This window comes from Salmo salar, chromosome ssa01 (genome assembly GCF_905237065.1).
Source record: "Salmo salar chromosome ssa01, Ssal_v3.1, whole genome shotgun sequence".
NCBI classification, from domain to species: domain Eukaryota; kingdom Metazoa; phylum Chordata; class Actinopteri; order Salmoniformes; family Salmonidae; genus Salmo; species Salmo salar.
In genome coordinates this window covers 134364302-134495781 of record NC_059442.1, presented here as the reverse complement: position 1 = coordinate 134495781, position 131480 = coordinate 134364302, and the positions used below count along the sequence as shown (strand labels likewise).

Genomic DNA, 131480 nt, shown 5'->3' with positions numbered 1-131480 from the left:
GAAAATACAGCATCTGTGCTGTAATGTGACACTTTCTAAGGCTCCCATTGGCTCTCTAAAGCCGCCAGAAAGTGGAATGGGGTGTCTGCTGTCTCTGGGCGAAGAACAGCAGGAGAATTTGTGAGTGGTCACCCTGGGGACAGTGACACTGGAGATGCGCGTTCATGAGAATTCTCAATTTTTCTTTCAGCCTTTGAATGAATACAACGTTGCCCGGTTGGAATATTATCACTATTTTACGAGAAAAATAGCATAAAAATTGATTTTAAACAGCGTTTGACATGCTTCGAAGTACGGTAATGGAATATTTTGAATTTTTTTGTCACGAAATGCGCTCGCACGTCACCCTTCGGATAGTGACCTGAACGCACAAACAAAACGGAGCTATTTGAATATAACTATGGATTATTTGGAACCAAAACAGCATTTGTTGTTGAAGTAGAAGTCCTGGGAGTGCATTCTGACGAAGAACAGCAAAGGTAATCCAATTTCTAATAGTCATTCTGAGTTTAGGTTGTCCCAAACTTGGTGGGTGTCAAAATAGCTAGCCGTGATGGCCGGGCTATGTACTCAGAATATTGCAAAATGTACTTTCGGCGAAAAGCTATTTTAAAATCTGACACCGCGATTGCATAAAGGAGTTCTGTATCTATAATTCTTAAAATAATTGTTATATATTTTGTGAACGTTTATCATGAGTAATTTAGTAAATTCACCGGAAGTTTGCTAGTTCTGAACATCACATGCTAATGTAAAAAGCTGTTTTTTATATAAATATGAACTTGATTTAACAAAACATGCATGTATTGTATAACATAATGTCCTAGGAGTGTCATCTGATGAAGATCAAAGGTTAGTGCTGCATTTAGCTGTGGTTTTGGTTTTTGTGACATATATGCTTGCTTTGAAAATGGCTGTGTGATTATTTTTGGCAGGGTACTCTCCTGACATAATCTAATGTTTTGCTTTCGCTGTAAAGCCTTTTTGAAATCGGGCAATGTGGTTAGATTAACGAGAGTCTTGTCTTTAAAATGGTGTAAAATAGTCATATGTTTGAGAAATTGAAGTTATAGCTGTTTTGAGGTATTTGTATTTCGCGACACGCAAGCGTCCCACCTAGCCCAGGGAAGTTAAGGGGAAAGAAATCCAAAAGTAACTGTTTGGCTAATCCAAAAGTTGCATTACTGATTACAATTTTGGACAAGTAACATGTAACTGTAATGGATTACATTTGGAAAGTAACCTACCCAACTCTGCTTATGCCTGCCAGATCTTACAACGCCTGGATAGGTATTTTACACATCAGCTAACCACACAGTGGTGAAAAGTAATACTTTAAAGTACTACTTAAGTAGTTTTTTGGGGTATGCGTACTTTAATTTACTATTTCCATTTTTGACTATTTTTACTTCACTACATTCTTAAACAAAAAGAATGTACTTTTACCTCCATACATTTTCCCTGACACCCAAAAGTACTTGTAACATTCCGAATCCTTAGCAGGAGGGAAAATTATCCAAATCACACACTTATCAAGAGAACAACCCTGGTCATCCCTACTGCCTCTGATCTGGCGGACTCACTAAACACAAATGCTTCGTTTGTAAATTATGTCTGAGTGTTGGAGTGTGCCCCTGGCTATCCGTAAATGGTTTGTTTAATATAAGGAATATTAAATTATTCACACTTTTACTTTTGATACTAAGGTATATTTTAGCAATTGCATTTACTTTTGATACTTAAGTATATTTAAAACCAAATACGTTTAGACTTTTACTCAAGTAGTATTTTACTGGGTGACTTTCACTTTTACTTGAGTCATTTTCTTTTAAGGTATCTTTACTTTTACTCAAGTATGGTACTTTTTCCACCACTGTAACCACATCATATGTTATAGCAATCTGGTGCCTGACTTGACAGCCGATGATGTGGCATGCAACCATTGATTGATGCATGCAACTTCTGAGCAGGGGAGCTCGACCTCTATCTCTCTCTTTTTCTCTCTCTTTCCTTCACCCTTTAACTATCTCTTCTTGAAAAACGTAGAAAAAAATATTTAACCTTACATTCCTACAACTAACAACTCAAATAAGAACTTCCAATAGTTTTTTTAACTTGATGTTTATTTAGAAAATTACAGAGGTCTACTGGATCAAAAGAGGGGACACATTCAGCAGTATGCAACGGTCAAATAGATGTATGTTATGTAGAACAAGCATGCCTCTTTGACATGTAGAATAAGGAATCACGGCTCTATTCATGGTATTTCTATCTGCAACGTTCAAAAAACTTTGGCAACTGAATATGGTTATGCCAGCAATGCCATATTAGAATGACAATTTGTATAGCATTTTTACTCAGCTCAACAATATTACATAAATTACTTTAGATCTGCTTGATGGCTTTTATAGCTAGGCCTAGTTAAGGATTGTTAAATGAGGACTGATGTCAAATTTGAACAAATTATGGCATTTTTTGGTGTCCAAACATAAATATTAAATTACATTGAAATTAAGGCATATTCGGGTGGTGTATATAGTTCAATGTACTTAAATTTCAAATGATCCATGTTCTTCCATCATGTTTAGACTACATTTTGACATAATGTGACAAAGTGCAGTTTTTTTTTAAACTATTATAAGCATTATTTTATAGACAATCCGTAGTCTGAATATTGATAAATTGACACCAAGGCGAATGTAGTTTAACCAATTTATATTGCATAATATAGTGTGTTGTCAACAATTCAATAAAATGTTTCACCAAAATAAGTATTTTTAATAAAACATTTATTTACCATATTCTTAGTCCATAGTAGCCTACCTTTTAGTGTCACGTTCATCGTAGGAAGGAGACCAAGGCGCAGCGTGCGTATCGTTCCACATCTTTTATTTTAATGTGAAACTTAGCAAAACAAACAAACCACAAACCGTGACGACAGAGGTGCAACATGCACTAACTCAAAATAATCTCCCACAAACACCAGTGGGAAAAACAACTACTTAAATATGATCCCCCAATTAGAGACAACGATGACCAGCTGCCTCTAATTGGGGATCATACAAAAATCCCAACATAGAAAAAAGAAACTAGAACCAAAACAACATAGAAAATTTAAACTAGACAAAACCCCCCCAGTCACGCCCTGACCTACTCTACCATAGAAAAATACGAGCTCTCTATGGTCAGGACGTGACATTTACGGACATATCAAATGCCTGGTTGAGCACAGTTTTTCCAAAGTCTAGTTTTTTTTAACCTTTTTACATTTGAACTGTTTATTTACATATTCTTTCTCTTCAAGGTCTCTACTAAGAGGATTGGTGCAATATTCATCCCCCACCAACTGAATTCTTGCCTTTTATCCTGATTTTGAGTTTTCTTACAGCCCTCCGAGCGAGTGCTACAAGTCCAAACTGCCGCTACCCAAAAGAATACAAATTATTGATGCAGGAGGGCTGGGAGGGTTGACTAATCAAGTTCTAGTGACGTTTTTTTCCCTTTTAAATCTACTTTTAAATCCACTGTCAAAACATGTTCTACCAGCCGATTGAGAAAACAGTTCAAATTCAAGCTAATTGTTTGTTTCTGTATACAGTTTCAGTTCTCTAAATATTTTGTCATCAATTATATTATTTTTGTATGCGACAGGTGTTTGATTGTGGTTATATTTTGATTCTGTGACTCTCCCTCAGAGTTGCGTGAGGCTTCATCGCTGAAAACACCTGGGCAACTAACTGTATGAGAACCATTGGCTACATACCTACCACAGGAGGCTGCTGAGGGGAGAACGGCTGATAATAGTGGACGGAAAGGAACAAATGGAATGGCATCAAACACCTGGAAACCATGTGTTGGATGTAATTGATACCATTGCACTGATTCTGCTCCAGTCATTATCAGGAGCCCGTCCTCCCCAATTAAGGTGCCACCAACCTCCTGTGATGCTTAAGCTAGAGCTGATGGAGATGAGCCAGCAGATCAACATGAACTGTGAGTAGGCCTAACCATATGTGTGGTATGTGTGTTTAAAGGGAACCTTTTGTGAGTGTCTTTTTTCTGTGATACCGCTCCTGCCTTTTCTCTATCATTTTCTCTATTATTACTCTGTCTTAAAACTTATTTGGGATAGATGGGACATTAGCGTCCCACCGGGCCAACAGCCGGTGAAATTGCAGAGCGCGAAATTCTAATTAAATTACTATAAATATTAAACTTTCATGAAATCACAAGTGCAATATATCAAAATACAGCTTAACTTGTTGTTAATCCAGCCAAGGTGTCAGGTTTCAAAAAGGCTTTACGGCGAAAGCAAACCATGCGATTATCTGAGGACAGCGTCCAGCACACAAATGCATAACAAATCATATTCAACCAGGGAGTTGTGACACGAAAGTCAGAAATAGCGATATAATATATGCCTTACCTTTGAAGATCTTCTTCTGTTGGCACTCAAATGTCCCAGTTACATTACAAATGATCCATTACAATTCAAGACGGTTTTCCGGTCACAACTTGCAGACTTGTTTACGCTGCTGTGTGTTTTGTTGCCGATCTTACTTTGCTACCTGACGGTTTTTTACTTTTTCATTACCGTATATTTTTACTTTTTCCCTCACTCAACTTTTTCATTCAACTTTTTCACCCCGGAGGTTTTATCTGGACATGGTTCGTCAGGACTTCAAACAGCCGAAGCTAAGTAACATTAACATGATGCCTTCTAATTGCAGTCGTTGTACTTATAATATACAGGAGAACGATCGCCTTACGGCAAGGATAGCTGTGCTGCAAGCCCAGCTTCAAATGCGATCGTTAGGCAAGGGTAATTTCAGTGTAGGAAAGGATGAAACAGCGTCTGTGCCACCAGTAAGTACAGATAGTAACGTTAGTATAAACCCCCTCGCACGGTCCCCGCAGCCGGACATCTTTCTCATGGCTTCTGGAGGGAAACGCTGTAGGAATGCTCAACCGGTGTCGCTTATTCAGCCGACAGAAACTTTCAACCGGTTCTCCCCATTAAGCGAGTCGGAGTCGGAGGCCGAGACTTCTCTGGTCTCTACTCCTCCCGTTGTGGGGTCTGAGACGCCGACGGCTCCCACCATTAGCTCTGACAAATTTAAAACCCTAGTCATTGGCGACTCCATTACCCGCAGTATTAGACTTAAAACTAATCATCCAGCGATCATACACTGTTTACCAGGGGGGAGGGCTACCGACGTTAAGGCTAATCTAAAGACGGTGCTGGCTAAAGCTAAACTGGCGAGTGTAGAGAGTATAGAGATATTGTTATCCACGTCGGCACCAACGATATTAGGATGAAACAGTCAGAGGTCACCAAGCGCAACATAGCTTCAGCGTGTAAATCAGCTAGAAAGATGTGTCGGCATCGATTAATTGTCTCTGGCCCCCTCCCAGTTAGGGGGAGTGATGAGCTCTACAGCAGAGTCTCACAACTCAATCGCTGGTTGAAAACTGTTTTCTGCCCCTCCCAAAAGATAGAATTTGTAGATAATTGGCCCTCTTTCTGGGACTCACCCACAAACAGGACCAAGCCTGGCCTGTTGAGAGTGACGGACTCCATCCTAGCTGGAGGGGTGCTCTCATCTTATCTACGAACATAGACAGGGCTCTAACTCCTCTAGCTCCACAATGAAATAGGGTGCAGGCCAGGCAGCAGGCTGTTAGCCAGCCTGCCAGCTTAGTGGAGTCTGCCACTAGCACAGTCAGCGTAGTCAGCTCAGCTTTCCCCATTGAGACCGTGTCTGTGCCTCGATCTAGGTTGGGCAAAATTAAAAATGGCGGTGTTCGCTTTAGCAATCTCACTAGTATAAAGACCTCCTCCATTCCTGCCATTATTGAAAGAGATTGTGATACCTCACATCTCAAAATTGGGTTACTTAATGTTAGATCTCTCACTTCCAAGGCAGTTATAGTCAATGAACTAATCACTGATAATAATCTTGATGTGATTGGCCTGACTGAAACATGGCTTAAGCCTGATGAATTTACTGTGTTAAATGAGGCCTCACCCCCTGGTTACACTAGTGACCATACCCCCCGTGCATCCGGCAAAGGCGGAGGTGTTGCTAACATTTACGATAGCAAATTTCAATTTACAAAAAAAAACAATGACGTTTTCGTCTTTTGAGCTTCTAGTCATGAAATCTATGCAGCCTACTCACTCACTTTTTATAGCTACTGTTTACAGGCCTCCTGGGCCATATGCAGTGTTCCTCACTGAGTTCCCTGAATTCCTATCGGATCTTGTAGTCATAGCAGATAATATTCTAATTTTTGGTGACTTTAACATTCACATGGAAAAGTCCACAGACCCACTCCAAAAGGCTTTCGGAGCCATCATCGACTCAGTGGGTTTTGTCCAACATGTCTCTGGACCTACTCACTGCCACAGTCATACTCTGGACCTAGTTTTGTCCCATGGAATAAATGTTGTGGATCTTAATGTTTTTCCTCATAATCCTGGACTATCGGACCACCATTTTATTACGTTTGCAATTGCAACAAATAATCTGCTCAGACCCCAACCAAGGAGCATTAAAAGTCGTGCTATAAATTCTCAGACAACCCAAAGATTCCTTGATGCCCTTCCAGACTGCCTCTGCCTACCCAAGGACGTCAGAGGACAAAAATCAGTTAACCACCTAACCGAGGAACTCAATTTAACCTTGCGCAATACCCTAGATGCAGTTGCACCCCTAAAAATTAAAAACATCTGTCATAAGAAACTAGCTCCCTGGTATACAGAAAATACACGAGCTCTGAAGCAAGCTTCCAGAAAATTGGAACGGAAATGGCGCCACACCAAACTGGAAGTCTTCCGACTAGCTTGGAAAGACAGTACCGTGCAGTATCGAAGAGCCCTCACTGCTGCTCGATCATCCTATTTTTCCAACTTAATTGAGGAAAATAAGAACAATCCGAAATTTATTTTTGATACTGTCGCAAAGCTAACTAAAAAGCAGTCTTGGCAAATGGAGGATGGCTTTCACTTCAGCAGTAATAAATTTATGAACTTCTTTGAGGAAAAGATCATGATCATTAGAAAGCAAATTACAGACTCCTCTTTAAATCTGGGTATTCCTCCAAAGCTCCATTGTCCTGAGTCTACACAACTCTGCCAGGACCTAGGATCAAGGGAGATATCCTGCCTGTTTGGCCCTGTCCGGGGGTATCATCGGATGGGGCCACAGTGTCTTCTGATCCCTCCTGTCTCAGCCTCCAGTATTTATGCTGCAGTAGTTTATGTGTCGGGGGGCTAGGGTCAGTCTGTTACATCTGGAGTATTTCTCTTGTCTTATCCGGTGTCCTGTGTGTATTTAAATATGCTCTCTCTAATTCTCTCTTTCTCTCTTTCTGTCTTTCTCTCGGAGGACCTGAGCCCTAGGACCATGCCTCAGGACTACCTGGTATGATGACTCCTTGCTGTCCCCAGTCCACCTGGCCGTGCTGCTGCTCCAGTTTCAACTGTTCTGCCTGCGGCTATGGAACCCTGACCTGTTCACCGGACGTGCTTGTTGCACCCTCGACAACTACTATGATTATTATTATTTGACCATGCTGGTCATTTATGAACATTTTAACATTTTAACATTTTGACCATGTTCTGTTATAATATCCACCCTGCACAGCCAGAAGAGGACTGGCCACCCCTCATAGCCTGGTTCCTCTCTAGGTTTCTTCCTAGGTTTTTGGCCTTTCTAGGGAGTTTTTCCTAGGGAGTTTTTCCTAGCCACCGTGCTTCTTTCACATGCTTTGCTTGCTGTTTGGGGTTTTAGGCTGGGTTTCTGTACAGCACTTTGAGAATATCAGCTGATGTACGAAGGGCTATATAAAAATAAATTTGATTTGATTTGAAATTTGATACTAAAGTGTTTTAGTACTATATCTCTTGACACAATGATGAAAATAATCATGGCCTCCAAACCCTCAAGCTGCATACTGGACCCTATTCCAACTAAACTACTGAAAGAGCTGCTTCCTGTGCTTGGCCCTCCTATGTTGAACATAATAAACGGCTCTCTATCCACCGGATGTGTACCAAGCTCACTAAAAGTGGCAGTAATAAAGCCTCTCTTGAAAAGGCCGAATCTTGATCCAGAAATTATAAAAAACTTTCGGCCTATATCGAATCTTCCATTCCTCTCAAAAATTTTTGAAAAAGCTGTTGCACAGCAACTCACTGACTTCCTGAAGACAAACAATGTATACGAAACGCTTCAGTCTGGTTTTAGACCCCATCATAGCACTGAGACTGCACTTGTGAAGGTGGTAAATGACCTTTTAATGACGTCAGACCGAGGCTCTGCATCTGTCCTCGTGCTCCTAGATCTTAGTGCCGCTTTTGATACCATCGATCACCACATTCTTTTGGAGAGATTGGAAACCCAAATTGGTCTACATGGACAAGTTCTGGCCTGGTTTAGATCTTATCTGTCGGAAAGATATCAGTTTGTCTCTGTGAATGGTTTGTCCTCTGACAAATCAATTGTAAATTTCAGTGTTCCTCAAGGTTCCGTTTTAGGACCACTATTGTTTTCACTATATATTTTACCTCTTGGGGATGTCATTCGAAAACATAATGTTAAATTTCACTGCTATGCGGATGACACACAGCTGTACATTTCAATGAAACATGGTGAAGCCCCAAAATTGCCCTCGCTAGAAGCCTGTGTTTCAGAAATAAAGAAGTGGATGGCTGCAAACTTTCTACTTTTAAACTCGGACAAAACAGAGATGCTTGTTCTAGGTCCCAAGAAACAAAGAGATCTTCTGTTGAATCTGACAATTAATCTGGATGGTTGTACAGTCGTCTCAAATAAAACTGTGAAGGACCTCGGCGTTACTCTGGACCCTGATCTCTCTTTTGAAGAACATATCAAGACTGTTTCAAGGACAGCTTTTTTCCATCTACGTAACATTGCAAAAATCAGAAATTTTCTGTCCAAAAATGACGCAGAAAAATTCATCCATGCTTTTGTTACTTCTAGGCTGGACTACTGCAATGCTCTACTTTCCGGCTACCCGGATAAAGCACTAAATAAACTTCAGTTAGTGCTAAATACGGCTGCTAGAATCCTGACTAGAACCAAAAAATTTGATCATATTACTCCAGTGCTAGCCTCCCTACACTGGCTTCCTGTTAAGGCAAGGGCTGATTTCAAGGTTTTACTGCTAACCTACAAAGCATTACATGGGCTTGCTCCTACCTATCTTTCCGATTTGGTCCTGCCGTACATACCTACACGTACGCTACGGTCACAAGACGCAGGCCTCCTAATTGTCCCTAGAATTTCTAAGCAAACGGCTGGAGGTAGGGCTTTCTCCTATAGAGCTCCATTTTTATGGAATGGTCTGCCTACCAATGTGAGAGACGCAGACTCAGTCTCAACCTTTAAGTCTTTACTGAAGACTTATCTCTTCAGTAGGTCCTATGATTAAGTATAGTCTGGCCCAGGAGTGTGAAGGTGAACGGAAAGGCTGGAGCAACGAACCGCCCTTGCTGTCTCTGCCTTGCCGGTTCCCCTCTTTCCACTGGGATTCTCTGCCTCTAACCCTTTTACAGGGGCTGAGTCACTGGCTTACTGGTGTTCTTCCATGCCGTCCATGGGAGGGGTGCGTCACTTGAGTGGGTTGAGTCACTGACGTGGTCTTCCTGTCTGGGTTGGCGCCCCCCCTTGGGTTGTGCCATGGCGGAGATCGTTGTGGGCTATACTCGGCCTTGTCTTAGGACGGTAAGTTGGTGGTTGGAGACATCCCTCTAGTGGTGTGGGGGCTGTGCTTTGGCAAAGTGGGTGGGGTTATATCCTGCCTGTTTGGCCCTGTCCGGGGTATCATCGGATGGGGCCACAGTGTCTTCTGATCCCTCCTGTCTCAGCCTCCAGTATTTATGCTGCAGTAGTTTATGTGTCGGGGGGCTAGGGTCAGTCTGTTACATCTGGAGTATTTCTCTTGTCTTATCCGGTGTCCTGTGTGAATTTAAATATGCTCTCTCTAATTCTCTCTTTCTCTCTTTCTGTCTTTCTCTCGGAGGACCTGAGCCCTAGGACCATGCCTCAGGACTACCTGGTATGATGACTCCTTGCTGTCCCCAGTCCACCTGGCCGTGCTGCTGCTCCAGTTTCAACTGTTCTGCCTGCGGCTATGGAACCCTGACCTGTTCACCGGACGTGCTTGTTGCACCCTCGACAACTACTATGATTATTATTATTTGACCATGCTGGTCATTTATGAACATTTTAACATCTTGACCATGTTCTGTTATAATATCCACCCTGCACAGCCAGAAGAGGACTGGCCACCCCTCATAGCCTGGTTCCTCTCTAGGTTTCTTCCTAGGTTTTTAGCCTTTCTAGGGAGTTTTTCCTAGGGAGTTTTTCCTAGCCACCGTGCTTCTTTCACATGCTTTGCTTGCTGTTTGGGGTTTTAGGCTGGGTTTCTGTACAGCACTTTGAGATATCAGCTGATGTACGAAGGGCTATATAAAAATAAATTTGATTGATCCTTTTGTTCGATAAATTCCTTCTTTATATCCATAAAAACTCAGTTTAGCTGGCGCGCTTCAGTCAATAATCCACTCAGTTTCCTTCCTTCAAAATGCATACAAAATGAATCCCAAACGTTACCAATAAACTTATCCAAACAAGTCAATCAACATTTATAATCAATCCTTAGGTACCCTAATACGCAAATAAACAATACAATTCAAGACGGAGAATTGTTATTGTTATTGTCTTTACCGAAGAACGTGCTCTCTCGGCCATGCACTTGGAAACACTACAGCCAAAATGGGAGCCACTAGAAAAACTACAACTTCTCCCTCATTTTTACAAAAACCAGCCTGAAACTCTTTCTAAAGACTGTTGACATCTAATGGAAGCCCTAGGAACTGCAATCTGGGACAATTTCGCCCTATTATAAAAGTGCCAGGCATTGAAATCAGTGGTATGCTGAATTTAAAAAAAAATGTTTATGGTTTGTCCTCGGGGTTTCACCTGCCATTTTAGTTCTGTTATACTCGCAGACATTTGTTTAACAGTTTTAGAAACTTTAGAGTGTTTTCTATCCAAATCTACCAATTATATGCATATCCTGGCTTCTTAGCCTGAGTAGCAGGCAGTTTACTTTGGGCACCCTTTTCATCCGGACGTCAAAATACAGCCTCAATTCGTCGGGGCATGGATTCTACAAGGTGTCGAAATCGTTCCACAGGGATACTGGCCCATGTTGACTCCAATGCTTCCCACAGTTCTGTTAAGTTGGCTGGATGTCCTTTGGGTGGTGGACCATTCTTGATACACACGGGAAACTGTTGCGTGTGAAAAACCCAGCAGCGTTGTAGTTCTTGACACAAACCGGTGCGCCTGGCACCTACTACTATACATCGTTCACAGGTACTTAAATCTTTTGTCTTGCCCATTCACCCTCTGAATGGCACACATAAACAATCCATGTCTCAATTGTCTCAAGGCTTGAAAATCCTGAGTCTATGTCATGGAAAGGGCAGGTGTTCATAATGTTTTGTACACTCAGTGTATATCCAACTAGCTCAGGTCCAGTCTGATTGCTCTCTGCTCTGAATGCAGATAGACAAGGTCACACACACACACAAAGTGTATAATTGCAATAAAGCTCTTTATTCTCAACTACTATGCTACACATTGTTTTAGTATTTGGCATGCATAGAATCGCACAAGACAAATTCAAGTCACAAATAAGACTGCATAAGGGAGACACACAAAAACTCACAAGTTCTACACTCAAACACAAACACACTCTCATCAGTACAGAGATACACACTGATTTCACACACATAGAGAGACACAGGTTTCAATGTTATGTCGATCACCACAATAAATTACAGTGTGTATGCTTGTCTGTGGTGCACATTGTTGATTTGTATGGAGTGACAGCGTGACAGTGTGTCTGGTTAAAACAAAAGTGGAGCTTGCAATCTCAGTATTCATGCAAAACAATGTGCACATTTTTGGGTATTGGGTTGGCCAGACGTAAACAGTTGAATTATGATTGCTACCCCATTCCCCAGTCTTCGGTTTTCATGAAAATGCTCTTTCCTTTATCAAAGCAGTTGCCCATCTATGTTCAAAGCTTGTATAATGTAACTCTATGTGTTTGATAATAATAAAATCTGAAGAAGTGCATCAGCGCTAATACATGAGATGTATTTCAAGACAGAGACAGTTGGCTAGCATTTGCCTTGGGTTTGAAACTAACTCTACAGAAGCTTAAGACATATGGAATCGTACAATATGGGAGAATTGAGGTACACACAAACATACACGAAAGCACACATGAACAATACATATTTTGACAGTAGGTACATTGAAATAATATTGCCATTAAAAAGTTTAGCTGAGCAGTACAAAGCCCCAGAGGGGAATATAGTGCTTTAGGTTAGTTATGGGAGACGCTAGCATGAGAAAATGCTAAAAATGTCAATGTGTCTCCTTTACTTTCCCACAGCCTTAACCAACCATGGTAATGATTGTAAGTAGCTCAAACATCACATTGCTCTTTAGCCCCTGTAAACACCTACAAATGTTTTCTCTAATATCGGAAATGTACAGTGTAAAATTGTGGGAGGCTGGCTGTTGTTCTGTTTTGCTCTAAAAGACAGCAGCATACAGCATCATGATCGCTGACGTTGTTCCGTCAGCTTCTGTGCTCGTCTTCGGATGTGGCAGTAGCAGGGCGGTTGTTGATATGTCGTTTTCCCCTTCTGTTGTACAGAAGTCAGAGGTAAGTGGTCCGTTGGTTAGGACTCCGGCATCTCTTCTCCTTCTCTTCCTCTCTTACCAGGAAAAGGGGCCCGTCAGAAACGTGACCTGCAGGTGCTTAACCTGTCACTCAGCGAGACATCATACGTACAAACTCTGAGGGGTGTGGAGAAAGATGAATAAAACAACAGAGATAGAGAATGAACATGATTTAGATCAAGTGTAGGGGCTGAAGAGCATGGCGCTCTGAAGAACTGTACGCGCTGCTATCAGCCAATAAAAATAAAGGTGTATTTTCATAGCAACAATTCTATTTCTAAATGAGCACTGGGGATCCTAAACCTGGATGGATTTAGTGGGTAATGACTCTCGGAAGAATAGCCGCACACTGCTATTTTTCTCCCGCCTGTCTTGAGAGAGAGAAAATGCTTTCCTTGTTCTCTTGGTCATCTATGAGGTGACATAATCCCTTGGTGTGGAGATAATCTGACAGACAGCCCTTCATCCTCCCGCCTCACTCTCAGCATGACGCTGGAGTATCCTGACTCAAACTGAGTGTGAGGATTGGCACTGAGGCAGCGTGTCTACGCATGTGAATGTGCTTGTATGTGTGTGAGAGAGATAATGTGAGTGTGAAGCTGGAGAGAGAGTGTGTGTGTGATTGAGAGAGTGTGTGTGAGCGGTAGAGAGACAGCGAGTGTTTGTGCACTGTGTTTGTATTTGAGTATGTGAGAGTGTCCGAAGGGATTAGTCTCCACAAGATTTCTAGCTTGCTTTATGTTCAATAAAGCAAGCTAGAAAATCTTGTGGAGACTTGTTATTATGAGGTAGCTCACTTTGAGCAATATCAGCAATCCCAAAGGGGCTGGTTGAATATGAACAGTGGAGAGGGATTTGTCAGGTGCTGCAATTTAATCCCACTGGGCACAGACGTCAGTTCAACATCTAGTTTGGATTTACATTTGATAGAGTTTTCAACCAACGTGAATTCAACGTGAAATCAACAACAATTTGAACCATGTCATTGGATTTAGGTTAAAAATTGGGTGAAAAAGAGACAAACATTCCAAGGAATTCCTTAACATTGATGACTTTTTCAAATCCAGGTTTGACTTTTGTTGAAATGATGTGGACACAACATTGATTCAACCAGTTCGTGCCCACTGGGATGTTTCATACAACAAAATAACAATGACGATAATACCGGTCAAATAACGTCCTATAAGGAGGCATCGTAGAACCCACTTGGACAGCTCACCTTCAAAGTCTACGTGACCATCTCCATTCAGGTCAATGTCCCGCAGGATGTCTTCTAGGTCCCTGTGACCAACCTAGCAGAACAGGGAAAGAACCGAGAAATAACACTACTCTGATGTAGGCTACAGTGACAGGATCAGACAGATAGGTGGACAAGTTGAGTGAAAGAACACACAAACAGAAAGACTGCTTTTCTTACCTGTTGACCAAGAAGTTTTTTCATTGCTTCTCTGAGTTCTGATGTGCTGATCTTGCCATCACCGTTGGTGTCAAACTGAACGAGTAATTAATAGTGAACTAGTTAATCATGCAATATTGTATTCTGCCCTTTCCAAACACCGTCATCTCTCCCAAATGACTACTGAGTTCCCCTTGTATGTAGTGCTTCTCCTCATTGAATCAACTTTCCTTTAGCTTAAACCTTTCTAGCTTTCTTTCATTGCCTTTGGATTTGGTACTTTCTTTCTCTATTATCTAATTTCTATTTTCATTATCTTCCTATTTTCATTATCTTCCTTTCCCTCTCACTGTACTTCCATCACTCTCTCTCTTATTCTTTTCTCATTCCATACCACCCCCTTTCTCTCCATCCCTTATTCTCACCTCTTTAAAAGCGTCCCTCAGCTCCTTGACCCCGATCATATCTGCTGTTTCAGCCAGAAGTTTTGGCCCCATCAGCTCCACAAAGTCCTCAAAGTCAACATGTCCTCCCACTGTGTGAGATAGAGGATATAGGAAACATTAATTTCTACAGAATACATCTACAGGGACATTTGCACAATGACAGAAACATGCAACCTTGAAAGAGGACAGAAAGACAAAGCTGGCAAGACTTATGCTATTTGTCACATCTACAGCGTCATATTCAGCCATTAATGTTCCCAAAGCTCACAGAGTATTTATTGGACGGATGTGATTTTATGTTCCTTTCAGGGATAATTGTTAAAAGGATGTACGTCAGAGGTACTGGACCTTGAATGTTCAGAGGCCTGTGTGTAATGGTGACTGAAAGTCTTTGAGTGTGTGTTAGGGGATGGAGAGGAGATAGAGAGAGGAAATAATAAAAGAGAGTTGGAAAAGGCTACAGAGACAGAGAGAGAGAGAAAGACAGAGAGAGAGAAAGACAGAGAGAGAGAAAGACAGAGAGAGAGAAAGACAGAGAGTGAGAGAAAGACAGAGAGAGAGAGAAAGACAGAGAGTGAGAGAAAGACAGAGAGAGAGAAAGACAGAGAGAGAGAAAGACAGAGAGTGAGAAAGACAGAGAGAGAGAGAAAGACAGAGAGAGAGAGAAAGACAGAGAGAGAGAGAAAGACAGAGAGAGAGAAAGACAGAGAGAGAGAGAAAGACAGAGAGAGAGAGAAAGACAGAGAGAGAGAAAGACAGAGAGAGAGAAAGACAGAGAGTGAGAAAGACAGAGAGTGAGAAAGACAGAGAGAGAGAAAGACAGAGAGAGAGAAAGACAGAGAGTGAGAAAGACAGAGAGAGAGAGAAAGACAGAGAGAGAGAGAAAGACAGAGAGAGAGAGAAAGACAGAGAGTGAGAGAAAGACAGAGAGAGAGAAAGACAGAGAGAGAGAAAGACAGAGAGTGAGAAAGACAGAGAGAGAGAGAAAGACAGAGAGAGAGAGAAAGACAGAGAGAGAGAGAAAGACAGAGAGTGAGAGAAAGACAGAGAGAGAGAAAGACAGAGAGAAAGACAGAGAGAGAGAAAGACAGAGAGGGAGAGAAAGACAGAGAGAAAGAGGGGTAATTAGAGAGTTAAAAAGGAAAGTGTTAGAGGGAGAGAGAGAGAAAGACAGAGAGAGAAAGACAGAGAGAACGACACAGAGAGAGAGAGAGAAAGACAGAGAGAGGGAGAGGAAATATCATAGAACAAAGGAACACTGGACCTTTACGCTCACGACATTCTCCCTATCTTATTAAACACACACACACACACACACACACACACACACACACACACACACACACACACACACACACACACACACACACACACACACACACACACAGTTACTCACAGTTCATATTGATCTGCTGGCTCAGTTCAATCAGCTCCATCTCAGTAGGCATGTAGCCCATGGTCCTCATGCAGTTGCCCAGGTCTTTACAGCCGATGAAGCCATCATGGTCTTTGTCAAACTCTTTAAAAGCCTCACGCAACTCTGCGAGACAGAGACACACATTGGGAAATGGGTTTTTCAACCACATTATCAAAATCATTGTTAGTTTATCGTTACTACTACAATGAGTGTAGTGGTATAATGAACATGAGAGTGAGAGGTAAGCTTGTGTAAGCTTGGAACAGTCCGCAGGCTCAATGATGATTTTGGGCAGAAAAGTTCATGGAAAGGCACTTAAAGGCACACAACATGACAATGAAAGTTTACCAAGGTCAGACCCTTTGTTGGTCTGCATCTAAACCAGTGAGGACTGCTACAGCCCGATCTGGACTATGCAATACCATGCAATACCATGCAATATGAAGGCTCTTTGTCATTTAAACTGTATGCTCCTGTATAAGGATACTTACCATCCATTTCCTCCGGCCTCAGCTCTCTATCCTGTAAAGAATTACAAGACAGGGTCAGGATCCAGCAAGTGACATTCTTCAGGTGTTGACTCATGACGCTACAAAACTCTTGTCAGATATGATCAATTCAACAATAGTATAATGAAGAAAAATATAAACGCAACATGCGACAATTTCAACGATTTTACTGAGTTACAGTTCATATAAGGAAATCAGTCAATTGAAATAAATGAATTAGGCCTTAGTCTATGGATTTCATATGAATGGGCAGGAGCGCAGCCATGGGTGGGCCTGGGAGGGCATAGACCCACCGAAGAGCCAGGCCCAGCCAATCAGAATTCGTTTTCCCCACAAAAGGGCTTTATTACAGACAGAAATACTCCTCAGTTTTATCAGCTGTCCGGGTGGCTGATCTCAGACGATCCCGCAGTTTATGAAACTGGATGTGGAGGTCCTGGGGTGGTGTGGTTAAACGTGTTCTGCGATTGTGAGGCCAGTTGGACATACAGCCAAATTCTCTGAAACGACTTTGGAGGCGGCTTATGGTAGAGAAATTAACATTCAATTCTCTGGCAACAGCTCTGGTGGACATTCCTGCAGTCAGCATGCCAATTGCACACTCCCTCAAGACTTGAGACATCTGTGGCATTGTGTTGAGGGACAAAACTGAACATTTTAGAGTGGCCTTTTATTGTCCCCAGCACAAGATGCATATATGTAATGATAATGCGGTTTAATCAGCTTCTTGATATGCCACACTTGTCAGGGATATGGATTATCTTGGTAAAGGAGAAATGCTCACTAACAGGGATGTAAACAAATTTGTGCACCAAATTTGAGAGAAATACACTTTTTGTGCATATGGAACATGTCTGGTATCTTTTATTTCAGCTCATGAAACACGGGACCAGCACTTTACATGTTGCGTTTATATTTTTGTTCAGTATAATATATCATAGAGTACCTTTGTCATGTGTGCAACCCCTTTCTTGTGATAAATCATGTAATGATGAACCCAAACGCTTGCCTGGCTACCCAGACTCCTTGCTCCGGCCAAATGCCATGCCACGCCCACTGACGTTACTCTTCTCCGCAATAAGTCTGGATCTGAGTAGCTCCCCAACCCTTCACCGAATGCGAACACATTTGGAGCCGTCTGATTGGTCCAGAAACCAATGTATTCGGCCAGGACACACGTAGTGCAAAGCTTCATTGGCTTTGATACTGATTAGTTAGAGACGATCCAATCGTTGATGTCTTTCTTTGGACAACGCCCCTCGTGCCCTTTGTCATGACAAATTACTTCAATGTTAGCAGTCTCAGACTAAAGTATGTAGCGAACCAAAAAACAGGGGAAGAATTTAGTGTGAGTTGTCAGGCTACCCAAATGCAACTTAGTCTAGAGAATTTGTCTGACGCTTGTCTGAGTAGCCCATCTACTTAGGTGAGAGGTACATGCCACCTTTGAAGGTTGGTGGTGAGTCGTGAGGGAACAAGGACTGAAGGAGTTCCTTTTTTGTTCTCTCTCAAGTTTAAAGACTAGCCTTTGAAGTAGCTCGACCCCGCCTCCACCCCTGCATCCCCAGAACAGAGCACATCGTCAGGGCAGGCTATGAACGGTGCCAGTCTACCAAGGAGAGGTCAGTGCACATCTTCCCTTAACGACAAGGCCTTGCCACTGATCACAGTGAGAGTGAGACAGCTGAAGACATCTCCCGCTGCTCCACGCAGACTTTAGTACTCAGGGTGGCATTCTGTCATGGTAATACTGGGTGTACCACAAGGACTTACAATCTATCAGCGTGACACAAATGGCAATGAGTGCCATCACACACACACCCCCACACACAGTCGCATACGCATACACTTATCTTCACACCAACTGGCAGGCATTCTATTCGTAGGTTACTGCAAATATTTGGAGTCCATTACCTTCTTCTTTGAGTCCATAAGGAGTGTATTGGTCAACGTGGGTGAAAAAGAAGCAGACAAAGACAGAATGTCTGTATGATTGTGTGGAAGCTTTTGTGAACACTGTTTTATCAGGTGCAGCTACATACTGTAAATGTGTCTCTGCATGCATCATGGGCATGTGTCTGTCTGTGTCTGGACTTACGTACAGCCTGCCGGCTCTCAGCGAAGCCCTTGCGTAGAAAGATGCAGGCAGGCCCCAGTATGTTGTGCATGTTGCCTCCGTTCTGAGCCATAGCCACTAGTGGCTCAAGATAGGCCCCCCCAGTCCCCTCCTCACAGGACTGCACTGCTCTGTAGTTCTTCTTCTGGTCCTGGGGCCACAGACATCCAGGGTGTGGGGCCAGGAGATAGAGGCGCAGGGGCAGAGACAGGGACACAGACTGTGACTCAGCTTGTGGATGGACAACATGGAGTCAGACTACAACAAGAGGCTAGCTGGCATGAGGGAGGGTGGAGGTGGAGGTGGAGGTAGAGAGGCTGAGGTCTGCTGGTCCCTGTGAGGTCAGAGGTCAGGATGGTAATGAGCTGGCCAGGGTGTCAGTCATGTGAAAGGAACACAGTCAGGGGCTGGGTTCAGTGAACGGGGCACTGAATGCCACCCATCCATCTTAAAGATGCTCTCTGTGCAGCTGGGGACACTTATTTGACTCAGCACACTGCCAGATTTCTACAATCAAAGAGACACAACAGCTAACTAAGACAATCAGACCAATCCACGGGAGAACACGCAGGAAGACGCAAACAAATATCTGCAAGCCATTGCTTTTGACAGGCACAGTTTAGTAGTGGTACAGTGTTCCATGTGACAGGTACCCCAGAAATGGTCACACTCATTACTGGTTAAAAATGTAGGGTTGTCAATACATCATTTTGTCTAATCTCCATTTAACCTTTAAATACAGGGTTAAGTTCATGACAGGAAAGCCACTTGCATATGAAAGCGATGGATGGCTTATTTGTGCTCGTTCCAATTAGCCATTGTCCCAATGATGGAAGGAATCAAATCCATCCAGCCATTACATTATAATGACCAATTAGTCTGTGGACCACGGGGCAGCAGCAGGCCACACAATGCACAGCCCCAATTACAGACAGAGCCTCAGGTTAATTAAAGAGGGGAACATCAGCCACCATTGAAACCTTTACAAATATTAATCTGCAACAAGGCAAATAAGGGCCAACCTTTCTGCAGTCGAATGACAGACAAACAGAAAAGTGGCATCAGTGGACAGAGCTGAGCTGTGTTCAGAGACCGGAACGCTGACAGGCTTATGACAAAAGGGTCACTATACAAGGAACACTGAGCTGGCAACTTAAGAAGGACATGCTTCTATTTCCCTCCATTGTTTGTTTTCCCCCAAAAAAGCCTTTCTCAGCAGCGAGACAGCTCTCTCTCTACCCCTGCCGCACTATCCTTCCTTCCCTCCCTTGGTGGGATTTTAATTAGCTTGGTGGGATATTTTGGGTGACCTTCATACTCCATCTGTTGCTATGGGATTTTTAGCGCCAGCTCCTGCCCTGCTACAGTGCACCCCATCACACTGTCCACTGGGTAATCTGAGCAAGTGATGCACGAAGCAGTGCAGATTTTCTGAAGGTCCAGCGTGTCACCAAAATCACTATTAATGCGGAGACGTATGTTAAAAATGATGACGTTGAAAAGGCAGCTAGAACAATATTGGAAGGTGAGAATCAGTCAAGAAGTAACTTCCCTATTTACCAGATGGCTTCAACTGTTGCTTGTCATATTGTACTGTACACGCTCAAGGATGTACAGCTGCCGAAGGGGATTTAAAACTCTGATGCATGGTGAACCAGCGCTCCCACTGAACATGAAATCATGTCTTTATTGTGCAGTTATCTTTGTACTAGATAGCTAAAGAACTGTGGCTGTCATTGTTGTACAAAGACTAAGCATGTAAGCGCTGGCAGATACTGTACAACTAAGTCCAATATATCCATTCTATAGATACAGTGCCTTGCGAAAGTATTCGGCCCCCTTGAACTTTTCGACCTTTTGCCACATTTCAGGCTTCAAACATAAAGATATAAAACTGTAATTTTTTGTGAAGAATCAACAACAAGTGGGACACAATTATGAAGTGGAACGAAATTTATTGGATATTTCAAACTTTTTTAACAAATAAAAAACTGAAAAATTGGCCGTGCAAAATTATTCAGCCCCTTTACTTTCAGTGCAGCAAACTCTCTCCAGAAGTTCAGTGAGGATCTCTGAATGATCCAATGTTGACCTAAATGACTAATGATGATAAATAGAATCCACCTGTGTGTAATCAAGTCTCCGTATAAATGCACCTGCTCTGTGATAGTCTCAGAGGTCCGTTTAAAGCGCAGAGAGCATCATGAAGAACAAGGAACACACCAGGTAGGTCCGAGATACTGTTGTGGAGAAGTTTAAAGCCGGATTTGGATACAAAAAGATTTCCCAAGCTTTAAACATCCAAAGGAGCACTGTGCAAGCGATAATATTGAAATGGAAGGAGTATCAGACCACTGCAAATCTACGAAGACCCGGCCGTCCCTCTAAACTTTCAGCTCATACAAGGAGAAGACTGATCAGAGATGCAGCCAAGAGGCCCATGATCACTCTGGATGAACTGCAGAGATCTACAGCTGAGGTGGGAGACTCTGTCCATAGGACAACAATCAGTCGTGTACTGCACAAATCTGGCCTTTATGGAAGAGTGGCAAGAAGAAAGCCATTTCTTAAAGATATCTATAAAAAGTGTCGTTTAAAGTTTGCCACTAGCCACCTGGGAGACACACCAAACATGTGGAAGAAGGTGCTCTGGTCAGATGAAACCAAAATTGACCTTTTTGGCAACAATGCAAAACGTTATGTTTGGCGTAAAAGCAACACAGCTCATCACCCTGAACACACCATCCCCACTGTCAAACATGGTGGTGGCAGCATCATGGTTTGGGCCTGCTTTTCTTCAGCAGGGGCAGGGAAGATGGTTAAAATTGATGGGAAGATGGATGGAGCCAAATACAGGACCATTCTGGAAGAAAACCTGATGGAGTCTGCAAAAGACCTGAGACTGGGACGGAGATTTGTCTTCCAACAAGACAATGATCCAAAACATAAAGCAAAATCTACAATGGAATGGTTCACAAATAAACATATCCAGGTGTTAGAATGGCCAAGTCAAAGTCCAGACCTGAATCCAATCGAGAATCTGTGGAAAGAACTGAAAACTGCTGTTCACAAACGCTCTCCATCCAACCTCACTGAGCTCGAGCTGTTTTGCAAGGAGGAATGGGCAAAAATGTCAGTCTCTCGATGTGCAAAACTGATAGAGACATACCCCAAGCGACTTACAGCTGTAATCGCAGCAAAAGGTGGCGCTACAAAGTATTAACTTAAGGGGGCTGAATAATTTTGCACGCCCAATTTTTCAGTTTTTTATTTGTTAAAAAAGTTTGAAATATCCAATAAATTTCGTTCCACTTCATGATTGTGTCCCACTTGTTGTTGATTCTTTACAAACAATTACAGTTTTATATCTTTATGTTTGAAGCCTGAAATGTGGCAAAAGGTTGAAAAGTTCAAGGGGGCAGAATACTTTCGCAAGGCACTGTACATGCCGCTCAGTCAAATCCAGTTTGTAGTCCACGTATGGAACAATGAACATCAGCCGGTTGCAAAAACAACCTGTGTTAACAAGGTTTCTGCTAAAATCATGTTACGGTGCATGGCGCTCCTGCAGGCAGGCTTAAACAGGATGGCGCCACCTGTTGGTTTGTCCGCGCCACTGTATCCCCTCTAAAGGGGTGAAGTGGTGGCGCTGGTTTGGGGCTAAGTCCTTTGACTCGTGTGGTCGATCTTGACATGAACCTGCTCATTGACACCACTCATCCCAGCTAGCGGGTTCCAGGACACAACTAGACACTGTCGACTACGGTTGAGTGACGGTTGAGCCTCATTGGCTACGCTGAGGACTCCAACACAGTCACTCCAGCACAACTGACATTCAGTAGGGAAAAACTGTTATATGTCCATCTGGTATATATCTATGAAATATGGAAAAGCAGACACAATACAGTCCTAGTGCGTGGTAAAGTGGTATTGTCGTCATCCAGTCCACAAATTATTTCAAGCATCACAGTCGGTATTCTAGGCTGGTCAGCGGGCTATTTTAGTTACTGTGGTTCAGTGGGGTGGATGAGACAACAGCATGACATACTAGGTTGTCCTGTCTCCTCTAATATTCACAACTAGCCTGTAAGAGCGGGAGCACTGCTCCTCAGACCAGAAGTCTGACTGAGATGCCCCACAGTCAATACAGCACTGTGCTCTAAAACCGAGTCTCTCCCAGTCAATACAGCAGTGTGCTCTAAAACCGAGTCTCTCACAGTCAATACAACAGTGTGCTCTAAAACCGAGTCTCTCACAGTCAATACAGCAGTGTGCTCTAAAACCGAGTCTCTCACAGTCAATACAGCAGTGTGCTCTAAAACCGAGTCTCTCACAGTCAATACAGCAATGTGCTCTAAAACCGAGTTTCTTTCAGTCAATACAGCAGTGTGCTCTAAAACCGAGTCTCTCTCAGTCAATACAGCAGTGTGCTCTAAAACCAAGTTTCTTTCAGTCAATACAGCTGTGTGCTCTAAAACCGAGTCTCTCACAGTCAATACAGCAGTGTGCTCTAAAACCGAGTCTCTCACGGTCAGTACAGCAGTGTGCTCTAAAACCGAGTCTCTCACAGTCAATACAGCAGTGTGCTCTAAAACCGAGTCTCTCACGGTCAATACAGCAGTGTGCTCTAAAACCGAGTCTCTCACGGTCAATACAGCAGTGTGCTCTAAAACCGAGTCTCTCACAGTCCAACACTACTGTAAACAATCCAGTAGAGTCTGCTGAGGGGAGGACGGCTCATAATAATGTCTGGAACAGAACGAATGGAATGGCATCAAACACATGGAAACCAGGATACCATTCCACTCATTCCGCTCCAGCCATTACCACGAGCCCGTCCTCCCCAATGAAGTTGCCACCAACCTCCCGTGACACAATCCCAGGGTCAAAAAGGTCCAGTGTGGTCCAATAGCCTGCAGTCAAGTTAAGGACACATAGTGTGACATGCACCACAGACAGTCAGGGGTTCAGGTGGACCACAGCCAGAACACAGTACACAAAACCTTACCTTCTTGGAGAAGTGAGATTTGACAGAGTTCCCCATGGTGAAGTCCCTCTCGCTGTGTGGTGCGTCTCTAAACGTGTCTGTGTTAGTATGCCTGTGTGGTGTGTGTGCATGCGTTTGCGTGTGTGTTTGCATGTGCATGTGTTTCTATGCATGGGATAAAGAGAAGGGGGGTCCAGTGGGTCAGAAACTAAGACGAGGGAATTTAGGGGGAGAGAGAGACGCACAGAGAAAGAGCGGGAGAGTGCGCTTGCACAGGATCAACATAGGACCTAGAGGGAAGGACACTGGGAGTCACAGGAAGAGAGGGAAGAGGGGAGGTAAACCTAAATGGAGGAAAGCAAAGAAATGCAACAAAGAATGAAAGATCAAAGTGACAAAGACATGAGAGGGAGAGGAGGCAGGCATGTCTTAGCGAGATGCATGCGCTCAAAGCAGAAAATGCAAGATTGCTTTATTCATTGGCTCACCGTCCTCTCTCTCGCTCTCTCTCCCCCAGTCTCTCCCTCTTTTCCCCCTCCCTCTCCCGTCTCTCTCTCCCTCACTCTGTTGTACTGTTTCAAACCATCTCTGCAAAGAGAAAGTGGTAAAGAAGCTCATTAACATATTACCTTCCCCCGAGCAACACACTGGAGACACTAATCCAGATACACACACATGCATACCCTGGATTAAACCCACACATGCATACCCTGGATTAAACCCACACATGCATACCCTGGATTAAACCCACACATGCATACACTGGATTAAACACACACATGCATACACTGGATTAAACACACACATGCATACACTGGATTAAACCCACACATGCATACACTGGATTAAACCCACACATGCATACACTGGATTAAACACACACATGCATACACTGGATTAAACACACACATGCAAACACTGGATTAAACACACACATGCATACACTGGATTAAACACACACATGCATACACTGGATTAAACACACACATGCAAACACTGGATTAAACACACACATGCATACACTGGATTAAAACACACACATGCATACACTGGATTAAACACACACATGCAAACACTGGATTAAACACACACATGCATACACTGGATTAAACACACACATGCAAACACTGGATTAAACACACACATGCATACACTGGATTAAAACACACACATGCATACACTGGATTAAATACACACATGCATACACTGGATTAAACACACACAGATGTGGGGCTGTGGAGCTAAAAATACAACACACGCTCTCTCTTCCCCCTCTCTTTTTCTCCCCCCTCTCTCTCCTCGCTCTCTCCCTCCCCTCTCTCTCTTCATGTACATTTTAGTCATTTGTCAGATGCTCTTTTCCAGGGCAATTTACAGGAGAAATAAGGTTAAGTGCCTTGCTACAGGGGAAAACATTGACTGATTTTTCACCTAGTTAGCTCGGGGATTCTAACCAGCGACCTTATGGTTACTGGCCCAACGCTCTTAACCAATAGACTACCTCCCCCTCTCTCGTACACACACATGTACACACACAGAGGAGCACGCTCATCACAAAGTCATGCTAAACTAGACAGGACAGTATTGAGATCAAAGTCAAAGCTCTACAGAATATGCACGGAATGAACATAAAAGGCATGTGAATGATGGACCACACACACACACACACACACATGCGTACATGTACTACACACACGCGCAAACACACACCACAAATCACTGCATATATTTGCTAGATAGCTACAGGGGTCTCAGCTTTTAGACAGCAAGCGCCACAGGGATGCTGATAGCAATCCCTGCAATCCCCTGCAGTGGAGCCACTGGTCACATAATCAACAACATCATTTCCTGTTTGACTTTGTCAATTGTTTCCCATAGTTACACACACCAAGGTCCTATCTCTCGTCTATCCTCTCTCTTCCATTCATTTATTATCTGCCTCTCGGTTTCCCCTTACGGAGGCTCATTGTGAACATCAGAACACATCAGAAATCAGACTCAGGAGCCGTCGGCTCTCATAATGTCAGTGCAAAGACACAGACACACACACACACACACACACACACACACACACACACACACACACACACACACACACACACACACACACACACACACACACACACACAGCTTACTAAACCTACGTAATGGTGCCAATTCACATAAACAATCATGCTCACTGCATTCACACACCTCCTGATATCGACTCATCCGTACAACAATCCCTCTATAATGTGTGCTAATAACAAGTCACATGAACACCCACAGTCATCACACAAAGGAAAGCATGCATTAGTATTTCAACAAGCTGCACACACGCATACAGTTTGTCACGGGAGAGACAGGCAACTAATTCCAATAGGAAATATAATGTTAATAATTGCTTTCGCAGTTGAAAGAAGATCTGAGCTGGGAGAGAAGGGAGAGGGGGTCTGGGACTGGGAGGGCTGATAACGTCATCTCTCATGATGCCGTCATGGTATGTATTTTCTCATTCCATGTATGTACTATACCCAATGTACTACACTATGGTACTGTATGTGAGTGTGGGCTCATTCTGTAACCTCTGTACAACAATGAAAATATTAGTCTCCCTGTAAAAAGGTTGTACCTCCTCCAATGACCTATAATTATTACTGTATATTATAACGCTACATTGCCTCACATAACTATTCACATTTCAGACACAGATGTTCTTCTGAGAAACTAGATGAATAATGTGCTTTATTCTTCGTATTTTCGTTTCATCTGGGGGTAAATATTGAAGAATGGATAACCCTTATCTCTGTCTCCTTATGGTGGAGAGCTGAGCCTGAGAAACCAGTTGAATTGGGACGATGACCTTGTAGCATGTTCGCAGCCTCACAGCTCTGTATGTGAAGATCACCAGAGGAGCATTCATTCAGTGACCTATAAAAGCACCCCAGGCAGAGAGAGGCTATGGTGACCTTCATGGTGACTGGTCATCTCCTGAGGTAAAATATAACAGTCGTTTTAATTCAAGTGTGAATAATTGATTAGGTTGAAATGGTTGTTATTTTATGGCAAGGAAACTATCATCTTTCATTTGAGACTAATTCATTCCGTGCTAGGGATAGTGAAGAGAGAAGCTCATGAAAAAGGAGAATGGAGGGGGAGTAGTTTGCTGTCAACATTTCAAATAGCAAAGCACATAGTATTTTATACAACCCCAGCCAATATAACACTTCTCTCTTTCTTCTCTCTCTGCCTCTCTCTCTCTCTCTCTCTCTCTCTCTCTCACTCTCACTCTCACTCACTCACTCACTCACTCACTCACTCACTCACTGGCTACAGACAGCCTCAGGTTACCATGAATATTAATAATTAATATTCACACACAAACACACGCGTGAACGCACATGCGCACGGACACACACACGTCATTACACAGTCTCTTGAATTTCACGGTCTAATCCTTCCCATTTCAATGAGGATTTAACTGAATAGTGAAAACATCTAGCTCCTTCACAACCATCCGTTAATGGACTGTATAAATACCCATCCGTGGCTATAAATAGTCTTTGGGCGATAGACATATTGAAACCTGAAATGACGTGGTTCATACGACAATACCTACATCATAGCAGCTTATCCACACCTCCTTTCCCTTCCCCTTTTCTCTCTATTTTCTATCATCCATGATCTCTCTCCATTTTCTCTGCCCCCCTCTAACCTCTTTCCCTTTCAGACCTCATCAAGGTCAGTATGACCCTGGCGGGAGAGGGGGGAGGGGGGGGGGGTAAAAAGGGAGGGATGGAAAGATGGTCAGAGAACCAATAAAAAGGGAAAGGAATGAGACTGACAAAGGAGAGAGAGAGAGGGGGAAAGAGGCGATGGTTCAGTGGAAGAGTGACAAGGGAAGGTAGGGAGGAGGGAGAGAGAGCAACAGCAGGAAAAGGGAGCAAGGGAAAAGGAAGCCTCAGCTGTGATTTTACCAGAGAGCTGTCAGATGCTGTGACAACAGGGAGCTGAAGAGGAAAAATAGAGTCCTGTGTTTTCCTTACATAACCCAGGTCTATTTGCATGCCTGTCCACCTAGCTCGGATCCCTCCTCCTATTGATCCAATTCCTTACATACCTGCTTATCTGACACACAGAGGCTTGGTTTGAGAACTGTGGATTTGCTAATGTGTGATTGTCAAAATCATTAACACACAACACAGTTTAATAATGAGCAACTTATTAGCTCAAGCTGGGTCAACTGCAGCACCAACACACCGCCTGTTATCAAACACGGATGTACACACAAATACACCACTTTGAATACATTGAAAATGCTTTGTGTTTGTATCCACGGTTTATAGTAATGCAAATCCTTGACACAAATCTTACAAACAAACGCACACTCTCTGTTTAACAAACTGCAAGCAGCCACCTCCATCTGGTGGTCTCATCTCAGAGGTGTTTTCTCATTGTTGAGAAAACTATCATCCATTTACTTCTTTTCCCAGACTTCCAATGAATATTTCCCTTTCCTCAGAACAGGTATCTTTAGGTCAAATAAAGTACTCAATACAGCAGTGAAAGCTGCGAATAGACTGAAAGAAGAGCTTGACCCAATTGTGGCTAAGAAGCAAGGCAGAAGGTCACTGGTGATAGTTCCAGGTCGGACACAGACCCACTGCTGTTCTGTCCATGAACAAGGTGCTGCTGTTACCTGGATTGGTAGCGATGGAAAATGTAGCCTATATACTGTAATTAATGTACGACTACATCGACATACAGTCTGCTAAGTACAACACAGATGAACTGAAAATATGAAAGCAGTTACGTGTGCGATAATTATGTTCCCCGTGAACTGAGAGTAGGAGTGTAATGATGTTGTTATCATGACTGACCAAAATGTGTGTTGTTTTATTTATTCATACGCCTAGACCGCGATGTCGTTCTTAGGTCAAGATGTTCCTTTACTGATAGGAATCATTCCTCCTTAAACACTCATTAGTCTCATGACCTCATAGCCCCTCTATTTCAGTCATTCCTTCTATAGAAAATGAAAACCTGCCATTTATACGGATGCTTGAGATAATTTGTTTGCTTATGCAGGAATCCCTGCTTTAGTCACCAGCTTGCAAACTGGCTTTGTCAGGTAGCGCATTAACCAAAGGATATGAATATTTTTAGTACCAAATAAAAGGCTGCTCTCCACTACTCTCTTATAATCAGGTCTTGGGAATGCTATATTTAGCTTCCACTGGCAGAGAATAAGTTCTGTAGGGATTGTATGCAGACCTTGATGGAAATATGAAATATAGAATGTCAGTGGGTATATTCTCACTCCATATCAAAACATGTATTCAAAGTATACTTGTACCAGTGCCAATGAAAAAACACGATCAGATGTGACATATAAATGTGAAAGGCAGTGTCTTCTAATAGAGTATCACAACCAAAGGTCCAAACATGCACATTTGTGCAAACACACACAGGGAAGTACACACACACACGCGCGCACACACACGCACACACACAGACGACCTTTGTACCAGACAAACAGAACATCTTGCAATGTCTAGGCACCACAACACAACTCTCAGGTGCATTGAAACTTTGCAATGACTTAATTGGACTCAACCACACTGCATATCCAGTTATAGATGTGATACTACTGAAAGAGTCTGAGAGCGTTGTGACAAGTCTCGGATTTTCAGTAACTAGCATCAAGTGACACAGTCACCTTGCACACTTTTTCTACTTGAAAACTCCTCCAGCTGAGCAACTTCACAGGGAAGCGAGTGTGAACAGATACTGTCATTAGAGGTCCTTCTGTATTGCCATTTCAAAGCATAATGATTGGATAGAGTGATAGAGGGCTACTGTCTCACTATGGAGCAGATTGAGATAGGCACTATAGAGCACAGCAGTGCTGCATAGATTGGGGTTTGCTGCCTGGAACTCCTGTGACTGATTAGAGCTCTGGCCTAGATTGAGTGAAGTTATTTCTGGCACAAATTAACACGAGGAAAGTATTGGCTCCTGAGCTTTATATCTCCTTCAGCACTGAGACGAATATTTCAAAGCGCAGAAAGAAAAACTGGATATCCTATATGAAGAGCAACAGAGGCACAGTAGGAATGAGACTATTGTATGAGGACTTTGAGGAGGGCTTCCGTATTTGTAGATGGTAGAGGAGATGGGATGCAGGAATGAAGAGATGGAGAAGCACCCTTCTTTTACCATCCACCCTCACCTCTCCATCTGTAGGTGTACAGCCCCAAAGTATAGCGTAGATTATACCTTTACCTTCCCCAATTTCTCACAGTGTTATCACTGTTCAATGTCACTTTCTTTTTTAAACACTTGATGTGAGTGTGACTTACCACAAATAGCTGGGTGTGTGTATGTGTGTGTGTGTGTGTGTGTGTGTGTGTGTGTGTGTGTGTGTGTGTGTGTGTGTGTGTGTGCGTGCATGTGTGTATGCTTGTGAATGCTTGTGTGTGCGTGTGTGCAGTCGGGTGTTCAGCACAGCTACAATTTCCACAGGATTGGAAAGTTTATCCACCTAACAGACATGATGAGAGTATCCTTATTCATACCGCTACGCATGGTAGTCTGCCAACCCCTCCATCAAACTAATTATCAGATACACGGAAGTTCAATTTGGACTCAAAATGAACATACATTTTTAATATAGTCAGCAGGGGTGAATGGGTGTCCGGTCACATTTTGGCTTGGGTTGCTGCTCTACCTGTCCCTCACCTTTGACCCTACCAGACCAACCTGACACTGTGAAGCATTGCATTTTTCTCTAGGTGTGTATATCACGCATGTCTGAGCTGTCTGAGCCATAGGCTACTATTCATATGTCTCAAACTGTCTTCTTTCAAATATATTAAGGCATTGGAATCTTGGGGGCAAGTTTGAGACATTGTGTAGTGCAGTTGGAAAAATCCAGAATACCTTCTCTGTTGTCAGGCATTCTACATTTCTGTGTCATGAATTACTGTTCAAAAAACGTTCAAAAACATGTTTTCCTGAGATGATATATATATTTCCACACTATGAGGTTGAAACAATATTGTGAAATTGTGAACATTATGATAAAGCCTTTTTAGTGTAAGAGACAAGACCACGTGAAATGTCATCCTGTTTTGGTGGGATGCAGTTTTGGCTTGCCTAGTGACAACACCAGGCGGTAAATGTGTCAACAGACCAATAAGAAGGAGAGTTCCAAACTTCTCTGCCAGTAACAGCTAGTTTTCCGTTTTCCCCTCCCAACTCAGACCACTCCCAGACAGTCCTAGTAAAATTCTTGCTTGAAAATTGCTCTTTGCTAAGAAGCTATTTTTGTTGATTTGACCATTTTTATTGAAAACAATCACAGTAAGGTACTTATTTGTTACCCATAAATGATTTGATATTGAGATTTTAAAAAAAACAGCTGCATTGGAACTTTAAACGTGTTTTTTTTCCCATTTCTTTGTTACACAACAAACACCTACGCGTTTATTCATAAGAGTGCGGTTTAAACCAATGCATTAACGGGACAACGGTGTAAATTAAGTTGAATCTTTTTGCATTTTGTTAGAGACAGTCAGTTTTACACTATAGTGATGGTGTACCCTATGAAGGTTGTCTAAAATGACAATTAGAAATTACCCGACAATTAGAATAAAAAGGGAACTTCTGTCGCGCGCCGTTTTTTGGCAATGGGCGTATGTATTGATAATGACTATTAATCCCCAGTCTAATTTACTTGTTGAATCCTTGTGCTGACTTTGAATGTTTGTTCGAGAGTAATCATGTGTTGTAGTTCTGTCTAGACGCGGGACTACTACGTACCTGCCCGAAGACTGATTTCACTATCGGGTGCAGATTGGAGTCATGTTCAGATGGAGCTGTGCTGAGTCTTTTGGAGGTGCGGCTGGTAACGGGGCCGGGAACTGGCGTGGACGTTGCGGGTGGGACCGAGTTTAAACTCGTGGACGACCCAGTATTTATTCTGTCCTTTGATTCAAAAAAGTACGCAGTATCGTCGGATTGTTTAGTATAGGATGGAGTTGGCGAGGACCTCCGCCCCGGACGTGCGTTGCCGTGGTGATGCGCTGGCGGCAGGTCACCTCTTGAGGTGTTGTGGTGGTGGTGGTGGTGGTGTGGGTGTCTAGACGACTTACTGCGGTCTTTCCCGCTCCGATCCATCCGCTCTCTAATTTCTTCCTGGCTGTAGCAGTCATTGTAGTGGCTGCTTTGCTGGTGGGAATGTCCCCGTTTATCACATCCATTCCTGTCTGTCCTGCCACCAGCATGGCTCGGTTGACAAAGGGGTCTGCGCGCGCTTGCCTCGCGCTCATCGGTCCAACACGGCTCGTCTGGTACATCTTTACCTCCGTCGGGTTGATGGATGTGACTGCAGTGGCTGCGCGACCCATGATGCTCGGAATGTTCGGACCTCCGACTCACCGGCACGGCCGAAGCTCTCAGCAGAGAGGTGGTAGATTCGCTTTTGGTAAGAGAGGAGCTCATTGTCGTATGCCGTTCCCTTAATGTATTACTGTGTGCAGATACTAGGACTAGACAGGAGGTCGTGTTAAGACAGATGCACCTGTGTGGTCGTGCTGAGCATTTAGCCAGTGTGTAGTCAGGGCAGCCTGTTGGATCACCTCTTGAGTAGCCTATTCGCGCGTCTCTAGCCTAGGCTACAATGCAAACTAGGAACACCCACCTACACTCTCACTTGTGAAATTATAAAGTTCTGAATGCTACCTGCTTGCGCAATTGTAAAGATGTCCTTACGTGTCAGGCGAAGTGAGGAATCAGTCGCTTCTATAGTAGGGTACTAGGGGGTAACTACCCCCCCCCCCAGAACAATGTCTAATTGCTGACACAAAAAAGCAAGTTTTGAAAAGAATAGGTATATGGATGAAGATCATGCTTAGGCGAATACAATATAAAGGGAACTAAATGGCTACAGTTTACACTTTTTTTTTTTTTTTCATGAAATGCTGTTTTTAGAAAGGAACGTTTCCCTGGTAGAAGAATATGGCATAGAGTTTCACACAAGTGTGTTAAAATCCATTTAATCAGTTTTATTTAGACATTCTTTAGTAAGTAACACTTAAAAGCTATGTCTAGTTGTCTTATTTTAATGATTTAAATAAAATATGGGGAGGGGGGTAATGGTGTGGCACATGTCACCATTAATATCCCCACCATGAGGAGATATAATGTAAAGTCAGGGGCGGAAATCCCGGGGGGGACGGGGGACACACGACCCCCACTCCCCCCCGTCCTGGGAAAAATATGATTTGTCCCCCCCAATATATCACTGAAACATAACTATGTAATTTAAATAATATTAATAATACGCAATGAAAGCAATTGTGCTGATTATAGACACTTAATAGCGTTTTTAAGTTTTAAAAGATTGCGACCCCCCCCACCCTTTGCCTCACAATGGTTTGATCCACTGCCAGTTCCTTAGTTGGCAAGGTAACAGAGGGGTCGTGTCTACTGTCTGAAAGGCACTCAATTAACGTAACTGACGTAAGGTTAATCCAGTTATTGGCGCACACACACTAGCTGAATATGCAGAGCTAGCGCGCAAATATTAACTATTAAGCTAGCTAGTACCTATTCCATTTATGTGGCGTCGTCAAAGATGGAATCTTTGCTATCGTCAATTTATTCCAAGATCAGCATGCAGATGATGTAAGTTAGTGCTTCAAAGTCCCTGTGATAAGGTTAGCTATAAACTGAAGTCCAAACTGAACAGAACTACACTCTCTTCTACCATTGTCTTAAATATATTTAATGGTCTCGTTGCAAAAGCTAAATTGTCGCAAGGGAACTTTTATTTATTTATTTTATTTCACCTTTATTTAACCCGGGTAGCAAAGATTATAGCAAACACCACTGAAACTGAATTGGTGCTCGCTAGCTTTGCAAATTCAGCTATTGTTGGAAGCCAGCCAATATGAAACAAACTATTAAAATTACAAAAGGTTGCAGCATATGTTGTGTAAATGGTGAACTCATACAGCTGTCAACTCTTGTCATTTTAATCCGTTTCACATTTGCTAGCTACCTTTTAGATCGAAGCCCAAATAGAATGATAAAAGATAAGATGATAGAAGCCCATCTCCTACTGTAAATAACCTACACACTGTGTGTGTGTGTGTAGCCAGCCAGCCAGCCAGGTAGAAAAATGGCAGAAAAATAAAAGACGGACATCAGAGTATTTTTCAGTACACCAAAACGCAAAGTAAGAACCCTAGTAGCCTAATATCTCAGACTAGTTGATAAAATGTTCATAAGAAAGAAATGAAATTCTAATGGAAATGTTTCACAATGATGTCATTAGGCAGAGCAGGCAACAGATGGCACACAGACAGCAGAGTTGGGGACAGCTATGCAGGGACAGACTGGCGGAGACAGGGAGTCTCAGGTAAGTTTTTGAGTCTTTGTTTGGCAACATTATGAAAGGTTCTCCATTTTTTTGACTTGTAAAATAGGAACATAATTGGAAAATGCCATGGATACCCCCACTCTCACCTTAAACTGGTGACTGAACTAAGATTTGTTAAAGGCAATGGTATTGCTGTTGTGATTAGTTGTGTAGTTTTGGGTACCGGTAGTTAGGAGTACGGCAAACACCTTATTTCTTTGGTTCCTCAATATACATTTACCATACTACAATGTAGGCTATGTGTTACAGCACTACTTTTGGTGTCCCCCTCAGGAATTGCTCTTGAGAAAATCTCATGTAATTGTCCCCTCCAAAGTTGATATCAGATTTTCGCACCTGTGTAAAGTCCCTCTTTTTAACTCACCTGTACATTCATTTTCTTTGTTCTTTCTTTGTTGTTCCTTTTCCATACAATCCGTTATGTCCAATTGCACTAAATATGATTTGAATAATGCAAGAGCAGTCTTTAAAATTACATTCAGGAGCAAAAGGTTTTGAATAATTGTTTTTAATTCATATAAAATATATAATATTGGAATGGAATAAAAATAATAACTCTGGAATATAACATTTAATTACAATAACTAATTTACTCAGTGTAACATTGATGTGGAAACTATTATGCTCTGCTATTGCACGATTCTAATTTTAAAGACAAGTGGTAAGGGTAGGTAACAACACAGCCGCCACGCTGATCCTCAACACGGGGGCCCCTCAGCGGTGTGTGCTCAGTCCCCTCCTGTACTCCCGGTTCACTCATGACTGCATGGCCAGGCACGACTTCAACACCATCATCAAGTTTGCCGCTGACACCACAGTGGTAGGCCTGATCACCGACAACGATGAGACATCCTATAGGGAGGAGGTCAGAGACCTGGCCGTGTGGTGCCAGGACAACAACCTCTCACTCAACATGATCAAGACATAGGAGATGATTGTGGACCACAGGAAAAGGAGGACCGAGCACACCCCAATTCTCATCAACGGGGCTGTAGTGGAGCAGGTTGAGAGCTTCCTTGTTGTCCACATCACCAATAAACTATCATGGACCAAACATACCAACACAATCATGAAGAGGGCACGACAAAGGCATGGGTCCTCAGATCCTCAAAAAGTTCTACAGCTGCACCATCGAGAGCATCCTGACTGGTTGCATCACTGCATGGTATGGCAACTGCTTGCCCTCTGACCGCAAGGCAATACAGAGGGTAGTGCGTATGGCCCAGTACATCAGTGGGGCCAAGCTTCCTGCCATCCAGGACCTCTATACCAGGCAGTGTCAGAAGAAGGCCCTAAAAATTGTCAAAGACTCCAGCCACCCGAGTCATAGACTGTTCTCTCTGGTACTGCACGGCAAGCGGTATCGGAGCACCAAGTCTGGGTCCAAAATTCTTCTTAACAGCTTCTACCGCCAAGCCATAACACTCCTGAACAGCTAATCAAATGGTTACCCAGACTATTTGCATTGCCCACCCCCGTTTTTACGCTGCTGATACTCTCTGTTTATTATCTGTGCATAGTCACTTTAACTATTACCTCAATTACCTCGACTAACCAGTGCCCCCGCACATTGACTCTGTATTGGTACCCCCTGTATATAGCCTCACTATTGTTATTTTACTGCTGCTCTTTAATTATTTGTTACTTTTATTTTGTATATTTTACTTATCTATTTATTACTTAACACTTATTTTTCTTAAATCTGCATTGTTGGTTAAGGGCTTGTAAGTAAGCATTTCACTGTAAGGTCTACACCTGTTGTATTCAGCACGTGACAAATAACATTTAATTTGATTTGACCTGTAGGTCACAATTAAAGCTATCCCCAGTAAAATTGGAGCTCATGCACCCACCTCCTGCACTGCTCACACCTAATCCAGTCCCCACCTGTGACTGAAAACAGGGGGAGAGATGCCAATTGAAAAGCTCTCTCTTAAAAATGTAGATAGCTATCTAGCTATATGATATAACATGCTGTGTAAAATAGCTAAAAAGCTATAAAGTTGCATTAACTGTAAAGCTATCAGTCACTAGTGGAATCATTTGCAACTGAAATTAAGTTACATTATCTTTTTTTTGTGTATTTTACCTCAGACGATTGCTAGCTAGTACTCCTAGCAGCTTATGCTAACTAGCTAGCTGGCTAGCTTTTTACTTATGCTAACTAGCTAACAAGTTAGCATAAACAAGCACTAACTGGGCTAGTCATTGTCTAAATAACAGGTAGAAACACATTCATAACCTTACGGGGGTATCTGGTCCCCAACACACTCATCCAACATATTACTACTTTACAAAACAATTCTCAAAATGTTTCTCTCTTAACTCTTAACAAGTTGATTATTTATCTTAAGGCTTTTCTACTTGTATATTTAAAAAAAATATATAGATCTAACTTCATTGGAATATTTATATCTATAACTTTTTCAAAATTGCATTTTTTTTTACCACAAAGGGTCCAAGAGATGCAGAACACCGACCAATCACTGTTCAAGTATTTTGGTCAGTTATTGATTATAGGCAACCTAAGTGGGACTGCATCTCTTGGACAAATACATAAGGCCTATTCATGTCAAAGGGAAATACACTGAACAAAAATATGAACACAACATATAAAGTGTTGGTCCCGTGTTTCATGAGCTGAAATAAAAAATCCCAGACATTTTCCATATGCACAAAAAGCTTTTTTCGCTCAAATTTTGTGCACAAATTTGTTTACATCCCTGTTAGTGAGCATTTCTCCTTTGCCAAGACATTACTATATCCCAGCTTTCCATACATCTTGTATAGCCTAGCCTACACTAAACATTTTCAAATGATTGAGCTGGTGAAAACCTAGAGGCTCAATGGCCTCAAAAAAAATCTATATATATTCATTTTCATCCACAATGTCTAAATAGGCTATTACCACTCCTGTCGGCAAATTGCTCTTCTTCCAGTGGCCTCTGTTATTCTCTGGCCTCTCCCCCTGTGTGCTCCCATTTTCTCTCTAGGGTAAACAGATGCTCTCAAGCTGAAAGTCTTATGTAACATTGTACCTTCACCTTTCAACCCAATTTCCACACTATAAAAACATATTTGTTGACTCAATTTACAAAAGTTTGTTACAAGTCCAATCAGGATTTCATGTTGAGTTAGCTTAATCTAAAGTTACTTCAACCTAGTAAAGTAAGTGGAACTGACACATTTGGATTTAATAGGTTGTTGAGTGACCATGATACTTGTAGTCAAATCAATGTGCTTCAACTGTTTGTTTTAGTTGTGCTAACAAAGTTACTTAAGTTGTTTTGGCAAATTACTTGGTGGGAAGGACAAGTATTTGCTAGTCAGAAAAACAGAACTATTAGTTGTTTCAACTTACCAAAGTTTGTCATAATGCTGCCTTACAATTTTAAGTTGTGTCAACTTCCAAAACAGTTAAAACAACAACTTTTTTTAAATTACACATTTCTGAACTGGGCTGAAATCTTTGAAATAATATAATAGTGATTTCAGTAGGGAACATTATGCTCCCATCTGTCTCTTGCTCATGTGTGAGCATTTTCACCAGTTTCAAAACTGGCAGTGCACTCAGTAATGTCAACTAACCAACACCACTTTAACTACAACATGCTAAGTAACCGTTACAGAAATGTTTTACTTGTTCGTTTTAACTTGGTTGTTTATCTACCTTCGTTGAATGTTGACATTGCTCTGGATAAAAGTGCCTGCTAAATTACCAAAATGTAAATTTTGGTAATCTGAATTTGAAATTTGTTATTTTGCTTCAGTTGATTTGACTTCTTAGTTTTCAATTTATAAGTTGAGTAAACATATTGTTTTTTGCTAACTCAACTTGAGTTCATAAATTAAGACTATTTGATGTGTTGTAGTTATCTTACCTTGACATTTTTTGTCAGCACAACTGTTATGTTTCTTCAGTTGATTTGACCTCATGGTTATGAATTTCTAAGTGGAGTAAACACATAGTTCTTTGCTAACTCAACTTGATTGAATATGTTTTGACATTTTGAGTGAGTTGAAGTCAACTCAACTTTTGGAAAAAAAGGTAAACTCAACTAATTTAGTTGACTTGGCTAGTTCAAACGAGTCGTTTTGACTGAATCCTTATATCCTTTTTTACAGTGCATCCATTTTTTTTAATGGTAAAATAAAATGTAAAATGACTTAGCACTTCATATGTTATGAAGGGTTTGTCTATCAGTGGTTGACATTGTGTGATTGTTTGTGCTTGCTGAAAATAATGGTGTTCTATGTAGCTGTTATAATTCAATCAACTTTTGCAAAGCCTTTATAAAGGCCTGCTTAATGTAAAGTGCTTTTGAACAGCACCATTTACTCATGAGTGTGTAAAAATGATGAAATTCACCATACATTCTTGACCATAAGTATTTAATGAGAGACCAGAAGATACAACAGGTGAGGGACAGTAGATCTGAAGCTCTTTATCAATAGCAGTTCTTCAGATAAGAAACTTATAACCCATTTCTGTTTATGATTGCATCATTACATAATGAAAGAAAAACAATGTTGTGTAGCCAGATAGTTGCCGTAAAACCTGACAGTCTTGCAGACCCATCTGCATGCCCATGGTCTTGACTCAGAGCAGATGTCCAGGGATTCAGGGCAGAAGTACATATCTGAAGGATTTTTATATAGAGACCCAATTAGACATACAACCTCTCCCTCCTAACTGTGTTTGAATGTGCAGTCCTAATCCAGGCTCTTGTCCTCTCCTTTCTAGACACCTACAACTCTCTGTTAGCTTGTGCCACCAAACCCTTGTAACTTATCCAGAACGCTGCAGCCCGCCTGGTGTTCAAACTTCCCAAGTTCTCCCATGTCACCCGCGCCTCCACACACTCCACTGGCTTCCAGTCGAAGCTTGCATCTACGACAAGACCATGATTCTTGCCTATAGAGCAGCAAGGGGAACTGCCCCTCCCTACCTAGGCTATGTTCAAACCCTAAACCCGAGCACTCCGTTTTGCCACCTCTGGTCTCTTGGCTGTCCTACGGGTCAGTTCCCGCTCAGCCCAGTCAAAGCTCTTCTCTGTCCTGGCACCCTAATGGTGGAACCAGCTTCCCCCTGAAGCTAGGACAGCGGAGTACCTGCCCATCTTCCCGAAAATGTCTGAAACTCTACCTCTTCAAACAGTATCTTAAATGATTCCCCCCCACAAAAAAAATATATTTTCCTACTGGCACTGACTTTGCTGATAACTACTTTGTTGAGTGGAAATGTACTTGCTATGACTTTAGTATGTGGTTGTCTCACCTAGCTATCTTAAGAGGAATAAGATCTGGATAAGAGTGTCTGCTAAATGACTAAAATGTCAATGTAAACTGTAAGTGGACTCTGCCTCCCCCATCCTCCCTCCGTCTGCCCCCTGCCTCTCTGACATCTGTTTCTCTGTCTCCCCCATCCTCTCTCCGTCTGCCCCCTGCCTCTCTGACATCTGTTTCTCTGCCTCCCCCATCCTCTCTCCGTCTGCCCCCTGCCTCTCTGACATCTGTTTCTCTGTCTCCCCCATCCTCTCTCCGTCTGCCCCCTGCCTCTCTGACATCTGTTTCTCTGTCTCCCCCATCCTCTCTCCGTCTGCCCCCTGCCTCTCTGACATCTGTTTCTCTGTCTCCCCCATCCTCTCTCCGTCTGCCCCCTGCCTCTCTGACATCTGTTTCTCTGTCTCCCCATCCTCTCTCCGTCTGCCCCCTGCCTCTCTGACATCTGTTTCTCTGTCTCCCCCATCCTCTCTCCGTCTGCCCCCTGCCTCTCTGACATCTGTTTCTCTGTCTCCCCCATCCTCTCTCCGTCTGCCCCCTGCCTCTCTGACATCTGTTTCTCTGTCTCCCCCATCCTCTCTCCGTCTGCCCCCTGCCTCTCTGACATCTGTTTCTCTGTCTCCCCCATCCTCTCTCCGTCTGCCCCCTGCCTCTCTGACATCTGTTTCTCTGTCTCCCCCATCCTCTCTCCGTCTGCCCCCTGCCTCTCTGACATCTGTTTCTCTGTCTCCCCCATCCTCTCTCCGTCTGCCCCCTGCCTCTCTGACATCTGTTTCTCTGTCTCCCCCATCCTCTCTCCGTCTGCCCCCTGCCTCTCTGACATCTGTTTCTCTGTCTCCCCCATCCTCTCTCCGTCTGCCCCCTGCCTCTCTGACATCTGTTTCTCTGTCTCCCCCATCCTCCCTCCGTCTGCCCCCTGCCTCTCTGACATCTGTTTCTCTGTCTCCCCCATCCTCTCTCCGTCTGCCCCCTGCCTCTCTGACATCTGTTTCTCTGTCTCCCCCATCCTCTCTCCGTCTGCCCCCTGCCTCTCTGACATCTGTTTCTCTGTCTCCCCCATCCTCTCTCCGTCTGCCCCCTGCCTCTCTGACATCTGTTTCTCTGTCTCCCCCATCCTCTCTCCGTCTGCCCCCTGCCTCTCTGACATCTGTTTCTCTGTCTCCCCCATCCTCTCTCCGTCTGCCCCCTGCCTCTCTGACATCTGTTTCTCTGTCTCCCCCATCCTCTCTCCGTCTGCCCCCTGCCTCTCTGACATCTGTTTCTCTGTCTCCCCCATCCTCTCTCCGTCTGCCCCCTGCCTCTCTGACATCTGTTTCTCTGTCTCCCCCATCCTCTCTCCGTCTGCCCCCTGCCTCTCTGACATCTGTTTCTCTGTCTCCCCCATCCTCTCTCCGTCTGCCCCCTGCCTCTCTGACATCTGTTTCTCTGTCTCCCCCATCCTCTCTCCGTCTGCCCCCTGCCTCTCTGACATCTGTTTCTCTGTCTCCCCCATCCTCCCTCCGTCTGCCCCCTGCCTCTCTGACATCTGTTTCTCTGTCTCCCCCATCCTCTCTCCGTCTGCCCCCTGCCTCTCTGACATCTGTTTCTCTGTCTCCCCCATCCTCCCTCCGTCTGCCCCCTACCTCTCTGACATCTGTTTCTCTGTCTCCCCTGCTCCAGGGATAGGCAGCAGAATATCTCGCTTCTCTTTTCGTCTCTTTCCCATCCCCTGTTTTCCTCGCCGCCTTCCCTGTTCTTGTTCATGCTATTTCTAATTTTGTCATCCTCTCACCCTCCCTGTCTTTCTTGTTTCTATGTGTCCTTCTTTCTGTGTAGAAAATCTACAACCCCCCCTGGAGTTCTTCATATTTTATTGTGTTGCAAAGTGGGATTAAAATCTATTTAATTGTCTTTTTTTTTCAACGATCTACACAAAATGCTCTGTAATGTCAAAGTGAAAAACAAAACACTAATATACCTTGATTAGATAAGTATTCATCCCCATGAGTCAATATGTTAGAAACACCTTTGGCAGTGATTACAGATGTGAGTCTTCTTGGGTAAGTTTCATAAGAGCTTTGCACACCTGGATTGTGCAATATTCTCCCAAGCTCTGTAAAGGTGTTGGGGATCATGGCTAGACAGCAATTTTCAAGTCTTGCCATAGATTTTCAAGCAGGTTTAAGTCAAAACTCTAACTTTACCACTCAGGAACATCCACTGTCTTCTTGGTAAGCAACTCCAGTGTAGATTTGGCTTTTGTTTGATTCCAGGCTGTATCACAACCGGACGTGATTGGGAGTCCCATAGGGCGGCGCAATTTGGCCAGTGTTGGCCGTCATTGTAAATAACAATTTGTTCTTAACTGACTTGCGTAGTTAAATAAAGGTTAAATAAAAAAACCGAAAAAAATATAGAGATATGTGTGGTGGATGGTACAGTATGTGTGGATGGTGTTCGTTGTTGTCCATGTAGCCCTCTCCCTGCTGTCTGTCTCTTATCTCTGATCACATCTTGCACCCCCATTAACCCTGTCCCCTGGCACAGTTTGGTACCCCTGAAACATTTATCAGTTGCTTTAATAATTAACCACACACAAGCTTATGGCATATACAATGAAGACAGAATGTGAATGAACGCTCTTATCTGATACTTTGCTTGTCAGGTAGAAGCAAATCTCTACGGGTTGGAAAGACACTGTCACTGAAAGTGACGTTATTACTAAGTGCCTGCATGGGCTCACAAATAATGATTACTGCAATATAATTTACTGATTAGTTTAGAGGGTTTTAGTTTCTATGATTTATAATTGAATAAACCATTCACTTTTACTTCTACGTAAAATCATTTTTAGTTCAGTCCTCCAATAGCTTGTTATTTCTTTCACACTGTTTTGTGTACTCTGTTTCTCCACTACCCCAGGTTCTAATCTTTCCCCCTCTCTCGCTCTCTCTTTCTTTCCAGGAGTGACTCAATTGGACAAATACTCTTTCGGGAACTATATTTCCGCCTCAATGGATGAAAAGCAGATTTTTGCTCACTCATCTGTTTGGCTGTTTATCTGCTTCCAAGTACACTCTAAAGTAATGCTTGTTGGCATCACATTAAAAAATATCCCAAATTCCCATAAAAACAAAAAAGCATTCTGACTACTACATTAGTAGTTAGGAAATAGTTGACATATTCTCCTCTTTTCTACCGTAGGTATATAATTCAGATGTTGTTTATTCTGTTGTTGCTAGCGATATTCATATATATAATATATGTATTTATTTATTTATCGCGGACCCCCTGCAGTGCTTCCGTCTGCAGACCCCGGGTTGAACACCCTGGTTTAAAACATGGATGATGATAAGCCTATGAAATGTATAATATGCCACATTCCCTATAATGTCATCTAATATAACATGTCTCAAGAGAATACCAGATTTACTTTAACTTCTTGAGCACTGATTTATTTCTTTTTTTACGTGTGGGGGAGGGGGATTTGGTGCATAAGTAGGAGGGCTTATTGCCAAATGTACCACGCGCTCCTGTGACGGGACTATACAATACCATTCTCCGCTGGGCAGAAAGTGTTCTTTGAAAAGTTTTACTCCTGAAAGTATGGCCAGATATAAGCCCTGGCAGTTTGGTTGCTGTCTCTGTATTGGATTATTGGGTGCTATACTATCCATTTGTCTCTGCATAGCCTTCGATGTATTTATCCACCGAGGATGCTCGGAGGACACCTTCAAGAACGCGGCGGTTTCTGCGGATTCTCAACTTTGCTCAGAGATTGGCAGGTATAGTAGAGTACGGTTGCTTTGCTTAGTTAGATACGCTCTTAGAAAAAAGGGTTCCAAAACGGTTCTAAAGCTGTCCTCATTGGAGAATCAATTTGGTTTCAAGTAGAACGCATTTTGGTTCCAGGTAGAACTCTTTTGGGTTCCATGTAGAACCCTTACTACATGGAACCGAAAAGGGTTCTTCCTGGAACCAAAATAGTTATTCAAAAGGTTATCCTATGGGGACAGCTGAAAAACCCTTTTAGGTTCGAGATAGCACCTTTTTTTCTAAGGTACAGCTTGTGAGGATTTATTTTAAACATCTTATTTGAAGTTTTCACTGTTATCAATAGGAGTGTGATCTAAACAGGTGTTTGATGGTTCTGTAAAATGGCTCAACTGGCCTCTTTAGGCTACAGGTTCAAGCCATGTGCCTTATCCTGTACTGTACAACATAAATTGAAATGTCAATATTGCAGGGATAGTCAATCTTTACTGCAGGGATTAGAATCTTTGTAGACTATTTATTTTCAACCGAGTCAAGCAAGGTGCAGTGAGATATAAAATGTAGACTAGTGAACAGTAAACGGATTAAGGGATTTGATAGGCTGTCATGGAGATTATGGGCTGAAGAACATTTCATTGTATTGCATTGAACCCAAGTGACTTGATTCAACTGTGACTGATCAGATCTATAGCTTTACTTGTATTACAAAAAAACAAATCAAGTGTGCCAGTCAACGGCAATATCTGTAAATTCAGAAAATGTTGTCCGACAATAAACATTTGTTATGTTTTTTTTATCTGACTTTTCCCAAGTTTTTAAGCACACTGACATGTTTTGTGTATTCAATGGCTTGAGCTTTACATTCCTTCGGTATAATCCCTAACTTGGCATTACCATTTTGTTAATGTGAGGGCTACCATGACCTTAAATAAGTAGCATCAAATCAAGCTTGAAGTCAGCTCCTCAAGCAACAGAAAATATTCAGTTTTGTTAGCTGAACCGGTAGTGGTAGAGCACACACCATGCTTTTCTCTGTTGAAGGTCACTATATGTCCCCTATTGGCGAGATGCATCCAGCGAGCAAATAATTACAGGAAAGAAAATTAGGAAAGGAAAGGAAGAAGGAAAGGAAGCAAGGAAAGTGTGCTAGGAGAGGTGGAAATGAGCTAGGACAGGAAAGTAGATAAGGAAAAGGAAGCTTGAAAAGAAATGAGATAAGGAAAGAGAGTTAGTGAAGGAGGAGAGGAAAGGGAGGTAGGGAAGTTGAAAAAGTTTGAGAACCCCTGCTTTAAAATGCTCTGGATAAATTATGTAAATGAGTTCTCATGTAGTGAGAACATGTAGTGATTAACCACAGCCAGTAAATGGCGATATTATAGGTTTTAGTTACAGGCTAGTTTTAGTGACAGGTTGCTGCGGGGCTGCAGCTAGATACTATTACTATCGGCTGCAAAAGTTGTCGCTCTTCAGCAATCCATTTCCTTCTTCAGTTGGGTGAAACTATCTTTATCCTTCGCAAACAATGAGACATGAAGACACTCTAGGGGTACAGATTACCCAACATGCACCACCTGACTGGAGGAGAGAGGATGTAAGGACCGTTATAGTTGGACATGCTTCTGTCTGGTGGGACATTCCCACTGAATGTACATGTACAAACCAAACAAGCTGTGTGATGACACCATGGCCTCAGATCGCCATACAGTCCCGTCTATTGTTGTTTAACAAAGAGAGGAAATGAGAAAGGACACAAGGCTTTTAATACCTGTGTCGTAATATTTTTATGACCCTATTTTAGTGACCCGGAAAAGTCCCGCCAGACATTAATAAGGGGTCATGGCTTTCATCTGGATTCACTTAGTCAGTCTTTATCTTGGAAAGAGCCAGTGTTCTTATTGTTTTGTATGCTCAGTGTAGATGTAGGATCTGATTCATCAGTGAGCCGATGCCAAAAATGATGTTCTATTAACAGGAAATGGCGAGACAACAGTAGAAACAGATGTGAATGCTTCACTTGACCCTGTGTTCTTAGAAAGTCTTAAAGTTTTGAATTTTACTCCCATAGAAAGAGGTTATATAGGCATATTTGATTATTTTACTGGGTCCTCTTTGCTTTCTTTCTGAAAGATCATGTTTTTTTTCATTCAATGAGCCCCAGGCAAATTCATCAGCTGGCAAATGTTTGTCATCCTCAGTGATTATGACCATCTTTAATGTAACCCTGATCAAACCTCTGATTTAAAATATCCATATGTAAAAAAAAAAAAAAAAATCCTCAAGCGACCAAAGTGAAAACAAGGACCCATATAAAAGTAACATGTTAGATATGATGAGTGGTATTCAGAAATAGTCAGTTTCCTCTGTTAGCTGTGCTCTGACAGGTTGAGACATGGTGCATGGCCCAAACTTGCCTCTTGGCATGGGATTTGTCATTCTGACTTTCCCTTGAACATAACATAACTTAAGTTTAATTAAAATTACTCAACTACAGGAAGCTGTGACGTGTGTGTGCATGTGCGTGCGTGTAGCCTATGCGCACACACCTGTCAAGTATTGTTTATAGTGGAGCATTGAAGTTATACTGTAATGCAGGGTTTCCCAAACTCTGTCCTCAGGACCCCAAGCGGTGCACATTTTGGTTTTTGCCCTAGCACTACACAGCTAATCAAATAATCATGAAGCTTTGATCATTTAAATCAACTGTGTAGTGTGTCGTGGAAATTCTAACCAATAAGGAGAGACTTTATTTCTTCAAACAATCATACTTTAATATCGATTAATTATTGCAATAATGAAGCTGGTCAACGAACCACCCGTAGGTGATTCGTCGAGAGCCCGATGATACAGGAAATGCTGATGTGTTATATAGTAGACCTAAAAATTCTTAGTCATGGCTCGTTCCACCCCTCTCCGGCAGATCAGGGCATCATAAGCTACCTTGTTTTCTTCTTGTGGCTGTGTGTATCGGGTGTGTGAGGTAATAGCGCACAAACAAGTGATAACGTTAGTTCTGTTACTCCTCTCTGTTCAAGCCAGCCTCTGTTCACCTCATATCTACACACAGAGTCAAAGTGGAAAAATGCCAGCTCCTTCTTACAAGACAGTGGAAATGTACTGGTTTAAGGCTCATACAGCGCATGTACATAACAAAGTTAACCATTAAGAAATATCAAATTCATTATTCATTACATTGTCTCTGCTAAACAAGCTTAAAAAGCTTATACACAATTTTTCACCTTACAAGTGTTAGGGCAAAAACCAAAACATGCACCCCTTGGGGACCTGAGGACCGAGTTTGGGAAAAGCTGCTGTAATATGTGCTGTGTTTCCAGAGACATACTGCTACAAGGAGGGTCGGCAGTAGATGGGGCCATTGCAGCTCTGTTGTGCACCTCACTGGTCAACCCACAGAGCATGGGCCTGGGAGGAGGCTCTATATTTACTGTTAGGGATACATTTGGTGAGTCTGTTCTTTACTGTTCTTTGCTTCTGTGTTACTGTACCGTGTACGGTTTAGCCAATAATGTTTGTGGTGGAATTGTGTGACCTCTACATCTCTTTATCAATCTATTCTCAGGTAAGGTGAAAACCTTCAGTTCGAGAGAGACTGTCCCACAGTTATTCAAAGCGGACCTGCTGAAGGGCTGTCCCACATCTGTCACATTTATCACAGGTAGGTAGACTTGCCAATTGATGGAGGAATGAATGAATGGATTGATGGAAGGATCAATATACAGTATGAATATGTAAACATTGCATGACAACAACAACTGATTCAAATTCAAATTACTCCAAGACCACTAAAGTAGAAATGTATTTTAGTATTTCTAACATCAAATGTGAACAAACCACAAGCCCATGTCTGTACCCCTTTAATTTTGCTCTCTGTCCTGGAGTGTGGCATCACATATCTCTTTTTGCTTGTGCTTTACACCTCTTCTGCCTCTGTGGCCCCTGGTAGGTAGTCAATGGATTGGCGTTCCTGGAGAGTTGCGTGGGTATGAGGTGGTTCACAGACAGTATGGGAAGCTGCCCTGGGCCAAGCTGTTTGAGCCCACCATTAGACTGGCCAGAGAGGGATTCCCTCTGCCGCCCTACCTGGGACGCCTCCTTAACTTCCCAATCATAGAAAACCTGGTGAAAGCAACATCACTCTGGTAGTACATCTCACACTGACACACAGGAACTCAAATGTGTTCCATTTGTTCTCATTCTAACCATACTTCTACCTAAAACAGGCATTTTCCCAAATGAAAAGTCAACAAAGTTGTTTCAAGGTGCATGTATCTCAGTCAGAGAAGTCCAGATATCCTGTCCTATTACCCTAGCATTGAAGCTAATAATAAACGTATTCTGCTGTAGTCTTTATCGGTTGGCTCAGACCAAGTTCTCATCCGTATGGTTGTGCGGTACTATACACAGACAGACTGCAGAGGCTTTCCTAAAGCCCAGCCCTGGGATTAACATCAAAGGAGGTTGTCTCCCCTCAGCTCCCCACTCTCCTCCCCTCTCTCCTCTTACAGAACAGAAGTCTAAGCAGTAGCACAAGATCTGCATAGAGAAAGTGCCCTTGGCCCCCCAGCAGATGGACAGGGGGATTCACATATACTCAGGGATCATTTGAGATGCTAATAGGTTTCCACAAGCTGCTTAGGAAGGGAGATATTTATGAAATTAGGTGGTAAACAGAGATGTAATGTTTGTTGGCGGTAGCTACTTCTCTGTCCTATCTCTGTAATCCAGTGAAGTCGCGTCACATCCAGTAATAGGCTATGGCATGGCTACATGTGCATGTTTATGTTTGTTCTCTTGTCTTTTCCCAGTTTATGGTTGCTATGGTATAATGAATGCATTCCCCTCCAGTGAGGTGTTCTGCCACAAGAACAAAACGGTGCTGGGCATGGGGGACATATTGAAGTTCCCTAAGCTGGCGGAAACCATGGAAACCATTGCAGAACAAGGAGCAGATGCCTTTTACACTGGCCAAATTGGACTTGACTTGATCCAAGATGTAAAAGCAGCAGGTGGGTGAGGTTGGTATGTGTAAATGAGAGAGAGCGAGAGAGAGAGAGAGAGAGAGAGAAGGAACAAACTATATCCCCCAAAAATGTATATGAAAACTCAAGCTTGTTATGTTTTCTTGTCTGGATTGCTCACATGGATAGACATACTTTGTTCCCCGTTATATTTTAGGTGGGACCCTAACCATGGAGGATCTGAAGTCATTCCAAGTCCGAGTGGAAGATGCCTGGACTGTTCCTCTGGGAGATTACCAGATGCACATCCCTCCACCTCCAGCAGGGGGAGCCATGCTTGCCTTTATTCTCAACATCATTAAAGGTGCATGATCAAATACTTTCTCAAGTCTTTCAACTCAAATCATCGTGGTAGCTCACAATCATTGAACAGTTCCAAAATGTCCCTTCATCGGGTAGTAGAGATTTGAATGGCTGTTTGTAACCTTTCCCAGGGTTTAATTTCACCCCCAGGTCCATGGAGGGGGACCAGAAGGTCCTGACCTATCACTACTACATTGAGGCAGCTAAATTTGCTAAAGGACAGAGGAGACGCGTCCGCGATCCTGTCTTCAACCCTAAAAAAGTAAGGATCTGAGAATAACTGCCTCTTTAAGTGTATTCTGTACTTTTCACCCACTAATATGTGAAATACTTTTTTTCATGTAGGATGCATCGTATATGGTGGACTCGGATTTTGCTGATCAGATCAGGGTATTGATCAGTAATAACCGTACCTATAACAACTCCTACTACAACATCACACCTTCCCCTGACCGCTTTGGGACCACACACGTGTCAGTCCTGGCTGAAGATGGATCTGCAGTCTCTGTCACAAGCACCATCAACCAAATGTGAACCTCTTCCCTCGCTGAGATAGAGAACATTGCAGAACAGTAGCTACGTCCCTCTAAATAGAACACTGTCTACTGTATTAGAACACAATCTCCTTCTAAATATGAATATGATGGCAGTCCTGACGGCAAACAAACCAGCTAACACTGCAGATTTTGGAGTTGTGTACTCTTCACTTGGCTAACAAAACAGTCTTTCTTTCTCTCCTTGTAGTTTTGGTGCAGCGATTTACTCTCCTAGAACAGGCATCATCCTTAACAACGAGCTGGCGGACTTCTGTTTTAGAGCAGAGAGAGTCAGTGCAGGTAGATTCAATGTTTTTAAATGAATGTATCACTTAGGCCTACCTATCTAACCTCTAACTGGTATTCATGGGGTGATATCTTATTATATAAGTCTATGGGTGATATCTGTGTATATGATTATATCTAATTTCTCACAGGTGAACAACCTCCCTCTTCAATGGCTCCAGCTATACTGAGCTCCAGCTCTGGGAAAAAGACCCTTGTAATTGGGGGATCAGGGGGCAGCATGATCACCACCGCCATGGCCCTGGTGAGTCTAGATTCAATTTCTACCAATTTCACAAGTCTGACTGTTCCTTCTCAACCCATTACCATCTGAGAAACTGAGAAAGGGATCCATAGGGCCTCATCAACTCTCTCTCGCTCTCTTGCTCTCTCTCTCTCTTGCTCTCTCTCTCTTTCTTTCTTTCTTTCTTTCTTTCTCTCTCCTTTCAGTCAATCATGAACCACCTTTGGTTGGGGATGAGTTTGAAAGAGGCCATTGCTGCTCCTGTAGTGTTTGTTGACGGCAACAACAATGTGAACTTTGAGCCTACCTTTGATAAGGTAATCCCATGTTCGTATCCTCTCAGTAAACCAATGAAAATGACAGCCAATGTCACTGCAATTGACTGCCTGAGAGCAGTGACCATTTGAGAAATGTAAGGAACTTGTATGTCGGCCCTGTATTAAAGAACATAAATGCTTAAAGAAAAGTGTGATAAATAAAAACATATACCAATTTCATTTAAGGACCAAAAAACGGACAGCTGTGCCATATAAATTGCAAAATAGTTGGGAAGAGATTTTCGATGTACCCATTCCATGGCACATGGTTTATGAATTGATACGCAAAACAACGGCGGATTCAAAACTTCGAATTTTTCTATTTAAATTACTATACAAAATTCTTGCAACCAATAGAATGTTATATATATGGGGGATACAATCTTCCCAGCTCTGCAGATTCTGCTGTGAGGAGGCAGTCATTAGATCATTTATTTTGGTATTGTCCATATGTAGCTCGTTTTTGGTCATATGGCAAATAGAAATCCAAAATGGATGATGTTGAGAGATAGATGGGAGGGGTTGAATGGAGCTGAAGGGTGGGACTAATAACAAGATAACCAATGTAAAACATATGGGGTCTGTAAAATGGATATAGGTTCAGAACTTTTGTGAAATAGCACAGTTACAAATAGAAATCAAACTGGATGGACATCAAAAATAGAGGAAGGACTAAAAACAAACAAAATATAACTATTGTAAAATAGATTGTGTCCGTAAAATGTGTATAAGATATATAAACTGAAGGTAGAAGCCTAAGTGTTTATTGGTTTACACCAATTGGGGGAAGGGTGGTAGGGTTTGCGGGGAATAATAAAGGTATATTCTAAAAAAAGTATGTATGTCTATATAGGTATGTGTATGTGTATATGTATGCATGCGTGTATGTAAAGTATATGGATATATATTTACCCAAAAATATATGGGGAATTGGAAATGATGCAGACAATTACATTGATGGAAGCAACATTTTCTCCCAATATTAAGGTGGTCCATCCCTAAAAAAATGTACACTGAGTAAGTGTTGCTTCATCGCAATCAAACCATGACGTGGAATAGGTAAGGATTGCGAGTGGTGCTTGTTTTACCCTGACTAACTGTCTGTCTGTGCTTTCAGTCTGTAATAGAGGCCCTAAAGGTAATTGGACACAGAGTGACAGACTACCCATACTTCTTCAACGTGGTCAATGCTGTGGCCAAGGAGGACAGATGCATCACAGCCGTGTCAGACGGCAGGAAGCAGGGCAAAGCTGCTGGCTACTGACCAATAGAATACCAGGACATTAAGAGGTCTTACTCAGGTCTACAGCCAAGTAGTGGGCCTCAGGACACTGCAGTAGATCCAAGGGGATCATCATTTTAGTGAGATGTATTTTTATAGTTCATTTATGTTTATATATTAACTATTTTTCTAAACCAACAGTCCAAGAGCCTTAAGAAGAATCAAATGTGCCACTTGACAAAATAGTTTGGCCTTTTTTGGGGCCTCTCACTTTGGCACTCAAATGGATGGAGTTTCACATTTTACAAAGTGCATACAGTACATGTTTGTTCTTGAGGATTTACTGTACAGTACACATACAGTATAGTGAGGTCCTGAAGGAACTGACATGGGAACAGAAGGTCAGTACAGCCTGTCAGCCTGTGGTAACACGGGGCTCTTGCTGTGACCACAAGGACCTGTCAGATTCAGGCAGAACATGTAACAACACAATCCTCCAAGTTCATTTATTAGTCCTTCTCTGGAGTGTAGTAGCAATACTCTGAGACTCACACATTCACTAAGATAAAACAGGCTTTCTGCAGCCCCCTTTCGCAGTACATTGTAATAGAATCAACATCTGAAATAGCAAGTAAATCGGTTAGAGGGGCTGAATGAATACTAGTGCAATAGTGATAGTGTGCAATCTTACAAAAGCTATAATGGCACATATTACCAAAATGTGAAAAGTAATGTGCACTGATGTTGATACTGTGAGAGTACTGTGTCAGCTTTTTATGTATTTAATTGACCTCACCAGGGCCTGTTGTCACAAATGTACAGATTTATATAAGTCCCCTCCAGGTCTATTAAAACTTCAACTAGTGTTAACTTTCAGCATGTTGTGTCTGAGATGAATACTAATTAGTTCTACTTTTTCTGTTTGCCCTAAAAGAGGTGAGAACAGCTTCCCCCGACGGAGACAAAGGCAATAGTAATGAGATGTGTTTCAATAGTGGAGCTTATGAATGAGTAATGATCTCCGAAGTGGATCCTCCCAGGCGCTAGATGTGAATTATGAAAACATGCAAATCTGCTACCCAGTGTTAGGTGCTGGTGTCTGGTGTTCATGTGGGATCATTTGGAGTAAAGGAGCTCAGTCTTTGGTATGTGGCAGAGTGTTTCATCAGGTTTAGCTGAATGATAGTAAGGCTCTCGTGAATCAGACCATCTCGAACACTCGTGGAAATGCTTGACTAAAGCGTTAGTTAATAATCAACTCTCCAATACAGCATATTCTCTGTCCAGGCCATGCCAAAGCTGTAAAATAGTTGCTGTAAAATAGTTGTTAAAAGCTTTGCCTCATAGTTTTGTCTCTGTTTTGTATCCTGCTCTCCAAACGTTTTAGTGCTTTATGTTCCTTTCCTTCCAATAATACATTGAGCGATGTGCTATGACCCTGTCAGAAGAGACAATATTATTGAGGTCATGTCATGAGCGTTTACTGAACTCTTGTTGGTGGGAAATGATTGTTAGAGTCATAAACTGTAGCTCTGCAGCACATGCTGTTCCCACTTTCACTTTTCCCGTTGGCCATAGTATGTCACATAGACTATGTCCAAAACATGACGCTAAAGAGAATAGACACAGGTTCAATATTTTCTAACAGACCTTGTCCCTTTTTGTTTGCTATATTTGGTCATAGAGTATATGGTCTATGTTATGCATTCACTATATCCCTGAGTGGCACTGAAAATAGTTTCAGGTTCGGTTTACATTAGTTTTCTTGTTATCCTCTATGCCATTATGACATAATGGTTTCATGTTTACTGTCCAAATAACATGCATCAAGTAAACACATGCAATATATAGTTTTTAAAAAAAGTGTGGAAAAAAAGTTATGTAACACTTAGCCTTACAAGATAAAAAATTATCATCAATAAATATGTTGTCATGGTATAGGCAATGTGATGCCGAAACGTTGGTGGTTTAGCCAATACATTTCTGGTAGCTTATACAGTGGTTTTGGAAAGTATTCAGACCCCTTGACTTTTTCCACATTTCTTAACGTAACAGCCTTATTCTAAAATTTATTAAATTGTTTTTTTGCCCTCATCAATCTACACACAATACCCCATAATGACGAAGCAAAAACAGGTTTTTAGAAATGTTTGCAAATGTAAAAACTCAAATATTACATTTACATAAGTATTCAGACCCTTTACTCAGTACTTTGTTGAAGCACCTTTGGCAGCGATTACAGCCTTGAGTCTTCTTGGGTATGATGCTACAGTACAAGCTTGGCACACCTGTATTTGGGGAGTTTCTCCCATTCTTCTCTCAAGCTCTGTTAGGTTGGATGGGGAGTGTCACTGTACAGCTATTTTCAGGTCTCTCCAGAGATGTTCGATCGGGTTCAAGTCCAGGCTCTGGCTGGGCCACTCAGGGACATTCAGAGACTTATTCCGAAACCGCATTGTCTTGGCTGTGTGCTTAGTGTCGTTGTCCCGTTGTAAGGTGAACATTCGCACCAGTCTGAGCACTCTGGAGCAGGTTTTCATCAAGGATCTCTGTACTTTGCTTTGTTCATCTTTCCCTCGATCCTGACGAGTCTCACAGTCCCTACCGCTGAAAAACATCCCCACAGTATGATGCTGCCACCAACATGCTTCATCATAGGGATGGTGCCAGGTTTCTTCCAGATGTGACGCTTGGTATTCAGACCAAAGAGCTCAATCTTGTTTTCATCAGACCAGAATATCTTGTTTCTCAAGGTCTGAGAGTCCTTTCAGTGACTTTTGGCAAACTCCAAGTGCTGCCATGAGCATTTTACTGAGGAGTGGCTTCCGTCTGGACACTACCATAAAGGCCTGATTGGTGGAGTGCTGCAGAGATGGTTGTCCTTCTGGAAGATTTTCCCATATCCACAGAGGAACTCTGGAGCTCTGTCAGAGTGACCATCGGGTTCTTGGTAATCTCCCTGACCAACGCCTTTCTCCCCCGATTGCTCAGTTTGTCCGGGCGGCCAGCTCTAGGAAGTCTTGGTGGTTCAAAACTTCTTCCATTTAAGAATGATGGGGGCCACTGTGTTCTTGGGAAACCTTTAATGCTGCAGAAATGTTTTGGTACCCTTCCTCAGATCTGTGCCTCATCACAATCCTGTCTCGGAGCTCTACGGACAATTCCTTCAACCTCATGGCTTGGTTTTTGCTCTGACATGCACTGTCAGCTGTGGGACCTTATATAGACAGGTGTGTGAATTTACCACAGATGGACTCCAATCAAGTTGTACAAACATCTCAAGGATGATCAATGGAAACAGGATACACCTGAACTCAATTTCGAGTCTCATAGCAAAGGGTCTGAATACTTTTGTAAATATGGTATTTCTGTTTTTTTTATGATTTATATCATCAATTTTAGAATAAGGCTGTGTGTGACTCTATTTATTAGTATAGCCTACATGGTGTATTTGACCAACATAAATTAACAAATGGCAAACATTTGCAGTCGTGTCATGAGAACAATTGAACCATGAAGTAAGCCCTCTTTTATTATTTGAAACTTTGTTTCTGTCTTCCTGTGTTTTCATTGTTGGTCAGTGCTTATAAGATTGTTGCAGTCTTTTTAACATTACATCATAAAACTGTTATATGGGTATGGCTTGTGAATTATTCATCTTAAACCAATAGCATGTCTTCTCAAAAGCAACACAAATAATATACATTTTTCTTTACAGAATATAACATTTGGTTTAAGGCTAACAGTGATTATAATCATCTATTATCTCAAAATGAAAATCCTGACTGAAAATCCATGAAAGATTGCGGTGAAAGAAAAACATTGATAAAGTGTTGGCACAGTTACTTTGAATAAGAAATATTGAGATGGTACAGATAGTACCGCATTGTAAAGCAGAGTGGAGGAGGACTGTGGAGAATGAATAGCTCTATCTCAGCATCTGGATCTCAGACTGAGGCACTGGAGGGATAGGAGACGTTGGAGGGTAGCTTCTCTCCACTTTCTTATGACACCAATGAGGGGAGAAAGGTGACCCTGGTTTACCAGAGAGGACTAAGGTCATACTGTAGGTCTTTGCTGAGGTGACAGGAATCTGAATGTTTTTCTCTTGGTGTGTAATATAGTCTATAGAGTAGGGCCAGGACGATACCAGTATCTCGAAGCGGATGAACTTCTTCAGGAAAACTGCCCTAATGTTGGAAACAAACATCATTATGTTGTCATCCAGAGTCCGATGTATATGTTTTCCATCTACAGCACACAATATTTTACATACAGTACAGCAGGTTTTTAAAGGACCAAAGAGAGATCTGCTTCATGTATTCATTTTTGCCATGGAAAGAATATTGCGATACTGGTATTGTCACACCCCTATTGTAGAGGTGGCTTTCATCTGAATCAGAAGTCCAATCAGCCAGCCTGTCTGTTGGAGCAGAGGTTTGTGGTTTGCCTCAGTTCGTGGGAGCAGGGTTCTGTGGTTGATCTCAGTACCCAGCAGCGTAGCCGCCTTTCCTGGGGTCGGATTCAGCATGGAGCCGGTCCCCCCAGCGCACCACTGCCTGAACCACAGCCCCTGTGGCTGTCAGGAACTCTGTCTCATGGTTCTTCAAAGCCAGACCTGCCATCACTTTCTGTAAGGAAAGCATACTCATTGTAACACTCCTTTTTATGCACTGTAGAGTATGTGAATTTAGTCATCTAACCCACCTCGTCAAATCCGGGCTCTCCCAGTGTGGTGTTTGGACTCAGCTGGTTGTGGATTCTGGGATCCGCCACAGCTTTCTTCAGGTCGTAGTTAAAGAACAGTGTGTTGAGAATCACCTGCAGAATGAACAGCCAACAATTCAGTCACAGACGACAACTTGGTAGAATGCAAAGAAAGTATTAGAGTACTTTCACACAGCGATGAAAGGGCATTGTAGCCTGATGTACCGTGGCAGTTGCCGTGGTGATCTTTGTTCCTCCTGAGCCCCCCACCACCATCTTGACATTGTTGCTCCTCTTGTCAAAGAGAATGGCTGGACACATAGAAGACAAGGGCCTCTTACCTGGGGAGAGATAACAAGGCAGTTAGGCCCATCCTTACTGACCATCAAGTATCAATTTCTAGCTATTAGAGCCGGGTGGTGAACTGAAAAGTGTGGCGTCTGTACAGATGTAGCCCTTACCTGGTCTGATGAAGTTGTTTGGTGAAGGAGGCACTCCAAAGCCATTGGTGATGAGAGGGGAGCTGAAGTCATCCATCTCATTGTTGAGGAGGATTCCTGTAGATCGTGACATGACTTTGGAGCCAAAACTAGGGAGGAAATGGAAAAGAATGATTATGAGGACTAGCTCCAGTTCATTTTTCTAATCAAATGTTTAACTGGGACATGATTCCTACAATTGGTTTATGGTGCTGGTGGCTGCCACTGCACTCCCGTCCTCTGCCACCACAGACAGATGTGCTGTCCCGTGGTTCTCGGGGACAAAGTACTCCGGCTCATAGTAGTTCATGTGATGGGTGGTATCATCTGTAATCTTCTGACGGAGGGCATCGGCAAAGTAATCTGAGGTCATGTTGCGGATGAGCTGAAGAGGCGAGGGGACAGGAGAATGAGTCTCAAATCAATGCCCAATAATAAAAATAAGCATTTAGAACAGTCTAGAATGATGAAGCTGTACTGGTTTGCATTTACAGAAATTTCAACATAGCAGCTGTACAAATAGTCTCTTGGCAGACAGAAGTCCATTTCAATCAATAATCCAATCAACTCTCTTATATGAGCATATTTAATAAAAGGGCTTACCAAGAAAACAGGATTGTAACATTAAGTCCATAATGTTGCTTCATCTGTGATTAGGCTATTAGCTGACAAAATGTAGCCTACATTAAAAGTGCAATACTTTTAATATAACCATGTGTTAGTCTGGGTTTTCAGTGAATTTACGTAAATCACGAAGCTCATCTGTGTTCCCTTTGGTGCAGGAATAGGGGTTAAACTATGATTTTTCATTGTCCTCGTTTCTATAATGTTGCCATGATTTTTTGTGTCTCTCTGCCGCTGTTTTCACAGACACCCAAATATCACCTTTGTTTATTTTGATATGGCCTATTAATCAACTAGACACCTGATATTTGTTACTATTATTTTGTGTTATTATTAGCCATTGACACTGTTATGTTTAATTTCACATTGTTGTGTCTCAATAGTTGGGTCAGTCACCTGTAACTGCTCATCCAATGGATTAAAGCTGAGAAAAATAAATCCCTGCCTTTTTTGTTGAGTGCTCCAACTCCTTTCTACTTCGAATTAGTCCTTTTGTAAGTTTTCCTTGGCAAGCCCTTTTGTTGGATTTTTTTTTTACATTGTTGCCAAGCATCCCTCTTACCTTTTATTTATTTGCTGTAGCTCGGAGGCCTACCTGAAATCATATCCATATTAACTGTCTCCAATGAACATGAACTTATTGACCCATGACATTGCAACACATACAGTACTATGAGCCGTTGATTGAATATGATCAGTAAGTGATTGAGAGAACTATTGAATATAAACTCTGGGGAAGATGGGGGTGAGACTTACATCAGAAATGCTGAGGAAGTTTGGATCTCCCAGCATGCTTCGCTTGGCATAAGCAAATCGGAAGGCCTCAACCATGCGGTGGTACGTGAGGATCTTCTTCTCAGTGCTGGAGACACTGTCTGAGGTGAAGTTGTATCCTGAAAACAGTAACCAGTTCAACCATGGCCACCATCTTTACATTTATTAAACAATAATACAGTACATTCAATTTGATCAGGTGAAGTTGACATTCAAAGTGTTTTACTCTCAATATAAAAGTTCTGTTCATTCTGTTTCCCAGTTCCAGACTATCAGTGTTAGAACTGTTTTAGCTCACAGCCATAGAGGAGGAGAGGATGGGAAAAAATGAAAGAGAACTGTAACCAAATGGAATTGTTTGATGAATTTCAGCTGACAGGCAGTAGCAGAAGTCATAGAGAACTGTCAGGATGAAGGGCTTGAGCGGGCCCAGGCATGCCAGTGTTATGTGATTCCCCCACCACTCGTCTGTGTCCAATTAGAGGTAAATTGGTCAGATTAGTGTTTGCGGTAGAGGCAGAGAGTCACTGTAAGTGGGGTGGCCAGGCAGAGGAGCCACAGGAAGAGACGGTTTAGTTTAATTAGGGAGTTTAAATACTCTGGAATAAAGTTTCCATCTAATCCCCTGACAGACACTGTCATATTATATAGCTACTGTACTGGGAACCAGCAGAGAGAGGGAGTCTGGAGGAAGTACTCTATTGACTAGATATCCAATAGACCCCGGGCATTAATGTGAAGCTGAAACAGAGCTGGGGATGAGAAGAAGAGATGTATTTCTACACCCCAATTACTGGTCAGTCAGCAGCACCACCACCGAACAGAAGGTGGTTATCTATCTGAATATGCATTGTCAAGAGAGAGACATGGAGCATACAGTAACAGGATGAGATAGACCAGGGCTGCTATAATGGTAATGAACAGTTCAGCATCATTTTCCGCAGTTAACAGTGCTGACGGAACACCAGGCCTGCAGAGCAGAGCGCCTCGGGTGTGATGGCTCAGAAAACAATTATCTTTGGTTCTTAATTACTCCTATCTTGAGCAGCTGCCACATCTCTAATACATTTGTACTGTGGCACGAGAGTGACAGGCTGTCCAAATGTGACTGCAATATTTTTTCCAAACCTCCTTAAATAGAACTGCCACAATTTGATGTTGAATACAACTCTGTGTCATCAGATTGAAGGCTTACCATTCAGGATGTTGAGCATGAGGGACAGGACAGGGCCACTGGCTGGGGCGTTGGGCACATACATGATGTACTCCCCCACATTAGCATTGAGAGGACTCTCATCCAAAAAAGGCTTGTAGTTCTTTAGGTCATCCAGTGTGATGATACCATCTGAAACACATACCGGTAAACAGACACTGTTTCTGTTAAGATGTTCAGCCAGCAGACCCTGAATGAAATTCAATCAAAATTGCGGTTTGTTAATATTTGGCAGATATAAGGGAGAAGCCAACCTGCTGACTGAATGTCCCTCACAAGGTTCTCTGCCAGTGGGCCTTCGTAAAAAGCATTAGGCCCCTCATTTGCTATTGTTTCATAGGTGTCAGCAAGTTTAGTAAAGGTGATGGTGTCGTTTTCCTTCAGGATGGCACCATTTTTGTCACAAAACACCTCACTTAAAGAGAGACCAAAAACAGAGATGTCAGAGACAACATATGAGACACTGAGCTCTCATGTTTGGGAATAAGGGCAACAATCATCTTAAAAGGGGAGTATCTCCTCGTGAAAACTTGACCCTCTGTACAGTAACTCAGATCATCACTCCATATTATGTCTCCCTTTTAGGCATTCTTACCATAAAGCTGTGTCACCAGTGATGGTTTTTCCGTTCTTGGAGATAGCAGTGGCCAATGCCCTGCCCAAAGGAAAGCCCTTCCGTGCCAACTGGATTGCAGGCTGGAACAGCTCTCTCCATGGCAATTTTCCATGGCGATTGTGTGCCAGCTCGTATCCACGGATCTCCCCTGGTATGGCGATGGACAACCCTCCTGCCAAACGTTACTGCCAAACATTACTGTCAAACGTTCCTGTACAACTCTTATCTCTGTATCTTTGACTCTATTGCAAGGCCATCACTCATCGTAAACGTATGCCTTTCATCCATTTTCTGGTGTTAGGTAACTGGTAAAACATTACCTTTCTTGGCTAACTGGGTGCTATTCCCAAACATGTTCTCTGTTGCGTTGGCGGGAGCCGTCTCCCTGGAATCAATGGTCTCTACCTTTCCTTTGAAGGAAGTCAAAATCATCTTTACAACGTCACACCAAGGTTTTACATTTCCTATTTTTAGTTCAGGCGTCATTGTTGGATTTGGTGACATCATTAAAGATAAATATGGTATACCAGTTTTGGCATCATAGATAGTGAAGAAGAGTCCTCCTCCAATGCCCATGCTGTGGGCGTTCATCAGCCCAACACACAGCAAGGCAGCAATAGATGCATCCACTGCAGAGCCACCTTTCTGCAATGTGTCTCTGAGATTTACAGACACACCCACGCAGAAAAAAGTTTATATTCAGTGGCCCTAGTTTGCATACAAATGCACTAGTTCATAAAGAAACAGCAGGCAGTTTACACAGACAGAATGAATTATCATGACAAAATGGGAAGGATTTGAGATGACGGATGAACATAAATAGACTCAGAAACAGGAGCATATTTGTATGTTCAGACCAAGAAAAACTTGAGCCTGGTTTCTGCTATTAGGCCTGCTTGGAACAGCATACTTTGAAACAGGTATGTTTGTGTCTGGATGTCTACAAAAACATTTACATGAGTAATTTGTTGGTGTGGAAATGTTTGAGACTGGTACTGTATATACTGTATGTGTTTGTGTGAGAGTTCTTACCTGCCGATTTCTGAGCATGGGCCAGCATCAGCTGCCACGGCAGCCCTGGAGTAGGAATGGTAATTTGAGGTCGACCTTCTCCCCAGCCCAAAGAATACACCCACAAACGTGCTCACTGCAGCCACCAGCAGCACCACCAGACCCATCACTATGGACGTATGGACCATATTTCTGTCAGGGAAACACAGGACATCATATTACAGTCAATCTCAATTGAAGGGAGTTATATAAACACATAAAAACACCCCCACACAAATGTACTCTCAAAATTGCAAAACACATGAGCAAAGGCAAAAGACAGTGCATCACAACTGTACAGTGTGAGTTGTTGATCAATTCTTACACTCTGTTCAAATATGAAACCATGCCATTACTACTCACCTCACTCCTCACTGACACAAATGACTGATGATTGGCTAAAATTCATTTATAATAATAAGATTGTGGTAGCTTTTTTTGTTGGACTTCAGTGCAGCTTTTGATATTATTGATCATAACCTATTGCTGAAAACACTTAAGTGTTATGGATTTACATCCTCTGCCTTATCATGGATTGAGAATTAACTATCTAACAGAGCACATAGGGTTTTCGTTAATGGAAGCCTCTCTAATGTAATTTCAGTTGAGTGTGGTGTACCGCATGGCAGCAGGCTTGGGCCATTATTGTTTTTCTGTTTTTACTAATGACCTTCTGCTGACCTTGAATAAAGCCAGTGTGTCTATGTACACTGACAACTTAACAGCATACATGTCGGCTACGACATTAAAATAAATAATTATTTAACTAAATATTTGATTAAATTTGATTCTGACCTTGGGCAATGCTAATAACAAGCTTTGACATAAAATAAGAAAGTTAAACATATTTATATTAAACAGTCACACAGATGTGCCATTGGTGAGAGGGTAGTCTCTACCTTTTAAAAGGAAGTTTTTTTTTTTATCTAGCTGGTTGGAAATTTAAATTCAGATAAGAGCCTTTTGATGTACTTAATGAGTATTTTCCAGAGATTTTTTTATATTTTTTAACCTTTATTTAACTAAGCAAGTCAGTTAAGAACAAATTCTTATTTACAAGAACGGCCTAGGAACAGTGGGTTAATTTCTTTGTTCAGGGACAGAACAACAGATTTTTACCTTGTCAGCTCGGGATTCGATCTAGCAACCTTTCGGTTACTGGCCCAACGCTCTAGCCACTAGGCTACCTGCCGCCACAGCTTGCACTGTACTGTATAGATATTGGACATACAGTGCATTCAGAAAGTATTCAGACCCTTCCCTTTATCCATATTTTGTTACGTTACAGCCTAATTCTAAAATGGATTAAATATTTTTTTCCCTCATCAATCTACACCCCATAAAGACAAAGCGAAACGTTTTTTATTTTATTTTTTTATTTTATACAGTAATTACATAAATATTCAGACACTGTGCTATGAGACTTGAAATTAACCTCATGTGCATCCTGTTTCCATTGGTCATCCTTGAGATGTTTCTACAACTTGATTGGAGTCCACCTGTGGAAACCAAGGTTGAACTCTTTTTCAATACTGCCAAGTGTCACATCTAGAGGAAACCTGGCACCATCCCTACGGTGAAGCATGGTGGTGGCAGCATTATGCTGTCGTGATGTTTTTCAGAGGAAGGCACTAGGAGTCTAGTCAGGATCGAGGTAAAGATAAACGAAACAAAGTACAGAGAGATCCTTGAATAAAACCTGCTCCAGAGTGCTCAGGACCTCAGACTGGGGTGAAGGTTCACCTTCCAACAGGACTACGACACTAAGCACACAGACAAGACAATGCAGGAGTGGCTTCAGGACAAGTCTCTGAATGTCCTTGAGTGACCCAGCCAGAGCCCGGACTTGAACCCGAACATCTCTGGAGAGGCCTGAAAATAGCTGTGCAGCGACGTTCCCCATGCAACCTGACAGAGCTTGAGAGGATCTGCAAAGAATAATAGGAGAAACTCCCCAAATACAGGTGTGCCAAGCTTGTAGCATCATACCCAAGAAGACTCTAGGCTGTAATCACTGCCAAAGGTGCTTCAACAAAGTACTGAGTAAAGGGTCTGAATACTTATGTAAATGTGATATTACATTATTGAATTTTTTTTACGTTTGCCACCATTTCTAAAAACCTGTTTTTTCATTTGTCATTATGGGTTATTGTGTGTAGATTGAAGAGGGAAAAAATGATTTAATCAATTTCAGAATAAGGCTGTAACGTAACAAAATGTGGAAAAAGTCAAGGGGTCTGAATACTTTTGGAATGCACTGTACAGTGCTGCATAGAGCTGCAACAATTTCTTGACGGCAGCAACTTCTTGATTTTAGGAGTCTTTACTTTAGTATCCGAAACCATCTCCAAATGAATTTCTTGGTGTTCCATACGTCAAAATCTTACAGTCCCCTCTTTGATGCTCTTTCCATGACAAAGACTGACCAGGTGAATCTAAGTGAAAGCTATGATCCCTTATTGATGTCACTTGTTAAATCCATTTCAAACACTGCAGATGAAGGGGACGAGACAGGTTAAAGAAGTATTTTCAAGCCTTGAGACAATTGAGACATGGATTGTGTATGTGTCATTCAGAGGGTGAAAAAGATGTGAGCACCTTTCAACAGGGTATGGTAATAGGTGCCAGGCACACCAGTTTGATTGTGTCAAGAACTGCAACGCTGCTGGGGTTTTCAATCTCAACACTTTCCCATGTGCATCTAGAATGGTCCACCATCCAAAGGACATCCAGGCAACTTGACACAACTGTGGGAAGTATTGGAGTCAACATAGGCCAGCATCCCTGTGGAACGCTTTTGACACCTTGAGAGTCCATGCCCCGACAAATTGAGGAAGGTGTTTTGTACACTTCGTGTAAGTAATAACAGCAGAGAGAATAAGTAGGCCAAAGTAAAATGAGAAAAAACAGGCACTCTTCAAGTGTGACTATTACAAATCCACCAGTCATAACCCACACTATACAAGACTGACCAACAAGAGACTAGATTATAAAAAATTAAGAATAGCTTTGTTCTGTGCCCATTCAGTAACACATCTATTTTTTGGTGTGGTTTATTGTGTTTCTCTTTGTGTTTGAAGAAGCACTTTCGAATTGCGAATAAAAACATTTTTATTGATTTATATTATTTGAATTAGCAGCATGTGATAAGCATTTTTCTTTATTTTAATTTTATAAGCAACATGTAATAAACAACATTTATGGGGAATATCTGTGTCTGTGTTGAATACAGAGCAGATTTGATACTTTAACAACAACAGTCGATGAAAATGATATGCTCTTTATCGCTGAATCAACACCCCAGTGTGTCAGCACCCTAGTGTGTCACATTCATCAGTAGATACTAGCACCAGGTGTAGGTGAGCTACTGTTGAATATAGAATGATAAATTCACATACAGACACATCTCAGCTTCAGTGGGCAACACTGAACAGTCACCCACGCACCAAACTGCCCATCTAGTGTTGCCAAAAGATATGACCCGTTCTAGCTGACCATAACTCTCTCACCATTGCACATGATCACAACTCACATACACAACCCCCATAGTTAAATACTGTCATCTACAATGCTTTAAATAACATAGAAACACATTATGTTTTCAAAACCTTTTTATTTTACAAATGTCATATCACAAGCTACCAATTACCCATCATTGTTAAGGAACAATATTTCCACTGAGATGTAGACTTTTTACAAGGACTGACTGACACTATTAGCTATTTAGTTAAGGACATTTGGTAAATATATTGACACTGAATAATTTATTGACTTGACTGTTTCCCAGTAACAGAGAGACCTGTTAATTGTTAGAAAAGCGCAGACGTGTTGCCTGCATCAAATCCTACCTCACTGCAGAACTGTAGCTACAATATATGTGAGCACACTGTAATGCAGCACATCCCTCTCTGTGAAGCTTGTGCTGCCTGCGGCCAACAAAATTAAACCAGCAACACAAAAGACTGGAATTTCTCAGCCAGATAATACCTCCCTTCAGTGCTATGTATTTACTGCCATGCAAATTCCTCAGCCTTCAAAGCAACAGCGTTCAATGCGTGTAACATCTCTGGACACTTCCTTTAGCTTATGCAGCACAGGTGCAGTTGATGAAAATACACAAACCAATCAGACTGAATTATTCCCTGTCCTCACTCTTTAAAGCATTTTTGTTGTTGTTGTTGTTGCAAAGATTGAGCTATCCATCACCCAAATAGTAAAAGATCAGATCCTTCTCTTACCTTGGTGTCTCTCAGGCCTCTGGAACAGACTGGTTGCCAGTGGGTTTCTCACAGTCCTCTGAGCAAGTTTGAGCAGTACATAGCACCATGTAGGCAATAGCTCTCAATGTGTAACTATTACAATGCCATTAAACATTAACCTACGCCTCCATAAAAGCACCTCATCGGTGGTACTGTGGCAAAAGCAGACAGGAACATTCAGAAAACATAAAAATAAGACCCACCTCTCTTATGAGGGAATTCATTTACAAATTAACATCAACATAAAACCATCTAAGATGTCGTTTTGTTGCCCCAGAGACTGGATGTCTGACCAATAGGACAAATTATCTCTTTAACAAATAGACTGCTCTTGTGCATAGCTACCCACATGAAAGATTAACCACATGAAGCAAAATGGTTGTTGGAGATGAATTCAAACAGGTTAACTGCCATGATTTGAATGTGTAATGTGCTTCTAGAAGCACTATCTTTTAGCACATTACCAATGCAGCATTCTACCACATGAAAAGGCATAGCAGTGTGGTACAATGCTTGTAGATCTCTTCTCTTATAGTTTTTTTCTGAGAACAACACAGCTGGATTGGTTTTAATGTTTAAGTTCAATGGGTGCAACAAAGGTTGAGATGGTATAAAAATCTTTAATAACACTCCTATATTGCTGAGTTTTATAGATTCTTCATTTTATTCATTCGAGAGTGACATGACATCACCTCATTTCACAACAGAATTGTGGTTTTATTTCTTCTTGACACGTAGAATATATTATACAGTAACTGCGCAATTGATTTTCTCTTTAGGTTTAACTCGCCTATTAAATGTGATTACCAATAGTTAGTTAAATTCATTTACTTTTACATATTGACTGCATGGGAGTCTCATTCCCAGCCTGATTCACGGCTCATAATAAACATTCATTTATATTATGTGAGTATGTAATACTCTGGAAATACCCAGATAGCTAAATAAAAACGTTGGTGAGAAAGAGAGTGAGCTAGAGAGAGAGAAAGAATCTGAAAAAAATATGCATTGTAGGTCTGCAAGACAATATATAAAAAACGGAGAACGGAGAATGGAGCGGAAGACACATTTTCGATTTGGGTTATTTGGTAACCCAGCGCTGGGTAAATTATGGACAGAACACACTCTGGTTATTTTTATGTGTTGGGGTTGCTTGGATTACCCAAACGGTTAATTTAAAACCAACAGGTTTTTTTTTTACCATCAGTTTTTTTTTACCATCAGTCGACCCAAGCAGCTAGGTCTTTTTTAATGTAATCAACGGTTATTTCAGGGGGCATGGCCTAATAGGGGCGAGGCTTTCACATTATTATTTTTGGCCACCCGTAAGAGTAAATGTCATTCCTGTTAATCATTTTGAAGGTGCTACATGTAGAATCTCTGTTAATTTCTCCCCTTTATGGAAGCTAGGTGAATTGCAACAGCACTAGGCTACTTTCAAAACAAATCTCCCCCTAGTACGCATCCCATTTCCCCGTAACATAGTGGAGACTCATGCTTGAGCCTTTTACTTTCGGTTTTGTTCCACCAGCATCAAACAGCTGTTAAAACTATATTTGTTGTTATTGAAAATATATTTCACAGCTATTTAGATGATACAATGATTCCCTACACTATTCAGTGATTGTTTTCTCACCAGGAAATTAGTGATTTCTACATTGGACACTCAACCTAATTTCCACTGGATAACACAGCCACAAAGTCAAAACAGCTTTCCCATTTTTACAACAGATGCCGTGCCGGCGGGAGAAATCAATAGGCAAATATCACAACCAATCACAACACTGGCAGGTAAGTAATACCGTGAAACACTATAATTCCACTGTTATTGCAGATATATTATGGACATTTTCTGAAAATACAATGCAAAATGTAATATATCCTATATGTAGCACCTTTAAGTTTGTACAATGCAAATTTCAATTTTCCTTTAATATTTTTGCACATAACATATTATAATATAACATTCATAACATTATTATTTACATATCCCAACATTGGGATATGCATAGGCTCCTGGGGCCCGATTCAGAATTAGGAAACGTACGCATTTCCTATTCACTTCTTTCCTAAGCACTTCTCAGTAGTTGGTATTCAGACTTACCTTAGGCAGGTGCGTAATGGGCTTTGCAGACATGGTTCCCTTGCGTGCGCTGAATAAACCCTCCCACTTGCTGGCCAACAGATTTTCTTGTGGAGTTTTTATTCAATAGGGTTTTCACAACATTTATCTAAAGCCATCCCTTTGAATTTGGTGTACCTTTAATTAGAATTTTCTCACCAGACTCACTAGAATATATGGAGAGAACGGTTCAGAATTCAAGGATCAGTGAAAGAAAGCCATCTAAATGTATGCATATTCGTCTCCGTTTCAGCATTTCAGCATTTGGGCAAATTTCAGGGTTAGGGAAGTTAGTATGAATCATAAAATAATTGTTTGGAGAGCCTTTGCTAATGACATATATTGATGAATCAAATATATTGATGAATCAAATATACAGTGGTTTGATTCATCTTGAAAGTTGCCATATTCAAGTTTAATCCATTAAATATTGTAAGGTGGAAAAAAGAGTACAATAGGGGTTTATCCATAGTCCTATAAATCTGGTGTCCTGTGTGATTTTATGTATGCTCCCTCCAATTCTCCCATCTCTCTCTCTCTCTCTCTCCCGGAGGACCTGAGCCCCAGGACCATGCTTCAGGACTACCTGAACTGACGACTCTTGGCTGTCCCCGTCCCCAGTCCACCTGGTCATGCTGCTTTCTGCTGTTCGAAACCTGCTGTTTCGACCCTCACTCTCTCTCTCTCTTCTCCCCCACACCTGCTGTCTCGACCTCTGAATGCTCAGCTATGAAAGCAAAATGGCATTTATTCCTGAGGTGCTGCCCTGTCACACCTTCTATAAGCGCTGTGATTATTATTTGACCCTGCTGGTCATCTATGAACGTTTGAACATCTAGAAGAACAATCTGGCCTTAATGGCCATGTACTCTTATACTCTCCACCCGGCACAGCCAGAAGAGGATTGTGATACACTACCGGTCAAAAGTTTTAAAACACATACTCATTCAATAATTTTTCTTTATTTTTACTATTTTCTACATTGTAGAATAATAGTGAAGACATCAAAACTATGAAATAACACATATGGAATCATGTAGTAACCAAAAAAGTGCTCAACAAATCAAAATATATTTTATATTTGAGGTTCTTGAAATATCCACCCTTTGTCTTGATGACAGCTTTGCATACTCTTGTCATTCTCTCAACCAGCTTCACCTGGAATGCTTTTCCAACAATCTTGAAGGAGTTCCCACATATGCTGAGCACATGTTGGCTGCTTTTCCTTCACTCTGCGGTTAGACTCATTCTAAACCATCTCAATTTGGTTGAGGTCAGGGAATTGTGGAGGCCAGGTCATCTGAACTCCAGGTCATCTACGCTCCATCACTCTCCTTCTTGGCAAAATAGCCCTTACACAGCCTGGAGGTGTGTTGAGTCATTGTCCTGTTGAAAAACAAATGATAGTCCCACTAAATCCAAACCAGATGGGATGGCATATGAATTCTAAATAAATCACAGACAGTGTCACCAGCAAAGCACCCCACACAATAACACCTCCTCCTCCATGCGTTACGGTGGGAAATTCACACCAACCAAAAATCTTACATTTGGACTCCAGACCAAAGGACAAATTTCCTCCGGTCTAATGTCCGTTGATCGTGTTTCTTGGCTCAAGCAAGTCTCTTCTTATTATTGGTGTCCTTTAGTAGTGTTTTCTTTGCAGAAACTCGACCATGAAGGCCTGATTCACAAGGTCTCCTCTGAACAGTTGATGTTGAGATGTGTCTGTTACTTGAACTCTTTGAAGCATTTATTTGGGCTGCAATTTCTGAGGCTGGTAACTCAAATGAAGTTTTCCTCTGCAGCAGAGGTAACTCTGGGTCTTCCATTCCTGTGGCGTTCCTCTTGAGAGACAGTTTCGTCATAGCGCTTATTGGTTTTTGCGACCTTCATGTCTTAAAGTAATGATGGACTGTCATTTCTCTTTGCTTATTTGAGCTGTTCTTGCCATAATGAAGCTGGTTGAGAGAATGCCAAGAGTGTGAAAAGCTGTCATCAAGGCAAAGGGTGAATATTTGAAGAATCTCAAATATAGCATATATTTTGATTTGTTTAACACTTTTGTGGTTACTACATGATTCCATATGTGTAATTTCATAGTTTTTATGTCTTCACTATTGTTCTACAATGTAGAAAAGAGTAAAATAAAGAAACCCTTGAATGAGTAGGTGTTCTAAAACTTTTGACCGGTAGCGTATCTAAAACCCCATAGAGCAAGAGAGCAAGCAATACAAATGTAGAAGCACGGTGGCTAGGAAAAACTCCCTAGAAAGGCAGGAACCTAGGAAGAAACCTAGAGAGGAATCAGGCTCTGAAGTCAACCCTCAGGGTTCCACTCTGTTACTTCCTAGGTTCTGTCTTTTCCAGGGAGTTTTTCCTAGCCACCATGCTTCTGCACTGCTTGCTCTCTGGGGTTTTAGGTTTTGTTTCTGTTTAAGCACTTTGTGACAACTGCTGATTTAAAAAACGGCTTTATAATACATTGGATTGATTGGTTGATTGAGGACCCCCTACCGTTGAAATAGTCATGATTCCACAAGCCTCTCGTTGTCACATCCTGACCATAGAAAGCTCGTATTTTTCTATGGTAGAGTAGGTCAGGGTGTGACTGGGAGGTTTTGTCTAGTTTCATTTTTCTATGTTGTGTTCTAGTTTCTTTTTTCTATGTTGGGGTTTTCATATGATTCCCAAATGAAGGAGACCAAGGCGCAGCGTGGGTATCGTTCCACATCTTTATTTATATGTCAAACTATGCAAGACATACAATAAACTATAAACAAAACAACAAACCGTGACGAAGAGGTGCAACATGCACAAACTCAAAATAATCTCCCACAAACACAAGTGGGAAAAACAAACTTAAATATGATCCCCAATTAGAGGCAGCTGGTCATTGTTGTCTCTAATTGGGGATCGTATTTAAGTAGTTGTTTTTCACACTTGTGTTTGTGGGAGATTATTTTGAGTTAGTGCATGTTGCACCTCTTCGTCACGGTTTGTTGTTTTGTTTTTAGTTTATTGTATGTCTTGCATAGTTTCACATATAAATAAAGATGTGGAACGATACCCACACTGCGCCTTTGTCTCCTTCATATGACGAACGTGACACTCGTTCACATGTCATTCCCCATAAAGGGCTTATTGGAACTGTCATTTGTTATTGAGACTTGTAAAAGCGTGCTTTAAACAATGTACATTTGTTGATTGCTAGGCCTACAAATATGATTATTTCTTGGTACATTTGACGAGATTGTGAACGACTCTTGGCGGAATGCATTGCATGACTGCTATGAGGGTGATAAGCACAATATCGTTGGTGAACTGCAGCACCCCAAACAATTTGTTCTCGAGTTCGAGTTTCTTGAGCAAAGGCTGTGTAGGTTTAGGTTCTAGAAAGCTGTGTCCATCATAACGTTCAATAATCAATTAATTGCATTCATTCTTGCACAATGCGATCAATTATCAACCCAGAGCTTGAAGAAGTATCATGTGTAAATATTGAACAATCCAGGTACGAATTTAGAGATTTACCCAGAAAGACTCACAGTTGTAATCGCTGCCAAAGGTGATTCTAACATGTATTATGAACTGGGTGGTTCGAGCCCTGAATGCTGATTGGCTGACAGCCGTGGCATATCAGACCGTATACCACGGTTATGACAAAACATATTTTGTTACTGCTATAATTACGTTGGTAAACAGTTTATAATAGCAATAAGTCACCTCTGTGGTTTGTGGTATATGGCCAGTATACCAGGGCTAAGGGCCGTATCCAGGCACTTCGCATTGGGTCGTGCGTAAGAACAGCCTTTAGCCGTGGTATACTGGCCTTATACCATTATTGCTTAATTGACTCAGGGGTGTGCATACTTAAGCAAATGAGATATTTCTGTATTTCCTTTTCAATACATTTGCAAAAATGTCTAAAAACATGTTTTCACTTTGTCATTATAGGGTATTGTGTGTAGATGTGTGAGAAAAAAGATTGAATACATTTTTAATTCAGGCTGTAACACAACAGAATGTGGAATAAGTCAAGGGGTATGAATACTTTCTGAAGGCACTGTATGACAAGACAGTTGACCGTCAGAGTACGTCTCCACAGAGGAGCATGTATAGACATAGACAAGTTAGCTAACATCACGAAAATGATGAGTGTGCTGCAATGGGTGTTGTTGTGATTCTGGATGGCCAGATAGCTACTGTTGCAACAATGCCAAGAATCTGCCATGCAGGGAATCGTAGGAGGCTCGTTTCAGCAAGTTTTATTTTGTCTTGATACCATGTCTTATTTTGAGGTGTTTCGTATGTGATAATATGGCAAAAATTCGCTAGCTAGCTAACCAACAACTGTAACGATGTATTTGAGACAAGTTCTCATTGTGCAAATGTATTTATGTTTTCAATAAATATTGGAGACGAAGTATAGTTTACATGTTGTCAACAATCTAAACCAATTATGTCTTTTTTGCCCCATAGTTGCGCACGCGTCGGTTTTGTTGCTAAACAACCTGTCAATTAATCCTGCTGTAGAATTCATTGCAGCCAAGCAGGTCAAACGAAGGACTGAACGAGTCCCTCAGAAAACCGAATCACGCCTCTCAGTCACTAAAAAGAGTCGTTCAAAAAGAAGAAATCGTTCTCGACCTACACATCACTACTCAATAACCCAGCATCAATAACCTAGCACCCAGCATCAATAACCCAGCACTCTTTAAAGAAAACAGCCCAACTAAGTGAGCCAAAGCCTGCAACCCAGCAGTTGGGTCAACCAAACAACCAAGCATTTTTGTGTGTACAAAATGTAAAAGCATTGAGTCAGGTCTCTCAAATCGAGTTAGTACATCGTGAGCTAAACAACAAAATTAGCCTTGGACCTGCAAGAAGAGAGAGTAATCGCGCGACTCTGATCTGGGCAGCGTGGGTTCTGATTGGACGCAAAGACCACGAGCTCCGTGTGATGTTGTATTACTGCACGAGCTCTGCTGTAGCAGTGCGTGGTTATTACTGCAAGACGATGGAAACTATTTGAAGACGAATTGCGAATAGAAAGCTATGCAATACTGACGGTGTAGAATTCATTGCAGCCAAGCAGGTCAAACGAATATAATAGATAATATAGTAATTTATCAACCTCCGCTCATATCTTCTCCCTTTGTTTTCATACTGTAAAGATAAAAGTACATGCGTGCGTTACTCAATTTCCAAGTTTAGGCTACTGTGCAACTGTTATGGCTACATTCTGCCAAACGTTAATGTTACATAGTGTCAAGGAGACGTTGTTTAAGTGAAACATTATTCTGTGAAGTAATGGGTTCTAAGTTGACCAGGCAGAGTAGTCTGGACCAAATAGAAACCACATTTTCCAAGAGGAGACGCCAGCGGCATGACAGCTCCAGAGAAACCGAGAGGAGTGGAGGCAATGGTGGCGGAGAGTTCTTGTTTACATCCCTGATTCTAAAGTCCGACAAGCTTCCAGGGATGCTGCGAAAAACCAACCACAGCCCCTACGTGAGACGGGTGGCATGGATCCGGGAAATACAGAAGCTTATCCGAGAAGAGAAACAAGAACAAGCAGTCGAAGTGCTCAAATTGCTAAGAAAGGTAAGAGAGTATGTTTAACATTGAATATTAACTTCTCAACTTCATAAGACGTGCCCTCTGTAAGTCACCTACTGCACCTGCAGAATGTGATGCTGTTTGTTCAGCAGTATCCACAGGTTGTCACTCAAGTCAGTGCCTGATAAATTATTACAAATGTACTGGTAAAAATGCTGCATCTAGTATTAGTATTAGATTATTATACTCTAGGTTTGATTTTACGTTAGGCTGGGTTCCTTCTTATTTTGGGGTTTCCCGTCTAACATTATTTACTGTACGTCTTTAAATGTTTTGGTTCATTTCATTGTCAACCTTTATTAAGTGTCTTAGCTTTATAGTTTACTTTGCTCAAGGGAACAATTATTCAGTGGCTTGGCCTTTATATAATCTCAGAGCAAAGGTGTAACTGCTTTGTCAGATTGCTAACCTCAGGCTCAGGTACAGTGCCTTCAGAAAGTATCAATTTAAAAAAAATGTGTAATTTAGTAGATGCTCTCATTCACACTGGTTGACTTTTTCCACATTTTGTTGTGTTACAGCCTGAATTTAAAATGGATTAAATTCAGATTTTTGGTCACTGGCCTAAACACAATACCCCATAATGTCAAAGTGGAATTATGTTTTTCTGAATTTTTACTAATTAAAAACGAAAAGCTGAAATGTCTTGAGTCAATGAGTGTTCAACCCCTTTGTTATGGCAAGCCTAAATCAATTCAGGAGTAAAGATTAGCTTAAGTCACATAAATTGCATGGACTCACTGAAAAACAGCTTCTATCTCAATGCCATCAGACTGCTAAATAGCCATTACCTTAGAGGCTGCTGCCCTATATACATAGACATGGAATCACTAGTCACTTTAATGTTTACATACTGATTTACTCATTTCATATGTATATACTGTATTCTATTCTACTGTATTTTAGTCAATGCCACGCCGACATTGCGCATAATATTTTATATATTTCTTAATTCCATTATTTTACTTTTAGATGTGTGTATTGTTGTGAATTGTTAGATATGACTGCACTGTTGGAGCTAGGAACACAAGCATTTCGCTACACCCGCAATAACATCTGCTAAATTAGTGTATGTGACCAATAACATTTGATTTGTGTGCAATAGTGTTTAACATGATTTCTGAATGACTACGTCATCTCTGTACCCCACACATACACATCTTGAAGCTCCCTCACTTGAGCAGTGAATTTCAAACAGATTCAACCACAAAGACCAGGGAGGTCGCAAAGGGCACCTATTGGTAGATGGGTAAAAAAAACAGACATTGAATATCCCTTTGAGCATGGTGAAGTTATTAGTTACACTTTGGATGGTGTATTAATACACGCAGTCACTAAAGATACAGGCGTCCTTCCTAACTCAGTTGCCGGAGTGGGAGTGGAAGGAAACTACTCAGCGATTTCACCATGAGCCCAATGGTGACTTTAAAACAGTTACAGAATTGAATGGCTGTGAAAGGAGAAAACTGAGGATGGAGCAAGAACATTGTAGTTACTAACCTAATTGACCGAGTGAAAAGGAGGAAGCCTGTACAGAATACAATTTTTCCAAAACATGCATCCTGTTTGCAACAAGGCACTAAAGAAATACTGCAAAAAATGTGGCAAAGCAATTCACTTTTTTGGCCTGAATACAAAGTGTTATGTTTGAGGCAAATCCAATACATTACTGAGTATCACTCAGCATACTGGTGGCTGCATCATGTTATCTGTATTCTTGTAATCATTAAGGACTGGTGAGTTGGAGGATAAAAAAGAAACGTAATGGAGCTAAGCACAGGCAAAATCCTAGAGGAAAACCTGGTTCAGTGTAATGTCGACGCAGGGAGTCAGGTGTAGTTAGTGAGTTTAATATGAATGAACATAGAACGATACAAAACAAGAGACACATCTGACAAGGAAACACAACCAATAATGCCTGATGGGAAATAAGACGGAGTGCTATTATATAGGGGGAGTACTATTATATGGGGGGAGTACTCAGGGAAGTGATAAAGTCAAGGTGTGCCTGATGAGGCGCAGGTGTGCATAATGAAGGGTTGCCAGGACCGGTGGTTTGTACCGACGCACGGCTCCAGGAGGACAGCCCTGAGGGAGAGGAGCGGGCCGGATGATGTTGGGATCTATAATGTTGTCCACGGAGCCAACACCGCTCCTCTGGACCATACCCATCCCAGTCCACCAGGTACTGGAGTCGTCCCCCACAACATCTGGAGTCCAGGAGGGATCTGACGGCATAGGCGGGACCTCCCTCGATGTCCAGCGGAGGGGTGTCTTGGGGGACGGCCTCAGCCAGGGGACCAGGAACCATCGGCCTGAGGAGAGAAACATGAAAGGAAGGTGAGATCCCATACTCAGTGGGGAGCTGTAATCTGTATGGCACCTCATTGAACCTCTGGAGGACCTTGAACAGCCCCACAAACCGGGGGCTCAGCTTCTTGCAGGGCAGGCGAAGTGGGAAGTTCCTGGTGGAGAGCCAGACGCGATCACCAGGATGGAACACGGGCGCCTCACTGCGGTGGCGATCAGCCTGCTCCTTCTGGCGGCAGACGGAGCGCTAGAGCCTCACGTGGACATCACTCCACACACCCTCTGCGCACTGGAACCATTCGTCCACCGCAGGGGCTTTGGTCTGGTGTCCATGGAGCCAGGGCTGGATAATAACCCAGGACACACCAGCTCCTGGTTCATCCTCTTCATCTGCTTGTTGGAATGAGGCCGGTACCCGGAAGTGAGGCTGACCATGACACCCAGTTTTTCCATACCCGTGATGTGAATTGGGGGCCACGGTCGGAGACGATGTCCTCCGAAAGGCCATAGTACCGGAACACCTGCTGAAACAGTGCCTCAGCTACCTGAGAGCAGTAGGGAGACTAGAAGAATGAGGATGACTTTGTGCGTGGGTGCAGTGATGAGGAAGGGAAGGCTTTCCTGGTGCCACAGTGTGGTGCTGTGATGGGTGTGACATTTCTGGATCCCAGTGCTCGACCATCCAACGCTTGAACCGGAAATTGAGAGAACAGCGGGTATGAGGGGGATGTTAAGTGAGGAGGCAAGGGCCTGGTCAATGAAATTCTCTGTGGCACTGGAGTCCACTAGAGCAGTAGATACAACATATGAGGGACAGCCAGCTAGTGATATTGATACTAGAAAGGGGTTGGCGGAAAGTGAGGATGGTGGAATATTCACGCCAAACCCAGGAGAGGGATGATCACGGGACCATCCCTCTGCTCTTGTGGACCCCAGGTTGGGACATATCGGACACGGCTGAAGCTGGTGCCCCTCTTGTCCGCAATAGGAACAGAGCCCCAACTGTCTCTGGCAGAATCGCTCAGCCGCGGGGAGGCACGTGGCCCCTACCTCCATAGGTTCAGGCTCTGACTCAGATTGGTCAACGAAGGAGGCAGAGCGGTGATGGTGGTTCCGACGCTCCCGCAGAAGGTTATCCAGATGGATGGCCATCACGATATCACAAATGCGTTCAAGAGAGTGTCATCTTGGCACGCCAACTCCGTCTGGATCTCCTCGTGCAATCCTCTTTGGAATAGGGTGCGGAGCGCTGGCTCATTCCATCCACTGGATGCTGCCGCTGTCCTGAAGGTGAGGGCGTACTCCGCAGCGGTCTGGCCTTCCTGCCATAGGCGGAGTAAGCGCTCACCTCCATCTCTGGTGGATGGTCAAAGACCCTCCTGAACAGAGCCATGAACCCTTCATAGAAATCCAGCTACTCCTCTCCTTTCTCCCAGATGGCCGTAGCCCACTCCAACTCACGTCCAGTCAGCAGGAAAATAACCATGGCAACCTTGGACCTCTCGGCGGTAGGGGCTCCCATCTGAAGAGCGGAAATAGAGGGAGCACTGGAGTAGGAAGCCACGGCATTTTGATGGAGTCGTATTTGTCCGGGAGGGACAAACTGACCTCGCTGACCTAGACGGACTGCTGGATGGGCTGGGATGCTGGCTCGAATCATAAGAAAGAATCATCCGCCCGAGGGAGGTGACGCCCTTTGGGCAACGTCGAGACATTGAAGAACACGGAGGATCTCATCCATAGCTGTCCCCATTTGAGCCAGCTGGTCGTGGTGTTGGCGAAGTATGTCTCCCTGGTCGCTGACCGTCTGGAAGATGCCTTGATCAACTACAACTTCAATGTGGTGAGGCATTATTCTGTAACATTGATGCAGGGAGTCAGGAAGCAGGTGCAGTTAGTGAGTTTAATATGAACGAACATAGAATACAAAACAAGAGACACGTCTGACAAGGAAACATAAGCAATAACACCTGAGAGAGAGAGAGATAGATAGAGATATATATATATATATATATATATAGGGAGTAATCACGGAAGTGATAAGGTCCAGGTGTGCCTGATGATGAGGTGCAGGTATGCGTAATGAAGGGTTGCCAGGACCAGCGGTTAGTAAACCAACGACGTCAAATGCCCGTGGGGAGGAGCAGGAGTAGATGTGACTGTCATGACGTTGCCCTCTTTGAGTACAGGGAGGACAGTTGACCCCCTCCCCCTTGCACCATCCCCAACCTACCTTCCCCCACCCAGGCCCTGTGTGAAGGGGTGGTAAAATTCTAGAGGAGAATCTCCTGCCGCATGGCCCAGTTGAGACAGAGGGGTTTCAGAGAGACTCAGGAAATTCTTCCAACTCACAGAATTGGGGAACCGAATGACATTTATGTTCTGGAGAAGGTATAAAAGATTGGTGAAGAATCCAGCTACGAACTGGTCCGCTTGGTACAATTTTGTGATACTCAGAAGAGACAATATAGCCATATTACCATAATACTGTTTATATAATAGCCTCAGCTATGGGACATGCATCTAAATGGTTGTATACAATTTATTAATATGGATAAAGCTATTTGTAATACGTTGAGATGCTATGTACTGATGTTAATGTGATAGAATGTATTTCTGTTCAAAGCTTAAATCAGTCATCGGCACGCCCCCAGGGACACAGACAGGACCAGGCGTCATGTGACAAGCCTGTTCTATGTTCACGTATAAAACCCCACCCTGATTTACTTTCTTCAGACCAGCTTACCTCAGAAGAGAGAGCCAAGGTTTGACCATCCAATTCCTCTACTGAAAGTTAACAATACCACATGGTTAAACTTTTAGACTATCGAGACCGACAGAATAATAACAAGTCTTTGATATTAATTAATAGTCTGCAGCTAGAAATTATATCATTGAACGCAAAGACCGACGAAACATCCATTCTATAACGACATTAATGAATGTCGCTTTGAAAGATCCATTCTAACCGAGAGAGAGAGAGAGAGAGAGAGAGAGAACAGGACAAAAACTCTCCAACAAGGATCCCGACGACACACTGGGCGTAAATATATATTGATTGCAATTGTTCCCGAATGAGTGAGCGTTCATGTGCAAAGGATTAGCATATCAATTGTTAATATTTATCAACTCTGTAGTGTCTTCTCAGCTGCCCTTTATTTAACAGGCCGCCATGCCTGTTTAGCCCACTAGGGCACATTCCTCTACCATTTCTTTGAAACGATAACTACTGTTTGTATGCTTTCTGTGAATTACTTAGTTTAGTAAATAAATGATTTTAAGACAATTGATATATGGATGATTTTAGTAAGGGCTGGATTCGTGCAGATACAACAATTTACGACGTTTGGAATGAGACTGGACGCAAGGTAAAATACACCATTTAAACCAGAAGATAATCGGCCTATACTATAATATATAATGTTATAATATAGGAAAGTTATATTAGGAAAATTATAACTTTGTAATCTGAATATTTTCCTTGGTGCCCCGATCTCCTAGTTAATTAGTTAAACGATTAATCAGTTTAATCGCGTAATAATAATAATAATAACAGGGAGTTATTTGATAAACATGTCTTCAAGTTAATGGTGCCCAAAGACACGACATGACATTCAATCTGCTTTCCACCAGACGCTCTGAGATCAATTCACCTTTCAGCAGAACAATAACCTAAAACACAAAGCCAAATCTACACTAGAGTTGCTTACCAAGAAGGTGAATGTTCCTGAGCGGCCGAGTTACAGCTTTGACTTAAATCTGTGTTGCGTAATCGTACTGAAGGTAGCTAAGGAGTCAAGCGCAGGAGAGCAGAGATGGCAATGTAGCATCCTTAATAAGTCCCAAAACGGGACAGGTACAAAGTCCATAAACGCCCGAGACAATGGAACACACAGTTACTCACGGAAGGAGGAAAACAACGCTCCTACTATACTTAACACACGTGAATAAACAGAGGAACGCAACATGAAAATAACCCCGCACAAACCTAAGCGGGGAAACATGGGTAAATATACACACAGAAATTAAAGCAAATGAAAACCAGGTGTGAATGAATCAAAGACAAAACCAACAGAAAAGGAAAAATGGATCGGTGATGGCTAGTAGGCCGGCGATGCCGACCGCCGAGCACCGCCCGAACAAGGAGAGGAACCACCTTCAATGATAAACAATCAGTTTGACAGAGCTTGAAGAATTTAGAAAATAATAATAGGCAAATGTTGCGCAATCCAGGTGTAGAAAGCACTTAGAGACTTATCCAGAAAGCACAGGAGGTTGGTGGAATCTTAATTGGGGAGGACAGGCTTGTGGTAATGGCTGGAGTGGAATTAGTAGAATGGTATCAAATACATCAAACATGGTTTCCATGTGTTTGATGCCATTCCATTCGCTCCATTCCAGCCACTATTATGAGCCGTCCTCCCCTCAGCATTCTCCTGTGCCAGAAGACTCATAGCTGTAATCGCTGCCAAAGGTGTTTCTACAAAGTATTGACTCAGGGGTGTGAATGCTTATGTAAATTTGATATTTCTGTATTTCATTTTCTTCACATTTGAAAAAAAATCTTGACTGTCCAGCTCACTAATAATCATTGACTAGACAGTCAGGGAGCATCGAAAATGTAAAAACGATGGATAGAACCCTATTTTTCACCAATTTTGAAGACGAGGAAATATACCTCATTTTCAGTGCAGCCCTCCGGACCTCGTTGAAGACTGGATGCGGCCCCGGGGCAAAATTAGTTTGACACCCCTGGGCTAGAGTGTAGGCCTACTTCACACATATGTTAAACCAGTGGTCACCAACCTCTTCTGAGTCAAGATCACATTTGCAGTCAAATAGCAAGCCGAGATCTACCTGTCAGAATAGTTTTAAAACATTAACCTAATAAAAACAGTAGGAAAGAGGTTTGTGCACTAGGCCTAATACATTATCACAGCATATTGACTATATTCCTGGCCTGCCAATATTGTTCTTCTCAGACCATAATTTATTTCAAAACTCAAGCTTTGATAATAAATTAGATCAGTTGGTGTAGCACTTGCAAGGCACAGCTGAGCATAAATTGAAATAATTTGCAAATAATTAGCTTTTTTATTTTACTGGACTGATGGTACCTGCATCTGCTGAGCTTTAAGTTATCTACAGGGAACACAGAAATGTGTCCAACTATTATTGTGTTCAGGGGTTGGAACCGGTTCAGGGAACAGAACAGAAAACCATTTTTTTTGAGGAACAGAAACAGAACCGGTAATGAAAGTGATATATACTGTTATGGAACAGAACCGTTATTTTAAAAGCAGGGGAACCGGTTAATGACATTATTTTACATTGCTGGCATTTGTGACTCGTTTCAGGAAACTAGGCGTAAACTAGTAAACTAGGCGTAAACTGAACGTAAACTGTTGCCATCTGAAATGCCTTCTGGAACATATGAACTTTCATGTGCCTTAATAACTACCTTGTATGCCATCTATAAATGCAAATAAAATTGTTAAATTAGGAGCCTAGTTGGTTTAGCCACGGAAAAAGACCTTCCCGCTAGCCATGATTGGCTGAGATAATGAGTGGGCTGGACATGCGAGAGATGAGTTCGGATTGGTCAGCCATGTAGCACGCTTCTGTCTATAACATAAGCTGCTCAGTATGTGTAGGCAATCCTTTCTAACGCTGCTTTTTTGAAAGATATCACGTAGTAGAACTGCATAAGTGTTGCTCTCCACTTTCTGGAGGACCGAGTTTTGAAATCAGTGGAATTAGAGTATGATAGCTAAAGAGATGGGAAAAAATTCTGCCGTTTGATTGCAAATATGCAGATGGAGTCGAAAAGAGAATATACAGAAGGCTGTTGTGTAAAACACCTGTCTCCAGATTACATCTTCAAACTAAGGGCAACCATGGCATCCGTGATAGAGGGAGAAGTGTCCATCCATGTATACGGGTAAGATAGTCTAGCTAGCTACATTTTCAGATTACACATTTCTAATTTTGTCAGAAAATTGTTTTAATTTCAAGTTAAAGTGTACTGTTAGCTAGCAAGCTAATGTTAGCTGACTGGCTAGCTATCTAATGTTACGTGTAAGATCTGTGTAGTAATATTATTCGTATCTCAGAGTCATTTGCATTGCTAGTTATAGCCTAATGTTAGCTAACCTGGTTGGTTAGCTACCTGCAGATTTATGTTCATGTTATGAGTTGGGATTATGGTTTGTTGATTAGCTAGCTAGCTACATGTCTAAACAAAAGACTCCACTATGCAAGTAACTATTTCAATAGAATGTTTATGATGTCACTGAGACAACTGTCGATAGCTGTAGCTGGTAAATTCGCTCTGGCTATCTACTCCGATTTCAGAGCAATCTCGTCTGAGTGCAAAAAAGCATAATTAAATTGTTGCCAGCAGCACAGTTGTAGTCACCAACACTCTGGATAACATAAAAACAGCCTAACCAGCGCTGCTAGGGCAATTAAAATGGTCAGAGTGAGCTGTTCTCTCATTTGTATCTGGAAGTAGCTAGCAAGTTAGCCAACGTTAGCCAGTTAGCTTGGGCGCTAAATACATTATGCTCCATACATACATACTCCAGTAGAAACGTAGAAACGCCAACACAATATACAGAAAATAAGGCACTTACTTTGAAAGGAACTCACACATGTCCAAAGTTATTATTTGGGCGCTTGACTGCTGTTGCTAGGTCTGAACACTCGGATCAACCCTACCCTACCCTCCAGTGTTCGCTCAGAACGCTCCGAGAGCAAAACACAGTGAAATTATGAACAGACAATCTGACAACGCTCTGAGTTTACAAACGCCCAGAGCACATTCTGGTACTCCTGATTAAATTTACGAACACACCCGTAGTATAAACCAGACTTTAGTTTTAAAATGTTTGGTTGTTTAGTACATAGCCTCACATGTGAATCCTTAAAGAGATGGGTGGGGCTAAAGCTTTACTGGAGAGGTCTTCTTTGTCTACACCCATTCAGCATCGCTCGCACCCTCGATGCTGAATGGGTGTAGACAAAGAAGACCTCTCCAGTATGCCTAGTTAAATAAAGGTTAAATAATATAAAACTAAAAAATACATTAACTAAAACATAATCAGCTCCACCTTCTTTTGTCAAGTCCTTACTTTTCACAGATTCGCCACACAACTAACAGTGGGTATTTAAAATCAGTGTCTGTAATTAATGAATCAGGGCCTTGCTGTGGGTTTTATTGTGCTTGGGTAGCCACTTATATTGATCTTACAGGAAAGCCTCTTAAAGTTCAGAGAAACACGTGCCTGACTCCCTCCCATCATTAACATACCACAGAGGAGACTAAATAGTACTGTACTGCCATACAGTATATGTCACGCCCTGGCCATAGAGAGGGTTTTATTCTCTATTTTGGTTAGGCCAGGGTGTGACTAGGGTGGGCATTCTATGTCCTTTTTTCTATGTTTTGTATTTCTTTGTTTTGGCCGGGTATGGTTCTCAATCAGGGACAGCTGTATATCGTTGTGTCTGATTGGGAGCCATACTTAGGCAGCCTGTTTTCCTTTGGGTTTTGTGGGTGGTTACTTTCTGTTTAGTTCATGTTCCTGACAGAACTGTTTAGCTGTTGTTCGTTTTGTTGAAAGTGTTCTATTAAAAGTTAATGATGAGCACTCACCACGCTGCGCCTTGGTCTACTCCTTTCGACGGCCGTTACAGTATATCTCCCTATCTGAAGAATACTATGCATCTATTAGGCAGGGCAAACATATTATCACGATTTCACATACACTGTATATCATGAAAATCAATACATTATAGCACGTTTTTTTGGGCTCATTCAGTAGTTTACACCTAATTAAGTAGAGTTATTATCTTCAAATAATGATTTATATTTCATAAGTTTAACATGATACTGTGGCTGCTTCCTGTTTTCAGGTGTCAAAACACCGGTTTTAGATGTCCAAATTCAAAATCAATATGTTGAAATAAACTGTGATTTGTTGAAGACAAATAAAATTACCCTACACACACACATCACACTTGTAAATTAGTACCTTGTAAACTGCTTTGGCACCAATTTTTACCAGGGGGCCTCTCTAGACTGGAATTGATTAGCTTGTTCTACTGTAATCAATAGCGTGCGCATATTAATATTTGTATTAAAATCAATGAAACTGGTAAAAAAAAAAATGCGTAGATATGTACCGCTTGCGCTCTTCTAACAGACAAAACTCAATGGACTTGGGTATACTACATATACAAGCAGATAAATGAGAACCTGTAGTAGCCATTTATTAACTGATGTATCTGTGAGAAATTTTTTACGGAAGACAGACAATACGAATAAGGTATCACAACACTCACTTTTTGACTGAATCAGCACCTCACGTTGGTTTCTAAATAGCGACAGGGGTTGGCTTTCATTTGAACGATAGCTTAATCCTCAAATCTGCAAATTCATGTGAGGCCAGAGATGTTTATATATAATTTTTTCTTGCCACTATGGCCTTAAAGTCCCACTACAGACAGAAACACTGGTACTAAACCAAAGACATTGATATGTTTTTGTAAGATTGTGATGATTAGAAACTTTTATGCTAACACCACCAATCTGAGGTAAAAATTATGTGTATTTCCTCTCATTTTTATGTGGTGATAGTACTAAGATGTTCTGTCTACCATGGGGAATTTAGCGTAATATATTTTTTTTTACGAATGTCAAAATAATTCAATATTTAGATTTAAGATTAATCACACTCACAATTTTACATCTATTTCTTACTACTTTAACATGGAGAGAGTTTAAAAATGTTCCTAACCACAATTTAACAGGGCACTCTAGACTAGAGCTTCCATAGTGATTGTGCAGCAGGCTGAACGTTTGACATCTCTATATCTATTCTGTTCAACATAGATAGACAGTCTCTTCCCACTTGCTGTGTCGACCCATTACACTTTTGATCCAATGATAGATCATTTTAATGAACACATCAATGCAACTTGATAAGAAAACCGCCCACTAGATAAAAACACTGGTCCAGTCAGGTGGGAATGAAACCTATATCAACTCACATTGTTCCACTGATCCACTTTAACAACACAGTAGTTGTTGTAGCTCTGCTGTTTTTCCTCAATGAGTGGAAAAGCTGTTTTTTCTTTCAGGGAAGGCTGGATTTGGAGTTAATGCTTTTGAGTCCCATGCCTGCGTGTTTTAGTGATTCTAACCCCTTTTAAACATTTAATGTTTGAGCTATAGACTGCTGTTTTTTTGCATTGGATTTGTCTATTTCTTTGCTTCCGCGGATACCAACCATTAGCGTGTGCGATTAACAGGGGCTGAAAGAGAACGTTGTTTGTGAGACAAGGTAGGATGTCCAATGATCTTCTATGTAAAAGAACCCTTCTAACAACTCTTGTGTGACTTGTGAGTGTCATAGAGCAAGACAGACATGCGTGTTCTGTGAGAATGAAAAGCTGAGATTCTCACAAAACATGCACGTCTGTCTTGCTCTATGACGCTCACAAGCCGCACAGTGGTCGTTAGAAGGTAAGGGTTCTTTTACATAGTAGATCATTGGACATCCCATGACATAGTGTCTGTCATACTGTCATACTTTTTGTACAGTACCAGTCAAAGGTTTGGACACACCTACTCATTCAAGGTGTTTTCTTTATTTTTATTATTTTCTACATTGTAGAATAATAGTGAAGACATCTCAACTATGAAATAACACATATGGAATCATGTAGTAACCAAAAAAGAGCTACTTTGAAGAACCTCAAATATAACATATATTTTGATTTGTTTAATCAAAATATATGTTATATTTGAGGTTCTTAAAAGTAGCAAGCCTTTGCCTTGATGATAGCTTTGCAAACTCTTGGGATTCTCTCAACCAGCTTCATGAGGTAGTCACCTGGAATACATTTTTATTAACAGGTGTGCCTTGTTAAAAGTTAATTTATGGAATTTATTTCCTTCTTAATGTGTTTGAGCCAATCAGTTGTGTTGTGACAAGGTAGGGGTGGTGTACAGAAGATAGCCATATTTGGTAAAAGACCATATTATGGCAAGAACCACTCAAATAAGCAAAGAGAAATGACAGTCCATTATTACTTTAAGACATGAAGGTCAGTCAATTCGGAAAATTTCAAGAACTTTGCAAGTTTCTTCAAGTGCAGTTGCAAAAACCATCAAGCGCAATGATGAAACTGGCTCTCATGAGGACCGCCACAGGAAAGGAAGACCCAGAGTTACCTCTGCTGCAGGAGATACGTTCATTAGAGTTAACTGCACCTCAGATTGCAGCCCAAATAAATGCTTCACAGAGTTCAAGTAACAGACACATCTCAACATCAACGGTTCAGAGGAGACTGCGTGAATCAGGCCTTCATGGTTGTATTGCTGCAAAGAAACCACTACTAAAGGACACCAATAAGAAGAAGAGATTTGCTTGGGCCATTGTCCATTGACGAGCAATGGACATTAGACCGGTGGAAATCTGTCCTTTGGTCTGAAGAGTCCAAATTTAAGATTTTTGGTTCCAAACGCCTTGTCTTTGTGAGATGCAGAGTAGGTCAACAGATGATCTCCGCATGTGTGGTTCCCACCGTGAAACATAGAGGAGGAGGTGTGATGGTGTGGGGATGTTTTGCTAGTGACACTGTCGGTGATTTATTTAGAATTCAAGGCACACTTAACCAGCATGGCTACCACAGCATTCTGTAGCAATACGTCATCCCATCTGGTTTGCGCTTAGTGGGACTATCATTTGTTTTTCAACAGGACAATGACCCAACACACCTCCAGGCTGTATAAGGGCTATTTGACCAAGAAGGAGAGTGATGGAGTGCTGCATCAGATGACCTGGCCTCCAGAATCACCTGACCTCAATCCAATTGAGATGGTTTGTGATGAGTTGGACCGCAGAGTGAAGGAAAAGCATCCAACAAGTGCTCAGCATATGTGGGAACTCCTTCAAGACTGTTGGAAAAGCATTCCTCATGAAACTGGTTGAGAGAATGCCAAAAGTGTGCAAAGCTGTCATCAAGGCAAAGGGTGGCTACTTTTGTTTTACAACACTTTTTTGCTTACTACATGATTCAATATGTGTTATTTCATAGTTTTGATGTCTTCACTATTATTCTACAATGTAGAAAATAGTAAAAATCAAGAAAAACCCTTGAATGAGTAGGTGTGTTCAAACTTTTGACTGGTACTGTAGATGTTATTTATCTCTCTTTATTGCTCCTATGGAATTCTAGCCTAGCCATAGCAAGCTAGCTAGGCGAGTAGTGGTGGTGTCCTGTTAGAGAAGGTAGTAAGAAATACTCAGGACAGGAGGCGTAGAGTGACACAACAACAGATATAAGGTTCTCAAATAATGTCGGTTTACTGACAGATGCGTTGGTACAGAACGTTGGTGGTGCTCTTGCTCTAGTATCACGTGTTATCACAAATCAACCGTGATCAGAGCTAATGCGAGCACACACCCTTATTATTTCATCAACCAGATTAAGGGGGGCCAAAATCACACCCGGAAGGTGAGTTATCAAACACACAACACTGTAACAATACTGTAATACGTTCACATAGTTGCTATCACAAACTCCACACAGTTGTCACTGAGTAGTTGGGTATTCATTTCCAACTTATCCAACAATTTCTGTACTTACAGCATTCTTATACATTTATTTTCTATCAGGTTTTTGCTTGGCAGACCTTATTTTTAGATTTACATTTGTTAAAAAAAACTCATGAATGCAACTGTTTATGTCAAATTGGTTTGTGTTCTACTTGTAGCCCTGGTTGTCCTGAAAATAAAATGGTAAAACACTTCAATGTGAGGCTAAATGAGGGCAGAGCAAGCAGATAAATGAAAGTAATGAATTTCAGGTTTTTCACTTAGGGATTGCCTGGGTCTAATAAGGTTTTAATCTACTTGAGATGGTGGATGATATTGGAGCATGCCTGATGTCTCCTTCAGAGCACAGCACAGCACACAGGAAGTCATTACACAGAGGAGATGCACAGAGGACTCAATGAGACCGGACTCTTATCTCCATCTCCAATCTCTTCTGGGCTATTAATGTTAATTACTTTGGACTTTTCTCTATGTTCGTCAGTAAACAAGGAATCAGCAAGCAGGCATTAAGATTAAAAGCATTAACACAGAATATGTTTAGTGATGCAGGAAGCAAATACTAAAGTGCCCCTGAGGTTATAAAAGGCTAGATAAAATGACCGTTGGAATGAGAGTTAATAGTGCATCATTTTACTACCTCAGTTGTGTTTGAGAGGATTAGTGAGTCACCGTTGTTTGAAACATAATGTGAGGTGCCACTTCTCCTGATAGTTGGATCTTAAGGAATAGGCTACCTACCAATCATGTATTATACATATGTACAGTGCATTCGGAAATTATTCCAACGCCTTGACTTTTTCCACATTTTGTTATGTTACAGCCTTATTCAAAACTTTTATGAATTACGTTTTTTCATCATCAATCTACACACAATACCCCATAATGACAAAGTGAAAACAGTTTTTTTGAAATGTTTGCACATTTATTACAAATAAAAATACAGAAATACCTTATTTACATACTGTATATCATACACTACAGCTGAGGAACAATGGGAAAGTAATTCTGCTTTGAAAGTTGACACGTGTAACCTCTCTTTTAAGAACATGGGTCTTTTGGTACCTACTGGAGAGCTCTTCTTTGTCTACACCCATTCAGCATCGTTCACACCCTCTTAAGCTTTAGCCCCACCCATCTCTTTAAGGATTCACATGTGAGGCTATGTACTAAACAACCAAAGATTTCAAGACTAAAGGCTGGTTTATACTACGTATATACACCCCGTTTGTAAATTTGACCTGGATTGCCAGAGTGCGCTCTGGCCATTCGTAAACTCAGAGCGATGTCAGATTGTCTGTTTCTAAATTCAGTGTGTTTCACTCTCAGAGCGTTCAGAGCGCACACTGGACACTCTGGCCTAGGAGTAAGGTTGATCCGAGCATTCTGACCTAACAACAGCAGTCAAGCACCCAAGCTAACTGGCTAATGTTGGCTAGTTTGCTACATATTTCCAGAAACAAATGAGAGAACAGCTCACCATTTTACTCGCCCTAGCAGAGCTGGTTTGGCTGTTTTTATGTTATCCAGAGCGTTGGTGACTGCAACTGTGCTGCTGGCAACAATTTAATTACGCCAGAATTTTCTCCATCTCCTTTGCTATCATACTCTAATTCCACTGATTTCAAAACTTAGTCCTCCAGAAAGTGAAGAGCAACACTTATGCAGTTCTACTACGTGATATCTTTCAAAAAAGCAGTGTTAAAAAGGATTACCTACACATACTGACCAGCTTGTGTTGTAGACAGGAGCGTGCTACATGGCAGACCAATCCAAACTCATCTCTCGCATGTCCAGCCCACTCATTATCTCAGCCAATCATGGCTAGCGGGAAGGTTGCTCCCATTTTCTGTAGCTAACCCATCTAGGCTCGTTTTTCTGTGGCTAACCCATCTAGGTTCTTAATTTTAGCTTTTTTTTCTCGTATTTACAGATGGCATACAAGTTTGTTATTAAGGAACATGATAGTTCACATCTTCCAGAAGGCATTTCTGCCAAAAAACACATTTCAAATAAAAAAAAAAAGTTTATATTCTAATGGTGCTCCTGTGAAGTCGTGACGTGCCTAGTTTCCTGAAACGAGTCACAAATTAGATATTTCAGTTGTTGTTTTTTTATTATTTTGATAACATTTCTAAAAACCTGTTTTAGCTTTGTCATTATGGGGTATTGTGTGTAGATTGATGAGGGAGAAAATATAATTGAATACATTTAAAAGTAAGGCTGTAAGTAACAAAATGTGGAAAAAGTCAAGGCGTCTGACTACTTTCCGAATGCACTGGATATTAAATGTCTATATTATACATCTCTCATATGGAGGCCAAATTGGACTGGTGTGAAGATTACGCCTCTTGCCCTCTTCTATGTTGCTCCACAATCAGTTACATTTAATTCATTGCTCTAATGATCTGTCAGTGCTTGTTTTATGTTTATTTGGTAGCCTTCTGCCATTCATCCACAATTAAAGACTTGGGTGTATGAAAATGTACTCTTTCAGAACACAGAAAGTGTCACAGTGTTTTATGTTGTTATTCCCTTTTATTCATAGTTTTTGAAAGGCAAGTGTTAGATGTGAGCAATTTTAGAGGATTGTTATGTCTAATAATCCCACTTGTCAAATTGTCAAAGAAAATTTAAAGCAGGCAACAGACTCCGGGACTGGTTGTGGGGCTCTATGCAATACGTTTTAATAGGTTCCTAATGAGCTGTGGATGTGGGATGGCTGTTCTCAAATTCCAAACTCTCAGCACTCAATTCTTGGTTGAAAAGACAGCAATCATTTTAGATATGCAGGCAGCCTACGGAGCAGGCTTTGTGGAGTGATCTGAAGACAACTTTCATGCAGAGACGGCGACGCAGACACACTGTCAGTGACAAAATGAAACACCCTTCACACAGAGATGGTGGAACATGAGAGACGCAGTGGCACGTCAGTTATTCTGTCAGATTAACCCATGCAGGGTTGAGCCGCCACACCAATGCAGACATCACACAATGTTGTTTTGTTGTTTACTGTGAACCCAGAGAAAAAGCATTCCTACCGTAATAGATTTAGAACCATGGCATTTTCTTCAAGGCTGATGACTGTGCTGGGGTTCTTCCAATATTACACAAAATTGGTCATAGTTGACCTACTTGATGATTGAACACATTTTCAACATACTAATTCGAAAATTATCTACTATATAGGCCTATCTCTATACTGTTGTTGTTTGGGACTTGTTTACTATATTTTGTTGGAGTATGTTTCCCTGTCATAAAGGGAGCACTGGAGAATGGCTCGGAGACAGGGAATCCCAGAGAGCTTAAGTGTAATAAATCAGCCAGAAAGCTGGAGGAGGAGGAGAAAGTGCTGATGGGAATTTGCCTCAGAGCTTTCACTGTAGCCTTCAGTGTTTGGCCTGTCAGACTGTAGGTCCTGCTTAACATAGCATGAGTCCCCAGCCTCCTCCTATACTGCCTCTTTACAGCAGCTTACATGTATAGCGCTAAGCCCTCGCCTGATACTATCTTCACATTGCATGTCCAGCAAGTCAACAGTCCAGCAAGTAAACAGATTTACAGCAGCTTTGCACGTACTGTAGAACAGAAGAGGAGAAAATAATATTTTGAATAATTTTTCTTGATATTATATAGCCCCCATATTTGATGCTGAACACAGTAAACCAAGTTATAAGCAAGAGGAGGAGAAATATTTTCCAAATTTTGGTTTTTGTCCTCTGCTCTACTCTGCCTTAACCTTTCATTGTGGTGGATGTTTTGTTTTTGAGCCTCTCCTTCACATATTGCCTGCGGTTTCAGCTAATTTGTTTCAGGACTTGCTGTGTCTGTTTGGTTGATGTCATCCTCCTCGGCAGGGCAGGTGGGTGAGGGCTACGTCGAAGACCCTTTGATATGTCTCAAAGCATTACATCTCATACTCGGGCTCCCGATGACATCCCTCACCAGCAGCAGCCCTCAGAGCATTACCTGAAGCTGCAGATTCCTTTGCCCCAATATAGTTACACTGTCACTGCAAATAGCAGCCACCCTGCAGATGATACTAGTAAGAACAACCTCTGGGGACGTTTTCTCATTCCTCATTTTTATTAAACCAGTCTGCACATCACACCCGCCTGCCATTTGAATTCCAGAGAAGACGGTGAGGAACTGGAGTTCTGTAGACTTGAACCGTTTCTCTCTTAAGTGCCCGCGTGGTGTTTAGAGGTTGTTCTTAGATAACTGGAGTGTGTTTAGTGTGGTATGTGTAAAGACCCAGGGCTTTAGGGGTGAATGACGGTACAGCACATCACTTTAGTTGTTATGTATCTGTTGAAATGTTATTTGAGGAGAAATTGTCCGGCTTTAACCCCCCATACCTCTCATGCCACACCCCAGCCCTCCCTGTGCCTTGTCCCATGTGACTCTCTTACTTTAAAATCCTCTCAGCTTAATAAGTGAACATCATGAGGCAAGTGGATGATGAAATTATTATGTAAATACATTGACAATCTGTTACCATTAAGCAGTCCACATCATGTCAGTTGAATGCCTAATGATTCATGACTTTCACTTTAAAAATATTGAAATTCACGTTCTGTTGGACTTTGGAATGATTGAAAGGAAACACCAATAATTGATTATTCTCTCCTTCTCTGTGTTCCCACAGGACTTGGGACTCCAGGGAACATCCCTTAATGATATCCTCTATAAGAATGCAGCCTTTCTCAACCTGGTGGATCCAATCTCCCATGAGCTCCTGCTCAGCCTGGCCAAAGACATGCAGTGCCCAAAGAGGGTAAGCCCATCGTACCGTCTGGCTGTTGATCTGTCTGTCTGTCTATTTGTCTCGACCTCCTCAGCCGTGCTGTTGTCAGGGAACATCAAATGAGATCAGGCACAGAAAATAGAATGTTTAGGAATCCACAGCTGCATGGGTCAATTCAAGAGCAAGTACATGACGGTCAGTCTTTTCTAAATATGACTGCTAGGCCAGTTGGTTTTGTTCCAGCCTTCCAACTGCTGCCAGTATCCATACAGTCGTTATGATTAGGCTTTAAACGATGCCTGTGTGTGTGCACGTGTTCACTCTTGGGGTGCCGGAGCCATGGGCACCTATTTATAACTAATGGCCAGAAGTAGGTCAGTCACAGTGTGGTGTCATTTCAACAACGTACACAACTTACAACACAGTATCTTCTGTTTCTTGTTACTTTTTATTCAGTATTCACTTGCATGAAAATAGGTAATAGTGGACAATTGATCTATAATAATGAATTTACTGCCAGGAAAAAATTAAGCAGACAATAGCTCATATAGAGTTTTCGGCCAAAAGTGTTTGCTCCATCCTAAAATACTTTGTTTTCATCATCTTCTGGTCTAAATGAATTTGCTGGGAGCTTGAATCTCTCAGATTGATGTGGTTGACCTTTCCCTTGCTTTAAAGATGTATCAGGCATCTTTTGATAAGCTCTTTTCCCATTAAATGGCTTCCCAGAAGAATATGCAGGGAAGGGGCACAGTTTCCAATAACAAAGACAGACAGCTGTGCCCAGCTAACAGGCTCATTTTGTTTAAAATGGCACCCAGAGAGATCTAGGAACACATTGTGAAATACAGTAGATAGAAAAGTTGAACTATGAAGCACTTCTTCTCTTTAACAGATGATGAAAAATACCTTTGAAAAAAGGCTACTTTGAAATCAGATCTTTCGATAAGGGCAGCATATCTAGGGTGGTGTGTATTGGATTTTTTTTGGGGGAGTGGTGAGTGGGTCGTGAGGGGTAGGCAGGGGTGTTCTCCGCTGTGACCGCCTGGCTTCCCACTGGGAACAAATTGGTTGAATCAACGTTGATTCAACGTAATTTGTCAACGTATAATGACATGGAATCTATGTGTCATCATGGTAACCAAATTTTAACATAGACAACCTTGTATAAAATATGTTTCATTTGTACCTTTAAAACAACGTGAGATGTTCAACATTAAATCCACTATCAGAAGAAAAAAATAATAAGCTCAGTAGCACCTCCTGCTTTAGAATTGATCTATCTACAGCTACCCTTTGGTCTCCCATCCAGGGTTTTAACCAGGTCAAATGAAATGTGGTCATACTGCGTTTTCACATATGAAATTTGATACCCTGGTTTGGTTTCCTGGAGCGTTTGTGAGAATTCTATAGTATACGTTCTGCTTTAGCATGACCTGAAAATAACAATTTCAGGGTTTGATTAGCAAGACGCAAATTCTACATGACGTTATTGAGATATCTTATTTACAACGGGCAAAAAAGTTCCACGCGACTCGCCCTGCCATGTCGCAATACCTGGTACTTTTGTCCTGGATCTTGGACCCACTACTCAAGCAGGTCCAGGATTCGTTTGCGTTTCACACATGCTCTATAGCGTGGATCGGGGTACCAAACGGTCCAGGAAACGGATCATAAGGGGATATGTGAAAGCGCCCTTTATCACTCATATAACATCAATGATGCTATTTAGGCCTATATAGCATTTGCAATGTCATCAACAGCTATTGTTTCAATTCAACCCAGAATTCAACAACAAAAAAGCAATACAATAGGCCTAGGGTTTAAATCCCTGATTTCAAATGTTATGATATTCAGTGATATTGAATTGTGTTGGTTGTCAAGGCAACCAAATATCAACATTTGATGGAGATTCATCTTCTGCTTGGATAGTTCCATCTATACCACTGACTTAGTCTGGCTTTAATTCCAGTTTGTCTACAAATGAATAATTGATATGTTGGATTCATGTCTCCATCTCAACCAAATATCTAAGTTAAATAATAGGAGTAATTCAAATCAAACTTGATTTAAGGTGCATTTAAAGTTTGATTTCATTAGATTTATTCCTATTCTTTAACTTAGATTTTTGGTTGAGATGGAGACATGATGTTGAAATGTACAATATTACATTTGCTGATACAGTAAATGGCCTAAAGTTAAGGCAAACTTCAAACTAATGTAACATTCAACTTTAAAATAAGTAACATATCCATGGTCACATTTTGAGATTACTATACATTTCTTCTTATGTAATCATATAAGGCGTGCATGTTTTAGACAGCATGCATAGGATATTGCAGGTCTATGGAGATCTTCACAATTGCTTTAATAATCTGCACAGAATCTCGAACGGCATTGATCACATGTAATCTCATCTGCAATCCAGGTCATTTGGTTGTGCTATTAGATGAAGCACAGTGATAACACATTAAGCTGTAGTATAAATAAACAAAATATCTGATTTGGACTTTGCTGTCCTTTTAAATGGTTGAAAGTGCAGTGATAGACATGTGGGTGACCACTAAACCAGAAATCTGACATTGTTTATCCATTGGAATTTGGTTGTGCTTTTAGATGGTTGACAGCATAGTGACAACACATTGGAAATTCAACAAACTTTTGGTTGTCTTTTTGAGTGGGTGAATATAGGTTGTAATCTCATTGATGAACGTCTCGACCAAAAATTACATAATTATCTTGAAATGACGTGGTGACTTGGCAGGGTTAGTGAAATGTGACAGGGATTTAGTGAGTTGGTCTGCTGTGCCTCAGGGCCTCAGCTGCAGGTCCAGTCACGGTTCTTCCTCCTTTACCGCTATGCTTCAAGGGATTGACAATCAAATGCAAACAACAACTCATCAAAACGTTTCACTGCTTCATTACAATTATTGTGCATTCAACTATAGAACTGTATATCTAACTCAAGAGCCCTGTGGTCGTCTAAGTCTATGAATATTCAGAATCGGGTTTGAATTTGAGTGAAAAACATGTTTTGAACAATGTTAAACAGATTCCATGTTGACAATGCCCGAATTCACATCAAAGAGAAGAACATGTTATTCCCAGATTAGAGTCAATAGCTTGTCTAAGACTACTTCCATTCAGTTAACCCCTTTCCCACCAAGATTTAACATAACAAATACTGTAATGGTGTTCTCACTGTCATTTCATTGCCTGAAACGAAACGCTGGAAGGTTTGAAGTGTATGAGGCATGTTTTGTGCCACACAGAGTGGGAGGAGTGGGAATGGTTAATCGCCTGAAGTAAATTGCCCCTGTCTTTTTTCTCTTTTGCTGCATTGCCTCTTTCTTGTTGTTGTGCTGTACCATTAATTAGATTTAACCTGCTCTGCTCAACCCAATCCGTTTAAAGTCTTTGACAGAGGAAGGGAGAGCGAGAGAGAGAGGGGGGGGGAGAGGGAGAAAAAGCAAGGCAGCAAGAGCTGGAGCTGGAGCGAGACCAAGGAGGAGAAGAGAGGGAGACTGACAGAGATGCTAAAGCATATTTTTATGTATAAAATGCTCGAGGCAACCATGTTGGATGGACAAATGAGAAGACCCTTGAGATCATTTGGTGAAAGCAGTAAAAATAACTACCTTTTAAACCAACATTCTAGGAACAAAGGAAACAGCCCCCTCTCCACAGCTCAATGTGTCATAATAGGGGTTGCAAGGCCGTAAGTGATACAATGGTCCATTGAAATATGTTTTTGGGCTTCTAAGTGTATAAATTCATTCTATGGAGTCACAAGTTTACCTGTTGTGCTAAATGTGGTTAAGACTACCTTGAAATCAGAACAACAGGTGCATTTGTTGTAAACACATTCCTAAGAGTTTTCAATCTCTTGCAAGATATTCAGCACTGTATAATATGGATACGGTCATTCGATTGGATATGATTTAGTAAAGTTATGTACTTTATACATATAGAATGTATATCATCCCTGATATTGAATCAATTCTCAACAAAGGGGTCAAATTCAGTTGTTCATGATGTCGGAAAGGAAAATAAGCATGTTTTCATTACGTTAATTCACTTCAGAAAGTCAAATAGAGCAGTCATTTGATTATTCCTCAATTTGAAAGCCAGCCACTTTTTAAGCCCTTTGAAACCTTTTGAGGCCTTTTTTCAGCTGTAGCCGCCAGCAAAAGAGATTAAGGTGTTTGGGTTTGTGTGTTTTTGTGTGTGTATTACAGGAGAAGGACACCCTGAAGTCGTCCGACAAGATCTGCAGACAGCTGATATTCCACCTGACCCCTCACTCCAAGTGGATGAGACAGAGCGTGCCCAGGAGGAAGTCGCAGGCCTGGTGAGTCCGTCCGTCTGCCCGTTTGCACATCCACACACCGGGACAGCTACTGCCATAACACCAACGCAAACGAATAAACAGCTAACAGCAAACTAACACCAGAGCAGTGATACGGTACGCATGCCCTAGAACCTTCTAAACCCACTAAAACAAGACAGTCTTGTGGTCAGTGTGTGTCAGAGATAAGGCACTCCTGACATTGGGCTAAGGCGCTTTACTGTACAATACCTGCTAGGATTTCATGTGCTAGATCACATCCAACCCTGTCCCTGGAGAGCTGCCCTTCTGTAAGTTTTCATTCCAACCCCACTTGTAACGAACCTGACTCAGCTTATCAACCAGCTAATTTGTAGAAGCAGGTGCCCTAAATTAGTGTTGGGAGTGAAAACCTAGAGGATGGTAGCTCTCCAGGAACACGGTTGGAGAGCCCTGTGTTAGATAATTATACAGCAGCACCAGCTGCCACAAAGTCTAATAAGTTATTGTATTGGGGTCCTATAATATTGACCTGTGCAGTAGCCTATTGTTTGGGGCAGGATATCATGTTCACTTGGTCAGTTTCAGTTTCTTGGGGAGTGTACTGTCGCCTCACTGCACAGCTTGACAACTGCCATGGTGCTGTAGACTTATCTCACCCAGAAATAAATGAACAAATCAATCATAATGAATAACAGAAAGGTTTTAATGAAATAAAACATCAGACCGATTCAGCTCGAGAAACGCTGTGTAAAGAATAGACAGAACTGCAAATGCTCTCCAGCTCTAATTGCCAAGGTGCATTTGAGGGGAAGAAGGAAGGAAACAATCTAATGATCTTCATGTGTTTCTATCTCCCTGAGCAATTAAACTAGTTTGTGAGATGTTTGACAGCCCCAGTCGAACCTCCTAGCCCGTCTCCTTGTTGCAACGTTTCAAAAGATGTGTCAACAATAACGAGGGTGGCTCTCCCACTGTGTTCATTAGCAGACTCTGCTCTGGTAGCAGGCTCCTCGCTGTAAACCGTCCTTATTCTCATAGCCTGAACCCTCTTAGTAGACAGCCTCTCTCCTCACTGCCTCAACCCTAACTAACTACCCAGCCAGGCAGCCTCTCTTCTCACTGCCTCAACCCTAACTAACTACCCAGCCAGGCAGCCTCTCTCCTCACTGCCTCAACCCTAACTAACTACCAAGCCAGGCAGCCTCTTTCCTCACTGCCTCAACCCTAACTACCCAGCCAGGCAGCCTCTCTCCTCACTGCCTCAACCCTAACTAACTACCCAGCCAGACAGCCTCTTTCCTCACTGTCTCAACCCTAACTAACTACCCAGCCAGGCAGCCTCTCTCCTCACTGCCTCAACCCTAACTAACTAACTACCCAGCCAGACAGCCTCTTTCCTCACTGCCTCAACCCTAACTAACTAGCCAGCCAGTTAGCCTCTTTCCTCACTGCCTCAACCCTAACTAACTACCCAGCCAGACAGCCTCTTTCCTCACTGCCTCAACCCTAACTAACTACCCAGCCAGGCAGCCTCTCTCCTCACTGCCTCAACCCTAACTAACTACCCAGCCAGACAGTCTCTTTCTTCACTGCCTCAACCCTAACTAACTACCCAGCCAGACAGCCTCAGCCATACTGCGATGGAACCCCATTAACTAGGGTTCCGTTAGCTGGTAATAGCCGCATTTTGACCGATAAAAAAATAGAAAAGCCGATAAATAAAATTGGTGCCTACCAATTGTCCGGGAGAAGAAGGAAAAATCTCATTGCGAAATTATGCTTTTTAGCCTATTCATTGATGGAAATACCAGTCAATGTACTTTAAATACATTTGACTGGTCATGCTTATTGGTGTATAGGTTCATTTCCATAATTTAGTGGAATTAAATTGGCACGGGTACAGTATATTCGTTATGTATCTTATTTATCACATGCATACATCATACAAATACAGAGCCTTTGAGTGGAAAATCTCAAACAGCAAATGCATAGGCAACAGAAGGCATGCTTCATCAGTGCTTCACACACCACTTTGCAATGAACTGGAGGCAGTATGCATTTTGAAAACATATACTGAATCGTTTGAAACCTGATCGTTTTAATACATAAGCAAAAAAACAAATGTCCCTTTTTCAGTACCCAGTCTTTCAAAGATAATTCGTAGAAAATACAAATAACTTCACAGATCTTCATTGTGAAGGGTTTAAACACTGTTTCCCATGCTTGTTCAATGAACCATAATCAATTAATGAACATGCACCTGTGGAACGGTCGTTAAGACACTAACAGCTTACAGACTGTAGGCAATTAAGGTCACAGTTATGAAAACTTATGACACTAAAGAGGCATTTCTACTGACTCTGGAAAAACACCAAAAGAAAGATGCCCAGGGTCCCTGCTCATCTGTGTGAACGTGCCTTAGGCATGCTGCAAGGAGGCATGAGGACTGCAGATGTGGCCAGGGTAATAAATTGCAATGTCCGTACTGTGAGACACCTAAGACAGCACTACAGGGAGACAGGACAGACAGCTGATCGTCCTCGCAGTGGAAGACCACGTGTAACAACACCTGCACAGGATCGGTACATCCGAACATCACACCTGCAGGACAGGTACAGGATGGCAACAACAACTGCCCGAGTTACACCAGGAACGCACAATCCCTCCATCAGTGCTCAGACTGTCCGCAATAGGCTGAGAGAGGCTGGACTGAGGGCTTGTAGGCCTGTTGTAAGGCAGGTCCTCACCAGACATCACTGGCAACAACGTCGCCTATGGGCAACGGATCTCAATCCCATTAAGTACGTCTGGGACCTGTTGGATCGGAGGGTGAGGGCTAGGACCATTCCCTCCAGAAATGTCCGGGAACTTGCAGGTGCCTTGGTGGAAGAGTGGGGTAACATCTCACAGCAAGAACTGGCAAATCTGGTGCAGTCCATGAGGAGGAGATGCACTGCAGTACTTATTGCAGCTGGTGGCAACACCAGATTCTGACTGTTACTTTTGATTTTAACCCCCCCTTTGTTCAGGGACACATTATTCAATTTCTGTTAGTCACATGTCTGTGGAAGTTGTTCAGTTTATGTCTCAGTTGTTGAGTCTTGTTATGTTCATACAAATATTTACACGTTAAGTTTCCTGAAAATAAACGCAGTTGACAGTGAGAGGACGTTTCTTTTTTTGCTGAGTTTATTATGAGGCATGTCTTACCTTGCTTCCAAGTAACCTAGCCAAAGTCATACAATATCCGTGGACAGTGATTTAATATCAACTTTCTTTCATTGTCTTGTAGCCAAAGGCACAATACTAGTCCTATTAGCAACCCATGCTAGTTGTTGCATATTAGATCTCCCCTCTTTCTAAATGATATCTCTGTCACATGAAACCATTCACATGCACGTTGCCCTTCTTAAAACTGTGTTTTCCCGCTAATTGCATTATGTAACAAACATTGCAGTGTGCATCGCTGCGCTTAGCTATAATGTGAAGAAAGAATAGTTTTATCAACATTTTAAGCTAAACGTTCTGATCTGTTGCATCAGATTTGTTGCTTTTTAATATTTTATATGTAACCTAGGCCTACTGGTTGTATGAATTTGGGCACTATCGTCTCACAACTGTTCCAGAGTCTGTTTGGAATAGGCTATTTCTTTTTCGACAAACTGACCAATAGAATAGGTCGATTTTGTTCTATGGGGGATAGTAGATTGACATAGGCTAGTGATTTTGCTGTTCATTACTCATCTTGTTGGCTGGGGAAAAGTAAATGTGGAAAGGAATTCTAACATCTTCAAAGTGTACATCAGAATTCGGTAAGAAGTATCGCACATCGTTGCATCCTCGACTTGTATGTCCTGTTCATATGAATTACCATAATCAAAATGTGATTTCTGTTATTCTGAGCACCGTGGATGGACGCCCTAATCAGGTTACGCACCCAATGCATATCGGTCCGGTAAATTTCTCAGGTGTGCGGTAAATGAAAATGCTGCCGGTCAAATATCCGGCGCCACATTTTTCTAACGGAAACCCTGCCGTCAACCCATTTCTATTCAAGTACATTTCCAGGCTTAATGAAAAATCTCTGAAGACTTTGAAAGAGTTTGTGCTGTGAATATACTAGTAGCATTTATAATTCATAATGGTTTCACTGTTTCAATGATAATAGGTATTTAACAATCTTTGATAATGGGTATACTTTACATAAAGTGATGCTTTTCTTCAATTGATGTCTTTATGATTTTGAGTAATCTTCCCCTTTTATCCTCTTTATCTCTCGCTCGCTCTCTCTCTCTCTCTCTCTCTCTCTCTCTGTGTTTCTCTCACGCTCCCTCTCAGGTTGGTCCTATTTTATAATCCTTTTTCTCACATCGATTTTTTTTCTATTTTTTCTTTCTTTCTTTTAAGAGTCCATTTTGTTCAACAGTTGCCTCACAGAGCGAACAGAGCAGGTCTGCGGTCTGAGCTGGGGCTCCTGGGAAAATCTTCTGTCATAGAGAGAGAGAAGAAGAGAGATGAGGGAGGGGGAGAGCAAAGAGAGAGGAAGAGAAAGAATGAGAGAGGGTGGGTGGGAGAGGAGGGGGGGCACTACAAGGTTACCCATTAGAACCCCTGTGTTTCTTTCATTCCTCCCACCTTGTCTTACAGTAAATAGGTTACAGCTATAGATCTGTTCTCTCATGTATAGGAAAGAAAATACTTATTACATGTGCAATAGCATGCTTTCCAGCGACAGAAAATGTAATTATTTTCACAGAAGAGATGGAATAGAATTCATTGTATTCGTTTCAGAGCTCATACATAAAATGTATTACTTCAGTCAGCTCAGTCTTAGAACACAGTGTAAGGTGCAGAGACATTTTGTCCTTTATTGTTTGGAATCGTGTTCCAGGAGAGTTGAAAGTCTATTTGATTAGTGTCCGCAATAGCATGTTATAGTGTCCTCCTTTTAATAACTGACTGAGTCCCCCTGAACATGTTTATAATATTTTCTACATCTGCATTGGATTTCAAATTAATCAACTCCATATTCTTTAATACCCTGAAATTGCTCTTCCAGCACAATCGGAGGAGAATTCGCTCATATAGCAGATGTTATTTCATTACTTATCTTTACTTCCAGGCAATCACTGACGCCGTCATCTGAGGTCTTAATAACGACATCCAATGATGAATCTAGCTCAGTAAAAATAGGAAGAAGCCCTGCCTGCAGCCAATTTAGTGGATACCGTAAGACAACATTCCCCATGTAGTAATAAATGCATTGCACAGTACTTGCTGATGAGGGTTTGAAGTTATGAAGGAAGTCAGTGGATATGAGTTAAATGCTCTATGCTGTGTGTGCATGCTCAGTAAATAAATGCTACTTCTACTTCTAACCCAATTTATACTTATTTTTATCCCTTTATATGGTACTACACTCATACTAAACTCATCATTCAGAAGCATTATCAGCTGCATGGGTCAACGGTTATCCAAGCAGCTCAATATAAAGCATTATTAGCTTTAGGTGAATGGTTAGATACTGGCGTTGAGTGCTTTTATGGCTGTCGGGCTGTTAGCAAATCAAATCAAATTGTATAGGTCACATACACATGGTTAGCAAATGTTAATGCGAGTGTAGCGAAATGCTTGTGCTTCTAGTTCCGACAGTGCAGTAATGTCTAACAAGTAATCGAACAATTCCCCAACAGCTACCTAATACACACAAATCTAAAGGGATGGAATAAGAATATGTACATGCAGTTGAAGTCGTAAGTTTACAAACACTTCGGTTGGAGTCATTAAAACTCGTTTTTCAACCACTCCACCATTTTCTTGTTAACAAACTATAGTTTTGGAAAGTCGGTTAGGACATCTACTGTGTGCATGACACAAGTAATTTGTCCAACAATTGTTTACGGACAGATCACTTAGAATTCATTGTGTCACAATTTCAGTGGGTCAGAAGTTACATACACTAAGTTCACTGTGCCTTTAAACAGCATGGAAAATTCCAGAAAATTATGTCATAGCTTTAGAAGCTTCTGATAGGCTAATTGACATAATTTGAGTCAATTGGAGGTGTACCTGTGGATGTACCTCGAAAGATGTGGCAAAATGACTTAAGGACAACAAAGTCAAGGTATTGGAGTGGCCATCACAAAACCCTGACCTCAATCCTATAGAACATTTGTGGGCAGAACTGAAAAGGCGTGTGCGAGCAAGGAGGCCTACAAACCTGACTCAGTTACAACATGCTCTGTCAGGAGGATTGGGACAAAATTCACCCAACTTATTGTGGGAAGCTTGTGGAAGGCTACCTGAAATGTTTGACCCAAGTTAAACAATTTAAAGGCAATGCTACCAAATACTAATTGAGTGTATGTAATCTTCTGACCCACTGGGAATGTGATGAAAGAAATAAAAGCTGAAATAAATCATTCTGTCACGGGTGTCGTAGGGATTGGACCAAAACGCAGCGGGAACGTGTAAACTCATCTTCCTATTTTATTAAAGAAGGAAAACAAAAGAAACACGTATACAAAAACAACAAACGACACTAAACAGTCCCGTCAGGTGCACAAACACAAAACAGGAAATAACCACCCACCAACACAAGCTGAAAAACCTCTACTAAATAGGACCTCCAATCAGAGGCAACAAGAAACAGCTGCCTCCAATTGAAGGTCAAACAAAAACCCTAAACATAGAAATAGAAAAACTAGACACGGACATAGAAATATACTAACATAGAACATATACCGAAACACATAAAACAAACACCCCCTGCCACGCCCTGACCAAACTACAATAACAAACAACCTCTTTTACTGGTCAGGACGTGACACATTCTCTCTACTATTATTCTGACATTTCACATTCTTCAAATAAAGTGGTGATCCTAACTGACCCAAGACAGGACATTTTTACCAGGATTAAATGTCAGGAATTGTGAAAAACTGAGTTTAAGTGTATTTGGCTAAGGTGTATGTAAACTTCCGACTTCAACTGTATAAATATATGGATGAGCGATGGCCGAGCGGCATAGGGTAGGTGGAATAGATGGTATAAGGTACAGTATATACATATGAGATGAGTAATGTAAGATATGTTAACATTATTAAAGTGGCCCTGTTTAAAGTGACTAGTGATATATTTATTCAAGTGGCCAGTGATTTAAGTCTCTATCGAGGCAGCAGCCTCTCTGAGTTAGTGATTGCTGTTTAACAGTTTGATGGCCTTGAGATAGAAGCTGTTTTTCAGTCTCTCGGTCCCAGCTTTGATGCACCTGTACTGACCTCGCACAGGTCTTATCAGCTGTGCATGTGGGTGAATGAATATATCCACCAGGGGCTCTGATATCTGACCCAGACACAGGCTACAGAATCAGACGATTAGGTTACATAGTACCAACCACGCATTTGACAGCCTGTTCCTCACTGCTATCCCTAGCACACTGCTGGCACACACAAACCTTTGCACACACACACCCACACATCTAGACACTTCCACATACACTCTGACTGTGACATGAGGTAACAGGTTTATCCAAGGCAGGTGGAGTAGGTAGGGTTTCAGTCAACTCAGCACGTGTCAAGCCCCGTTTGATTGACTGTCAATTTCACACTGATCCAAAGGTGTGAAACGACTTGATACAGTGCGGAAAAAAAGATACTGCCAAGGTTACTTTTGCACATCCCATGCGATGTAACTTCATTGGTCTTTCTTGCCTATTTTTGTCCCTTGAATTCACTCATACACTCACAAGGACATTGTAGTATGCTTTTCATTGGGTTGCTTGTTCAGCTAAGCATGCAGTATTGTATACAAGTTGACGTTGGTTTACTCAGGCAGTTCAGGTTAATTAGCTACCCTGCTCAGGAGCACAACAGTGTTCTGTCATTCTATTGCTACCACTACCTGTTGTGTCACTACCATTGTTCAGTGACTCCAGTAGACTTGTGAGTCTAGGACAAAGTTGTCCATGATACTGAAGCACTTCTCCTTCATTTATTTATTTACATCACTCATCTGCCTGTTTCCCCGGTGTCAGCTGTTTCAATGTGTTTAACCTATTTCCAGGTCTCTCTACAAAAAGGTCATGACAACTCTGACTCATCCCTCCTGACCCTTTAATAACCTGAGAGACATGCTCAAGGTGAGAAAAGGAGGTGAAATGAGTAAACAACATGTGGGAGGAAAATATAAACATAAATATAGACTTCCTTTTAGAGTCGAGTGAAATGCTTACTTAGAATGAAATAGAGAATGAAAAAGGGAAATGTCTTAGCAGGTCACAGAGTGGTATGTCATTGTAAGTACCTTATCTGTGAACATTGCCTCATGTTGTCCCTCCCCTAACCATTTGATTGAGTATAAAAGTCTCCTCCTCTCATAGATTAAGTAGTCGGTATAGTTTCTTGTATACTCTAGGTAATCCAATCAATCTCTCATTGTTCTTCGCCAGCAGCATACCACCCTGCATCCCACTGCTGGCTTGCTTCTGAAGCTAAGTAGGTTTGGTCCTTGGATGGGAGACCAGATGCTACTGGAAGTGGTGTTGGAGGGCCAGTAGGAAGCACTCTTTCCTCTGGTCTAAAAATATATCCCATTGCCCTGTGTAGGGTGCTGTCTTTTGGATGGGACGTTAAACAGGTGTCCTGACTCTCTATGGTCACTAAAAAGCCCATGGCACTTATTGAGTAGGGGTGTTAACCCTGGTGTCCTGGCTAAATTCCCTATCTGGCCCTCATACCATCATGGTCACCTAATCATCCCCAGTTTGCAGTTTCCCCCGTAACTATTCCCCAGGTCATTGCTGTAAATGAGAATGTTTTCTCAGTCAACTTACCTGGTAAAATAATGGTTAAAAAAATGTCTAGCCTCCACCTTGTAGAGAAACATAAGGAGTCATCCGTGGTCCTTATCCATAATGAATGACACATTTCCCAATGAGCCCAGCATCGTAGGGCCTCTTTACACTACACTTCTTTGACGGCACAAACTAGGTCCAGGAGAGATACTTGTGTAGTATAAAGAGACGGATCTAGATTCAAATCTCTCTTGAAGAGATGTCTCCCACAATACCTCTGGAGATAGTGTGGGAGACATCTACACCACATTCTCCCCTCTGAGTGGTAGGGCTCTCCCACACCACATGTACCTGCAAGAATTACCTTGATTACCTTAATACCAGTAGACAGCATTTTTGCTCTGTTAGCCAAATTCTAAATTAGGATATCCACATTCTCTGTGGTTGTGATCCATTGATTATATCTGTGAAAACTTGTTGATCTGATATTAGAGCTTTTGATTTGGACCTTGCGTAGAAAAAAACATTGGGGATTACAGGAAAATATGGAGGGAGAGAAAACCTGAAGAATGAGTCAAAGAGCATTTTTGTTGCTGCCTGGTCTGACTTTTACACAGAGCAAATCCCCATTGCCTCCCAAATACCATCAAGCACCACTGTGTCCCTTTGGAACGCTGCACTTTAATGTTGGTTTCATAACCGGGCCTTGACATTGCAGACAGGGGTGCAGTCTTCCATGATTTAGTATTCAGTATTTTATCAGGATAAAGTAGCAGCTACTCTTCCTGGTGTCCAGTTACAGTTATGTAACGCAAACCCTTTTCCATGGAAACTGAAAACATGGCAAATAATGTACTTCTGGAATAGTTTTTGTTTTTTCATACACTCTTAGAAAAAAGGGATCCAAAGGGTTCTTTGGCTGTCCCCATAGGATAACCCTTTTTGGTTTCAGGTTGAACTCTTTTGGGTTCCATGTAGAACACTCTGTTGTGGAAAGGGTTGTACATGGAACCCAAATGGGTTCTACCTGGAACCAGAAAATGGTTCTTCAAAGGGTTCTCCTATGGGGACAGCCAAACAACCCTTCTATGTTATAGCTAGTACAAGATTCTTCTAAGAGCGTAGAATACATGCTCACAGAGATATGTCTTAACACCTGTAGCTCTAGATACTGAGTAAGCAACTGTCATTTATTCACTTTATTAATAATTCACTTTATACATTCAATGAAAAAAACTACCTTTGTGAACTTAGTACAGATACAGTAGATCCTATTAGGCAGGAGAGCGAGGCAAACAGAGTGTGGGAGAAAGGTTATTACGGTTTATAGTTCATGGCTTTGCTTTACCTTGAATTGTGTTATTGTACGTGTGTTCCTTCATGTTGTGTTGTGTTGTGTTCTGTTCCCTCACGTTGTTGTGTTGTGGTGCGTGTCGTTGCACACTGCGCTGAGCTGCCACTCCAGCCTGTGTTAGGGGAACCCGGTGGCGTGCTGGTGTCAGGAGGGCCCATGAGAAGTGGCTGATTGGCGGATTAGTGGAAGGAAGGAGGCGTTGGTTGGCACTGATACAGTCTGCTCCTCCCCTCCCTCTGAGACCTCTGTGCCCTTCTCTGGGCTAATTAAAGCATCTTGGCATACACCTGTGGAGAAGCCTGGGGGGTCTCATAGAGCTGGATCATGAAGGGTTGGTGGGAGGAGAGGACTCCTTCAGAGGCTGTTGGAAGAGGCTTACTTAGTGGTGGGTTTAGGGGTGAAAGCCTGTGTGTGTATGTTCGTATGCGTGCCCAATCAGAATGATAGCTTGGCTCAAACCAAATGTGTTGCTGGATGTTAGCTTCCAAGGCCCTGTGGCTAAGTTCTGAATCACTGCATGCACATCCATTTGTGCAACGGGCCCAGCAGCAGTACTAAAATGTTGTCAAATATTTTCACTCTGAAAAGCTTCTCTGTGGTGTCCCCTTTTAAAACCACCCAGGCCTAGGAATCTGTGCCCTATCTCGCCAATAGACATGACACAAACTGAAAGAAAGAATAACATAAAGCACAATGAGAGAATTCCACACCTGGTTTAGTGTTGAAAGAATAGATTAGTTAGCAGAAAGCCCTGGTTCTCACAAGGCTCAGCCAACCTAGACCATCCATCATGTTTAATGCAGATACCCAGACCATTCATCATGTATAATACAGATACCCAGACCATTCATCATGTATAATACAGATACCCAGACCATTCATCATGTATAATACAGATACCCAGACCATTCATCATGTATAATACAGATACCCAGACCATTCATCATGTATAATACAGATACCCAGACCATTCATCATGTATAATACAGATACCCAGACCATTCATCATGTATAATACAGATACCCAGACCATTCATCATGTATAATACAGATACCCAGACCATTCATCATGTATAATACAGATACCCAGACCATTCATCATGTTTAATACAGATACCCAGACCATTCATCATGTATAATACAGATACCCAGACCATTCATCATGTTTAATACAGATACCCAGACCATTCATCATGTATAATACAGATACCCAGACCATTCATCATGTATAATACAGATACCCAGACCATTCATCATGTATAATACAGATACCCAGACCATTCATCATGTATAATACAGATACCCAGACCATTCATCATGTATAATACAGATACCCAGACCATCCATCATGTATAATACAGATACCCAGACCATCCATCATGTATAATACAGATACCCAGACCATCCATCATGTTTAATACAGATACCCAGACCATTCATCATGTATAATACAGATACCCAGACCATTCATCATGTATAATACAGATACCCAGACCATTCATCATGTATAATACAGATACCCAGACCATTCATCATGTATAATACAGATACCCAGACCATTCATCATGTTTAATACAGATACCCAGACCATCCATCATGTATAATACAGATACCCAGACCATCCATCATGTATAATACAGATACCCAGACCATCCATCATGTTTAATACAGATACCCAGACCATTCATCATGTATAATACAGATACCCAGACCATTCATCATGTATAATACAGATACCCAGAGCATCCATCATGTTTAATACAGATACCCAGACCATCCATCATGTTTAATACAGATACCCAGACCATTCATCATGTATAATACAGATACCCAGACCATTCATCATGTATAATACAGATACCCAGAGCATCCATCATGTTTAATACAGATACCCAGACCATCCATCATGTTTAATACAGATACCCAGACCATCCATCATGTTTAATACAGATACCCAGACCATCCATCATGTTTAATACAGATACCCAGACCATTCATCATGTATAATACAGATACCCAGACCATCCATCATGTATAATACAGATACCCAGACCATTCATCATGTATAATACAGATACCCAGACCATCCATCATGTATAATACAGATACCCAGACCATTCATCATGTATAATACAGATACCCAGACCATTCATCATGTATAATACAGATACCCAGACCATTCATCATGTATAATACAGATACCCAGACCATCCATCATGTATAATACAGATACCCAGACCATTCATCATGTATAATACAGATACCCAGACCATTCATCATGTATAATACAGATACCCAGACCATTCATCATGTATAATACAGATACCCAGACCATCCATCATGTATAATACAGATACCCAGACCATTCATCATGTATAATACAGATACCCAGACCATTCATCATGTATAATACAGATACCCAGACCATTCATCATGTATAATACAGATACCCAGACCATCCATCATGTATAATACAGATACCCTGACCATTCATCATGTATAATACAGATACCCAGACCATCCATCATGTTTAATACAGATACCCAGACCATCCATCATGTATAATACAGATACCCAGACCATCCATCATGTATAATACAGATACCCAGACCATTCATCATGTATAATACAGATACCCAGACCATTCATCATGTATAATACAGATACCCAGACCATCCATCATGTATAATACAGATACCCAGACCATCCATCATGTTTAATACAGATACCCAGACCATTCATCATGTATAATACAGATACCCAGACCATTCATCATGTATAATACAGATACCCAGACCATTCATCATGTATAATACAGATACCCAGACCATTCATCATGTATAATACAGATACCCAGACCATTCATCATGTATAATACAGATACCCAGACCATTCATCATGTATAATACAGATACCCAGACCATTCATCATGTATAATACAGATACCCAGACCATTCATCATGTATAATACAGATACCCAGACCATCCATCATGTTTAATACAGATACCCAGAGACAAAACAGCCTGGATCCATATCCTGAATAAACAACTCAGGACCAAAGTGTTGATGAAGCAGACATTGATCCAGCTGGATCCACCAGGCCTCTGGGATCGCATCCACATCCAATGTTTCTCAAGTGCCTTTATTTAATTCGGCTGAAATTAGTCACGTGTGTCTTTGCATGCTCAGCTGAAGTGTAGCCGACTGGAGGACATTCTAATTAGTATTACCTAGTTAGGCCCTCTTCCCAGTTCCCTGAGAGACTCACATAGTGCATATTATTTATGCCTGAGCACCTTTCCGAGCATATTTCTGGAGTGTCCTGCTACGCTGGCAGGTAGCCTAGCGGTTAAGAGTGTTGGGCCAGTAACCAAAAGGTCACAGGTTTGTATCCCTGAGCCGACTAGGTGAAAAATCTGTCTGTACCCTTGAACAAGGCACTTAACCCTAATTTCTCCTGTAAGTTGCTCTGGATAAGAGTGTCTGGTAAATGACTAAGTGTGAGTTTCATCATCATCACAGCAACTCCTTACATTTACCATATGAAACTGAGTCATCCCACCATTTGGAGTAGATTTGGATATTTAAGTGCACAAAAACCGGTCAGTAGGAATTAGTCTATATCCACTGAAACACTATAACTCTACACCCAGGCTCTCTATGCTCATTTATGGGGGTAAATGAAGGGGGATGTGTATTCTATGTGGTTGGACAGATTTCAAGATTCCCTCAACATTTGCATTTATCACTCACCACCCACCCCCAGGCACTTTAGGTTTTGTGTGAAAAGTGTCTGGTAAAAGTTAACCACATTTCTTTCCAAATCAAGTTTTTGGTGGTGACAGAAATGTTCATCCCCCACTTTCCCATTTCAAGATAGATTGCGTACATTGAGAGAGTTAAGTCGTGCCAGGGTTTTCCCAGGGATAAATAATTGGGAGGGACAAAGAAGGCCAATGCTTATGACCACTTACCTTCTGTCCACCAGGAGAGCAGCTACACTGAATATAGCCATTAGCCTCAATGGGTCTAAAATTACCCTGACAGACAGTAGTAGAGTGGTAGAGATTAAAGGAGAGGATCAGAAAGGGTGAAGGTAAAGAAATAAATCAATGGGTCCGCTAAGGTCTTTACTGGAGTTGCTATCACTACAGCCAGGAAGAGTTTAAGTGACCAGAATTAACTCAACTACCAGAGTTGAAAAGCAACACTTACACAGTACACAAATACACATGCTAACCAACATCCTGAATACAAATTCACATGCATGCTGATGTGCGCTGAAATAGGGAATAGGGATTGCATGAAGAGAGCTCCTCTGGCTGAGACATGAGTTGACATCATGTTATCTGTGCTGTCGCGGCTCGCTCTGTAAATCTCTGGATTTGTGCCGGCACGTCTTGAAATGGATGTTGCCATAATTTAGCCTGTCTGATCTCAATCCAGAGCTGTTTAAACTGACACTGAATCACAGGTGATGGCCTCACCCTATTTCACTGAATGGATTGTTTGTTCAGAGCTTTTGAAGCTGATAAAGATCTGTCTTTAGTTCTGGCCTACCATCTCAGCTTTATACACCAGTGTTTGAGGATATTTTACCCTACAGCCCTTTTCCTCAATAGATAACATAGATTGTCATATAATGAGAATGAGTGTCCATAGACATCCATATTAAAAATAGGATTATTTCCTATAGGAAAGAACAGCTATGAAAGTCAATCAGCCAGAGCAGCTGTTAAATGTTAACCTGTTAAATGTAATATCAAAATGTACATTTCTGCCTAAATAGACATAACCAATCATTATTTATCATGAGAGGGCCATAAACAATAGCAAGTAATGCTTATACTGCCAGAAAGATTGAATTGCTGAGGTGTAGTCACTTTTGAGGACAGAAGCTCAAGAACACAGTATAAATATGAAAAATCATAAGATTTTTTTTCTCCCTATTCAACAAAAATGGGGGAATAGGGCTTGAAATTATTGAAATGCTTTCTAGTTATATTTGTTTGTACTAATTGCTCAGAAAAATACATTTGTTTCAGAAGTTATAAAAACACGGTAGGGTTCCAAATTATTGACACCCCTAAATATTCTTAGAAATAAAGTAGTCAAAATGTTAGTATTTGGTCTAGAGGTCGACCGATTATGATTTTTCAACGCTGATACCGATTATTGGGGGCCCAAAAACCCGCTACCGAATTACGTAACATTCTGGCAAATTTGTTCGCAACGAGCCAGGCAATGAACGCAAGAGCAGTGACACAATTTCATGTTAGCAGGCAATATTAACTAAATATGCAGGTTTAAAAATATATACTTGTGTATTGATTTTAAAGAAAGGCATTGATGTTTATGGTTAGGTACATTGGTGCAACGACAGTGCTTTTTTCGCAAATGCGCTTGTTAAATCATCACCCGTTTGTCGAAGTAGGCTGTGATTGAATGACAAATTAACAGGCACCACATCGATTATATGCAACGCAAGACACATTAGATAAACTAGTAATATCATCAACCATGTGTAGTTAACTAGTGATTATGTTAAGGTTGATAGTTTTTTATAAGATAAGTTTAATGCTAGCTGGCTTCTTGCTGCCCTCGCGTAACAGGTAGTCAGCCTGCCATGCAGGCTCCTCGTGGAGTGCAATGTTAAATCGGTGGCCAAAAATACCGATTACCGATTGTTATGAAAACTTCAAATCGGCCCTAATTAATTGGCCATTCTGATTAATCGGTCGACCTCTAATTTGGTCCCATATTCCTAGCACGCAATGATTACATGACTGGCGTCTCTGTTATTGGTAATGGTGAGACGTTAGCATGTCTTGGGGGTATGATCTTTGACCCTCTGTAACTTTCTCACTCATCGTTATTCACGGTTCATTAAGGATTATCCATAATCATGGTAGTATCCACATTAAAGTAGAAGTATTTAGAAACATATTATATTCTTATTTACAATAAAAGTGACTACAAAATGACACAATACAATATTTACAATTCATTTCTATTGGGCACAACATAATCTGAAACAGAGGAGAGGGGGTTCAAACCCCAGGCAACAGGACTGACTAAGAGGAGAGAGGGGCTAATGTGTACACGTCTGGAGTGTAACCTACAGTGGTTGCTCCACTAAAAGTTTTACGATTATGCTGCGGGACTTAGAGGTAATTTGTTGTTTAGTACTGTACCCTGCGTCACCACTTCATGGCTCCAGACCAGTGCAAAGGAGAGTTAGAGCACCGATTATGCTTTTGGGTCCTGCTTTGTCTCTAACTGACAATGAATGGGTGACCATAAACCTAAATCGAAACGGCTAATTGTGCATGACTTCAGTATTACTTACTAAAACTGTTGTTATACTGAGGTTTTTATTATTTTATTTTGTTAGGATTATTTTGCTCTTACTGTAGTACTGTAGCCCACTCCTGACCAGTCATGTTGTACAGTGCCTGAGTGGTACAATGGTCTAAGACACTGCATAGCAGTGCAAGCTGTGTTACTACAGATGCTTGTTCAATACCTGTGTCGGCCTCAACTGGGAGACCCATGAGATGACTGTAGGTTTTTGGTTTCTCTCCCTCTAAAAACAGAAATAAATAATTCTAAATAACGAACTGGCATTATTTACAAATTAGTAACACTCTCTCACCCCATGGCCTCCAAAATAATGTTATTTTTTAAACAAAGTGATTATTATTCATTTAGAATTATATAAAAGCCATTGGATATTCTCACAGATATATGATTAACCCTGTTGTTAGCAGGACAATATCTATTGGTCATATTGTTCATGGGAGTGGAGCAACATGGGATTGCCTTGCAGTTCTCCAGCTGTATCCACTGAAAGCGCATGAGGTTTAAGGCACACGGGCAGGGGGCACGGGATGGGCCACAGAAGACAGACCTAAGCCCATGGGGAAGGGGGGGTGGACCCCCACCCCGCCACACTGGGTAGCACAGAGCAACACTTTAAGGGGCATTGCGCTAATAATGGCACTGACTAGGAAAACATTCCCGCTGTTCTTAGTGCCAGTCTGCACGTTCAAACTAAAACAATATAACTAATAATGGCATCTTTATGCTTTTGTTAATGAAATAATGATAAAAATACTCTTTCAAAATAACAATGTTTATTTAGTTATGGACCCCATGTATGTATTATAATAGCCCATTATGGGCTATTAGCAGGACAATATACCTTTACCAACACCTCTCTGTATTTTGATACTTTGTGGATGGGGACTCCGGAGAGGCGCAGCTGTCTAAGTCACCGCATCGCAGTGCAAAATGTGTTGCTACAGATACCCGTGCCTACAACTATTTTAGCACTGTTTTACGCTGCTGGTCTTGATAAATCAATGAGATTTTTATTTGGACTGAATCTCCGTTTGGCTATTGATTAGACTAGAATTATACATTTAGGGTGTAGAAATGTTATGCTCTTAGTATAATCTTTATTTAACTAGGTAAGTCAGTTAAGAACAAATTCTTATTTACAAGGACAGCCTACTCCTTCCTCCCCATCAGGGAATTGAACCCTGGTCTCCCGCATGCCTGCACGACACTGGGATTCTTTAGCTAAATAGCCCAGTACTGTAGCCTACTGTAGGTGTGAACATCCACATACCTGCAATGTATTCGATACTTAAGTACTCTGAAGTGTTATATTTCAAACTCAAAACAGTAGTACAGTGTTTCTTCATCAACATCTTTAAGCATTCGTTAATAAAATTATGATTAAAATACTCTTTCAAAATGCAGATGTTTATTTAGTTATGGATCCATAACGAATTTCTATGGGAATAAATATCACTTAATTACAGAAATATTGGAACAAAGTTGTCTAATGAAGGTAAAGAAATTGTTGCTTACTGGAAAATACTCTTTCAAACACACACGGTCACATTGTACAGCGCCATTATGGCTATTAGCAGGTAGCTGGACAATAGACTTACCTAGAAGGAGGGTAGGGGGAGAATTCTATCGTCAAATGTATTTCTTAGGTTGGCTGTATCACAACCGGCCATGATTGGTTGCAATTTCAGTTTAATCCACCAGAAAAGACAAAACAAATAATGCAACAAAAAGTATTATTACGTATCACAGCCGACCGTGATTGGGAGTCCCATAGGGCGGCGCACAACTGGCCCAGCGTTTCTCTCCCTCTAAAAACAGAAATAAATGTTTTGGCCTTTACAAATATTATTTTGGCCTTTATTCAGATTACAATCACTCACTTTCATTTTTTTTTAAACGAAATAATCTCCAAAATATCGTTATATAATATCAAGTTGATGGCACAGTCATATAGCCCGGCACCTACATAAAGCTGAGTGACTCACTCATTCATGGCTTTCGATCAAAATAAATAAGTACCAAAATTCTTTCTGATAGTCTTTAATAAATAAATGTTTTGGTTATCCTGACCTGGGCACCATGTACAGTATTATAATAGCCCATTATGGGCTATTAGCAGGACAATATACCTTTACCAACACCTCTCTGTATTTTGATACTTTGTGGATGGGGACTCCGGAGTGGAAGGGGGCTCCCGCAGTGCAAAATGCATTGCTACAGATGCACGTTCGATACCCATACCGGCCGCCACCGGGAGACCCATGAGGCGGCTTCTGGTTTTAATTTAGAATCCTCCAATCCTCTAGATGTAATTATTGGCGGAGAGTCACGACATATTTTCCGATATACTGTAGGCGACATGAATCTCACTAGTATTGAGTAATGTGCTGTTAAAAGTGGTGTAGGTCTTATTTATTTAAAGAGCATATTTAAGTTAGAAGCAACAGGATTTGAAGTATTTTCTTATAACTGTTTTAGCACTGTTTCGTGCTGCTCTGAGACAAGCATGAGGACTGGTCTTGATAAATCAATGAGATTTTTATTTTCACTGAATCTCTGTTTGGGTATTGGTTATACTACAATTTTACAATTAGGGTGTATAAATGTTATGCTCTTAGTGTAACCTTTATTTAACTAGGCAAGTCAGTTAAGAACATATTCTTATTTACAAGGACAGCCTACTCCTTCCTCCCCATCAGGGAATTGAACCCCGGCCTCCCACATGCCCACACAACACGGAGATTCTTTAGCTAAATAGCCAAGTACTGTAGCCTACTCCCGACCGTCACGTTATACCGTGCCATATTTTCCATTCCATCCTAATGGAAACCCAGAGGGTTTTTTGTTTTTCTTGGAATAAAAACACCATAATATGAATCAAATTAGTTAAGCAAAACTTCTTTAAATCAGTCCCATATACTATGTTCTTACAAAAAAGGTTTTAAATTCTCTAGTACAGCCACTATTGAAGGCTGTCAAATGCTTCTCAAAGATGCCCTCTGGTGGTCAAACTAGCACTAACTAGCATTAATGGTACCAGTAGTTGGCACTTAAATAATGTGCCATTGAATTCTGCGGCACCATGCGAACTAAAGAAATGTTGGTTGTGTTTCAGATTATGTTGTGCCCAATAGAAATGAATTGTAAATAATGTATTGTGTCATTTTGTAGTCACTTTTATTGTAAATAAGAATTTAATATGTTTCTAAACACTTCTACATTAATGTGAATGCTACCATGATTATGGATAATCCTCAATGAATCGTGAATAATGATGAATGAGAAAGTTACAGAGGGTCAAAGATCATACCCCCAAGACATGCTAACGTCTCACCATTACCAATAACAGAGACGCCATTCAAATGGCTGATGACTCGATATAATTTTAGCTTTAAGCACGAAGGGATTTCGTCCCTCTGTGACCAAGAGAAAGTGGTCTTGTTTCAATTTGACAAAATTATTTGGTATTTTTTCATGACGTGAGCTCTTAATCCATCTGAGGACATTACAGTGAGATGAGACAGCTTTATCTGTAATCGCTAGGCTCCGTTTCATATGCAGTATTGCAAGCGGAGCTGCAAGGTTCACAGCCAGAGGAAATCGATCATTTGTCTGGCTATGCCAGAAAATGTGACGTGTCGCTCCCTATGCAAATGAGGTGTCAGATTTCACATACTGCATCTCAGCTGAGAGCGGAGAGCGGCATGAGAAGAGGGACAACCAGAGCTTGCACGGAGTGCACAGCAATTGATGTTGCACCGTTCACAGAGAGCTCTGTACACAAAATGTTGTCCGGAACCGGTCCAGAACTGCTCAAAGTCCCCTAAATAAGGGACTTAACCAGCTAATATCTTTTCGAAGGGGACTCCATTCTCATTTAGGTTCCTGTGCTGCATAATCAATTCCCTCTTGCTGGAGTGGATAGATGGATATCCCTCGCTCATTTGCTGTTAAATGAGACCTAATACAGGAAAAGCTCAGTGTTCTTGAGATGCATCTTGCTTATTATGCAGACAGAATCTGGCTGCCTTTGAAGTCCTTTATTTATGTTGTAGAAACTGCAGGTCCAAGTAAAATGATACTGGTGGCCACAGGCAAAGTGGGTGCATTAAATTAGAACAAGAGAGAATACTTTTTTTGTTATTTTATCTTTTCATGGTAACGGGCAGTGAGAAAGGTTGGTTGTGCCCATAAGTCTGAACCAAGCGGAGCCCTAGGCCTGTGGGTGGCATTCTGCCCACCTTGCTAGGAGGCAGTGGATTTGGATGGCGGTCTGAGACCGTCTCTGCTTCTCAGCCTCATTAAAATAATAGTACAGAGAATATTCCCCTACGCCACCCACACGCCCCGTCGCAGTCGAACTGGAACAGGCTCTTTCCTTCCTTATTTATCTCCCTCTCTCGCTCTTTCTCCGTACTCTCTTTTTCTCTCTCCCTATCCCCCCTTCGCTCTACTCCCCCTTCTCTCTTTCCTCTCTCTCCGCCCACACAGTGAGGTGAGAAAGCAGGCTGCTCCAGCAGGAACTGGGAAATACCCACATCCTCTGAGCCCTCAAGCTGCCAAAATACAGAGCAACACAAAACGAAAGTTGATGCATGGCTCTGTTGGCTCAGAAAGTGTAGCCTACATCTTGCAGATCTTGCACAAAGCAAAAGTCCCAGAGCCACTCTGCTGAGGAGAGCTAGGGAGAGACAGATGGGGCTCCCTGGCATTTAGAGGGGAGAGTGAAGGAGCAACCAGTCAATGCCAATGACGTTAATTACCATATAGAGGAGGTGCAGAGTACACCTTATATTTCTATGGGGAAATCAGCTTGCCATTCTAATCCTTAGGGGTTATTAGAGAGAAAAGGGTAGCAAGATAAAAATAGATCTTACAACATACAGAGCAAAATAACCTGAAAGCAGCCCAGACTGGGATTGCAGAGGAAGGGAGAGCAGGATGGATGGTGATCGAGGGAAGGAGGGAAAGTGAGAGTAGGAAGTAGAGAGAGGGAGTTGAATTATAGCCCACTCGAGGAATCAATAACTTCACAAATCTGAGCTCCAGTTAGCTGCTGCAGGCCTTTCCCTGGCTGCTCCAGAGCAGAGAGGCTGACAGATGTGAGGACCACAGGCAGCCCATTTATGAAGCTCCTGCTTATGAAGCTCCTGCTCCCACACAACCTAGGAGCAGGAGGGGAGAGGAGAGGGGCTTCAAACTCCAGGCAAACAGGACTGACTAAGAGGAGAGGGGCTTCAAACCCCAGGCAAACAGGACTGACTAAGAGGAGAGGGGCTTCAAACCCCAGGCAAACAGGACTGACTAAGAGGAGAGGGGCTTCAAACCCCAGGCAAACAGGACTGTGACTAAGAGAAGAGGGGCTTCAAACCCCAGGCAAACAGGACTGACTAAGAGGAGAGGGGGTTCAAATCCCAGGCAAACAGGACTGACTAAGAGGAGAGGGGCTTCAAACCCCAGGCAAACAGGACTGTGACTAAGAGAAGAGGGGGTTCATACCCCAGGCAAACAGGACTGACTAAGAGGAGAGGGGCTTCAAACCCCAGGCAAACAGGACTGTGACTAAGAGAAGAGGGGGTTCATACCCCAGGCAAACAGGACTGACTAAGAGGAGAGGGGGTTAAAACCCCAGGCAAACACGACTGTGACTAAGAGAAGAGGGGGTTCAAACCCCAGGAAAACAGACTTGACTAAGAGAAGAGGGGGTTCAAATCCCAGGCAAACAGGACTGACTAAGAGGAGAGGGGCTTCAAACTCCAGGCAAACAGGACTGACTAAGAGGAGAGGGGGTTCAAATCCCAGGCAAACAGGACTGACTAAGAGGAGAGGGGCTTCAAACCCCAGGCAAACAGGACTGTGACTAAGAGAAGAGGGGGTTCATACCCCAGGCAAACAGGACTGACTAAGAGGAGAGGGGGTTAAAACCCCAGGCAAACAGGACTGACTAAGAGGAGAGGGGCTTCAAACCCCAGGCAAACAGGACTGACTAAGAGAAGAGGGGGTTAAAACCCCAGGAAAACAGACTTGACTAAGAGGAGAGGGGGTTCAAACCCCAGGCAAACAGGACTGACTAAGAGGAGAGGGGGTTCAAACCCCAGGCAAACAGGACTGTGACTAAGAGAAGAGGGGGTTAAAACCCCAGGAAAACAGACTTGACTAAGAGGAGAGGGGGTTCAAACCCCAGGCAAACAGGACTGACTAAGAGGAGAGGGGGTTCAAACCCCAGGCAAACAGGACTGACTAAGAGGAGAGGGGGTTCAAACCCCAGGCAAACAGCACTGTGACTAAGAGAAGAGGGGGTTCAAACCCCAGGCAAACAGGACTGACTAAGAGGAGAGGGGGTTCAAACCCCAGTCAAACAGGCCTGACGAAGAGGAGAGGGGGTTCAAACCCCAGGGAAACAGGACTGACTAAGAGGAGAGGGGGTTCAAACCCCAGTCAAACAGGACTGACTAAGAGGAGAGGGGGTTCAAACCCCAGGCAAACAGGACTGACTAAGAGGAGAGGGGGTTCAAACCCCAGTCAAACAGGACTGACTAAGAGGAGAGGGGGTTCAGACCCCAGGCAAACAGCAATGACTAAGAGGAGAGAGGGGCTAATGTATACACGACTGGAGTGTAACCTAGTACATCCCCCAGCGAACTACAGAAATGCTGTGTGTGTATGTAAATCTCTCTCCATGCCCACTTTGTCATTGTCAATTGTTTTAAAGGCTTCCTCCCCCTGACTTCCTCCTACTGTAATGTCCTGCTGGAAGCTAGAGAAAGGAGCACAACCCTCTCCCCAAATCCATAACATATTCTTCCATGACACATCTAGAGTCCTGCACTCCAGTGCCACCTCCGCACGGTACAGCTGCCTCAGAGCTTTCAAATGAATATTTAATCACACTATGGCAGGGAGCAGGTTTTTGTTTAGTGCTTCTATTCTGCCTAGTCTCAGAGCTAGTGAGGGATGTGATTATTCACCATGACAGAGTCAAAGGTCCAATAGCACCACTCTTTGAACTCTCCATACACTTTGAACTCTCCATACACTTTCATTTTTTATTTCACTAGTCCAGTCATTTGAAGATTGGTATGATCATTAAATTCCATATCCTTAATTTGCCATCACCACAGATTCCATTTTCTTTTAAAACAGATTGCCCTTCTACTATATGCAGAGATAGAGTTGAGTAAATCACATTGTCGGTAGTGCCAGTTTGATGCCTCTTTGCCCACTGACAGCTCTGTGTAAAAGGGACAGTATAGTCAATGTCAGCCGTGCCCTGTGGAAAGGGACATTTGGCATTTTTTGGGCTGTTCTGAAGGAAGAAGGGAGGGAGAGAGAGAGAAACACACACGAATACATGACATTAATCAAAAACACTTCTCAAAACAATTCTCCCAGTTCTTATAATCTGTTTTTACTGCTTGGTTGCAGTGGGACCTCTGATCCCATGTCAAGTTAAACAACATCCATAGTCCCCCATAACAGGGCTCTCTGTACATCGATAAAGACAGGCTCATTAAGTTAAGATAATTTGTTTTTGCACGCTAGAGGATACCTAACTGCCAATATAGGATGCTTGGTCTCAGCTTTGTTATCATGTATACTAAATGGCTATTCTGTGCTCTAGAGTCTGAGAACCAAAACAACTTGCAAACAATATTGGCTTTTAAATTCTATTCTCTGTGTAGTTTCTAACAGTCTCTGGTCTTTCCTTTCACAGTCTTAAAACCACACTGAAGAAGAAACTGACCAACGATGTGGTCAACCTGTCTGGCATCCCTCTATCTGGCCGAGACGTCCACCGGGTGGCCTACTACCTCCGAAGTAACGGCGATTCTGTGTCGGCCGTGGACCTCAGCTTCACCGAGCTGCAGGACGAGAGCCTGTGCCTGCTGCTACCCCACCTGGGCTCCATGCCCAAACTCACCACCCTGGCCATCAACGGCAACCGTCTGACGGTGGGCGTGCTGAAGGACCTGACGGAGATGGTGAAGAACCCCCTGCAGTTCCCCAGCCTGGCCTGGGTGGACCTGGGCAACAACGTGGACATCTTCACTGTGCCACAGCCTCTCCTAGTGGCCCTGCGCAGACGCTTCGGCCTCCGGAGCAGCCTGCCCACAATCTATGAGTACAGTGAGGTGCAGGCCTATAGTAGTTATACCCTGGAGACGTCTATTGAAGAACCCAGCCTGTATGAAGAGGAGGAGGGGGGAAAGAGGGAGGAGGAGGAGGGGGAAGAGAATGAGGATAAGCTGGAGTTGGAGGCGTGGGGTGTTGGGGAGAAGCTTGGGGGGAAGGTTGTATCCACGAATGTGGCTCTGCACTACTGTGAGAGGTGAATGGTCAGAGCCAGCATTGTGTATTGACAAATCTTTGTACCCTACTGTACCCTCACCTTGCCCTGAGTCCTGCCTCCCGTGTCAGCATGCGTCATCATGACAGGAGAAGCTTGGGGTCACCAATTTCATAAAACACCCACTAGGAGAAAACACTGTGTTGTGTTGTCCCTTTGTATGTTCCGATTGCAGAGAGCTAAAGACAGTTTCAGGAAAATGTACAGTTCTTTTGTTGGTACAGACATTGGTATCCTAGGCACTGCAGTGACGTTGTTACTGTGTCGTCCTCCGAATGTCATTATTTATGAGCAAAGGAATCTTAAACAACAGGAACAAGACAGATTAGATTTCACCTGACTGTTTTGGCTTTCTAATGTCGAGTACTTTTTTTCTAATGTATTGAGGTACTTTCATGTAGCACATGCAGACTGGATCACACAGTGGGAGGGTTTGTTTGCATAAATATGCTGCTGTGTTTTATTGCACAACACACAACATTGACTAAACGCTGTTTTCAGAACAGATGGTTTTAATTCACCAGAATCCCATTCATCAAAGAAGAGTTATTATTTTCTAAGTAGAGCAGCCCCGGTGAGGCTGTGAACGTCTGAGTGAGCCTCAGCCGGCGAGTTCTGGGTCGGGCTGCCCTGGCCTGGGAGCTGGGGAGAGGACACCCAGTCTGTCTGTCTGGGAGGGTTTGGGTCGGGCTGCCCTGGGCTGGGAGCTGGGGAGAGGACACCCAGTCTGTCTCTCTGGGAGGGTTTGGGCAGCTGATGAACTGATTGCCTCCTCTGTCAGGTCGTGTTAGAGGTGACCAGAGACAGATGCTGAGGAGATTAACCATTTTTCTCATAGCAAAACGGAATGATCTCTCGAGTGCATCTTCCACCGTTGGTTATGTGGAAGATTATATTTGTGAATCGTACCATATATAAATAAAATGTGCCCTACTTGTTCAAATGAAAGGCAAAAATATTGAGATGATGAATGAATTTGTTTTTTGTTTCCTCTGTACTGCTGTTTGCGCATAATATGAGGATCAGAAGAAGCATGTTACAGGTGTCCATCACCTGTTCTCTTTAGACGTTCTGTTCAGTGTTTATTTTGAGCATTATTTTCTATCTTTTTTTTAACTGACATGACTGTTTACTGCAGCTCAACAATAGTCTGCAGAGATAAAGTTTTAAATAAATTATTTATATTGTGTGTGTGTGTACTTGTTTGTGCACTCGTGTGGTTGTCTATGCGTGTCTGTGTGCACAGTTGTGTGGGTGTGGATGTATGTGTTTGTGAGTGCTCTGGAATTACCTGGTGTCCTCTAGAAACTGTTGTTTACTCGTTCGCACTTTGAATACAAGTACAAGTCAATGCCTGTTTAGACTGGCTCTATCCAGTCACAACTCTCTAAATGAATGTCCACCAGAATGAATTGATCTTCATCCAAACCGCTATAGTCACTATGGCTTCCAACATACTGCATTTGTCTCTGCTTCCCACCTCAGTCTACTCTACAGTAACAAATGATAGAATACATGTTATGACTGTTCTTGCTTACTGTAACAAAATAAATACATGTCACAATTCCATGCACGTGGTCATTGTTGTTGTTTGTTGTTGAACTGTAAAAACTGACGTCTCCCCCAAGGCAAGCACTTAAACCAAGAAGTTGAACAATCATATTCTGTGCATAGGGCAGTGGCGACACGTCATCTTTTTTAAATTGGGGGGCTTGCCTGTTTTGCATGTTATTTTGGCATTAATACGTGTCACATATCAGTTTGCAAACAATGTCTTTTTTTTTTAGATCATTGAGTTAATAAAGCCGCATGCAGACAGGCAGCTCCAAAATGCAGGTGTTTCAGCCTAGCTCAGTGCTTTCTATGGTGGTGGGGCTGGCCAGCAGAAAATAGGAGCATTGCACTGTGATTGGCTCAGCATTGCACCGTGATTAGCTCAATGTTCTGTCACTCATGGGGACACTACATCACCCCCCTTTAGTAAGGGTAGACATCAAGAATGTGAGCCCTTTGGGTGCTGCCATAGAGTTACATTAGAAGTGGCCTTCCAAGAAGGCTCAAGGTCATGGGCCACAGATAAAATCACGTTTTATTTGTGGCCAATGACCTTGAGCCTTGGAAGGGCACTTCCAAATCATCTACAGTAGTTGTGATTGGACTGAACATCTTACTTTCAAAATCTTAGCTAGCCGTCATCATCATAAACCAAGTAGACAATCTACTGGCAAATCCTTTTTAATCCTTGTCATATGAAGATAAATTATAGATAAAACATCAGTGCTCATTGGCCATTGGACATAAACAACAAGATGGATATCGCAAATTCAGCAATGAGTTGTTTGGAAGGAATCGGTGACAGTGGCTAACCACAAGCATTGCAACTGGGAAGCCAGACTTGGAAAATCCGTTTTGAACAGTCATCCAACTCGGAATTGTAAACTTTTTCTTTGATGACTAAATTTGCTGACCAAGGACCGCCGCACACAAAGTGAGTCCAAAAATGTATTATATGCTGCTGCATAAATTATGTTATATGCCAGGGAGATATGGTTAGCCATATCAGCTATGTTTTATAAAAAGGCAGTAAATGAACTGAACGAATTGTTTTCGCTGCCAGACAAGGCTCCGCTGATAACCAGGTGTAGCGGTGGTAAGGATTCACTCCATGGTGCTGAAAAGAAAGCTCTGCTGTTGGGAGAGCTTTATTTAGGCCCTAACAGTTTGTGGGCACCATTTGTGGCTGTTATAGTGCAATTAATGTATTGTTTAGTGTTGTGTAGTGGCTTTGCTAGCATGCATCTTTTTGAGTTTGCTCCACCAAGATTTACATACTAACATCATTACTGGTATAGGGTGACCACATTTAAAATACCCAAATGCGGGACAAAGGGATGATTTTGCGGGACAGTGTCACCTACATTCATTATTTTTTGGGGCAGCAAAAAATCCCCTTTCCGCTGAACCGAAAATAATTGACGGGGTCCTATAGGCTAATCCTTTGCCTAGCGCAAAATTTGGTCATACAGAAACGAGAGACCAAATGTTGGCTGTTTTATGAAAATCTGGGAATACTTGCCAATGCCATGTCTTTGTGAGACGCAGAGTAGGTGAACGGATGATCTCCGCATGTGTGGTTCCCACCGTGAAGCATGGAGGAGGAGGTGTGATGGTGTTTTGCTGGTGACACTGTCTGTGATTTATTTAAAATTCATTAACCAGCATGGCTACCATAGAATTCTGCAGCGATATGCCATCCCATCTGGTTTGCTCTTAGTGGGACTATAATTTGTTTTTCAACAGAACAATGACCCAAAACACACCTCCAGGCTGTGGAAGGGCTATTTGGCCAAGAAGGAGAGTGATGGAGTGCTGCATCAGATGGCCTGGTCTCCACAATCACCCAACCTCAACCCAATTGAGATGCTTTGGGATGAGTTGGACAGCAGAGTGAAAGAAAAGCAGCCAACAAGTGCTCAACATATGTGGGAACTCCTTCAAGACTGTTGGAAAAGCATTCCTCATGAAGCTGGTTGAGAGAATGCCAAGAGTGTGCAAAGCTGTCATCAAGGCAAAGGGTGGCTACTTTGAAGAATCTGAAATATAAAATATAAATATATAATATAAATACACTTTTTTTGGTTACTACATGATTTCATATGCGTTATTTCATAGTTGTTATGTCTTCACTATTATTCTACAATGTAGAAAAGAGTAAAAATAAGAGAAACCCTTGAATGAGCAGGTGTGTCCAAACTTTTGACTGGTTCTGTATATCTTGTCAAAAGTGCAACGTGACGGCAAATAGAGATCTGTATATAATGACGAGAAGCTCATGGATTAGATTAGTTCCAAAATAAGCCCATGGAAACACATTGGGCTTATTTTGGGCAGATTTTGGCGAGTGAAACCTCTCGCTTCACCTCTTCCTCTCTGCTGCAAAAGAGACAGGTTGAAATGTCTGACTGAAATACGGGACTAATCAACCTTTTTCGTAAATTAATGGTGTTTGAATTTGTTGGGACATAATTGTTTGGTCGTGGGACAAAGGGCCAAAATGCAGTACTTTCCCGCACAATGTGGTCACCCTATCTGTCCATTGAGAGAGGATATCCCTCTGTATAGTTCTATGGCTTTCCAATACATCAGCTGGATTCTCAGCCACGGTTTGTGTTCTGTGTGAATGAGCAGATTGCAATGAGATGGAGGCGAGGCCCAGTCCTATATGGACCTGCCAGTGGTAGAGTAATATCACTATAGTGCTGACTGTGACTCACTGCTCTGCTGGGTATGCAGCTTTCCCGGTTCATAGGGATAGTACCGGTATGCAGGGCCATCCATCTTCTGCTGTTATTAGGCCTGTAGAAATTCACGTTGGAGCTCAGTGTCAGATAACAGGAGATTCTGGGCCAATTTGCAGCTGACATAAAGCTCGCCAGCTTGTCCTAAAACCTGGAAATGAGTTACCTCTGGTTCGTTCGGCCATCCCTATGGCGGAAATTAATGGGGAAAGAATAGGGTTTTGCGATAAACGCTGAAAATAAGTTCTGAGGTTACCACAGGTTTAGGAGATCTTATAGGTTTTGTTCTGTGAGATAATATCAGTCAGTTAACATGACCTTTATGAATTATGAAGTCTTCATGTGGTTTATGTGCTTTTTTAAATGACATTTCCTGTTTCCGGTCACAACTTGCAGACTTGTTTACGCTGCTGTGCGTTTTTGTTGCCGATCTTACTTTGATACCTGACGGTTTTTTACTTTTTCATTACCGTATATTTTTACTTTTTCCCTCACTCAACTTTTTTCATTCAACTTTTTCACCCCGGAGGTTTTATCTGGACATGGTTCGTCAGGACTTCAAACAGCCGAAGCTAAGTAACATTAACATGATGCCTTCTAATTGCAGTCGTTGTACTTATAATATACAGGAGAACGATCGCCTTACGGCAAGGATAGCTGTGCTGCAAGCCCAGCTTCAGACGCGATCGTTAGGCAAGGGTAATTTCAGTGTAGGAAAGGATGAAACAGCGTCTGTGCCACCAGTAAGTACAGATAGTAACGTTAGTATAAACCCCCTCGCACGGTCCCCGCAGCCGGACATCTTTCTCATGGCTTCTGGAGGGAAACGCTGTAGGAATGCTCAACCGGTGTCGCTTATTCAGCCGACAGAAACTTTCAACCGGTTCTCCCCATTAAGCGAGTCGGAGTCGGAGGCCGAGACTTCTCTGGTCTCTACTCCTCCCGTTGTGGGGTCTGAGACGCCGACGGCTCCCACCATTAGCTCTGACAAATTGAAAACCCTAGTCATTGGCGACTCCATTACCCGCAGTATTAGACTTAAAACTAATCATCCAGCGATCATACACTGTTTACCAGGGGGCAGGGCTACCGACGTTAAGGCTAATCTAAAGACGGTGCTGGCTAAAGCTAAAACTGGCGAGTGTAGAGAGTATAGAGATATTGTTATCCACGTCGGCACCAACGATGTTAGGATGAAACAGTCAGAGGTCACCAAGCGCAACATAGCTTCAGCGTGTAAATCAGCTAGAAAGATGTGTCGGCATCGATTAATTGTCTCTGGCCCCCTCCCAGTTAGGGGGAGTGATGAGCTCTACAGCAGAGTCTCACAACTCAATCGCTGGTTGAAAACTGTTTTCTGCCCCTCCCAAAAGATAGAATTTGTAGATAATTGGCCCTCTTTCTGGGACTCACCCACAAACAGGACCAAGCCTGGCCTGTTGAGGAGTGACGGACTCCATCCTAGCTGGAGGGGTGCTCTCATCTTATCTACGAACATAGACAGGGCTCTAACTCCTCTAGCTCCACAATGAAATAGGGTGCAGGCCAGGCAGCAGGCTGTTAGCCAGCCTGCCAGCTTAGTGGAGTCTGCCACTAGCACAGTCAGTGTAGTCAGCTCAGCTTTCCCCATTGAGACCGTGTCTGTGCCTCGATCTAGGTTGGGCAAAATTAAAAATGGCGGTGTTCGCTTTAGCAATCTCACTAGTATAAAGACCTCCTCCATTCCTGCCATTATTGAAAGAGATTGTGATACCTCACATCTCAAAATTGGGTTACTTAATGTTAGATCCCTCACTTCCAAGGCAGTTATAGTCAATGAACTAATCACTGATAATAATCTTGATGTGATTGGCCTGACTGAAACATGGCTTAAGCCTGATGAATTTACTGTGTTAAATGAGGCCTCACCCCCAGGTTACATTAGTGACCATACCCCCGTGCATCCGGCAAAGGCGGAGGTGTTGCTAACATTTACGATAGCAAATTTCAATTTACAAAAAAAAACAACAATGACGTTTTCGTCTTTTGAGCTTCTAGTCATGAAATCTATGCAGCCTACTCACTCACTTTTTATAGCTACTGTTTATAGGCCTCCTGGGCCATATGCAGTGTTCCTCACTGAGTTCCCTGAATTCCTATCGGATCTTGTAGTCATAGCAGATAATATTCTAATTTTTGGTGACTTTAACATTCACATGGAAAAGTCCACAGACCCACTCCAAAAGGCTTTCGGAGCCATCATCGACTCAGTGGGTTTTGTCCAACATGTCTCTGGACCTACTCACTGCCACAGTCATACTCTGGACCTAGTTTTGTCCCATGGAATAAATGTTGTGGATCTAAATGTTTTTCCTCATAATCCTGGACTATCGGACCACCATTTTATTACGTTTGCAATTGCAACAAATAATCTGCTCAGACCCCAACCAAGGAGCATTAAAAGTCGTGCTATAAATTCTCAGACAACCCAAAGATTCCTTGATGCCCTTCCAGACTGCCTCTGCCTACCCAAGGACGTCAGAGGACAAAAATCAGTTAACCACCTAACCGAGGAACTCAATTTAACCTTGCGCAATACCCTAGATGCAGTTGCACCCCTAAAAACTAAAAACATCTGTCATAAGAAACTAGCTCCCTGGTATACAGAAAATACACGAGCTCTGAAGCAAGCTTCCAGAAAATTGGAACGGAAATGGCGCCACACCAAACTGGAAGTCTTCCGACTAGCTTGGAAAGACAGTACCGTGCAGTATCGAAGAGCCCTTACTGCTGCTCGATCATCCTATTTTTCCAACTTAATTGAGGAAAATAAGAACAATCCGAAATTTCTTTTTGATACTGTCGCAAAGCTAACTAAAAAGCAGCCTTCGCAAATGGAGGATGGCTTTCACTTCAGCAGTAATAAATTTATGAACTTCTTTGAGGAAAAGATCATGATCATTAGAAAGCAAATTACAGACTCCTCTTTAAATCTGGGTATTCCTCCAAAGCTCCATTGTCCTGAGTCTGCACAACTCTGCCAGGACCTAGGATCAAGGGAGATACTAAAGTGTTTTAGTACTATATCTCTTGACGCAATGATGAAAATAATCATGGCCTCCAAACCCTCAAGCTGCATACTGGACCCTATTCCAACTAAACTACTGAAAGAGCTGCTTCCTGTGCTTGGCCCTCCTATGTTGAACATAATAAACGGCTCTCTATCCACCGGATGTGTACCAAGCTCACTAAAAGTGGCAGTAATAAAGCCTCTCTTGAAAAAGCCGAATCTTGATCCAGAAATTATAAAAAACTATCGGCCTATATCGAATCTTCCATTCCTCTCCAAAATTTTAGAAAAAGCTGTTGCACAGCAACTGACTGCCTTCCTGAAGACAAACAATGTATACGAAACGCTTCAGTCTGGTTTTAGACCCCATCATAGCACTGAGACTGCACTTGTGAAGGTGGTAAATGACCTTTAATGACGTCAGACCGAGGCTCTGCATCTGTCCTCATGCTCCTAGATCTTAGTGCCGCTTTTGATACCATCGATCACCACATTCTTTTGGAGAGATTGGAAACCCAAATTGGTCTACATGGACAAGTTCTGGCCTGGTTTAGATCTTATCTGTCGGAAAGATATCAGTTTGTCTCTGTGAATGGTTTGTCCTCTGACAAATCAATTGTAAATTTCGGTGTTCCTCAAGGTTCCGTTTTAGGACCACTATTGTTTTCACTATATATTTTACCTCTTGGGGATGTCATTCGAAAACATAATGTTAAATTTCACTGCTATGCAGACGACACACAGCTGTACATTTCAATGAAACAGGGTGAAGCCCCAAAATTGCCCTCGCTAGAAGCCTGTGTTTCAGACATAAGGAAGTGGATGGCTGCAAACTTTCTACTTTTAAACTCGGACAAAACAGAGATGCTTGTTCTAGGTCCCAAGAAACAAAGAGATCTTCTGTTGAATCTGACAATTAATCTGGATGGTTGTACAGTCGTCTCAAATAAAACTGTGAAGGACCTCGGCGTTACTCTGGACCCTGATCTCTCTTTTGAAGAACATATCAAGACTGTTTCAAGGACAGCTTTTTTCCATCTACGTAACATTGCAAAAATCAGAAATTTTCTGTCCAAAAATGACGCCAGAAAAATTAATCCATGCTTTTGTTACTTCTAGGCTGGACTACTGCAATGCTCTACTTTCCGGCTACCCGGATAAAGCACTAAATAAACTTCAGTTAGTGCTAAATACGGCTGCTAGAATCCTTACTAGAACCAAAAAATTTGATCATATTACTCCAGTGTTAGCCTCCCTACACTGGCTTCCTGTTAAGGCAAGGGCTGATTTCAAGGTTTTACTGCTAACCTACAAAGCATTACATGGGCTTGCTCCTACCTATCTTTCCGATTTGGTCCTGCCGTACATACCTACACGTACGCTACGGTCACAAGACGCAGGCCTCCTAATTGTCCCTAGAATTTCTAAGCAAACGGCTGGAGGTAGGGCTTTCTCCTATAGAGCTCCATTTTTATGGAATGGTCTGCCTACCAATGTGAGAGACGCAGACTCAGTCTCAACCTTTAAGTCTTTACTGAAGACTTATCTCTTCAGTAGGTCCTATGATTAAGTATAGTCTGGCCCAGGAGTGTGAAGGCTGGAGCAACGAACCGCCCTTGCTGTCTCTGCCTTGCCGGTTCCCCTCTTTCCACTGGGATTCTCTGCCTCTAACCCTTTTACAGAGGCTGAGTCACTGGCCTACTGGTGTTCTTCCATGCCGTCCATGGGAGGGGTGCGTCACTTGAGTGGGTTGAGTCACTGACGTGGTCTTCCTGTCTGGGTTGGCGCCCCCCCCTTGGGTTGTGCCATGGCGGAGATCGTTGTGGGCTATACTCGGCCTTGTCTTAGGACGGTAAGTTGGTGGTTGGAGACATCCCTCTAGTGGTGTGGGGGCTGTGCTTTGGCAAAGTGGGTGGGGTTATATCCTGCCTGTTTGGCCCTGTCCGGGGTATCATCGGATGGGGCCACAGTGTCTTCTGATCCCTCCTGTCTCAGCCTCCAGTATTTATGCTGCAGTAGTTTATGTGTCGGGGGGCTAGGGTCAGTCTGTTACATCTGGAGTATTTCTCTTGTCTTATCCGGTGTCCTGTGTGTATTTAAATATGCTCTCTCTAATTCTCTCTTTCTCTCTTTCTGTCTTTCTCTCGGAGGACCTGAGCCCTAGGACCATGCCTCAGGACTACCTGGTATGATGACTCCTTGCTGTCCCCAGTCCACCTGGCCGTGCTGCTGCTCCAGTTTCAACTGTTCTGCCTGCGGCTATGGAACCCTGACCTGTTCACCGGACGTGCTTGTTGCACCCTCGACAACTACTATGATTATTATTATTTGACCATGCTGGTCATTTATGAACATTTTAACATTTTAACATTTTGACCATGTTCTGTTATAATATCCACCCTGCACAGCCAGAAGAGGACTGGCCACCCCTCATAACCTGGTTCCTCTCTAGGTTTCTTCCTAGGTTTTTGGCCTTTCTAGGGAGTTTTTCCTAGGGAGTTTTTCCTAGCCACCGTGCTTCTTTCACATGCTTTGCTTGCTGTTTGGGGTTTTAGGCTGGGTTTCTGTACAGCACTTTGAGAATATCAGCTGATGTACGAAGGGCTATATAAAAATAAATTTGAAAAAATAAATTTGATAAATTCTTAAAAATTCACAAAAAGTGACGTTAGCTGATGAAGATTATCTCATAGTACAAAACATATAAGATCTCCTAAACCTGTACCACAGACATTATTTTTTGAGTTTATGCAAAAACCCTACAACAACTCCATTCATTTTCCCATAGGCTTTATCCAATGAACCATGACGGAGTTAGTGCCCACAAAAAGATGGCATTTAAAAAAATTTAACCTTTATTTGCAAGTCAGTTAAGAACAAATTGTTATTTACAATTACAGCCTACCCCAGACGACACTGGGCGTCGCCCTATGGAACTCCTAATCACGGCCGGATGTGATTCAGCCTGGATTCAAACCAGGGACTGTAGTGACACCTCTTGCACTGAGATGCAGTGCCTTACACTGCTGCGCCACTCAGGAGCACAGGCATTATCAATCAATCAATCAAATGTATTTATAAAGCCCTTCTTACATCAGCTGTTGTCACAAAGTGCTGTACAGAAACCCAGCCTAAAACCCCAAACAGCAAGCAACGCAGGTGTAGAAGCACGGTGGCTAGGAAAAACTCCCTAGAAAGGCCAGAACCTAGGAAGAAACCTAGAGAGGAACCAGGCTCTGAGGGGTGGCCAGTCCTCTTCTGGCTGTGCTGGGTGGAAATTATAACAGAACATGGCCAAGATGTTCAAATGTTCATAGATGACCAGCAGGGTCAAATAATAATAATCACAGTGGTTGTAGAGGGTGCAACAGGTCAGTACCTCAGGAGTAAATGTCAGTTGGCTTTTCATAGCCGATCATTCAGAGTATCTCTACCGCTCCTGCTGTCTCTAGAGAGTTGAAAACAGCAGGTCAGGCACAGGTAACACGTGAACTACAAATATTTTCACAACCAGAATTATGGGCACAGTAGCTGATTAATAAACAAGTTGTAGTTGTGGTGAGACTTGACCTCTCACTGGCCAATCAGAACGTGGTCCAAAGCTAAATATGTAGTTGCTTGAAGTTGTGTATTTACAGTCTTTTATATTGCATTGTCATCAACTCCAATTTGAATGTTAGTCGGTTATAGCCTAGTTTAACCTACAGAAAGAAAACAACAAACTGTA

The 131480-nt window shown here is 42.1% G+C and overlaps 4 protein-coding genes across 6 annotated transcripts; 2 read left to right on the top strand and 2 right to left on the bottom strand.

Moving 5' to 3' along the window:
* Nucleotides 1-11633: 11633 nt before the first annotated feature.
* LOC106564675 (calcium-binding protein 1) lies at nt 11634-32426 on the bottom strand. Of its 2 annotated transcripts, XM_014130904.2 has the most exons (9): nt 23687-24486; nt 18665-18829; nt 18477-18482; nt 16545-16575; nt 16033-16176; nt 14616-14725; nt 14212-14286; nt 14014-14086; nt 11634-12911 (listed from the first exon to the last, which is right to left on the bottom strand). In XM_014130904.2, exons 1-9 carry the CDS (start codon nt 23822-23824, stop codon nt 12886-12888), a joined length of 768 nt encoding a protein of 255 aa, XP_013986379.1. In that variant the 5' UTR covers nt 23825-24486; the 3' UTR covers nt 11634-12885. The 2 variants fall into 2 exon arrangements, with proteins under 2 accessions (XP_013986379.1, XP_013986369.1); XM_014130894.1 differs by lacking the exons at nt 18477-18482; nt 18665-18829; nt 23687-24486 and adding an exon at nt 31469-32426.
* A 10434-nt stretch (nt 32427-42860) lies between these two features.
* ggt5 (gamma-glutamyltransferase 5) lies at nt 42861-51946 on the top strand. Of its 2 annotated transcripts, NM_001173727.1 has the most exons (12): nt 42951-43138; nt 46460-46587; nt 46705-46800; nt 47089-47284; nt 47991-48151; nt 48321-48467; nt 48598-48728; nt 48812-48996; nt 49211-49302; nt 49440-49552; nt 49738-49848; nt 50966-51946. In NM_001173727.1, exons 1-12 carry the CDS (start codon nt 42960-42962, stop codon nt 51110-51112), a joined length of 1686 nt encoding a protein of 561 aa, NP_001167198.1. In that variant the 5' UTR covers nt 42951-42959; the 3' UTR covers nt 51113-51946. The 2 variants fall into 2 exon arrangements, with proteins under 2 accessions (XP_013984142.1, NP_001167198.1); XM_014128667.2 differs by lacking the exon at nt 49738-49848 and having other exon boundaries at nt 42861-43138.
* Nucleotides 51947-54571: 2625 nt separating this feature from the next.
* Nucleotides 54572-64815, bottom strand: ggt1b (gamma-glutamyltransferase 1b). Its single transcript, NM_001140249.1, has 13 exons — nt 64772-64815; nt 60516-60686; nt 60011-60141; nt 59804-59893; nt 59463-59655; nt 59122-59282; nt 58850-58999; nt 57637-57773; nt 56454-56641; nt 56239-56366; nt 56003-56118; nt 55778-55891; nt 54572-55701 (listed from the first exon to the last, which is right to left on the bottom strand). Exons 2-13 carry the CDS (start codon nt 60680-60682, stop codon nt 55555-55557), a joined length of 1722 nt encoding a protein of 573 aa, NP_001133721.1. The 5' UTR covers nt 60683-60686; nt 64772-64815; the 3' UTR covers nt 54572-55554.
* A 6737-nt stretch (nt 64816-71552) lies between these two features.
* On the top strand, nt 71553-121975 carry lrrc75bb (leucine rich repeat containing 75Bb). The gene is made up of 4 exons (XM_014130883.2): nt 71553-72521; nt 91119-91247; nt 95456-95568; nt 119774-121975. The coding sequence occupies exons 1-4, from the start codon at nt 72228-72230 to the stop codon at nt 120390-120392; spliced, it is 1155 nt and encodes a 384-aa protein (XP_013986358.1). The 5' UTR covers nt 71553-72227; the 3' UTR covers nt 120393-121975.
* Nucleotides 121976-131480: the final 9505 nt, after the last annotated feature.

Coding starts and splice junctions, on each gene's coding strand:
- LOC106564675 (XM_014130894.1), bottom strand. CDS start 32,149: ATGAGCTCCTCTCTTACCAAAAGCGAATCTACCACCTCTCTGCTGAGA. Junction 16,576..31,468: donor TGAAATCAGTCTTCGGGCAG/GTACGTAGTAGT, acceptor AATTCTTTACAG/GATAGAGAGCTGAGGCCGGA. Junction 14,287..14,615: donor TGAGGGACGCTTTTAAAGAG/GTGAGAATAAGG, acceptor TTACTCGTTCAG/TTTGACACCAACGGTGATGG.
- ggt5 (NM_001173727.1), top strand. CDS start 42,960: ATGGCCAGATATAAGCCCTGGCAGTTTGGTTGCTGTCTCTGTATTGGA. Junction 46,588..46,704: donor TACTGTTAGGGATACATTTG/GTGAGTCTGTTC, acceptor ATCTATTCTCAG/GTAAGGTGAAAACCTTCAGT. Junction 48,152..48,320: donor CCAAGATGTAAAAGCAGCAG/GTGGGTGAGGTT, acceptor GTTATATTTTAG/GTGGGACCCTAACCATGGAG.
- ggt1b (NM_001140249.1), bottom strand. CDS start 60,682: ATGGTCCATACGTCCATAGTGATGGGTCTGGTGGTGCTGCTGGTGGCT. Junction 59,894..60,010: donor TATCTATGATGCCAAAACTG/GTATACCATATT, acceptor CTTCCTTCAAAG/GAAAGGTAGAGACCATTGAT. Junction 56,367..56,453: donor ACCAGCACCATAAACCAATT/GTAGGAATCATG, acceptor TTTCCTCCCTAG/TTTTGGCTCCAAAGTCATGT.
- lrrc75bb (XM_014130883.2), top strand. CDS start 72,228: ATGGGTTCTAAGTTGACCAGGCAGAGTAGTCTGGACCAAATAGAAACC. Junction 72,522..91,118: donor TGCTCAAATTGCTAAGAAAG/GTAAGAGAGTAT, acceptor GTGTTCCCACAG/GACTTGGGACTCCAGGGAAC. Junction 95,569..119,773: donor AGGAGGAAGTCGCAGGCCTG/GTGAGTCCGTCC, acceptor TTCCTTTCACAG/TCTTAAAACCACACTGAAGA.